The sequence below is a fragment of the Rhinopithecus roxellana genome, chromosome 10 (assembly GCF_007565055.1).
Source record: "Rhinopithecus roxellana isolate Shanxi Qingling chromosome 10, ASM756505v1, whole genome shotgun sequence".
Lineage (NCBI taxonomy): Eukaryota > Metazoa > Chordata > Mammalia > Primates > Cercopithecidae > Rhinopithecus > Rhinopithecus roxellana.
Window position 1 is genome coordinate 110,267,011 of NC_044558.1, and position 144,179 is coordinate 110,411,189.

Genomic DNA, 144,179 nt, shown 5'->3' on the forward strand with positions numbered 1-144,179 from the left:
CAGTTTCTCAGAAAGCTTCTCTTTAGTTATTATGTGAGGATATTTCCTTTATCACCATGGGCCCCAATAGGCTCCCAAATATCACTTTGCAGATTCCACGAAAAGAGTGTTAGCAAACTGCTTCTTGAGGCAGAGGTTGTAACTCTGTGAGATGAACTCACAGATCAGAAAGAAGTTTCTCAGAAAGCTTCTTTCACGTTTGAACGGATGAAATTTCCTTTATCAGCGTAGGCCTCAATGTGATCCAAAGAAGCCCTTCTCAGTTTCCCCAAAGACAGTGTTAATGGACTGCTCCACGAAACATAAGTGTAACTCTGTGAGATGAATTCACACATCACCAAGAAGTTTCTAAGAAAGCTTCTTTCTAGTTTTCATCTGTGGATATTTCCTTTGTCACTGTAATGTTCATTGCGCTATGAAGTATCTAATTGCAGATTTCCAGAAAACTGTGCTAACAAACTGATCACTGAAGAGAAACGTGTAACTCTGTGAGTTGCATTCACACATGGCAATGCAGTTTCTCAGAAAGCTTCTCTTTAGTTATTATGTGAGGATATTTCCTTTATCACCATGGGCCCCAATAGGCTCCCAAATATCACTTTGCAGATTCCACGAAAAGAGTGTTAGCAAACTGCTTCTTGAGGCAGAGGTTGTAACTCTGTGAGATGAACTCACAGATCAGAAAGAAGTTTCTCAGAAAGCTTCTTTCACGTTTTGAACGGATGAAATTTCCTTTATCAGCGTAGGCCTCAATGTGATCCAAAGAAGCCCTTCTCAGATTCCTCAAAGACAGTGTTAATGGACTGCTCCACGAAACATAAGTGTAACTCTGTGAGATGAATTCACACATCACCAAGAAGTTTCTAAGAAAGCTTCTTTCTAGTTTCATCTGTGGATATTTCCTTTGTCACTGTAATGTTCATTGCGCTATGAAGTATCTAATTGCAGATTTCCAGAAAACTGTGCTAACAAACTGATCACTGAAGAGAAACGTGTAACTCTGTGAGTTGCATTCACACATTGGCAATGCAGTTTCTCAGAAAGCTTCTCTTTAGTTATTATGTGAGGATATTTCCTTTATCACCATGGGCCCCAATAGGCTCCCAAATATCACTTTGCAGATTCCACGAAAAGAGTGTTAGCAAACTGCTTCTTGAGGCAGAGGTTGTAACTCTGTGAGATGAACTCACAGATCAGAAAGAAGTTTCTCAGAAAGCTTCTTTCACGTTTTGAACGGATGAAATTTCCTTTATCAGCGTAGGCCTCAATGTGATCCAAAGAAGCCCTTCTCAGATTCCTCAAAGACAGTGTTAATGGACTGCTCCACGAAACATAAGTGTAACTCTGTGAGATGAATTCACACATCACCAAGAAGTTTCTAAGAAAGCTTCTTTCTAGTTTTCATCTGTGGATATTTCCTTTGTCACTGTAATGTTCATTGCGCTATGAAGTATCTAATTGCAGATCTCCAGAAAACTGTGCTAACAAACTGATCACTGAAGAGAACGTGTAACTCTGTGAGTTGCATTCACACATGGCAATGCAGTTTCTCAGAAAGCTTCTCTTTAGTTATTATGTGAGGATATTTCCTTTATCACCATGGGCCCCAATAGGCTCCCAAATATCACTTGCAGATTCCACGAAAAGAGTGTTAGCAAACTGCTTCTTGAGGCAGAGGTTGTAACTCTGTGAGATGAACTCACAGATCAGAAAGAAGTTTCTCAGAAAGCTTCTTTCACGTTTTGAACGGATGAAATTTCCTTTATCAGCGTAGGCCTCAATGTGATCCAAAGAAGCCCTTCTCAGATTCCCTCAAAGACAGTGTTAATGGACTGCTCCACGAAACATAAGTGTAACTCTGTGAGATGAATTCACACATCACCAAGAAGTTTCTAAGAAAGCTTCTTTCTAGTTTTCATCTGTGGATATTTCCTTTGTCACTGTAATGTTCATTGCGCTATGAAGTATCTAATTGCAGATCTCCAGAAAACTGTGCTAACAAACTGATCACTGAAGAGAAACGTGTAACTCTGTGAGTTGCATTCACACATGGCAATGCAGTTTCTCAGAAAGCTTCTCTTTAGTTATTATGTGAGGATATTTCCTTTATCACCATGGGCCCCAATAGGCTCCCAAATATCACTTTGCAGATTCCACGAAAAGAGTGTTAGCAAACTGCTTCTTGAGGCAGAGGTTGTAACTCTGTGAGATGAACTCACAGATCAGAAAGAAGTTTCTCAGAAAGCTTCTTTCACGTTTTGAACGATGAAATTTCCTTTATCAGCGTAGGCCTCAATGTGATCCAAAGAAGCCCTTCTCAGATTCCTCAAAGACAGTGTTAATGGACTGCTCCACGAAACATAAGTGTAACTCTGTGAGATGAATTCACACATCACCAAGAAGTTTCTAAGAAAGATTCTCTAGTTTTCATCTGTGGATATTTCCTTTGTCACTGTAATGTTCATTGCGCTATGAAGTATCTAATTGCAGATTTCCAGAAAACTGTGCTAACAAACTGATCACTGAAGAGAAACGTGTAACTCTGTGAGTTGCATTCACACATGGCAATGCAGTTTCTCAGAAAGCTTCTCTTTAGTTATTCTGTGAGGATATTTCCTTTATCACCATGGGCCCCAATAGGCTCCCAAATATCACTTTGCAGATTCCACGAAAAGAGTGTTAGCAAACTGCTTCTTGAGGCAGAGGTTGTAACTCTGTGAGATGAACTCACAGATCAGAAAGAAGTTTCTCAGAAAGCTTCTTTCACGTTTTGAACGGATGAAATTTCCTTTATCAGCGTAGGCCTCAATGTGATCCAAAGAAGCCCTTCTCAGTTTCCCCAAAGACAGTGTTAATGGACTGCTCCACGAAACATAAGTGTAACTCTGTGAGATGAATTCACACATCACCAAGAAGTTTCTAAGAAAGCTTCTTTCTAGTTTTCATCTGTGGATATTTCCTTTGTCACTGTAATGTTCATTGCGCTATGAAGTATCTAATTGCAGATCTCCAGAAAACTGTGCTAACAAACTGATCACTGAAGAGAAACGTGTAACTCTGTGAGTTGCATTCACACATGGCAATGCAGTTTCTCAGAAAGCTTCTCTTTAGTTATTATGTGAGGATATTTCCTTTATCACCATGGGCCCCTAATAGGCTCCCAAATATCACTTTGCAGATTCCACGAAAAGAGTGTTTAGCAAACTGCTTCTTGAGGCAGAGGTTGTAACTCTGTGAGATGAACTCACAGATCAGAAAGAAGTTTCTCAGAAAGCTTCTTTCACGTTTTGAACGGATGAAATTTCCTTTATCAGCGTAGGCCTCAATGTGATCCAAAGAAGCCCTTCTCAGATTCCTCAAAGACAGTGTTAATGGACTGCTCCACGAAACATAAGTGTAACTCTGTGAGATGAATTCACACATCACCAAGAAGTTTCTAAGAAAGCTTCTTTCTAGTTTTCATCTGTGGATATTTCCTTTGTCACTGTAATGTTCATTGCGCTATGAAGTATCTAATTGCAGATCTCCAGAAAACTGTGCTAACAAACTGATCACTGAAGAGAAACGTGTAACTCTGTGAGTTGCATTCACACATGGCAATGCAGTTTCTCAGAAAGCTTCTCTTTAGTTATTATGTGAGGATATTTCCTTTATCACCATGGGCCCCAATAGGCTCCCAAATATCACTTTGCAGATTCCACGAAAAGAGTGTTAGCAAACTGCTTCTTGAGGCAGAGGTTGTAACTCTGTGAGATGAACTCACAGATCAGAAAGAAGTTTCTCAGAAAGCTTCTTTCACGTTTTGAACGGATGAAATTTCCTTTATCAGCGTAGGCCTCAATGTGATCCAAAGAAGCCCTTCTCAGTTTCCCCAAAGACAGTGTTAATGGACTGCTCCACGAAACATAAGTGTAACTCTGTGAGATGAATTCACACATCACCAAGAAGTTTCTAAGAAAGCTTCTTTCTAGTTTCATCTGTGGATATTTCCTTTGTCACTGTAATGTTCATTGCGCTATGAAGTATCTAATTGCAGATCTGCCAGAAAACTGTGCTAACAAACTGATCACTGAAGAGAAACGTGTAACTCTGTGAGTTGCATTCACACATGGCAATGCAGTTTCTCAGAAAGCTTCTCTTTAGTTATTATGTGAGGATATTTCCTTTATCACCATGGGCCCCAATAGGCTCCCAAATATCACTTTGCAGATTCCACGAAAAGAGTGTTAGCAAACTGCTTCTTGAGGCAGAGGTTGTAACTCTGTGAGATGAACTCACAGATCAGAAAGAAGTTTCTCAGAAAGCTTCTTTCACGTTTTGAACGGATGAAATTTCCTTTATCAGCGTAGGCCTCAATGTGATCCAAAGAAGCCCTTCTCAGATTCCTCAAAGACAGTGTTAATGGACTGCTCCAGGAAACATAAGTGTAACTCTGTGAGATGAATTCACACATCACCAAGAAGTTTCTAAGAAAGCTTCTTTCTAGTTTTCATCTGTGGATATTTCCTTTGTCACTGTAATGTTCATTGCGCTATGAAGTATCTAATTGCAGATTTCCAGAAAACTGTGCTAACAAACTGATCACTGAAGAGAAACGTGTAACTCTGTGAGTTGCATTCACACATGGCAATGCAGTTTCTCAGAAAGCTTCTCTTTAGTTATTATGTGAGGATATTTCCTTTATCACCATGGGCCCCAATAGGCTCCCAAATATCACTTTGCAGATTCCACGAAAAGAGTGTTAGCAAACTGCTTCTTGAGGCAGAGGTTGTAACTCTGTGAGATGAACTCACAGATCAGAAAGAAGTTTCTCAGAAAGCTTCTTTCACGTTTTGAACGGATGAAATTTCCTTTATCAGCGTAGGCCTCAATGTGATCCAAAGAAGCCCTTCTCAGTTTCCCCAAAGACAGTGTTAATGGACTGCTCCACGAAACATAAGTGTAACTCTGTGAGATGAATTCACACATCACCAAGAAGTTTCTAAGAAAGCTTCTTTCTAGTTTTCATCTGTGGATATTTCCTTTGTCACTGTAATGTTCATTGCGCTATGAAGTATCTAATTGCAGATCTGCCAGAAAACTGTGCTAACAAACTGATCACTGAAGAGAAACGTGTAACTCTGTGAGTTGCATTCACACATGGCAATGCAGTTTCTCAGAAAGCTTCTCTTTAGTTATTATGTGAGGATATTTCCTTTATCACCATGGGCCCCTATAGGCTCCCAAATATCACTTTGCAGATTCCACGAAAAGAGTGTTAGCAAACTGCTTCTTGAGGCAGAGGTTGTAACTCTGTGAGATGAACTCACAGATCAGAAAGAAGTTTCTCAGAAAGCTTCTTTCACGTTTTGAACGGATGAAAATTCCTTTATCAGCGTAGGCCTCAATGTGATCCAAAGAAGCCCTTCTCAGATTCCTCAAAGACAGTGTTAATGGACTGCTCCACGAAACATAAGTGTAACTCTGTGAGATGAATTCACACATCACCAAGAAGTTTCTAAGAAAGCTTCTTTCTAGTTTTCATCTGTGGATATTTCCTTTGTCACTGTAATGTTCATTGCGCTATGAAGTATCTAATTGCAGATCTTCCAGAAAACTGTGCTAACAAACTGATCACTGAAGAGAAACGTGTAACTCTGTGAGTTGCATTCACACATGGCAATGCAGTTTCTCAGAAAGCTTCTCTTTAGTTATTATGTGAGGATATTCCTTTATCACCATGGGCCCCTATAGGCTCCCAAATATCACTTTGCAGATTCCACGAAAAGAGTGTTAGCAAACTGCTTCTTGAGGCAGAGGTTGTAACTCTGTGAGATGAACTCACAGATCAGAAAGAAGTTTCTCAGAAAGCTTCTTTCACGTTTTGAACGGATGAAATTTCCTTTATCAGCGTAGGCCTCAATGTGATCCAAAGAAGCCCTCTCAGTTTCCCCAAAGACAGTGTTAATGGACTGCTCCACGAAACATAAGTGTAACTCTGTGAGATGAATTCACACATCACCAAGAAGTTTCTAAGAAAGCTTCTTTCTAGATTTCATCTGTGGATATTTCCTTTGTCACTGTAATGTTCATTGCGCTATGAAGTATCTAATTGCAGATCTGCAGAAAACTGTGCTAACAAACTGATCACTGAAGAGAAACGTGTAACTCTGTGAGTTGCATTCACACATGGCAATGCAGTTTCTCAGAAAGCTTCTCTTTAGTTATTATGTGAGGATATTTCCTTTATCACCATGGGCCCCTATAGGCTCCCAAATAACACTTTGCAGATTCCACGAAAAGAGTGTTAGCAAACTGCTTCTTGAGGCAGAGGTTGTAACTCTGTGAGATGAACTCACAGATCAGAAAGAAGTTTCTCAGAAAGCTTCTTTCACGTTTTGAACGGATGAAATTTCCTTTATCAGCGTAGGCCTCAATGTGATCCAAAGAAGCCCCCTCAGATTACTCAAAGACAGTGTTAATGGACTGCTCCAGGAAACATAAGTGTAACTCTGTGAGATGAATTCACACATCACCAAGAAGTTTCTAAGAAATCTTCTTTCCAGTTTTCATCTGTGGATATTTCCTTTGTCACTGTAATGTTCATTGCGCTATGAAGTATCTAATTGCAGATCTCCAGAAAACTGTGCTAACAAACTGATCACTGAAGAGAAACGTGTAAACTCTGTGAGTTGCATTCACACATGGCAATGCAGTTTCTCAGAAAGCTTCTCTTTAGTTATTATGTGAGGATATTTCCTTTATCACCATGGGCCCCAATAGGCTCCCAAATATCACTTTGCAGATTCCACGAAAAGAGTGTTAGCAAACTGCTTCTTGAGGCAGAGGTTGTAACTCTGTGAGATGAACTCACAGATCAGAAAGAAGTTTCTCAGAAAGCTTCTTTCACGTTTTGAACGGATGAAATTTCCTTTATCAGCGTAGGCCTCAATGTGATCCAAAGAAGCCCTTCTCAGTTTCCCAAAGACAGTGTTAATGGACTGCTCCACGAAACATAAGTGTAACTCTGTGAGATGAATTCACACATCACCAAGAAGTTTCTAAGAAAGCTTCTTTCTAGTTTTCATCTGTGGATATTTCCTTTGTCACTGTAATGTTCATTGCGCTATGAAGTATCTAATTGCAGATCTGCCAGAAAACTGTGCTAACAAACTGATCACTGAAGAGAAACGTGTAACTCTGTGAGTTGCATTCACACATGGCAATGCAGTTTCTCAGAAAGCTTCTCTTTAGTTATTATGTGAGGATATTTCCTTTATCACCATGGGCCCCTATAGGCTCCCAAATATCACTTTGCAGATTCCACGAGAAAGAGTGTTAGCAAACTGCTTCTTGAGGCAGAGGTTGTAACTCTGTGAGATGAACTCACAGATCAGAAAGAAGTTTCTCAGAAAGCTTCTTTCGCGTTTTGAACGGATGAAATTTCCTTTATCAGCGTAGGCCTCAATGTGATCCAAAGAAGCCCTTCTCAGATTCCCAAAGACAGTGTTAATGGACTGCTCCACGAAACATAAGTGTAACTCTGTGAGATGAATTCACACATCACCAAGAAGTTTCTAAGAAAGCTTCTTTCTAGTTTTCATCTGTGGATATTTCCTTTGTCACTGTAATGTTCATTGCGCTATGAAGTATCTAATTGCAGATCTGCCAGAAAACTGTGCTAACAAACTGATCACTGAAGAGAAACGTGTAACTCTGTGAGTTGCATTCACACATGGCAATGCAGTTTCTCAGAAAGCTTCTCTTTAGTTATTATGTGAGGATATTTCCTTTATCACCATGGGCCCCTATAGGCTCCCAAATATCACTTTGCAGATTCCACGAGAAGAGTGTTAGCAAACTGCTTCTTGAGGCAGAGGTTGTAACTCTGTGAGATGAACTCACAGATCAGAAAGAAGTTTCTCAGAAAGCTTCTTTCACGTTTTGAACGGATGAAATTTCCTTTATCAGCGTAGGCCTCAATGTGATCCAAAGAAGCCCTTCTCAGTTTCCCCAAAGACAGTGTTAATGGACTGCTCCACGAAACATAAGTGTAACTCTGTGAGATGAATTCACACATCACCAAGAAGTTTCTAAGAAAGCTTCTTTCTAGTTTTCATCTGTGGATATTTCCTTTGTCACTGTAATGTTCATTGCGCTATGAAGTATCTAATTGCAGATCTCCAGAAAACTGTGCTAACAAACTGATCACTGAAGAGAAACGTGTAACTCTGTGAGTTGCATTCACACATGGCAATGCAGTTTCTCAGAAAGCTTCTCTTTAGTTATTATGTGAGGATATTTCCTTTATCACCATGGGCCCCTATAGGCTCCCAAATATCACTTTGCAGATTCCACGAGAAGAGTGTTAGCAAACTGCTTCTTGAGGCAGAGGTTGTAACTCTGTGAGATGAACTCACAGATCAGAAAGAAGTTTCTCAGAAAGCTTCTTTCACGTTTTGAACGGATGAAATTTCCTTTATCAGCGTAGGCCTCAATGTGATCCAAAGAAGCCCTTCTCAGATTCCTCAAAGACAGTGTTAATGGACTGCTCCACGAAACATAAGTGTAACTCTGTGAGATGAATTCACACATCACCAAGAAGTTTCTAAGAAAGCTTCTTTCTAGTTTCATCTGTGGATATTTCCTTTGTCACTGTAATGTTCATTGCGCTATGAAGTATCTAATTGCAGATCTGCAGAAAACTGTGCTAACAAACTGATCACTGAAGAGAAACGTGTAACTCTGTGAGTTGCATTCACACATGGCAATGCAGTTTCTCAGAAAGCTTCTCTTTAGTTATTATGTGAGGATATTTCCTTTATCACCATGGGCCCCTATAGGCTCCCAAATATCACTTTGCAGATTCCACGAAAAGAGTGTTAGCAAACTGCTTCTTGAGGCAGAGGTTGTAACTCTGTGAGATGAACTCACAGATCAGAAAGAAGTTTCTCAGAAAGCTTCTTTCACGTTTTGAACGGATGAAATTTCCTTTATCAGCGTAGGCCTCAATGTGATCCAAAGAAGCCCTTCTCAGATTCCTCAAAGACAGTGTTAATGGACTGCTCCACGAAACATAAGTGTAACTCTGTGAGATGAATTCACACATCACCAAGAAGTTTCTAAGAAAGCTTCTTTCTAGTTTTCATCTGTGGATATTTCCTTTGTCACTGTAATGTTCATTGCGCTATGAAGTATCTAATTGCAGATCTCCAGAAAACTGTGCTAACAAACTGATCACTGAAGAGAAACGTGTAACTCTGTGAGTTGCATTCACACATGGCAATGCAGTTTCTCAGAAAGCTTCTCTTTAGTTATTATGTGAGGATATTTCCTTTATCACCATGGGCCCCTATAGGCTCCCAAATATCACTTTGCAGATTCCACGAGAAGAGTGTTAGCAAACTGCTTCTTGAGGCAGAGGTTGTAACTCTGTGAGATGAACTCACAGATCAGAAAGAAGTTTCTCAGAAAGCTTCTTTCACGTTTTGAACGGATGAAATTTCCTTTATCAGCGTAGGCCTCAATGTGATCCAAAGAAGCCCTTCTCAGTTTCCCCAAAGACAGTGTTAATGGACTGCTCCACGAAACATAAGTGTAACTCTGTGAGATGAATTCACACATCACCAAGAAGTTTCTAAGAAAGCTTCTTTCTAGTTTCATCTGTGGATATTTCCTTTGTCACTGTAATGTTCATTGCGCTATGAAGTATCTAATTGCAGATCTCCAGAAAACTGTGCTAACAAACTGATCACTGAAGAGAAACGTGTAACTCTGTGAGTTGCATTCACACATGGCAATGCAGTTTCTCAGAAAGCTTCTCTTTAGTTATTATGTGAGGATATTTCCTTTATCACCATGGGCCCCTATAGGCTCCCAAATATCACTTTGCAGATTCCACGAAAAGACTGTTAGCAAACTGCTTCTTGAGGCAGAGGTTGTAACTCTGTAAGATGAACTCACAGATCAGAAAGAAGTTTCTCAGAAAGCTTCTTTCACGTTTTGAACGGATGAAATTTCCTTTATCAGCGTAGGCCTCAATGTGATCCAAAGAAGCCCTTCTCAGTTTCCCCAAAGACAGTGTTAATGGACTGCTCCACGAAACATAAGTGTAACTCTGTGAGATGAATTCACACATCACCAAGAAGTTTCTAAGAAAGCTTCTTTCTAGTTTTCATCTGTGGATATTTCCTTTGTCACTGTAATGTTCATTGCGCTATGAAGTATCTAATTGCAGATCTCCAGAAAACTGTGCTAACAAACTGATCAATGAAGAGAAACGTGTAACTCTGTGAGTTGCATTCACACATGGCAATGCAGTTTCTCAGAAAGCTTCTCTTTAGTTATTATGTGAGGATATTTCCTTTATCACCATGGGCCCCATAGGCTCCCAAATATCACTTTTCAGATTCCACGAAAAGACTGTTAGCAAACGGCTTCCTGAGGCAGAGGTTGTAACTCTGTGAGATGAACTCACAGATCAGAAAGAAGTTTCTCAGAAAGCTTCTTTCACGTTTTGAACGGATGAAATTTCCTTTATCAGCGTAGGCCTCAATGTGATCCAAAGAAGCCCATTCTCAGTTTCCCCAAAGACTAGTGTTAATGGACTGCTCCACGAAACATAAGTGTAACTCTGTGAGATGAATTCACACATCACCAAGAAGTTTCTAAGAAAGCTTCTTTCTAGATTTCATCTGTGGATATTTCCTTTGTCACTGTAATGTTCATTGCGCTATGAAGTATCTAATTGCAGATCTGCAGAAAACTGTGCTAACAAACTGATCACTGAAGAGAAACGTGTAACTCTGTGAGTTGCATTCACACATGGCAATGCAGTTTCTCAGAAAGCTTCTCTTTAGTTATTATGTGAGGATATTTCCTTTATCACCATGGGCCCCTAGAGGCTCCCAAATAACACTTTGCAGATTCCACGAGAAGAGTGTTTGCAAACTGCTTCTTGAGGCAGAGGTTGTAACTCTGTGAGATGAACTCACAGATCAGAAAGAAGTTTCTCAGAAAGCTTCTTTCACGTTTTGAACAGATGAAATTTCCTTTATCAGCGTAGGCCTCAATGTGATCCAAAGAAGCCTTCTCAGATTCCTCAAAGACAGTGTTAATGGACTGCTCCAGGAAACATAAGTGTAACTCTGTGAGATGAATTCACACATCACCAAGAAGTTTCTAAGAAATATTCTTTCCAGTTTTCATCTGTGGATATTTCCTTTGTCACTGTAATGTTCATTGCGCTATGAAGTATCTAATTGCAGATCTCCAGAAAACTGTGCTAACAAACTGATCACTGAAGAGAAACGTGAAACTCTGTGAGTTGCATTCACACATGGCAATGTAGTTTCTCAGAAAACTTCTCTTTAGTTATTATGTGAGGATATTTCCTTTATCACTATGGGCCCCAATAGGCTCCCAAATATCACTTTGCAGATTCCACGAAAAGAGTGTTAGCAAACTGCTTCTTGAGGCAGAGGTTGTAACTCTGTGAGATGAACTCACAGATCAGAAAGAAGTTTCTCAGAAAGCTTCTTTCACGTTTTGAACGGATGAAATTTCCTTTATCAGCGTAGGCCTCAATGAGATCCAAAGAAGCCCTTCTCAGTTTCCCCAAAGACAGTGTTAATGGACTGCTCCACGAAACATAAGTGTAACTCTGTGAGATGAATTCACACATCACCAAGAAGTTTCTAAGAAAGCTTCTTTCTAGATTTCATCTGTGGATATTTCCTTTGTCACTGTAATGTTCATTGCGCTATGAAGTATCTAATTGCAGATCTGCAGAAAACTGTGCTAACAAACTGATCACTGAAGAGAAACGTGTAACTCTGTGAGTTGCATTCACACATGGCAATGCAGTTTCTCAGAAAGCTTCTCTTTAGTTATTATGTGAGGATATTTCCTTTATCACCATGGGCCCCTAGAGGCTCCCAAATAACACTTTGCAGATTCCACGAGAAGAGTGTTTGCAAACTGCTTCTTGAGGCAGAGGTTGTAACTCTGTGAGATGAACTCACAGATCAGAAAGAAGTTTCTCAGAAAGCTTCTTTCACGTTTTGAACAGATGAAATTTCCTTTATCAGCGTAGGCCTCAATGTGATCCAAAGAAGCCTTCTCAGATTCCTCAAAGACAGTGTTAATGGACTGCTCCAGGAAACATAAGTGTAACTCTGTGAGATGAATTCACACATCACCAAGAAGTTTCTAAGAAATATTCTTTCCAGTTTTCATCTGTGGATATTTCCTTTGTCACTGTAATGTTCATTGCGCTATGAAGTATCTAATTGCAGATCTCCAGAAAACTGTGCTAACGAACTGATCACTGAAGAGAAACGTGAAACTCTGTGAGTTGCATTCACACATGGCACTGTAGTTTCTCAGAAAACTTCTCTTTAGTTATTATGTGAGGATATTTCCTTTATCACTATGGGCCCCAATAGGCTCCCAAATATCACTTTGCCGATTCCACGAAAAGAGTGTTAGCAAACTGCTTCTTGAGGCAGAGGTTGTAACTCTGTGAGATGAACTCACAGATCAGAAAGAAGTTTCTCAGAAAGCTTCTTTCACGTTTTGAACGGATGAAATTTCCTTTATCAGCGTAGGCCTCAATGTGATCCAAATAAGCCCTTCTCAGTTTCCCCAAAGACAGTGTTAATGGACTGCTCCACGAAACATAAGTGTAACTCTGTGAGATGAATTCACACATCACCAAGAAGTTTCTAAGAAAGCTTCTTTCTAGATTTCATCTGTGGATATTTCCTTTGTCACTGTAATGTTCATTGCGCTATGAAGTATCTAATTGCAGATCTGCAGAAAACTGTGCTAACAAACTGATCACTGAAGAGAAACGTGTAACTCTGTGAGTTGCATTCACACATGGCAATGCAGTTTCTCAGAAAGCTTCTCTTTAGTTATTATGTGAGGATATTTCCTTTATCACCATGGGCCCCTAGAGGCTCCCAAATAACACTTTGCAGATTCCACGAGAAGAGTGTTTGCAAACTGCTTCTTGAGGCAGAGGTTGTAACTCTGTGAGATGAACTCACAGATCAGAAAGAAGTTTCTCAGAAAGCTTCTTTCACGTTTTGAACAGATGAAATTTCCTTTATCAGCGTAGGCCTCAATGTGATCCAAAGAAGCCTTCTCAGATTCCTCAAAGACAGTGTTAATGGACTGCTCCAGGAAACATAAGTGTAACTCTGTGAGGTGAATTCACACATCACCAAGAAGTTTCTAAGAAATATTCTTTCCAGTTTTCATCTGTGGATATTTCCTTTGTCACTGTAATATTCATTGCGCTATGAAGTATCTAAGTGCAGATCTGCAGAAAACTGTGCTAACAATCTAATCACTGAAGAGAAACGTGTAACTCTGTTAGTTGCATTCACACATGGCAATGCAGTTTCTCAGAAAGCTTCTCTTTAGTTATTATGTGAGGATATTTCCTTTATCACCATGGGACCCTATAGGCTCCCAAATATCACTTTGCAGATTCCACGAAAAGAGTGTTAGCAAACTGCTTCTTGAGGCAGAGGTTGTAACTCTGTGAGATGAACTCACAGATCAGAAAGAAGTTTCTCAGAAAGCTTCTTTCACGTTTTGAACGGATGAAATTTCCTTTATCAGCAGTAGGCCTCAATGTGATCCAAGGAAGCCCTTCTCAGATTCCTCAAAGACAGTGTTAATGGACTGCTCCACGAAACATAAGTGTAACTCTGTGAGATGAATTCACACATTACCAAGAAGTTTCTAGGAAAGCTTCTTTCTAGTTTTCATCTGTGGATATTTCCTTATTCACTGTAATGTTCATTGCGCTATGAAGTATCTAATTGCAGATCTCCAGAAAACTGTGCTAACAAACTGATCACTGAAGAGAAACGTGTAACTCTCTGAGTTGCATTCACACATGCAATGCAGTTTCTCAGAATGCTTCTCTTTAGTTATTATGGGAGGCTAATTCCTTTATCACCATGGGCCCCTAGAGGCTCCCAAATAACACTTTGCAGATTCCACGAGAAGAGTGTTTGCAAACTGCTTCTTGAGGCAGAGGTTGTAACTCTGTGAGATGAACTCACAGATCAGAAAGAAGTTTCTCAGAAAGCTTCTTTCACGTTTTGAACGGATGAAAATTCCTTTATCAGCGTAGGCCTCAATGTGATCCAAAGAAGCCCATCTCAGTTTCCCCAAAGACAGTGTTAATGGACTGCTCCAGGAAACATAAGTGTACTTCTGTGAGATGAATTCACACATCACTAAGAAGTTTCTAAGAAAGCTTCTTTCTAGTATTCATCTGTGGATATTTCCTTTGTCACTGTAATGTTCATTGCGCTATGAAGTATCTAATTGCAGATCTCCAGAAAACTGTGCTAACAAACTGATCACTGAAGAGAAACGTGTAACTCTGTGAGTTGCATTCACACATGGCAATGCAGTTTCTCAGAAAGCTTCTCTTTAGTTATTATGTGAGGATATTTCCTTTATCACCATGGGCCCCTATAGGCTCCCAAATATCACTTTGCAGATTCCCCGAAAAGACTGTTAGCAAACTGCTTCTTGAGGCAGAGGTTGTAACTCTGTGAGATGAACTCACAGATCAGAAAGAAGTTTCTCAGAAAGCTTCTTTCACGTTTTGAACGGATGAAATTTCCTTTATCAGCGTAGGCCTCAATGTGATCCAAAGAAGCCCTTCTCAGTTTCCCCAAAGACAGTGTTAATGGACTGCTCCACGAAACATAAGTGTAACTCTGTGAGATGAATTCACACATCACCAAGAAGTTTCTAAGAAAGCTTCTTTCTAGTTTTCATCTGTGGATATTGCCTTTGTCACTGTAATGTTCATTGCGCTATGAAGTATCTAATTGCAGATCTCCAGAAAACTGTGCTAACAAACTGATCACTGAAGAGAAACGTGTAACTCTGTGAGTTGCATTCACACATGGCAATGCAGTTTCTCAGAAAGCTTCTCTTTAGTTATTATGTGAGGATAATACCTTTATCACCATGGGCCCCATAGGCTCCCAAATATCACTTTGCAGATTCCACGAAAAGACTGTTAGCAAACTGCTTCCTGAGGCAGAGGTTGTAACTCTGTGAGATGAACTCACAGATCAGAAAGAAGTTTCTCAGAAAGCTTCTTTCACGTTTTGAACGGATGAAATTTCCTTTATCAGCGTAGGCCTCAATGTGATCCAAAGAAGCCCATCTCAGTTTCCCCAAAGACAGTGCTAATGGACTGCTCCACGAAACATAAGTGTAACTCTGTGAGATGAATTCACACATCACCAAGAAGTTTCTAAGAAAGCTTCTTTCTAGTTTTCATCTGTGGATATTTCCTTTGTCACTGTAATGTTCATTGCGCTATGAAGTATCTAATTGCAGATCTCCAGAAAACTGTGCTAACAAACTGATCACTGAAGAGAAACGTGTAACTCTGTGAGTTGCATTCACACATGGCAATGCAGTTTCTCAGAAAGCTTCTCTTTAGTTATTATGTGAGGATAATTCCTTTATCACCATGGGCCCCATAGGCTCCCAAATATCACTTTGCAGATTCCACGAAAAGACTGTTAGCAAACTGCTTCTTGAGGCAGAGGTTGTAACTCTGTGAGATGAACTCACAGATCAGAAAGAAGTTTCTCAGAAAGCTTCTTTCACGTTTTGAACGGATGAAATTTCCTTTATCAGCGTAGGCCTCAATGTGATCCAAAGAAGCCCTTCTCAGTTTCCCCAAAGACAGTGTTAATGGACTGCTCCACGAAACATAAGTGTAACTCTGTGAGATGAATTCACACATCACCAAGAAGTTTCTAAGAAAGATTCTTTCCAGTTTTCATCTGTGGATATTTCCTTTGTCACTGTAATGTTCATTGCGCTATGAAGTATCTAATTGCAGATCTCCAGAAAACTGTGCTAACAAACTGATCACTGAAGAGAAACGTGTAACTCTGTGAGTTGCATTCACACATGGCAATGCAGTTTCTCAGAAAGCTTCTCTTTAGTTATTATGTGAGGATATTTCCTTTATCACCATGGACCCCAATAGGCTCCCAAATTACACTTTGCAGATTCCACGAAAAGAGTGTTAGCAAACTGCTTCTTGAGGCAGAGGTTGTAACTCTGTGAGATGAACTCACAGATCAGAAAGAAGTTTCTCAGAAAGCTTCTTTCACGTTTTGAACGGATGAAATTTCCTTTATCAGCGTAGGCCTCAATGTGATCCAAAGAAGCCCTTCACAGTTTCCCCAAAGACAGTGTTAATGGACTGCTCCACGAAACATAAGTGTAACTCTGTGAGATGAATTCACACATCACCAAGAAGTTTCTAAGAAAGCTTCTTTCTAGTTTTCATCTGTGGATATTTCCTTTGTCACTGTAATGTTCAATGCGCTATGAAGTATCTAATTGCAGATCTCCAGAAAAATGTGCTAACAAACTGATCACTGAAGAGAAACGTGTAACTCTGTGAGTTGCATTCACACATGGCAATGCAGTTTCTCAGAAAGCTTCTCTTTAGTTATTATGTGAGGATATTTCGTTTATCACCATGGGCCACTATGGGCTCCCAAATATCACTTTGCAGATTCCAAGAGAAGAGTGTGAGCAAACTTCTTCTTGAGGCAGAGGTTGTAACTCTGTGAGATGAACTCACAGATCAGAAAGAAGTTTCTCAGAAAGCTTCTTTCACGTTTTGAACAGATGAAATTTCCTTTATCTGCGTAGGCCTCAATGTGATCCAAAGAAGCCCTTCTCAGATTCCTCAAAGACAGTGTTAATGGACTGCTCCAGGAAACATAAGTGTAACTCTGTGAGATGAATTCACACATCACCAAGAAGTTTCTAAGAAAGATTCTTTCCAGTTTTCATCTGTGGATATTTCCTTTGTCACTGTAATGTTCATTGCGCTATGAAGTATCTAATTGCAGATCTGCAGAAAACTGTGCTAACAAACTGATCACTGAAGAGAAACGTGTAACTCTGTGAGTTGCATTCACACATGGCAATGCAGTTTCTCAGAAAGCTTCTCTTTAGTTATTATGTGAGGATATTTCCTTTATCACCATGGGCCCCTATAGGGCTCCCAAATATCACTTTGCAGATTCCAAGAGAAGAGTGTTAGCAAACTTCTTCTTGAGGCAGAGGTTGTAACTCTGTGAGATGAACTCTACAGATCAGAAAGAAGTTTCTCAGAAAGCTTCTTTCACGTTTTGAACGTATGAAATTTCCTTTATCAGCGTAGGCCTCAATGTGATCCAAAGAAGCCCTTCTCAGATTCCTCAAAGACAGTGTTAATGGACTGCTCCACGAAACATAAGTGTAACTCTGTGAGATGAATTCACACATCACCAAGAAGTTTCTAAGAAAGCTTCTTTCTAGTTTTCATCTGTGGATATTTCCTTTGTCACTGTAATGTTCATTGCGCTATGAAGTATCTAATTGCAGATCTCCAGAAAACTGTGCTAACAAACTGATCACTGAAGAGAAACGTGTAACTCTGTGAGTTGCATTCACACATGGCAATGCAGTTTCTCAGAAAGCTTCTCTTTAGTTATTATGTGAGGATATTTCCTTTATCACCATGGGCCCCTATAGGCTCCCAAGTATCACGTTGCAGATTCCACGAAAAGAGTGTTAGCAAACTGCATCTTGAGGCAGAGGTTGTACCTCTGTGAGATGAACTCACAGATCAGAAAGAAGTTTCTCAGAAAGCTTCTTACACGTTTTGAACGGATGAAAATTCCTTTATCAGCGTAGGCCTCAATGTGATCCAAAGAAGCCCTTCTCAGTTTCCCCAAAGACAGTGTTAATGGACTGCTCCAGGAAACATAAGTGTAACTCTGTGAGATGAATTCACACATCACCAAGAAGTTTCTAAGAAAGATTCTTTCCAGTTTTCATCTGTGGATATTTCCTTTGTCACTGTAATGTTCATTGCGCTATGAAGTATCTAATTGCAGATCTCCAGAAAACTGTGCTAACAAACTGATCACTGAAGAGAAACGTGTAACTCTGTGAGTTGCATTCACACATGGCAATGCAGTTTCTCAGAAAGCTTCTCTTTAGTTATTATGTGAGGATATTTCCTTTATCACCATGGGACCCTATAGGCTCCCAAATATCACTTTGCAGATTCCACGAAAAGAGTGTTAGCAAACTGCTTCTTGAGGCAGAGGTTGTAACTCTGTGAGATGAACTCACAGATCAGAAAGAAGTTTCTCAGAAAGCTTCTTTCACGTTTTGAACGGATGAAATTTCCTTTATCAGCATAGGCCTCAATGTGATCCAAGGAAGCCTTTATCAGATTCCTCAAAGACAGTGTTAATGGCCTGCTCCACGAAACATAAGTGTAACTCTGTGAGATGAATTCACACATTACCAAGAAGTTTCTAGGAAAGCTTCTTTCTAGTTTTCATCTGTGGATATTTCCTTATTCACTGTAATGTTCATTGCGCTATGAAGTATCTAATTGCAGATCTCCAGAAAACTGTGCTAACAAACTGATCACTGAAGAGAAACGTGTAACTCTCTGAGTTGCATTCACACATGCAATGCAGTTTCTCAGAAATGCTTCTCTTTAGTTATTATGTGAGGATATTCCTTTATCACCATGGGCCCCATAGGCTCCCAAATATCACTTTGCAGATTCCACGAAAAGACTGTTAGCAAACTGCTTCTTGAGGCAGAGGTTGTAACTCTGTGAGATGAACTCACAGATCAGAAAGAAGTTTCTCAGAAAGCTTCTTTCACGTTTTGAACGGATGAAATTTCCTTTATCAGCGTAGGCCTCAATGTGATCCAAAGAAGCCCTTCTCAGTTTCCCCAAAGACAGTGTTAATGGACTGCTCCATGAAACATAAGTGTAACTCTGTGAGATGAATTCACACATCATCAAGAAGTTTCTAAGAAAGCTTCTTTCTAGTTTTCATCTGTGGATATTTCCTTTGTCACTGTAATGTTCATTGCGCTATGAAGTATCTAATTGCAGATCTCCAGAAAACTGTGCTAACAAACTGATCACTGAAGAGAAACGTGTAACTCTGTGAGTTGCATTCACACATGGCAATGCAGTTTCTCAGAAAGCTTCTCTTTAGTTATTATGTGAGGATATTTCCTTTATCACCATGGGCCCCTATAGGCTCCCAAATATCACTTTGCAGATTAACCGAAAAGACTGTTAGCAAACTGCTTCTTGAGGCAGAGGTTGTAACTCTGTGAGATGAACTCACAGATCAGAAAGAAGTTTCTCAGAAAGCTTCTTTCACGTTTTGAACGGATGAAATTTCCTTTATCAGCGTAGGCCTCAATGTGATCCAAAGAAGCCCTTCTCAGTTTCCCCAAAGACAGTGTTAATGGACTGCTCCACGAAACATAAGTGTAACTCTGTGAGATGAATTCACACATCACCAAGAAGTTTCTAAGAAAGCTTCTTTCTAGTTTTCATCTGTGGATATTTCCTTTGTCACTCTATTATTCATTGCGCTATGAAGTATCTAATTGCAGATCTGCAGAAAACTGTGCTAACAAACTGATCACTGAAGAGAAACGTGTAACTCTGTGAGTTGCATTCACACATGGCAATGCAGTTTCTCAGAAAGCTTCTCTTTAGTTATTATGTGAGGATATTTCCTTTATCACCATGGGCCCCTATAGGCTCCCAAATATCACTTTGCAGATTCCAAGAGAAGAGTGTGAGCAAACTTCTTCTTGAGGCAGAGGTTGTAACTCTGTGAGATGAACTCACAGATCAGAAAGAAGTTTCTCAGAAAGCTTCTTTCACGTTTTGAACGGATGAAATTTCCTTTATCAGCGTAGGCCTCAATGTGATCCAAAGAAGCCATTCTCAGATTCCTCAAAGACAGTTTTAATGGACTGCTCCAGGAAACATAAGTGTAACTCTGTGAGATGAATTCACACATCACCAAGAAGTTTCGAAGAAAGCTTCTTTGCAGTTTTCATCTGTGGGTATTTCCTTTGTCACTGTAATGTTCACTGCGCTATGAAGTATCTAATTGCAGATCTCCAGAAAACTGTGCTAACAAACTGATCACTGAAGAGAAACGTGTAACTCTGTGAGTTGCATTCACACATGGCAATGCAGTTTCTCAGAAAGCTTCTCTTCAGTTATTTTGTGAGGATATTTCCTTTATCACCATGGACCCCAATAGGCTCCCAAATAACACTTTGCAGATTCCACGAAAAGAGTGTTAGCAAACTGCTTCTTGAGGCAGAGGTTGTAACTCTGTGAGATAAACTCACAGATCAGAAAGAAGTTTCTCAGAAAGCTTCTTTCACGTTTTGAACGGATTAAATTTCCTTTATCAGCAGAGGCCTCAATGTGATCCAAAGAAGCCCTTCTCAGTTTCCCCAAAGACAGTGTTAATGGAGTGCTTCACGAAACATAAGTGTAACTCTGTGAGATGAATTCACACATCACCAAGAATTTTCTAAGAATGCTTCTTTCTAGTTTTCATCTGTGGATATTTCCTTTGTCACTGTAATGTACATTGCGCTATGAAGTATCTAATTGCAGATCTGCAGAAAACTGTGCTAACAATCTAATCACTGAAGAGAAACATGTAACTCTGTGAGTTGCATTCACACATGGCAATGCAGTTTCTCAGAAAGCTTCTCTTTAATTATTATGTGAGGATATTTCCTTTATCACCATGTGCCCCTATAGGCTCCCAAATATCACTTTGCAGATTAACCGAAAAGACTGTTAGCAAACTGCTTCTTGAGACAGAGGTTGTAACTCTGTAAGATGAACTCACAGATCAGAAAGAAGTTTCTCAGAAAGCTTCTTTCACGTTTTGAACGGATGAAATTTCCTTTATCAGCGTAGGCCTCAATGTGATCCAAAGAAGACCTTCTCACTTTCCCCAAAGACAGTGTTAATGGACTGCTCCACGAAACATAAGTGTAACTCTGTGAGATGAATTCACACATCACCAAGAAGTTTCTAAGAAAGCTTCTTTCTAGTTTTCATCTGTGGATATTTCCTTTGTCACTGTAATGTTCATTGCGCTATGAAGTATCTAATTGCAGATCTCCAGAAAACTGTGCTAACAAACTGATCACTGAAGAGAAACGTGTAACTCTATGAGTTGCATTCACACATTGCAATGCAGTTTCTCAGAAAGCTTCTCTTTAGTTATTATGTGAGGATATTTCCTTTATCACCATGGGCCCCTATAGGCTCCCAAATATCACATTGCAGATTCCACGAAAAGAGTGTTAGCAAACTGCTTCTTGAGGCAGAGGTTGTAACTCTGTGAGATGTACTCACAGATCAGAAAGAAGTTTCTCAGAAAGCTTCTTTCACGTTTTGAACGGATGAAATTTCCTTTATCAGCGTAGGCCTCAATGTGATCCAAAGAAGCCCTTCTCAGATTCCTCAAAGACAGTGTTAATGGACTGCTCCACGAAACATAAGTGTAACTCTCTGAGATGAATTCACACATCCCCAAGAAGTTTCTAAGAAAGCTTCTTTCTAGTTTTCATCTGTGGATATTTCCTTTGTCACTGTAATGTTCATTGCGCTATGAAGTATCTAATTGCAGATCTCCAGAAAACTGTGCTAACAAACTGATCACTGAAGAGAAACGTGTAACTCTGTGAGTTTCATTCACACATGGCAATGCAGTTTCTCAGAAAGCTTCTTTTTAGTTATTATGTGAGGATATTTCCTTTATCACCATGGGCCCCTATAGGCTCCCAAATATCACATTGCAGATTCCACGAAAAGAGTATTAGCAAACTGCTTCTTGAGGCAGACGTTGTAACTCTGTGAGATGAACTCACAGATCAGAAAGAAGTTTCTCAGAAAGCTTCTTTCATGTTTTGAACGGATGAAATTTCCTTTATCAGCCTAGGCCTCAATGTGATCCAAAGAAACCCTTCTCAGTTTCCACAAAGACAGTGTGAACGGACTGCTCCACGAAATATAAGTGTAACCCTGTGAGATGAATTCACACATCACCAAGAAGTTTCTAAGAAAGCTTCTTTCTAGTTTTCATCTGTCGATATTTCCTCTGTCACTGTAATGTTCATTGCGCTATGAAGTATCTAATGCAGATCTCCAGAAAACTGTGCTAGCAAACTGATCACTGAAGAGAAACGTGTAACTCTGTGAGTTGCATTCACACATGGCCATGCAGTTTCTCAGAAAGCTTCTCTTTAGTTATTATGTGAGGATATTTCCTTTATCACCATGGGCCCCTATAGGCTCCCAAATATCAATTTGCAGATTCCACGAGAAGAGTGTAAGCAAACTTCTTCTAGAGGCAGAAGTTGTAACTCTGTGAGATGAACTCACAGATCAGAAAGAAGTTTCTCAGAAAGCTTCTTTCACGTTTTGAACGGATGAAATTTCCTTTATCAGCGTAGGCCTCAATGTGATCCAAAGAAGCCCTTCTCAGATTCCCCAAAGACAGTGTTAAGGGACTGCTCCACGAAACATAAGTATAACTCTGTGAGATGAATTCACACATCACCAAGAAGTTTCTAAGAAAGCTTCTTTCTAGTTTTCATCTGTGGATATTTATTTGTCACTGTAATGTTCATTGCGCTATGAAGTATCTAATTGCAGATCTCCAGAAAACTGTGCTAACAAACTGCTCACTGAAGAGAAACGTGTAACTCTGTGAGTTGCATTCACACATGGCAATGCAGTTTCTCAGAAAGTTTCTCTTTAGTTATTATGTGAGGATATTTCCTTTATCACCATGGGTCCCAATAGGCTCCCAAATATCACTTTGCAGATTCCACGAAAAGAGTGTTCGCAAACTGCTTCTTGAGGCAGAGGTTGTAACTCTGTGAGATGACCTCACAGATCAGAAAGAAGTTTCTCAGAAAGCTTCTTTCACGTTTTGAACGGATGAAATTTCCTTTATCAGCGTAGGCCTCAATGTGATCCAAAGAAGCCCTTCTCAGTTCCCCAAAGACAGTGTTAATGGACTGCTCCAAGAAATTGAAGTGTAACTCTGTGAGGTGAATTCACACATCATCAAGAAGTTTCTAAGAAAGCTTCTTTCTAGTTTTCATCTGTGGATATTTCCTTTGTCACTGTAATGTTCATTGCGCTATGAAGTATCTAATTGCAGATCTCCAGAAAACTGTGCTACCAAACTGATCACTGAAGAGAAACGTGTAACTCTGTGAGTTGCATTCACACATGGCCATGCAGTTTCTCAGAAAGCTTCTCTTTAGTTATTATGTGAGGATATTTCCTTTATCACTATGGGCCCCAATAGGCTCCCAAATATCACTTTGCAGATTCCACGAAAAGAGTGTTAGCAAACTGCTTCTTGAGGCAGAGGTTGTAACTCTGTGAGATGAACTCCCAGATCAGAAAGAAGTTTCTCAGAAAGCTTCTTTCACCTTTTGAACGGATGAAATTTCCTTTATCAGCGTAGGCCTCAATGTGATCCAAAGAAGCCCTTCTCAGATTCCTCAAAGACAGTGTTAATGGACTGCTCCACGAAACATAAGTGTAACTCTGTGAGATGAATTCACACATCACCAAGAAGTTTCTAAGAAAGCTTCTTTCTAGTTTTCATTTGTGGATATTTCCTTTGTCACTGTAATGTTCATTGCGCTATGAAGTATCTAACTGCAGATCTCCAGAAAACTGTGCTAAGAAACTGATCACTGAAGAGAAACGTGTAACTCTGTGAGTTGCATTCACACATGGCCATGCAGTTTCTCAGAAAGCTTCTCTTTAGTTATTATGTGAGGATATTTCCTTTATCACCATGGGCCCCTATAGGCTCCCAAATATCACTTTGCAGATTCCACGAGAAGAGTGTTAGCAAACTTCTTCTTGAGGCAGAGGTTGTAACTCTGTGAGATGAACTCACAGATCAGAAAGAAGTTTCTCAGAAAGCTTCTTTCACGTTTTGAACGGCTGAAATTTCCTTTATCAGCATAGGCCTCAATGTGATCCAAGGAAGCCCTTATCAGATTCCTCAAAGACAGTGTTAATGGACTGCTCCACGAAACATAAGTGTAACTCTGTGAGATGAATTCACACATTACCAAGAAGTTTCTAAGAAAGCTTCTTTCTAGTTTTCATCTGTGGATATTTCCTTATTCACTGTAATGTTCATTGCGCTATGAAGAATCTAATTGCTGATCTCCAGAAAACTGTGCTAACAAACTGATCACTGAAGAGAAACGTGTAACTCTGTGAGTTGCATTCACACATGCAATGCAGTTTCTCAGAATGCTTCTCTTTAGTTATTATGGGAGGCTAATTCCTTTATCACCATGGGCCCCATAGGCTCCCAAATATCACTTTGCAGATTCCACGAAAAGACTGTTAGCAAACTGCTTCCTGAGGCAGAGGTTGTAACTCTGTGAGATGAACTCACAGATCAGAAAGAAGTTTCTCAGAAAGCTTCTTTCACGTTTTGAACGGATGAAATTTCCTTTATCAGCGTAGGCCTCAATGTGATCCAAAGAAGCCCTTCTCAGTTTCCCCAAAGAGAGTGTTAATGGACTGCTCCATGAAACATAAGTGTAACTCTGTGAGATGAATTCACACATCATCAAGAAGTTTCTAAGAAAGCTTCTTTCTAGTTTTCATCTGTGGATATTTCCTTTGTCACTGTAATGTTCATTGCGCTATGAAGTATCTAATTGCAGATCTCCAGAAAACTGTGCTAACAAACTGATCACTGAAGAGAAACGTGTAACTCTGTGAGTTGCATTCACACATGGCAATGCAGTTTCTCAGAAAGCTTCTCTTTAGTTATTATGTGAGGATATTTCCTTTATCACCATGGGCCCCTATAGGCTCCCAAATATCACTTTGCAGATTAACCGAAAAGACTGTTAGCAAACTGCTTCTTGAGGCAGAGGTTGTATCTCTGTGAGATGAACTCACAGATCAGAAAGAAGTTTCTCAGAAAGCTTCTTTCACGTTTTGAACGGATGAAATTTCCTTTATCAGCGTAGGCCTCAATGTGATAAAAAGAAGCCCTTCTCAGTTTCCCCAAAGACAGTGTTAATGGACTGGTCCACGAAACATAAGTGTAACTCTGTGAGATGAATTCACACATCACCAAGAAGCTTCTAAGAAAGCTTCTTTCTAGTTTTCATCTGTGGATATTTCCTTTGTCACTCTAATATTCATTGCGCTATGAAGTATCTAATTGCAGATCTGCAGAAAACTGTGCTAACAAACTGATCACTGAAGAGAAACGTGTAACTCTGTGAGTTGCATTCACACATGGCAATGCAGTTTCTCAGAAAGCTTCTCTTTAGTTATTATGTGAGGATATTTCCTTTATCACCATGGGCCCCTATGGGCTCCCAAATATCACTTTGTAGATTCCAAGAGAAGAGTGTGAGCAAACCTCTTCTTGAGGCACAGGTTGTAACTCTGTGAGATGAACTCTCAGATCAGAAAGAAGTTTCTCAGATAGCTTCTTTCACGTTTTGAACGGATGAAATTTCCTTTATCAGCGTAGGCCTCAATGTGATCCAAAGAAGCCCTTCTCAGATTCCTCAAAGACAGTGTTAATGGACTGCTCCAGGAAACATAAGTGTAACTCTGTGAGATGAATTCACACATCACCAAGAAGTTTCGAAGAAAGCCTCTTTCCAGTTTTCATCTGTGGAAATTTCCTTTGTCACTGTAATGTTCATTGCGCTATGAAGTATCTAATTGCAGACCTCCAGAAAACTGTGCTAACAAACTGATCACTGAAGAGAAACGTGTAACTCTGTGAGTTGCATTCACACATGGAAATGCAGTTTCTCAGAAAGCTTCTCTTTAGTTATTTTGTGAGGATATTTCCTTTATCACCATGGACCCCAATAGGCTCCCAAATAACATTTGCAGATTCCACGAAAAGAGTGTTAGCGAACTGCTTCTTGAGGCAGAGGTTGTAACTCTGTGAGATGAACTCACAGATCAGAAAGAAGTTTCTCAGAAAGCTTCTTTCACGTTTTGAACGGATGAAATTTCCTTTATCAGCGTAGGCCTCAATGTGATCCAAAGAAGCCCTTCTCAGTTTCCCCAAAGACAGTGTTAATGGACTGCTCCACGAAACATAAGTGTAACTCTGTGAGATGAATTCACACATCACCAAGAAGCTTCTAAGAAAGCTTCTTTCTAGTTTTCATCTGTGGATATTTCCTTTGTCACTCTAATATTCATTGCGCTATGAAGTATCTAATTGCAGATCTGCAGAAAACTGTGCTAACAAACTGATCACTGAAGAGAAACGTGTAACTCTGTGAGTTGCATTCACACATGGCAATGCAGTTTCTCAGAAAGCTTCTCTTTAGTTATTATGTGAGGATATTTCCTTTATCACCATGGGCCCCTATGGGCTCCCAAATATCACTTTGCAGATTCCAAGAGAAGAGTGTGAGCAAACTTCTTCTTGAGGCACAGGTTGTAACTCTGTGAGATGAACTCTCAGATCAGAAAGAAGTTTCTCAGATAGCTTCTTTCACGTTTTGAACGGATGAAATTTCCTTTATCAGCGTAGGCCTCAATGTGATCCAAAGAAGCCATTCTCAGATTCCTCAAAGACAGTTTTAATGGACTGCTCCAGGAAACATAAGTGTAACTCTGTGAGATGAATTCACACATCACCAAGAAGTTTCTAAGAAAGATTCCAGTTTTCATCTGTGGATATTTCCTTTGTCACTGTAATGTTCATTGCGCTATGAAGTATATAATTGCAGATCTCCAGAAAACTGTGCTACAAACTGATCACTGAAGAGAAACGTGTAACTCTGTGAGTTGCATTCACACATGGCAATGTAGTTTCTCAGAAAACTTCTCTTTAGTTATTATGTGAGGATATTTCCTTTATCACCATGGGCCCCTATAGGCTCCCAAATATCACTTTGCAGATTCCAAGAAAAGAGTGTTAGCAAACTGCTTCTTGAGGCAGAGGTTGTAACTCTGTGAGATGAACTCACAGATCAGAAAGAAGTTTCTCAGAAAGCTTCTTTCACGTTTTGAACGGATGAAATTTCCTTTATCAGCGTAGGCCTCAATGTGATCCAAAGAAGCCCTTCTCAGTTTCCCCGAAGACAGTGTTAATGGACTGCTCCACGAAACATAAGTGTAACTCTGTGAGATGAATTCACACATCACCAAGAAGTTTCTAAGAAAGCTTCTTTCTAGTTTTCATCTGTGGATATTTCCTTTGTCACTGTAATATTCATTGCGCTATGAAGTATCTAATTGCAGATCTGCAGAAAACTGTGCTAACAATCTAATCACTGAAGAGAAACATGTAACTCTGTGAGTTGCATTCACACATGGCAATGCAGTTTCTCAGAAAGCTTCTCTTTAATTATTATGTGAGGATATTTCCTTTATCACCATGTGCCCCTATAGGCTCCCAAATATCACTTTGCAGATTAACCGAAAAGACTGTTAGCAAACTGCTTCTTGAGACAGAGGTTGTAACTCTGTAAGATGAACTCACAGATCAGAAAGAAGTTTCTCAGAAAGCTTCTTTCACGTTTTGAACGGATGAAATTTCCTTTATCAGCGTAGGCCTCAATGTGATCCAAAGAAGACCTTCTCACTTTCCCCAAAGACAGTGTTAATGGACTGCTCCACGAAACATAAGTGTAACTCTGTGAGATGAATTCACACATCACCAAGAAGTTTCTAAGAAAGCTTCTTTCTAGTTTTCATCTGTGGATATTTCCTTTGTCACTGTAATGTTCATTGCGCTATGAAGTATCTAATTGCAGATCTCCAGAAAACTGTGCTAACAAACTGATCACTGAAGAGAAACGTGTAACTCTATGAGTTGCATTCACACATTGCAATGCAGTTTCTCAGAAAGCTTCTCTTTAGTTATTATGTGAGGATATTTCCTTTATCACCATGGGCCCCTATAGGCTCCCAAATATCACATTGCAGATTCCACGAAAAGAGTGTTAGCAAACTGCTTCTTGAGGCAGAGGTTGTAACTCTGTGAGATGTACTCACAGATCAGAAAGAAGTTTCTCAGAAAGCTTCTTTCACGTTTTGAACGGATGAAATTTCCTTTATCAGCGTAGGCCTCAATGTGATCCAAAGAAGCCCTTCTCAGATTCCTCAAAGACAGTGTTAATGGACTGCTCCACGAAACATAAGTGTAACTCTCTGAGATGAATTCACACATCCCCAAGAAGTTTCTAAGAAAGCTTCTTTCTAGTTTTCATCTGTGGATATTTCCTTTGTCACTGTAATGTTCATTGCGCTATGAAGTATCTAATTGCAGATCTCCAGAAAAATGTGCTAACAAACTGATCACTGAAGAGAAACGTGTAACTCTGTGAGTTTCATTCACACATGGCAATGCAGTTTCTCAGAAAGCTTCTTTTTAGTTATTATGTGAGGATATTTCCTTTATCACCATGGGCCCCTATAGGCTCCCAAATATCACATTGCAGATTCCAGGAAAAGAGTATTAGCAAACTGCTTCTTGAGGCAGACGTTGTAACTCTGTGAGATGAACTCACAGATCAGAAAGAAGTTTCTCAGAAAGCTTCTTTCATGTTTTGAACGGATGAAATTTCCTTTATCAGCCTAGGCCTCAATGTGATCCAAAGAAACCCTTCTCAGTTTCCACAAAGACAGTGTGAACGGACTGCTCCACGAAATATAAGTGTAACCCTGTGAGATGAATTCACACATCACCAAGAAGTTTCTAAGAAAGCTTCTTTCTAGTTTTCATCTGTCGATATTTCCTCTGTCACTGTAATGTTCATTGCGCTATGAAGTATCTAAATGCAGATCTCCAGAAAACTGTGCTAGCAAACTGATCACTGAAGAGAAACGTGTAACTCTGTGAGTTGCATTCACACATGGCCATGCAGTTTCTCAGAAAGCTTCTCTTTAGTTATTATGTGAGGATATTTCCTTTATCACCATGGGCCCCTATAGGCTCCCAAATATCAATTTGCAGATTCCACGAGAAGAGTGTAAGCAAACTTCTTCTAGAGGCAGAAGTTGTAACTCTGTGAGATGAACTCACAGATCAGAAAGAAGTTTCTCAGAAAGCTTCTTTCACGTTTTGAACGGATGAAATTTCCTTTATCAGCGTAGGCCTCAATGTGATCCAAAGAAGCCCTTCTCAGATTCCCCAAAGACAGTGTTAAGGGACTGCTCCACGAAACATAAGTATAACTCTGTGAGATGAATTCACACATCACCAAGAAGTTTCTACGAAAGCTTCTTTCTAGTTTTCATCTGTGGATATTTATTTTGTCACTGTAATGTTCATTGCGCTATGAAGTATCTAATTGCAGATCTCCAGAAAACTGTGCTAACAAACTGCTCACTGAAGAGAAACGTGTAACTCTGTGAGTTGCATTCACACATGGCAATGCAGTTTCTCAGAAAGTTTCTCTTTAGTTATTATGTGAGGATATTTCCTTTATCACCATGGGTCCCAATAGGCTCCCAAATATCACTTTGCAGATTCCACGAAAAGAGTGTTCGCAAACTGCTTCTTGAGGCAGAGGTTGTAACTCTGTGAGATGACCTCACAGATCAGAAAGAAGTTTCTCAGAAAGCTTCTTTCACGTTTTGAACGGATGAAATTTCCTTTATCAGCGTAGGCCTCAATGTGATCCAAAGAAGCCCTTCTCAGTTCCCCCAAAGACAGTGTTAATGGACTGCTCCAAGAAATTGAAGTGTAACTCTGTGAGGTGAATTCACACATCATCAAGAAGTTTCTAAGAAAGCTTCTTTCTAGTTTTCATCTGTGGATATTTCCTTTGTCACTGTAATGTTCATTGCGCTATGAAGTATCTAATTGCAGATCTCCAGAAAACTGTGCTACCAAACTGATCACTGAAGAGAAACGTGTAACTCTGTGAGTTGCATTCACACATGGCCATGCAGTTTCTCAGAAAGCTTCTCTTTAGTTATTATGTGAGGATATTTCCTTTATCACTATGGGCCCCAATAGGCTCCCAAATATCACTTTGCAGATTCCACGAAAAGAGTGTTAGCAAACTGCTTCTTGAGGCAGAGGTTGTAACTCTGTGAGATGAACTCCCAGATCAGAAAGAAGTTTCTCAGAAAGCTTCTTTCACCTTTTGAACGGATGAAATTTCCTTTATCAGCGTAGGCCTCAATGTGATCCAAAGAAGCCCTTCTCAGATTCCTCAAAGACAGTGTTAATGGACTGCTCCACGAAACATAAGTGTAACTCTGTGAGATGAATTCACACATCACCAAGAAGTTTCTAAGAAAGCTTCTTTCTAGTTTTCATTTGTGGATATTTCCTTTGTCACTGTAATGTTCATTGCGCTATGAAGTATCTAACTGCAGATCTCCAGAAAACTGTGCTAAGAAACTGATCACTGAAGAGAAACGTGTAACTCTGTGAGTTGCATTCACACATGGCCATGCAGTTTCTCAGAAAGCTTCTCTTTAGTTATTATGTGAGGATATTTCCTTTATCACCATGGGCCCCTATAGGCTCCCAAATATCACTTTGCAGATTCCACGAGAAGAGTGTTAGCAAACTTCTTCTTGAGGCAGAGGTTGTAACTCTGTGAGATGAACTCACAGATCAGAAAGAAGTTTCTCAGAAAGCTTCTTTCACGTTTTGAACGGATGAAATTTCCTTAATCAGCGTAGGCCTCAATGTGATCCAAAGAAGCCCTTCTCAGATTCCTCAAAGACAGTGTTAATGGACTGCTCCACGAAACATAAGTGTAACTCTGTGAGATGAATTCACACATCACCAAGAAGTTTCTAAGAAAGCTTCTTTCTAGTTTTCATCTGTGGATATTTCCTTTGTCACTGTAATGTTCATTGCACACTGAATAATCTAATTGCAGATCTCCAGAAAACTGTGCTAACAAACTGATCACTGAAGAGAAACGTGTAACTCTGTGAGTTGCATTCACACATGGCAATGCAGTTTCTCAGAAAGCTTCTCTTTAGTTATTATGTGAGGATATTTCCTTTATCACCATGGGCCCCTATAGGCTCCCAAATATCACATTGCAGATTCCACGAAAAGAGTGTTAGCAAACTGCTTCTTGAGGCAGAGGTTGTAACTCTGTGAGGTGAACTCACAGATCAGAAAGAAGTTTCTCTGAAAGCTTCTTTCACGTTTTGAACGGATGAAATTTCCTTTATCAGCGTAGGCCTCAATGTGATCCAAAGAAGCCCTTCTCAGATTCCTCAAAGATAGTGTTAATGGACTGCTCCACGAAACATAAGTGTAACTCTGTGAGATGAATTCACACATCACCAAGAAGTTTCTAAGAAAGCTTCTTTCCAGTTTTCATCTGTGGATATTTCCTTTCTCACTGTAATGTTCATTGCGCTATGAAGTATCTAATTGCAGATCTCCAGAAAACTGTGGTAACAAACTGATCACTGAAGAGAAACGTGTAACTCTGTGTGTTGCATTCACACATGGCAATGCACTTTCTCAGAACGCTTCTCTTTAGTTTTTATGTGAGGATATTTCCTTTATCACCATGGGCCCCTATAGGCTCCCAAATATCACTTTGCAGATTCCACGAGAAGAGTGTTAGCAAACTGCTTCTTTAGGCAGAGGTTGAAACTCTGTGAGATGAACTCACAGATCAGAAAGAAGTTTCTCAGAAAACTTCTTTCACGTTTTGAACGGATGAAATTTCCTTTATCAGCGTAGGCCTCAATGAGATCCAAAGAAGCCCTTCTCAGTTTCCCCAAAGACAGTGTTAATGGACTGCTCCACGAAACAGAAGTGTAACTCTGTGAGATGAATTCACACATCACCAAGAAGTTTCTAAGAAAGCTTCTTTTTAGTTTTCATCTGTGGATATTTCCTTTGTCACTGTAATGTTCATTGCGCTATGAAGTATCTAATTGCAGATCTCCAGAAAACTGTGCTAACACACTGATCTCTGAAGAGAAACGTGTAACTCTGTGAGTTGCATTCACACATGGCAATGCAGTTTCTCAGAAAGCTTCTCTTTAATTATTATGTGAGATTATTTCCTTTATCACCATGGGCCCCTATAGGTTCCCAAATATCACTTTGCAGATTCCACGAGAAGAGTGTTAGCAAACTGCTTCTTGAGGCAAAGGTTGTAAATCTGTGAGATGAACTCACAGATCAGAAAGAAGTTTCTCAGAAAGCTTCTTTCACGTTTTGATCGGATGAAATTTCCTTTATCAGCGTGGGCCTCAATGTGATGCAAAGAAGCCCTTCTCAGATTCCTCAAAGACAGTGTTAATGGACTGCTGCACGAAACATAAGTGTAACTCTGTGAGATGAATTCACACATCACCAAGAAGTTTCTAAGAAAGCTTCTTTCTAGTTTTCATCTGTGGATATTTCCTTTGTCACTGTAATGATCATTGCGCTATGAAGTATCTAATTGCAGATTTCCAGAAAACTGTGGTAACAAACTGATCACTGAAGAGAAACGTGTAACTCTGTGAGTTGCATTCACACATGGCAATGCAGTTTCTCAGAAATCTTCTCTTTAGTTATTATGTGAGGATAATTCCTTTATCACCCTGGGCCCCATTAGGCTCCCAAATATCACTTTGCAGATTCCACGAAAAGAGTGTTAGCAAACTGCTTCTTGAGGCAGAGGTTGTAATTCTGTGAGATGAACTCACAGATCAGAAAGAAGTTTCTCAGAAAGCTTCTTTCACGTTTTGAACGGATGAAATTTCCTTTATCAGCGTAGGCCTCAATGTGATCCAAAGAAGCCCTTCAGTTTCCCCAAAGACAATGTTAATGGACTGCTCCTTGAAACATAAGTGTAAATCTGTGAGATGAATTCACACATCACCAAGAAGTTTCTAAGAAAGCTTCTTACTGGTTTTCATCTGTGGATATTTCCTTTGTCACTGTAATGTTCATTGCGCTATGAAGTATCTAATTGCAGATCTCCAGAAAACTGTGCTAACAAACTGATCTCTGAAGAGAAACGTGTAACTCTGTGAGTTGCCTTCAAACATGGCAATGCAGTTTCTCAGAAAGCTTCTCTTTAGTTATTATGTAGGTTATTTCCTTTATCACCATGGGCCCCTATAGGCTCCCAAATATCACTTTGCAGATTCCACGAGAAGAGTGTTCGCAAACTTCTTCTTGAAGCAAAGGTTGTAACTCTGTGAGATGAACTCACAGATCAGAAAGAAGTTTCTCAGAAAGCTTCTTTCACGTTTTGAACGGATGAAATTTCCTTTATCAGCGTAGGCCTCAATGTGATCCAAAGAAGCCCTTCTCAGATTCCCCAATTACAGTGTTAATGGACTGCTCCACGAAACATAATTGTAACTCTGTGAGATGAATTCACACATCACCAAGATGTTTCTAAGAAGGCTTCTTTCTAGTTTTCATCTGTGGATATTTCCTTTGTCACTGTAATGTTCATTGCGCTATGAAGTATCTAATTGCAGATCTCCAGAAAACTGTGCTAACAAACTGATCACCGAAGAGAAACGTGTAACTCTGTGAGTTGCATTCACACATGGCAATGCAGTTTCTCAGAAAGCTTCTCTTTAGTTATTATGTGAAGATATTTCCTTTATCACCATGGGCCCCTATAGGCTCCCAAATATCACTCTGCAGATTCCACGAAAAGAGTGTTAGCAAATTGCTTCTTGAGGCAGAGGTTGTAACTATGTGAGATGAACTCACAGATCAGAAAGAAGTTTCTCAGAAAGCTTATTTCACGTTTTGAACGGATGAAATTCCCTTTATCAGCGTAGGCCTCAATGTGATCCAAAGAAGCCCTTCTCAGATTCCTCAAAGACAGTGTTAATGGACTGCTCCACGAAACATAAGTGTAACTCTGTGAGATGAATTCACACATCACCAAGAAGTTTCGAAGAAAGCTTCTTTCTAGTTTTCATCTGTGGTATTTCCTTTGTCACTGTAATGTTCATTGCGCTATGAAGTATCTAATTGCAGATTTCCAGAAAACTGTGCTAACAAGCTGATCACTGAAGAGAAACGTGTAACTCTGTGAGTTGCATTCACACATGGCAATGCAGTTTATCAGAAAGCTTCTATTTAGTTATTATATAAGGATATTTCCTTTATCACCATGGGCCCCTAAAGGCTCCCAAATATCACTTTGCAGATTCCACGAGAAAAGAGTTAGCAAACTGCTTCTTGAGGCAGAGGTTGTAATTCTGTGAGATGAACTCACAAATCAGAAAGAAGATTCACAGAAAGCTTCTTTCATGTTTTGAACGGATGAAATTTCCTTTATCAGCGTAGGCCTCAATGTGATCCAAAGAAGCCCTTCTCAGATTCCCCAAAGACAGTGTTAATGGACTGCTCCACGAAACATAGGTGTAACACTGTGAGATGAATTCACACATCACCAAGACGTTTCTAAGAAAGCTTCTTTCTAGTTTTCATCTGTGGATATTTACTTTGTCACTGTAATGTTCATTGCGCTATGAAGTATCTAATTGCAGATCTCCAGAAAACTGTGCTAACAAACTGATCACTGAAGAGAAACGTGTAACTCTGTGAGTTGCATTCACACATGGCAATGCAGTTTCTCAGAAAGCTTCTCTTTAGTTATTATGTGAGGATATTTCCTTTATCACCATGGGCCAATATAGGCTCCCAAATATCACTTTGCAGATTCCACGAGAAAAGTGTTAGCAAACTGCTTCTTGAGGCAGAGGTTGTAACTCCGTGAGATGAACTCACAGATCAGAAAGAAGTTTCTCAGAAAGCTTCTTTCACGTTTTGAACGGATGAAATTTCCTTTATCAGCGTAGGCCTCAATGTGATCCAAAGAAGCCCTTCTCATATTCCCCAAAGACAGTGTTAATGGACTGCTCCACGAAACATAGGTGTAACGCTGTGAGATGAATTCACACATCACGAAGAGGTTTCTAAGAAAGCTTCTTTCTAGTTTTCATCTGTGGATATTTCCTTTGTCTCTGTAATGTTCATTTCGCTGTGAAGTATATAATTGCAGATCTCCAGAAAACTGTGCTAACAAACTGATCACTGAAGAGAAACGTGTAACTACGTGAGTTGCATTCACACATGGCAATGCAGTTTCTCAGAAAGCTTCTCTTTAGTTATTATGTGAGGATATTTCCTTTATCACCATGGGCCCCTATAGGCTCCCAAATATCACTTTGCAGATTCCACGAAAAGAGTGTTAGCAAACTGCTTCTTGAGGCAGAGGTTGTAGCTCTGTGAGATGAACTCACAGATCAGAAAGAAGTTTCTCAGAAAGCTTCTTTCACGTTTTGAACGGATGAAATTTCCTTTTCAGCGTAGGCCTCAATGTGATCCAAAGAAGCCCTTCTCAGTTTCCCCAAAGACAGTGTTAATGGACTGCTCCACGAAACATAAGTGTAACTCTGTGAGATGAATTCACACATCATCAAGAAGTTTCTAAGAAAGCTTCTTTCTAGTTTTCATCTGTGGATATTTCCTTTGTCACTGTAATGTTCATTGCGCTATGAAGTATCTAATTGCAGATCTCCAGAAAACTGTGCTAACAAAGTGATCACTGAAGAGAAACGTGTAACTCTGTGAGTTGCATTCACACATGGCAATGCAGTTTCTCAGAAAGCTTCTCTTTAGTTATTATGTGAGGATATTTCCTTTATCACCATGGGCCCCTAAAGGCTCCCAAATATCACTTTGCAGATTCCACGAGAAAAGAGTTAGCAAACTGCTTCTTGAGGTAGAGGTTGTAATTCTGTGTGATGAACTCACAAATCAGAAAGAAGTTTCTCAGAAAGCTTCTTTCACGTTTTGAACGGATGAAATTTCCTTTATCAGCGTAGGCCTCAATGTGATCCAAAGAAGCCCTTCTCAGTTTCCCCAAAGACAGTGTTAATGGACTGCTTCTCGAAACATAAGTGTAACTCTGTGAGATGAATTCACACATCACCAAGGAGTTTCTAAGAAAGCTTCTTTCTTGTTTTCATCTGTGGATATTTCCTTTGTCACTGTAATGTTCATTGCGCTATGAAGTATCAAATTGCAGATCTCCAGAAAACTGTGCTAACAAACTGATCACTGAAGACAAACGTGTAACTTTGTGAGTTGCATTCACACATGGCAATGCAGTTTCTCAGAAAGCTTCTCTTTAGTTATTATGTGAGGATATTTCCTTTATCACCATGGGCCCCTATAGGCTCCCAAATATCACTTTGCAGATGCCACGAAAAGAATGTTAGCAAGCTGCTTCTTGAGGCAGAGGATGTAACTCTGTGAGATGAACTCACAGATCAGAAAGAAGTTTCTCAGAAAGCTTCTATCACGTTTTGAACGGATGAAATTTCCTTTATCAGCGTAAGCCTCAATGTGATCCAAAGAAGCCCTTCTCAGATTCCCCAAGGACAGTGTTAATGGACTGCTCCACGAAACATAAGTGTAACTCTGTGAGATGAATTCACACATCATCAAGAAGTTTCTAAGAAAGCTTCTTTCTAGTTTTCATCTGTGGATATTTCCTTTGTCACTGTAATGTTCATTGCGCTATGAAATATCTAATTGCAGATCTCCAGAAAACTGTGCTAACAAACTGATCACTGAAGAGAAACGTGTAACTCTCTGAGTTGCATTCACACATGGCAATGCAGTTTCTCAGAAAGCTTCTCTTTAGTTATCATGTGAGGATATTTCCTTTATCACCATGGGCCACTATAGGTGCCCAAATATCACTTTGCAGATTCCACGAGAAAAGTGTTAGCAAACTGCTTCTTGAGGCAGAGGTTGTAACTCTGTGAGATGAACTCACAGATCAGAAAGAAGTTTCTCAGAAAGCTTCTTTCACGTTTTGAACGGATGAAATTTCCTTTATCAGCGTAGGCCTCAATGTGATCCAAAGAAGCCCTTCTCAGTTTCCCCAAAGACAGTGTTAATGGACTGCTCCACGAAACATAAGTGTAACTCTGTGAGATGAATTCACACATCATCAAGAAGTTTCTAAGAAAGCTTATTTCTAGTTTTCATCTGTGGATATTTCCTTTGTCACTGTAATGTTCATTGTGCTATGAAGTATCTAATTGCAGATCTCCAGAAAACTGTGCTAACAAACTGATCACTGAAGAGAAACGTGTAACTCTGTGAGTTGCATTCACACATGGCAATGCAGTTTCTCAGAAAGCTTCTCTTTAGTTATTATGTGAGGATATTTCCTTTATCACCATGGGCCCCTATAGGCTCCCAAATATCACTTTGCCGATGCCACGAAAAGAGTATTAGCAAACTGCTTCTTGAGGCAGAGGTTGTAGCTCTGTGAGATGAACTCACAGATCAGAAAGAAGTTTCTCAGAAAGCTTCTTTCACGTTTAGAACGGATGAAATTTCCTTTTCAGCGTAGGCCTCAATGTGATCCAAAGAAGCCCTTCTCAGTTTCCCCAAAGACAGTGTTAATGGACTGCTCCACGAAACATAAGTGTAACTCTGTGAGATGAATTCACACATCACCAAGAAGTTTCTAAGAAAGCTTCTTTCTAGTTTTCATCTGTGGATATTTCCTTTGTCACTGTAATGTTCATTGCGCTATGAAGTATCTAATTGCAGATCTCCAGAAAACTGTGCTAACAAACTGATCACTGAAGAGAAACGTGTAACTCTGTGAGTTGCATTCACACATGGCAATGCAGTTTCTCAGAAAGCTTCTCTTTAGTTTTTATGTGAGGATATTTCCTTTAGCACCATGGGCCACTATAGGCTCCCAAATATCACTTTGCAGATTCCACGAGAAAAGTGTTAGCAAACTGCTTCTTGAGGCAGAGGTTGTAACTCTGTGAGATGAACTCACAGATCAGAAAGAAGTTTCTCAGAAAGCTTCTTTCACGTTTTGAACGGATGAAATTTCCTTTATCAGCGTAGGCCTCAATGTGATCCAAAGAAGCCCTTCTCAGATTCCTCAAAGACAGTGTTAATGGACTGCTCCACGAAACATAAGTGTAACTCTGTGAGATGAATTCACACATCACCAAGAAGTTTCTATGAAAGATTCTTTCCAGTTTTCATCTGTGGATATTTCCTTTGTCAGTGTAATGTTCATTGCGCTATGAAGTATCTAATTGCAGATCTCCAGAAAACTGTGCTAACAAACTGATCACTGAAGAGAAAGGTGTAACTCTGTGAGTTGCATTCACACATGGCAATGTAGTTTCTCAGAAAGCTTCTCTTTAGTTATTATGTGAGGATATTTCCTTTATCACCATGGACCCCAATAGGCTCCCAAATAACACTTTGCAGATTCCACGAAAAGAATGTTAGCAAACTGCTTCTTGAGGCAGAGATTGTAACTCTGTGAGATAAACTCACAGATCAGAAAGAAGTTTCTCAGAAAGCTTCTTTCACGTTTTGAACGTATTAAACTTCCTTTATCAGCGGAGGTCTCAATGTGATCCAAAGAAGCCCTTCTCAGTTTCCCCAAAGACAGTGTTAAAGGACTGCTTCAAGAAACATAAGTGTAACTCTGTGAGATGAATTCACACATCACCAAGAAGTTTCTAAGAAAGCTTCTTTCTTGTTTTCATCTGTGGATATTTCCTTTGTCACTGTAATGTTCATTGTGCTATGAAGTATCTAATTGCAGATCTGCAGAAAACTGTGCTAACAAACTGATCACTGAAGAGAAACCTGTAACTCTGTGAGTTGCATTCACACATGGCATTGCAGTTTCTCAGAAAGCTTCTCTTTAGTTATTATGTGAGGATATTTCCTTTATCACCATGGGCCCCTATAGGCTCCAAAGTATCACTTTGCAGATTCCACGAGAAGAGTGTTAGCAAACTTCTTCTTGAGGCAGAGGCTGTAACTCTGTGAGATGAACTCACAGATCAGAAAGAAGTTTCTCAGAAAGCTTCTTTCACGTTTTGAAGGGATGAAATGTCCTTTATCAGCGTAGGCCTCAATGTGATCCAAAGAAGCCCTTCTCAGATTCCTCAAAGACAGTGTTAATGGACTGCTCCACGAAACATAAGTGTAACTCTGTGAGATGAATTCACACATCACCAAGAAGTTTCTAAGAAAGCTTCTTTCTAGTTTTCATCTGTGGATATTTCCTTTGTCACTGTAATATTCATTGCGCTATGAAGAATCTAATTGCACATCTCCAGAAAACTGTGCTAACAAACTGATCACTGAAGAGAAACGTGTAACTCTGTGAGTTGCATTCACACATGGCAATGCAGTTTCTCAGAAAGCTTCTCTTTAGTTATTATGTGAGGATATTTCCTTTATCACCATGGGACCCTATGGGCTCCCAAATATCACTTTGCAAATTCCAAGAGAAGAGTGTGAGCAAACTTCTTCTTGAGGCACAGGTTGTAACTCTGTGAGATGAACTCACAGATCAGAAAGAAGTTTCTCAGAAAGCTTCTTTCACGTTTTGAACGGATGAAATTTCCTTTATCAGCGTAGGCCTCAATGTGTTCCAAAGAAGCCCTTCTCAGATTCTTCAAAGACAGTGTTAATGGACTGCTCCTGGAAACAGAAGTGTAACTCTGTGAGATGAATTCACACATCACCAAGAAGTTTCTATGAAAGATTCTTTCCAGTTTTCATCTGTGGATATTTCCTTTGTCACTGTAATGTTCATTGCGCTATGAAGTATCTAATTGCAGATCTGCAGAAAACTGTGCTAACAAACTGATCACTGAAGAGAAACGTGTAACTCTGTGAGTTGCATTCACACATGGCAATGCAGTTTCTCAGAAAGCTTCTCTTTAGTTATTATGTGAGGATATTTCCTTTATCACCATGGACCCCAATAGGCTCCCAAATAACACTTTGCAGATTCCACGAAAAGAGTGTTAGCAAACTGCTTCTTGAGGCAGAGATGGTAATTCTGTGAGATAAACTCACAGATCAGAAAGAAGTTTCTCAGAAAGCTTCTTTCACGTTTTGAACCGATGAAATTTCCTTTATCAGCGTAGGCCTCAATGTGATCCAAAGAAGCCCTTCTCAGATTCCTCAAAGACAGTGTTAATGGACTGCTCCACGAAACATAAGTGTAACTCTGTGAGATGAATTCACACATCACCAAGAAGTTTCTATGAAAGATTCTTCCCAGTTTTCATCTGTGGATATTTCCTTTGTCACTGTAATGTTCATTGCGCTATGAAGTATCTAATTGCAGATCTGCAGAAAACTGTGCTAACAAACTGATCACTGAAGAGAAACGTGTAACTCTGTGAGTTGCATTCACACATGGCAATGCAGTTTCTCAGAAAGCTTCTCTTTAGTTATTATGTGAGGATATTTCCTTTATCACCATGGGCCCCTATGGGCTCCCAAATATCACTTTGCAGATTCCAAGAGAAGAGTGTCAGCAATCTTCTTCTTGAGGCACAGGTTGTAACTCTGTGAGATGAACTCACAGATCAGAAAGAAGTTTCTCAGAAAGCTTCTTTCACGTTTTGAACGGATGAAATTTCCTTTATCAGCGTAGGCCTCAATGTGATCCAAAGAAGCCCTTCTCATATTCCTCAAAGACAGTGTTAATGGACTGCTCCACGAAACATAAGTGTAACTCTGTGAGATGAATTCACACATCACCAAGAAGTTTCTATGAAAGATTCTTCCCAGTTTTCATCTGTGGATATTTCCTTTGTCACTGTAATGTTCATTGCGCTATGAAGTATCTAATTGCAGATCTCCAGAAAACTGTGCTAACAAACTGATCACTGAAGAGAAATTTGTAACTCTGTGAGTTGCATTCACACATGGCAATGCAGTTTCTCAGAAAGCTTCTCTTTAGTTATTATGTGAGGATATTTCCTTTATCACCATGGACCCCAATAGGCTCCCAAATAACACTTTGCAGATTCCACGAAAAGAGTGTTAGCAAACTGCTTCTTGAGGCAGAGATGGTAATTCTGTGAGATAAACTCACAGATCAGAAAGAAGTTTCTCAGAAAGCTTCTTTCACGTTTTGAACGGATGAAATTTCCTTTATCAGCGTAGGCCTCAATGTGATCCAAAGAAGCCCTTCTCAGTTTCCCCAAAGACAGTGTTAATGGACTGCTCCACGAAACATAAGTGTAACTCTGTGAGATGAATTCACACATCACCAAGAAGTTTCTAAGAAAGCTTCTTTCTAGTTTTCATCTGTGGATATTTCCTTTGTCACTGTAATGTTCATTGCGCTATGAAGTATCTAATTGCAGATCTGCAGAAAACTGTGCTAACAAACTGATCACTGAAGAGAAACGTGTAACTCTGTGAGTTGCATTCACACATGGCAATGCAGTTTCTCAGAAAGCTTCTCTTTAGTTATTATGTGAGGATATTTCCTTTAGCACCATGGGCCACTATAGGCTCCCAAATATCACTTTGCAGATTCCACGAAAAGAGTGTTAGCAAACTGCTTCTTGAGGCAGAGGTTGTAACTCTGTGAGATGAACTCACAGATCAGAAAGAAGTTTCTCAGAAAGCTTCTTTCACGTTTTGAACGGATGAAATTCCTTTATCAGCGTAGGCCTCAATGTGATCCAAAGAAGCCCTTCTCAGTTTCCCCAAAGACAGTGTTAATGGACTGCTCCACGAAACATAAGTGTAACTCTGTGAGATGAATTCACACATCACCAAGAAGTTTCTAAGAAAGATTCTTTCCAGTTTTCATCTGTGGATATTTCCTTTGTCACTGTAATGTTCATTGCGCTATGAAGTATCTAATTGCAGATATCCAGAGAACTGTGCTACAAACTGATCACTGAAGAGAAACGTGTAACTCTGTGAGTTGCATTCACACATGGCAATGTAGTTTCTCAGAAAGCTTCTCTTTAGTTATTATGTGAGGATATTTCCTTTATCACCATGGGCCCCAATAGGCCTCCCAAATATCACTTTGCAGATTCCACGAAAAGAGTGTTAGCAAACTGCTTCTTGAGGCAGAGGTTGTAACTCTGTGAGATGAACTCACAGATCAGAAAGAAGTTTCTCAGAAAGCTTCTTTCACGTTTTGAACGGATGAAATTTCCTTTATCAGCGTAGGCCTCAATGTGATCCAAAGAAGCCCTTCTCAGTTTCCCCAAAGACAGTGTTAATGGACTGCTCCACGAAACATAAGTGTAACTCTGTGAGATGAATTCACACATCACCAAGAAGTTTCTAAGAAAGCTTCTTTCTAGTTTTCATCTGTGGATATTTCCTTTGTCACTGTAATGTTCATTGCGCTATGAAGTATCTAATTGCAGATCTCCAGAAAACTGTGCTAACAAACTGATCACTGAAGAGAAACGTGTAACTCTGTGAGTTGCATTCACACATGGCAATGCAGTTTCTCAGAAAGCTTCTCTTTAGTTATTATGTGAGGATATTTCCTTTATCACCATGGGCCCCTACAGGCTCCCAAATATCACTTTGCAGATTCCACGAGAAGAGGGTTAGCAAACTTCTTCTTGAGGCAGAGGTTGTAACTCTGTGAGATGAACTCACAGATCAGAAAGAAGTTTCTCAGAAAGCTTCTTTCACGTTTTGAACGGATGAAATTTCCTTTATCAGCGTAGGCCTCAATGTGATTCAAAGAAGCCCTTCTCAGATTCCTCAAAGACAGTGTTAATGGACTGCTCCACGAAACATAAGTGTAACTCTGTGAGATGAATTCACACATCACCAAGAAGTTTCTAAGAAAGCTTCTTTCTAGTTTTCATCTGTGGATATTTCCTTTGTCACTGTAATGTTCATTGCGCTATGAAGTATCTAATTGCAGATCTCCAGAAAACTGTGCTAACAAACTGATCACTGAAGAGAAACGTGTAACTCTGTGAGTTGCATTCACACATGGCAATGCAGTTTCTCAGAAAGCTTCTCTTTAGTTATTATGTGAGGATATTTCCTTTATCACCATGGGCCCCTATAGGCTCCCAAGTATCACTTTGCAGATTCCACGAAAAGAGTGTTAGCAAACTGCTTCTTGAGGCAGAGGTTGTACCTCTGTGAGATGAACTCACAGATCAGAAAGAAGTTTCTCAGAAAGCTTCTTTCACGTTTTGAACGGATGAAATTTCCTTTATCAGCGTAGGCCTCAATGTGATCCAAAGAAGCCCTTCTCAGTTTCCCCAAAGAGAGTGTTAATGGACTGCTCCACGAAACATAAGTGTAACTCTGTGAGATGAATTCACACATCACCAAGAAGTTTCTAAGAAAGCTTCTTTCCAGTTTTCATCTGTGGATATTTCCTTTGTCACTGTAATGTTCATTGCGCTATGAAGTATCTAATTGCAGATCTCCAGAAAACTGTGCTAACAAACTGATCACTGAAGAGAAACGTGTAACTCTGTGAGTTGCATTCACACATGGCAATGCAGTTTCTCAGAAAGCTTCTCTTTAGTTATTATGTGAGGATATTCCTTTATCACCATGGGCCCCATAGGCTCCCAAATATCACTTTGCAGATTCCACGAAAAGCTGTTAGCAAACTGCTTCTTGAGGCAGAGGTTGTAACTCTGTGAGATGAACTCACAGATCAGAAAGAAGTTTCTCAGAAAGCTTCTTTCACGTTTTGAACGGATGAAATTTCCTTTATCAGCGTAGGCCTCAATGTGATCCAAAGAAGCCCTTCTCAGTTTCCCCAAAGACAGTGTTAATGGACTGCTCCACGAAACATAAGTGTAACTCTGTGAGATGAATTCACACATCACCAAGAAGTTTCTAAGAAAGGTTCTTTCTAGTTTTCATCTGTGGATATTTCCTTTGTCACTCTCATGTTCATTGCGCTATGAAGTATCTAATTGCAGATCTCCAGAAAACTGTGCTAACAAACTGATCACTGAAGAGAAACGTGTAACTCTGTGAGTTGCATTCACACATGGCAATGCAGTTTCTCAGAAAGCTTCTCTTTAGTTATTATGTGAGGATATTTCCTTTATCACCATGGGCCCATACAGGCTCCCAAGTATCACTTTGCAGATTCCACGAGAAGAGTGTTAGCAAACTTCTTCTTGAGGTAGAGGTTGTAACTCTGTGAGATGAACTCACAGATCAGAAAGAAGTTTCTCAGAAAGCTTCTTTCACGTTTTGAACGGATGAAATTTCCTTTATCAGCGTAGGCCTCAATGTGATCCAAAGAAGCCCTTCTCAGATTCCTCAAAGACAGTGTTAATGGACTGCTCCAAGAAACATAAGTGTAACTCTGTGAGATGAATTCACACATCACCAAGAAGTTTCTAAGAAAGCTTCTTTCCAGTTTTCATCTGTGGATATTTCCTTTGTCACTGTAATGTTCATTGCGCTATGAAGTATCTAATTGCAGATCTCCAGAAAACTGTGCTAACAAACTGATCACTGAAGAGAAACGTGTAACTCTGTGAGTTGCATTCACACATGGCAATGCAGTTTCTCAGAAAGCTTCTCTTTAGTTATTATGTGAGGATATTTCCTTTATCACCATGGGCCCCTATAGGCTCCCAAGTATCACTTTGCAGATTCCACGAAAAGAGTGTTAGCAAACTGCTTCTTGAGGCAGAGGTTGTAACTCTGTGAGATGAACTCACAGATCAGAAAGAAGTTTCTCAGAAAGCTTCTTTCACGTTTTGAACGGATGAAATTTCCTTTATCAGCGTAGGCCTCAATGTGATCCAAAGAAGCCCTTCTCAGTTTCCCCAAAGACAGTGTTAATGGACTGCTCCACGAAACATAAGTGTAACTCTGTGAGATGAATTCACACATCACCAAGAAGTTTCTAAGAAAGCTTCTTTCTAGTTTTCATCTGTGGATATTTCCTTTGTCACTGTAATGTTCATTGCGCTATGAAGTATCTAATTGCAGATCTCCAGAAAACTGTGCTAACAAACTGATCACTGAAGAGAAACGTGTAACTCTGTGAGTTGCATTCACACATGGCAATGCAGTTTCTCAGAAAGCTTCTCTTTAGTTATTATGTGAGGATATTTCCTTTATCACCATGGGCCCCTATAGGCTCCCAAATATCACTTTGCAGATTCCACGAAAAGAGTGTTAGCAAACTGCTTCTTGAGGCAGAGGTTGTAACTCTGTGAGATGAACTCACAGATCAGAAAGAAGTTTCTCAGAAAGCTTCTTTCACGTTTTGAACGGATGAAATTTCCTTTATCAGCGTAGGCCTCAATGTGATCCAAGAAGCCCTTCTCAGATTCCTCAAAGACAGTGTTAATGGACTGCTCCACGAAACATAAGTGTAACTCTGTGAGATGAATTCACACATCACCAAGAAGTTTCTAAGAAAGCTTCTTTCTAGTTTTCATCTGTGGATATTTCCTTTGTCACTGTAATGTTCATTGCGCTATGAAGTATCTAATTGCAGATCTCCAGAAAACTGTGCTAACAAACTGATCACTGAAGAGAAACGTGTAACTCTGTGAGTTGCATTCACACATGGCAATGCAGTTTCTCAGAAAGCTTCTCTTTAGTTATTATGTGAGGATATTTCCTTTATCACCATGGGCCCCTATAGGCTCCCAAATATCACTTTGCAGATTCCACGAAAAGAGTGTTAGCAAACTGCTTCTTGAGGCAGAGGTTGTAACTCTGTGAGATGAACTCACAGATCAGAAAGAAGTTTCTCAGAAAGCTTCTTTCACGTTTTGAACGGATGAAATTTCCTTTATCAGCGTAGGCCTCAATGTGATCCAAAGAAGCCCTTCTCAGATTCCCCAAAGACAGTGTTAATGGACTGCTCCACGAAACATAAGTGTAACTCTGTGAGATGAATTCACACATCACCAAGAAGTTTCTAAGAAAGCTTCTTTCTAGTTTTCATCTGTGGATATTTCCTTTGTCACTGTAATGTTCATTGCGCTATGAAGTATCTAATTGCAGATCTTCAGAAAACTGTGCTAACAAACTGATCACTGAAGAGAAACGTGTAACTCTGTGAGTTGCATTCACACATGGCAATGCAGTTTCTCAGAAAGCTTCTCTTTAGTTATTATGTGAGGATATTTCCTTTATCACCATGGGCCCCAATAGGCTCCCAAATATCACTTTGCAGATTCCACGAAAAGAGTGTTAGCAAACTGCTTCTTGAGGCAGAGGTTGTAACTCTGTGAGATGAACTCACAGATCAGAAAGAAGTTTCTCAGAAAGCTTCTTTCACGTTTTGAACGGATGAAATTTCCTTTATCAGCGTAGGCCTCAATGTGATCCAAAGAAGCCCTTCTCAGTTTCCCAAAGACAGTGTTAATGGACTGCTCCACGAAACATAAGTGTAACTCTGTGAGATGAATTCACACATCACCAAGAAGTTTCTAAGAAAGCTTCTTTCTAGTTTTCATCTGTGGATATTTCCTTTGTCACTGTAATGTTCATTGCGCTATGAAGTATCTAATTGCAGATCTCCAGAAAACTGTGCTAACAAACTGATCACTGAAGAGAAACGTGTAACTCTGTGAGTTGCATTCACACATGGCAATGCAGTTTCTCAGAAAGCTTCTCTTTAGTTATTATGTGAGGATATTTCCTTTATCACCATGGGCCCCTATAGGCTCCCAAATATCACTTTGCAGATTCCACGAAAAGAGTGTTAGCAAACTGCTTCTTGAGGCAGAGGTTGTAACTCTGTGAGATGAACTCACAGATCAGAAAGAAGTTTCTCAGAAAGCTTCTTTCACGTTTTGAACGGATGAAATTTCCTTTATCAGCGTAGGCCTCAATGTGATCCAAAGAAGCCCTTCTCAGATTCCTCAAAGACAGTGTTAATGGACTGCTCCACGAAACATAAGTGTAACTCTGTGAGATGAATTCACACATCACCAAGAAGTTTCGAAGAAAGCTTCTTTCCAGTTTTCATCTGTGGATATTTCCTTTGTCACTGTAATGTTCATTGCGCTATGAAGTATCTAATTGCAGATCTCCAGAAAACTGTGCTAACAAACTGATCACTGAAGAGAAACGTGTAACTCTGTGAGTTGCATTCACACATGGCAATGCAGTTTCTCAGAAAGCTTCTCTTTAGTTATTATGTGAGGATATTTCCTTTATCACCATGGGCCCCTATAGGCTCCCAAGTATCACTTTGCAGATTCCACGAAAAGAGTGTTAGCAAACTGCTTCTTGAGGCAGAGGTTGTACCTCTGTGAGATGAACTCACAGATCAGAAAGAAGTTTCTCAGAAAGCTTCTTTCACGTTTTGAACGGATGAAATTTCCTTTATCAGCGTAGGCCTCAATGTGATCCAAAGAAGCCCTTCTCAGTTTCCCCAAAGAGAGTGTTAATGGACTGCTCCACGAAACATAAGTGTAACTCTGTGAGATGAATTCACACATCACCAAGAAGTTTCTAAGAAAGCTTCTTTCCAGTTTTCATCTGTGGATATTTCCTTTGTCACTGTAATGTTCATTGCGCTATGAAGTATCTAATTGCAGATCTCCAGAAAACTGTGCTAACAAACTGATCACTGAAGAGAAACGTGTAACTCTGTGAGTTGCATTCACACATGGCAATGCAGTTTCTCAGAAAGCTTCTCTTTAGTTATTATGTGAGGATAATACCTTTATCACCATGGGCCCCATAGGCTCCCAAATATCACTTTGCAGATTCCACGAAAAGCCTGTTAGCAAACTGCTTCCTGAGGCAGAGGTTGTAACTCTGTGAGATGAACTCACAGATCAGAAAGAAGTTTCTCAGAAAGCTTCTTTCACGTTTTGAACGGATGAAATTTCCTTTATCAGCGTAGGCCTCAATGTGATCCAAAGAAGCCCTTCTCAGTTTCCCCAAAGAGAGTGTTAATGGACTGCTCCACGAAACATAAGTGTAACTCTGTGAGATGAATTCACACATCACCAAGAAGTTTCTAAGAAAGCTTCTTTCTAGTTTTCATCTGTGGATATTTCCTTTGTCACTGTAATGTTCATTGCGCTATGAAGTATCTAATTGCAGATCTCCAGAAAACTGTGCTAACAAACTGATCACTGAAGAGAAACGTGTAACTCTGTGAGTTGCATTCACACATGGCAATGCAGTTTCTCAGAAAGCTTCTCTTTAGTTATTATGTGAGGATATTTCCTTTATCACCATGGGGCCATACAGGCTCCCAAGTATCACTTTGCAGATTCCACGAGAAGAGTGTTAGCAAACTTCTTCTTGAGGCAGAGGTTGTAACTCTGTGAGATGAACTCACAGATCAGAAAGAAGTTTCTCAGAAAGCTTCTTTCACGTTTTGAACGGATGAAATTTCCTTTATCAGCGTAGGCCTCAATGTGATCCAAAGAAGCCCTTCTCAGATTCCTCAAAGACAGTGTTAATGGACTGCTCGAAGAAACATAAGTGTAACTCTGTGAGATGAATTCACACATCACCAAGAAGTTTCGAAGAAAGCTTCTTTCCAGTTTTCATCTGTGGATATTTCCTTTGTCACTGTAATGTTCATTGCGCTATGAAGTATCTAATTGCAGATCTCCAGAAAACTGTGCTAACAAACTGATCACTGAAGAGAAACGTGTAACTTTGTGAGTTGCATTCACACATGGCAATGCAGTTTCTCAGAAAGCTTCTCTTTAGTTATTATGTGAGGATATTTCCTTTATCACCATGGGCCCCTATAGGCTCCCAAGTATCACTTTGCAGATTCCACGAAAAGAGTGTTAGAAAACTGCTTCTTGAGGCAGAGGTTGTACCTCTGTGAGATGAACTCACAGATCAGAAAGAAGTTTCTCAGAAAGCTTCTTTCACGTTTTGAACGGATGAAATTTCCTTTATCAGCGTAGGCCTCAATGTGATCCAAAGAAGCCCTTCTCAGTTTCCCCAAAGAGAGTGTTAATGGACTGCTCCACGAAACATAAGTGTAACTCTGTGAGATGAATTCACACATCACCAAGAAGTTTCTAAGAAAGCTTCTTTCTAGTTTTCATCTGTGGATATTTCCTTTGTCACTGTAATGTTCATTGCGCTATGAAGTATCTAATTGCAGATCTCCAGAAAACTGTGCTAACAAACTGATCACTGAAGAGAAACGTGTAACTCTGTGACTTGCATTCACACATGGCAATGCAGTTTCTCAGAAAGCTTCTCTTTAGTTATTATGTGAGGATATTTCCTTTATCACCATGGACCCCTATAGGCTCCCAAATATCACTTTGCAGATTAACCGAAAAGACTGTTAGCAAACTGCTTCTTGAGGCAGAGGTTGTAACTCTGTAAGATGAACTCACAGATCAGAAAGAAGTTTCTCAGAAAGCTTCTTTCACGTTTTGAACGGATGAAATTTCCTTCATCAGCGTAGGCCTCAATGTGATCCAATGAAGCCCTTCTCAGTTTCCCCAAAGACAGTGTTAATGGACTGCTCCACGAAACATAAGTGTAACTCGGTGAGATGAATTCACACATCACCAAGAAGTTTCTAAGAAAGCTTCTTTCTAGTTTTCATCTGTGTATATTTCCTTTGTCACTCTAATATTCATTGCGCTATGAAGTATCTAATTGCAGATCTCCAGAAAACTGTGCTAACAAACTGATCACTGAAGAGAAACGTGTAACTCTGTGAGTTGCATTCACACATGGCAATGCAGTTTCTCAGAAAGCTTTTCTTTAGTTATTATGTGAGGATATTTCCTTTATCACCATGGGCCCCTATAGGCTCCCAAATATCACTTTGCAGATTCCCCGAAAAGACTGTTAGCGAACTGCTTCTTGAGGCAGAGGTTGTAACTCTGTAAGATGAACTCACAGATCAGAAAGAAGTTTCTCAGAAAGCTTCTTTCACGTTTTGAACGGATGAAATTTCCTTTATCAGCGTAGGCCTCAATGTGATCCAAAGAAGCCCTTCTCAGTTTCCCCAAAGACAGTGTTAATGGACTGCTCCACGAAACATAAGTGTAACTCTTTGAGATGAATTCACACATCACCAAGAAGTTTCTAAGAAAGCTTCTTTCTAGTTTTCTTCTGTGGATATTTCCTTTGTCACTGAAATGTTCATTGCGCTATGAAGTATCTAATTGCAGATCTGCAGAAAACTGTGCTAACAAACTGATCACTGAAGAGAAACGTGTAACTCTGTGAGTTGCATTCACACATGGCAATGCAGTTTCTCAGAAAGCTTCTCTTTAGTTATTATGTGAGGATATTTCCTTTATCACCATGGGCCCCTGTAGGCTCCCAAGTACCACTTTGCAGATTCCACGAAAAGAGTGTTAGCAAACTGCTTCTTGAGGCAGAGGTTGTACCTCTGTGAAATGAACTCACAGATCAGAAAGAAGTTTCTCAGAAAGCTTCTTTCACGTTTTGAACGGATGAAATTTCCTTTATCAGCCGAGGCCTCAATGTGATCCAAAGAAGCCCTTCACAGTTTCCCCAAAGACACTGTAAATGGACTGCTCCACGTAACATAAGTGTAACTCTGTGAGATGAATTCACACATCACCAAGAAGTTTCTAAGAAAGCTTCTTTCTACTTTTCATCTGTGGATATTTCCTTTGTCACTGTAATGTTCATTGCGCTATGAAGTATCTAATTGCAGATCTCCAGAAAACTGTGCTAACAAACTGATCACTGAAGAGAAACGTGTAACTCCGTGAGTTGCATTCACACATGGCAATGCAGTTTCTCAGAAAGCTTCTCTTTAGTTATTATGTGAGGATATTTCCTTTATCACCATGGGCCACTATGGGATCCCAAATATCACATTGCAGATTCCAAGAGAAGAGTGTGAGCAAATATCTTCTTGAGGCAGAGGTTGTAACTCTGTGAGATGAACTCACAGATCAGAAAGAAGTTTCTCAGAAAGCTTCTTTCACGTTTTGAACAGATGAAATTTCCTTTATCAGCGTAGTCCTCAATGTGATCCAAAGAAGCCATTCTCAGATTCCTAAAAGACAGTGTTAATGGACTGCTCCAGGAAACATAAGTGTAACTCAATGAGATGAATTCACACATCACCAAGAAGTTTCTAAGAGAGATTCTTTCCAGTTTTCATCTGTGGATATTTCCTTTGTCACTGTAATGTTCATTGCGCTATGAAGTATCTATTGCAGATCTCCAGAAAACTGTGCTAACAAAGTGATCACTGAAGAGAAACGTGTAACTCTGTGAGTTGCATTCACACATGGCAATGCAGTTTCTCAGAAAGCTTCTATTCAGTTATTATGTGAGGATATTTCCTTTACCACCATGGGACTCTATAGGCTCCCAAATATCACTTTGCAGATTCCACGAGAAGAGTGTTAGGAAACTTCTTCTTGAGGCAGAGGTTGTAACTCTGTGAGATGAACTCACAGATCAGAAAGAAGTTTCTCAGAAAGCTTCTTTCACGTTTTGAACGGATGAAAATTCCTTTTTCAGCGTAGGCCGCAATGTGATCCAAAGAAGCCCTTCTCAGTTTCCCCAAAGACAGTGTTAATGGACTGCTCCACGAAACATAAGTGTAACTCTGTGAGATGAATTCACACATCACCAAGAAGTTTCTAAGAAAGCTTCTTTCTAGTTTTCATCTGTGGATATTTCCTTTGTCACTGTAATGTTCATTGCGCTATGAAGTATCTAATTGCAGATCTCCAGAAAACTGTGCTAACAAACTGATCACTGAAGAGAAACGTGTAACTCTGTGAGTTGCATTCACACATGGCAATGCAGTTTCTCAGAAAGCTTCTCTTTAGTTATTATGTGAGGATATTTCCTTTATCACCATGGGCCCCTATAGGCTCCCAAATATCACTTTGCAGATTCCACGAGAAAAGTGTTAGCAAACTGCTTCTTGAGGCAGAGGTTGTAACTCTGTGAGATGAACTCACAGATCAGAAAGAAGTTTCTCAGAAAGCTTCTTCCACGTTTCGAACGGATGAAATTTCCTTTATCAGCGTAGGCCTCAATGTGATCCAAAGAAGCCCTTCTCACTTTCCCCAAAGACAGTGTTATTGGACTGCTCCACGAAACATAAGTGTAACTCTGTGAGATGAATTCACACATCACCAAGAAGTTTCTAAGAAAGCTTCTTTCTAGTTTTCATCTGTGGATATTTCCTTTGTCAGTGTAATGTTCATTGCGCTATGAAGTATCTAATTGCAGATCTCCTGAAAACTGTGCAAACAAACTGATCACTGAAGAGAAACGTGTAACTCTGTGAGTTGCATTCACACATGGCAATGCAGTTTCTCAGAAAGCTTCTCTTTAGTTATTATGTGAGGATATTTCCTTTATCACCATGGGCCCCTATAGGCTCCCAAATATCACTTTGCAGATTCCACGAGAAAAGTGTTAGCAAACTTCTTTTTGAGGCAGAGGTTGTAACTCTGTTAGATGAACTCACAGATCAGAAGGAAGTTTCTCAGAAAGCTTCTTTCACGTTTTGAACGGATGAAATTTCCTTTATCAGCGTAGGCCTCAATGTGATCCAAGGAAGCCCTTCTCAGTTTCCCCAAAGACAGTGTTAATGGACTGCTCCACGAAACATATGTGTAACTCTGTGAGATGAATTCACACATCACCAAGAAGTTTCTAAGAAAGCTTCTTTCTAGTTTTCATCTGTGGATATTTCCTTTGTCACTGTAATGTTCATTGCGCTATGAAGTATCTAATTGCAGATCTAATGAAAACTGTGCTAACAAACTGATCACTGAAGAGAAACGTGTAACTCTGTGAGTTGCATTCACACATGGCAATGCAGTTTCTCAGAAAGCTTCTCTTTAGTTATTATGTGAGGATATTTCCTTTATCACCATGGGCCCCTATAGGCTCCCAAGTATCACTTTGCAGATTCCACGAAAAGGGTGTTAGCAAACTGCTTCTTGAGGCAGAGGTTGTACCTCTGTGAGATGAACTCACAGATCAGAAAGAAGTTTCTGAGAAAGCTTCTTTCACGTTTTGAACGGATGAAATTTCCTTTATCAGCGTAGGCCTCAATGTGATCCAAAGAAGCCCTTCTCAGTTTCCCCAAAGAGAGTGTTAATGGACGGCTCCACGAAACATAAGTGTAACTCTGTGAGATGAATTCACACATCACCAAGAAGTTTCTAAGAAAGCTTCTTTCTAGTTTTCATCTGTGGATATTTCCTTTGTCACTGTAATGTTCATTGCGCTATGAAGTATCTAATTGCAGATCTCCAGAAAACTGTGCTAACAAACTGATCACTGAAGAGAAACGTGTAACTCTGTGACTTGCATTCACACATGGCAATGTAGTTTCTCAGAAAGCTTCTCTTTAGTTATTCTGTGAGGATATTTCCTTTATCACCATGGGCCCCAATAGGCTCCCAAATATCACTTTGCAGATTCCCCGAAAAGACTGTTAGCGAACTGCTTCTTGAGGCAGAGGTTGTAACTCTGTAAGATGAACTCACAGATCAGAAAGAAGTTTCTCAGAAAGCTTCTTCCACGTTTTGAACGGATGAAATTTCCTTTATCAGCGTAGGCCTCAATGTGATCCAAAGAAGCCCTTCTCAGTTTCCCCAAAGACAGTGTTAATGGACTGCTCCACGAAACATAAGTGTAACTCTGTGAGATGAATTCACACATCACCAAGAAGTTTCTAAGAAAGCTTCTTTCTAGTTTTCATCTGTGGATATTTCCTTTGTCACTGTAATGTTCATTGCGCTATGAAGTATCTAATTGCAGATTTCCAGAAAACTGTGCTAACAAACTGATCACTGAAGAGAAACGTGTAACTCTGTGAGTTGCATTCACACATGGCAATGCAGTTTCTTAGAAAGCTTCTCTTTAGTTATTATGTGAGGATATTTCCTTTATCACCATGGGCCCCTATAGGCTCCCAAATATCACTTTGCAGATTCCACGAAAAGAGTTTTAGCAAACTGCTTCTTGAGGCAGAGGTTGTAACTCTGTGAGATGAACTCACAGATCAGAAAGAAGTTTCTCAGAAAGCTTCTTTCACGTGTTGAACCGATGAAATTTCCTTTATCAGCGTAGGCCTCAATGTGATCCAAAGAAGCCCTTCTCAGTTTCCCCAAAGACACTGTTAATGGACTGCTCCATGAAACATAAGTGTAACTCTGTGAGATGAATTCACACATCACCAAGAAGTTTCTAAGAAAGCTTCTTTCTAGTTTTCATCTGTGGATATTTCCTTTGTCACTCTAATATTCATTGCGCTATGAAGTATCTAATTGCAGATCTCCAGAAAACTGTGCTAACAAACTGATCACTGAAGAGAAACGTGTAACTCAGTGAGTTGCATTCACACATGGCAATGCAGTTTCTCAGAAAGCTTCTCTTTAGTTATTATGTGAGGATATTTCCTTTATCACCATGCGCCCCTATAGGCTCCGAAATATCACTTTGCAGATTCCCCGAAAAGACTGTTAGCAAACTGCTTCTTGAGGCAAAGGTTGTAACTCTGTAAGATGAACTCACAGATCAGAAAGAAGTTTCTCAGAAAGCTTCTTTCACGTTTTGAACGGATGAAATTTCCTTTATCAGCGTAGGCCTCAATGTGATCCAAAGAAGCCCGTCTCAGTTTCCCCAAAGACAGTGTTAATGGACTGCTCCACGAAACATAAGTGTAACTCTGTGAGATGAATTCACACATCACCAAGAAGTTTCTAAGAAAGCTTCTTTCTAGTTTTCATCTGTGGATATTTCCTTTGTCACTCTAATATTCATTGCGCTATGAAGTATCTAATTGCAGATCTCCAGAAAACTGTGCTAACAAACTGATCACTGAAGAGAAACGTGTAACTCAGTGAGTTGCATTCACACATGGCAATGCAGTTTCTCAGAAAGCTTCTCTTTAGTTATTATGTGAGGATATTTCCTTTATCACCATGGGTCCCAATAGGCTCCCAAATATCACTTTCCAGATTCCACGAAAAGAGTGTTAGCAAACTGCTTCTTGAGGCAGAGGTTGTAACTGTGTGAGATGAACTCACAGATCAGAAAGAAGTTTCTCAGAAAGCTTCTTTCACGTGTTGAACCGATGAAATTTCCTTTATCAGCGTAGGCCTCAATGTGATCCAAAGAAGCCCTTCTCAGTTTCCCCAAAGACACTGTTAATGGACTGCTCCATGAAACATAAGTGTAACTCTGTGAGATGAATTCACACATCACCAAGAAGTTTCGAAGAAAGCTTCTTTCCAGTTTTCATCTGTGGATATTTCCTTTGTCACTGTAATGTTCATTGCGCTATGAAGTATCTAATTGCAGATCTCCAGAAAACTGTGCTAACAAACTGATCACTGAAGAGAAACGTGTAACTCTGTGAGTTGCATTCACACATGGCAATGCAGTTTCTCAGAAAGCTTCTCTTTAGTTATTATGTGAGGATATTTCCTTTATCACCATGGGTCCCAATAGGCTCCCAAATATCACTTTCCAGATTCCACGAAAAGAGTGTTAGCAAACTGCTTCTTGAGGCAGAGGTTGTAACTGTGTGAGATGAACTCACAGATCAGAAAGAAGTTTCTCAGAAAGCTTCTTTCAGGTTTTGAACCGATGAAATTTCCTTTATCAGCGTAGCCTCAATGTGAGGCAAAGAAGCCCTTCTCAGATTCCCCAAAGACAGTGTTAATGGACTGCTGCACGAAACATAAGTGTAACTCTGTGAGATGAATTCACACATCACCAAGAAGTTTCCTAGAAAGCTTCTTTCTTGTTTTCATCTGTGGATATTTCATTTGTCACTGTAATGTTCATTGCGCTATGAAGTATCTAATTGCAGATTTCCAGAAAACTGTGCTAACAAACTGATCACTGAAGAGAAACGTGTAACTCTGTGAGTTGCATTCACACATGGCAATGCAGTTTCTCAGAAAGCTTCTCTTTAGTTATTATGTGAGGATATTTCCTTTATCACCATGGGCCCCAATAGGCTCCCAAATATCACTTTGCAGATTCCACGAGAAGAATGTTAACAAACTGATTCTTGAGGCAGAGGTTGTAACTCTGTGAGATGAACTCACAGATCAGAAAGAAGTTTCTCAGAAAGCTTCTTTCACAATTGAACCGATGAAATTTCCTTTATCAGCGTAGGCCTCAATGTGATCCAAAGAAGCCCTTCTCAGATTCCTCAAAGACATTGTTAATGGACTGCTCCAGGAAACATAAGTGTAACTCTGTGAGATGAATTCACACATCACCAAGAAGTTTCTAAGAAAGCTTCTTTCTAGTTTTCATCTGTGGATATTTCCTTTGTCACTGTAATGTTCATTGCGCTATGAAGTATCTAATTGCAGATCTCCAGAAAACTGTGCTAACAAACTGATCACTGAAGAGAAACGTGTAACTCTGTGAGTTGCATTCACACATGGCAATGCAGTTTCTCAGAAAGCTTCTCTTTAGTTATTATGTGAGGATATTCCTTTATCACCATGGGCCCCAATAGGCTCCCAAATATCACTTTGCAGATTCCACGAAAAGAGTGTTAGCAAACTGCTTCTTGAGGCAGAGGTTGTAACTCTGTGAGATGAACTCACAGATCAGAAAGAAGTTTCTCAGAAAGCTTCTTTCACGTTTTGAACGGATGAAATTTCCTTTATCAGCGTAGGCCTCAATGTGATCCAAAGAAGCCCTTCTCAGTTTCCCCAAAGAGAGTGTTAATGGACTGCTCCACGAAACATAAGTGTAACTCTGTGAGATGAATTCACACATCACCAAGAAGTTTCTAAGAAAGCTTCTTTCTAGTTTTCATCTGTGGATATTTCCTTTGTCACTGTAATGTTCATTGCGCTATGAAGTATCTAATTGCAGATCTCCAGAAAACTGTGCTAACAAACTGATCACTGAAGAGAAACGTGTAACTCTGTGAGTTGCATTCACACATGGCAATGCAGTTTCTCAGAAAGCTTCTCTTTAGTTATTATGTGAGGATATTTCCTTTATCACCATGGGCCCCTATAGGCTCCCAAATATCACTTTGCAGATTCCACGAAAAGAGTGTTAGCAAACTGCTTCTTGAGGCAGAGGTTGTAACTCTGTGAGATGAACTCACAGATCAGAAAGAAGTTTCTCAGAAAGCTTCTTTCACGTTTTGAACGGATGAAATTTCCTTTATCAGCGTAGGCCTCAATGTGATCCAAAGAAGCCCTTCTCAGTTTCCCCAAAGACAGTGTTAATGGACTGCTCCACGAAACATAAGTGTAACTCTGTGAGATGAATTCACACATCACCAAGAAGTTTCTAAGAAAGCTTCTTTCTAGTTTTCATCTGTGGATATTTCCTTTGTCACTGTAATGTTCATTGCGCTATGAAGTATCTAATTGCAGATCTCCAGAAAACTGTGCTAACAAACTGATCACTGAAGAGAAACGTGTAACTCTGTGAGTTGCATTCACACATGGCAATGCAGTTTCTCAGAAAGCTTCTCTTTAGTTATTATGTGAGGATATTTCCTTTATCACCATGGGCCCATAAGGCTCCCAAATATCACTTTGCAGATTCCACGAGAAGAGTGTTAGCAAACTTCTTCTTGAGGCAGAGGTTGTAACTCTGTGAGATGAACTCACAGATCAGAAAGAAGTTTCTCAGAAAGCTTCTTTCACGTTTTGAACGGATGAAATTTCCTTTATCAGCGTAGGCCTCAATGTGATCCAAAGAAGCCCTTCTCAGATTCCTCAAAGACAGTGTTAATGGACTGCTCCACGAAACATAAGTGTAACTCTGTGAGATGAATTCACACATCACCAAGAAGTTTCTAAGAAAGCTTCTTTCTAGTTTTCATCTGTGGATATTTCCTTTGTCACTGTAATGTTCATTGCGCTATGAAGTATCTAATTGCAGATCTCCAGAAAACTGTGCTAACAAACTGATCACTGAAGAGAAACGTGTAACTCTGTGAGTTGCATTCACACATGGCAATGCAGTTTCTCAGAAAGCTTCTCTTTAGTTATTATGTGAGGATATTTCCTTTATCACCATGGGCCCCTATAGGCTCCCAAGTATCACTTTGCAGATTCCACGAAAAGAGTGTTAGCAAACTGCTTCTTGAGGCAGAGGTTGTAACTCTGTGAGATGAACTCACAGATCAGAAAGAAGTTTCTCAGAAAGCTTCTTTCACGTTTTGAACGGATGAAATTTCCTTTATCAGCGTAGGCCTCAATGTGATCCAAAGAAGCCCTTCTCAGTTTCCCCAAAGACAGTGTTAATGGACTGCTCCACGAAACATAAGTGTAACTCTGTGAGATGAATTCACACATCACCAAGAAGTTTCTAAGAAAGCTTCTTTCTAGTTTTCATCTGTGGATATTTCCTTTGTCACTGTAATGTTCATTGCGCTATGAAGTATCTAATTGCAGATCTCCAGAAAACTGTGCTAACAAACTGATCACTGAAGAGAAACGTGTAACTCTGTGAGTTGCATTCACACATGGCAATGCAGTTTCTCAGAAAGCTTCTCTTTAGTTATTATGTGAGGATATTTCCTTTATCACCATGGGCCCCAATAGGCTCCCAAATATCACTTTGCAGATTCCACGAAAAGAGTGTTAGCAAACTGCTTCTTGAGGCAGAGGTTGTAACTCTGTGAGATGAACTCACAGATCAGAAAGAAGTTTCTCAGAAAGCTTCTTTCACGTTTTGAACGGATGAAATTTCCTTTATCAGCGTAGGCCTCAATGTGATCCAAAGAAGCCCTTCTCAGTTTCCCCAAAGACAGTGTTAATGGACTGCTCCACGAAACATAAGTGTAACTCTGTGAGATGAATTCACACATCACCAAGAAGTTTCTAAGAAAGCTTCTTTCTAGTTTTCATCTGTGGATATTTCCTTTGTCACTGTAATGTTCATTGCGCTATGAAGTATCTAATTGCAGATTTCCAGAAAACTGTGCTAACAAACTGATCACTGAAGAGAAACGTGTAACTCTGTGAGTTGCATTCACACATGGCAATGCAGTTTCTCAGAAAGCTTCTCTTTAGTTATTATGTGAGGATATTTCCTTTATCACCATGGGCCCCTATAGGCTCCCAAATATCACTTTGCAGATTCCACGAAAAGAGTGTTAGCAAACTGCTTCTTGAGGCAGAGGTTGTAACTCTGTGAGATGAACTCACAGATCAGAAAGAAGTTTCTCAGAAAGCTTCTTTCACGTTTTGAACGGATGAAATTTCCTTTATCAGCGTAGGCCTCAATGTGATCCAAAGAAGCCCTTCTCAGTTTCCCAAAGACAGTGTTAATGGACTGCTCCACGAAACATAAGTGTAACTCTGTGAGATGAATTCACACATCACCAAGAAGTTTCTAAGAAAGCTTCTTTCTAGTTTTCATCTGTGGATATTTCCTTTGTCACTGTAATGTTCATTGCGCTATGAAGTATCTAATTGCAGATTTCCAGAAAACTGTGCTAACAAACTGATCACTGAAGAGAAACGTGTAACTCTGTGAGTTGCATTCACACATGGCAATGCAGTTTCTCAGAAAGCTTCTCTTTAGTTATTATGTGAGGATAATTCCTTTATCACCATGGGCCCCAATAGGCTCCCAAATATCACTTTGCAGATTCCACGAAAAGAGTGTTAGCAAACTGCTTCTTGAGGCAGAGGTTGTAACTCTGTAAGATGAACTCACAGATCAGAAAGAAGTTTCTCAGAAAGCTTCTTTCACGTTTTGAACGGATGAAATTTCCTTTATCAGCGTAGGCCTCAATGTGATCCAAAGAAGCCCTTCTCAGATTCCTCAAAGACAGTGTTAATGGACTGCTCCACGAAACATATGTGTAACTCTGTGAGATGAATTCACACATCACCAAGAAGTTTCTAAGAAAGCTTCTTTCCAGTTTTCATCTGTGGATATTTCCTTTGTCACTGTAATGTTCATTGCGCTATGAAGTATCTAATTGCAGATTTCCAGAAAACTGTGCTAACAAACTGATCACTGAAGAGAAACGTGTAACTCTGTGAGTTGCATTCACACATGGCAATGCAGTTTCTCAGAAAGCTTCTCTTTAGTTATTATGTGAGGATAATTCCTTTATCACCATGGGCCCCAATAGGCTCCCAAATATCACATTGCAGATTCCACGAAAAGAGTGTTAGCAAACTGCTTCTTGAGGCAGAGGTTGTAACTCTGTGAGATGAACTCACAGATCAGAAAGAAGTTTCTCAGAAAGCTTCTTTCACGTTTTGAACGGATGAAATTTCCTTTATCAGCGTAGGCCTCAATGTGATCCAAAGAAGCCCTTCTCAGTTTCCCCAAAGACAGTGTTAATGGACTGCTCCACGAAACATAAGTGTAACTCTGTGAGATGAATTCACACATCACCAAGAAGTTTCTAAGAAAGCTTCTTTCTAGTTTTCATCTGTGGATATTTCCTTTGTCACTGTAATGTTCATTGCGCTATGAAGTATCTAATTGCAGATCTCCAGAAAACTGTGCTAACAAACTGATCACTGAAGAGAAACGTGTAACTCTGTGAGTTGCATTCACACATGGCAATGCAGTTTCTCAGAAAGCTTCTCTTTAGTTATTATGTGAGGATATTCCTTTATCACCATGGGCCCCAATAGGCTCCCAAATATCACTTTGCAGATTCCACGAAAAGAGTGTTAGCAAACTGCTTCTTGAGGCAGAGGTTGTAACTCTGTGAGATGAACTCACAGATCAGAAAGAAGTTTCTCAGAAAGCTTCTTTCACGTTTTGAACGGATGAAATTTCCTTTATCAGCGTAGGCCTCAATGTGATCCAAAGAAGCCCTTCTCAGTTTCCCCAAAGACAGTGTTAATGGACTGCTCCACGAAACATAAGTGTAACTCTGTGAGATGAATTCACACATCACCAAGAAGTTTCTAAGAAAGCTTCTTTCCAGTTTTCATCTGTGGATATTTCCTTTGTCACTGTAATGTTCATTGCGCTATGAAGTATCTAATTGCAGATTTCCAGAAAACTGTGCTAACAAACTGATCACTGAAGAGAAACGTGTAACTCTGTGAGTTGCATTCACACATGGCAATGCAGTTTCTCAGAAAGCTTCTCTTTAGTTATTATGTGAGGATATTTCCTTTATCACCATGGGCCCCAATAGGCTCCCAAATATCACTTTGCAGATTCCACGAAAAGAGTGTTAGCAAACTGCTTCTTGAGGCAGAGGTTGTAACTCTGTGAGATGAACTCACAGATCAGAAAGAAGTTTCTCAGAAAGCTTCTTTCACGTTTTGAACGGATGAAATTTCCTTTATCAGCGTAGGCCTCAATGTGATCCAAAGAAGCCCTTCTCAGTTTCCCCAAAGACAGTGTTAATGGACTGCTCCACGAAACATAAGTGTAACTCTGTGAGATGAATTCACACATCACCAAGAAGTTTCTAAGAAAGCTTCTTTCTAGTTTTCATCTGTGGATATTTCCTTTGTCACTGTAATGTTCATTGCGCTATGAAGTATCTAATTGCAGATTTCCAGAAAACTGTGCTAACAAACTGATCACTGAAGAGAAACGTGTAACTCTGTGAGTTGCATTCACACATGGCAATGCAGTTTCTCAGAAAGCTTCTCTTTAGTTATTATGTGAGGATATTTCCTTTATCACCATGGGCCCCTATAGGCTCCCAAATATCACTTTGCAGATTCCACGAAAAGAGTGTTAGCAAACTGCTTCTTGAGGCAGAGGTTGTAACTCTGTGAGATGAACTCACAGATCAGAAAGAAGTTTCTCAGAAAGCTTCTTTCACGTTTTGAACGGATGAAATTTCCTTTATCAGCGTAGGCCTCAATGTGATCCAAAGAAGCCCTTCTCAGATTCCTCAAAGACAGTGTTAATGGACTGCTCCACGAAACATAAGTGTAACTCTGTGAGATGAATTCACACATCACCAAGAAGTTTCTAAGAAAGCTTCTTTCTAGTTTTCATCTGTGGATATTTCCTTTGTCACTGTAATGTTCATTGCGCTATGAAGTATCTAATTGCAGATTTCCAGAAAACTGTGCTAACAAACTGATCACTGAAGAGAAACGTGTAACTCTGTGAGTTGCATTCACACATGGCAATGCAGTTTCTCAGAAAGCTTCTCTTTAGTTATTATGTGAGGATATTTCCTTTATCACCATGGGCCCCAATAGGCTCCCAAATATCACTTTGCAGATTCCACGAGAAGAGTGTTAGCAAACTGCTTCTTGAGGCAGAGGTTGTAACTCTGTGAGATGAACTCACAGATCAGAAAGAAGTTTCTCAGAAAGCTTCTTTCACGTTTTGAACGGATGAAATTTCCTTTATCAGCGTAGGCCTCAATGTGATCCAAAGAAGCCCTTCTCAGATTCCTCAAAGACAGTGTTAATGGACTGCTCCACGAAACATAAGTGTAACTCTGTGAGATGAATTCACACATCACCAAGAAGTTTCTAAGAAAGCTTCTTTCTAGTTTTCATCTGTGGATATTTCCTTTGTCACTGTAATGTTCATTGCGCTATGAAGTATCTAATTGCAGATTTCCAGAAAACTGTGCTAACAAACTGATCACTGAAGAGAAACGTGTAACTCTGTGAGTTGCATTCACACATGGCAATGCAGTTTCTCAGAAAGCTTCTCTTTAGTTATTATGTGAGGATATTTCCTTTATCACCATGGGCCCCAATAGGCTCCCAAATATCACTTTGCAGATTCCACGAAAAGAGTGTTAGCAAACTGCTTCTTGAGGCAGAGGTTGTAACTCTGTGAGATGAACTCACAGATCAGAAAGAAGTTTCTCAGAAAGCTTCTTTCACGTTTTGAACGGATGAAATTTCCTTTATCAGCGTAGGCCTCAATGTGATCCAAAGAAGCCCTTCTCAGATTCCCAAAGACAGTGTTAATGGACTGCTCCACGAAACATAAGTGTAACTCTGTGAGATGAATTCACACATCACCAAGAAGTTTCTAAGAAAGCTTCTTTCTAGTTTTCATCTGTGGATATTTCCTTTGTCACTGTAATGTTCATTGCGCTATGAAGTATCTAATTGCAGATTTCCAGAAAACTGTGCTAACAAACTGATCACTGAAGAGAAACGTGTAACTCTGTGAGTTGCATTCACACATGGCAATGCAGTTTCTCAGAAAGCTTCTCTTTAGTTATTATGTGAGGATATTTCCTTTATCACCATGGGCCCCAATAGGCTCCCAAATATCACTTTGCAGATTCCACGAAAAGAGTGTTAGCAAACTGCTTCTTGAGGCAGAGGTTGTAACTCTGTGAGATGAACTCACAGATCAGAAAGAAGTTTCTCAGAAAGCTTCTTTCACGTTTTGAACGGATGAAATTTCCTTTATCAGCGTAGGCCTCAATGTGATCCAAAGAAGCCCTTCTCAGATTCCTCAAAGACAGTGTTAATGGACTGCTCCACGAAACATAAGTGTAACTCTGTGAGATGAATTCACACATCACCAAGAAGTTTCTAAGAAAGCTTCTTTCTAGTTTTCATCTGTGGATATTTCCTTTGTCACTGTAATGTTCATTGCGCTATGAAGTATCTAATTGCAGATTTCCAGAAAACTGTGCTAACAAACTGATCACTGAAGAGAAACGTGTAACTCTGTGAGTTGCATTCACACATGGCAATGCAGTTTCTCAGAAAGCTTCTCTTTAGTTATTATGTGAGGATATTTCCTTTATCACCATGGGCCCCAATAGGCTCCCAAATATCACTTTGCAGATTCCACGAAAAGAGTGTTAGCAAACTGCTTCTTGAGGCAGAGGTTGTAACTCTGTGAGATGAACTCACAGATCAGAAAGAAGTTTCTCAGAAAGCTTCTTTCACGTTTTGAACGGATGAAATTTCCTTTATCAGCGTAGGCCTCAATGTGATCCAAAGAAGCCCTTCTCAGATTCCTCAAAGACAGTGTTAATGGACTGCTCCACGAAACATAAGTGTAACTCTGTGAGATGAATTCACACATCACCAAGAAGTTTCTAAGAAAGCTTCTTTCTAGTTTTCATCTGTGGATATTTCCTTTGTCACTGTAATGTTCATTGCGCTATGAAGTATCTAATTGCAGATTTCCAGAAAACTGTGCTAACAAACTGATCACTGAAGAGAAACGTGTAACTCTGTGAGTTGCATTCACACATGGCAATGCAGTTTCTCAGAAAGCTTCTCTTTAGTTATTATGTGAGGATATTTCCTTTATCACCATGGGCCCCAATAGGCTCCCAAATATCACTTTGCAGATTCCACGAAAAGAGTGTTAGCAAACTGCTTCTTGAGGCAGAGGTTGTAACTCTGTGAGATGAACTCACAGATCAGAAAGAAGTTTCTCAGAAAGCTTCTTTCACGTTTTGAACGGATGAAATTTCCTTTATCAGCGTAGGCCTCAATGTGATCCAAAGAAGCCCTTCTCAGATTCCTCAAAGACAGTGTTAATGGACTGCTCCACGAAACATAAGTGTAACTCTGTGAGATGAATTCACACATCACCAAGAAGTTTCTAAGAAAGCTTCTTTCTAGTTTTCATCTGTGGATATTTCCTTTGTCACTGTAATGTTCATTGCGCTATGAAGTATCTAATTGCAGATTTCCAGAAAACTGTGCTAACAAACTGATCACTGAAGAGAAACGTGTAACTCTGTGAGTTGCATTCACACATGGCAATGCAGTTTCTCAGAAAGCTTCTCTTTAGTTATTATGTGAGGATATTTCCTTTATCACCATGGGCCCCAATAGGCTCCCAAATATCACTTTGCAGATTCCACGAAAAGAGTGTTAGCAAACTGCTTCTTGAGGCAGAGGTTGTAACTCTGTGAGATGAACTCACAGATCAGAAAGAAGTTTCTCAGAAAGCTTCTTTCACGTTTTGAACGGATGAAATTTCCTTTATCAGCGTAGGCCTCAATGTGATCCAAAGAAGCCCTTCTCAGATTCCTCAAAGACAGTGTTAATGGACTGCTCCACGAAACATAAGTGTAACTCTGTGAGATGAATTCACACATCACCAAGAAGTTTCTAAGAAAGCTTCTTTCTAGTTTTCATCTGTGGATATTTCCTTTGTCACTGTAATGTTCATTGCGCTATGAAGTATCTAATTGCAGATTTCCAGAAAACTGTGCTAACAAACTGATCACTGAAGAGAAACGTGTAACTCTGTGAGTTGCATTCACACATGGCAATGCAGTTTCTCAGAAAGCTTCTCTTTAGTTATTATGTGAGGATATTTCCTTTATCACCATGGGCCCCAATAGGCTCCCAAATATCACTTTGCAGATTCCACGAAAAGAGTGTTAGCAAACTGCTTCTTGAGGCAGAGGTTGTAACTCTGTGAGATGAACTCACAGATCAGAAAGAAGTTTCTCAGAAAGCTTCTTTCACGTTTTGAACGGATGAAATTTCCTTTATCAGCGTAGGCCTCAATGTGATCCAAAGAAGCCCTTCTCAGATTCCTCAAAGACAGTGTTAATGGACTGCTCCACGAAACATAAGTGTAACTCTGTGAGATGAATTCACACATCACCAAGAAGTTTCTAAGAAAGCTTCTTTCTAGTTTTCATCTGTGGATATTTCCTTTGTCACTGTAATGTTCATTGCGCTATGAAGTATCTAATTGCAGATTTCCAGAAAACTGTGCTAACAAACTGATCACTGAAGAGAAACGTGTAACTCTGTGAGTTGCATTCACACATGGCAATGCAGTTTCTCAGAAAGCTTCTCTTTAGTTATTATGTGAGGATATTTCCTTTATCACCATGGGCCCCAATAGGCTCCCAAATATCACTTTGCAGATTCCACGAAAAGAGTGTTAGCAAACTGCTTCTTGAGGCAGAGGTTGTAACTCTGTGAGATGAACTCACAGATCAGAAAGAAGTTTCTCAGAAAGCTTCTTTCACGTTTTGAACGGATGAAATTTCCTTTATCAGCGTAGGCCTCAATGTGATCCAAAGAAGCCCTTCTCAGATTCCTCAAAGACAGTGTTAATGGACTGCTCCACGAAACATAAGTGTAACTCTGTGAGATGAATTCACACATCACCAAGAAGTTTCTAAGAAAGCTTCTTTCTAGTTTTCATCTGTGGATATTTCCTTTGTCACTGTAATGTTCATTGCGCTATGAAGTATCTAATTGCAGATTTCCAGAAAACTGTGCTAACAAACTGATCACTGAAGAGAAACGTGTAACTCTGTGAGTTGCATTCACACATGGCAATGCAGTTTCTCAGAAAGCTTCTCTTTAGTTATTATGTGAGGATATTTCCTTTATCACCATGGGCCCCAATAGGCTCCCAAATATCACTTTGCAGATTCCACGAAAAGAGTGTTAGCAAACTGCTTCTTGAGGCAGAGGTTGTAACTCTGTGAGATGAACTCACAGATCAGAAAGAAGTTTCTCAGAAAGCTTCTTTCACGTTTTGAACGGATGAAATTTCCTTTATCAGCGTAGGCCTCAATGTGATCCAAAGAAGCCCTTCTCAGATTCCTCAAAGACAGTGTTAATGGACTGCTCCACGAAACATAAGTGTAACTCTGTGAGATGAATTCACACATCACCAAGAAGTTTCTAAGAAAGCTTCTTTCTAGTTTTCATCTGTGGATATTTCCTTTGTCACTGTAATGTTCATTGCGCTATGAAGTATCTAATTGCAGATTTCCAGAAAACTGTGCTAACAAACTGATCACTGAAGAGAAACGTGTAACTCTGTGAGTTGCATTCACACATGGCAATGCAGTTTCTCAGAAAGCTTCTCTTTAGTTATTATGTGAGGATATTTCCTTTATCACCATGGGCCCCAATAGGCTCCCAAATATCACTTTGCAGATTCCACGAAAAGAGTGTTAGCAAACTGCTTCTTGAGGCAGAGGTTGTAACTCTGTGAGATGAACTCACAGATCAGAAAGAAGTTTCTCAGAAAGCTTCTTTCACGTTTTGAACGGATGAAATTTCCTTTATCAGCGTAGGCCTCAATGTGATCCAAAGAAGCCCTTCTCAGATTCCTCAAAGACAGTGTTAATGGACTGCTCCACGAAACATAAGTGTAACTCTGTGAGATGAATTCACACATCACCAAGAAGTTTCTAAGAAAGCTTCTTTCTAGTTTTCATCTGTGGATATTTCCTTTGTCACTGTAATGTTCATTGCGCTATGAAGTATCTAATTGCAGATTTCCAGAAAACTGTGCTAACAAACTGATCACTGAAGAGAAACGTGTAACTCTGTGAGTTGCATTCACACATGGCAATGCAGTTTCTCAGAAAGCTTCTCTTTAGTTATTATGTGAGGATATTTCCTTTATCACCATGGGCCCCAATAGGCTCCCAAATATCACTTTGCAGATTCCACGAAAAGAGTGTTAGCAAACTGCTTCTTGAGGCAGAGGTTGTAACTCTGTGAGATGAACTCACAGATCAGAAAGAAGTTTCTCAGAAAGCTTCTTTCACGTTTTGAACGGATGAAATTTCCTTTATCAGCGTAGGCCTCAATGTGATCCAAAGAAGCCCTTCTCAGATTCCTCAAAGACAGTGTTAATGGACTGCTCCACGAAACATAAGTGTAACTCTGTGAGATGAATTCACACATCACCAAGAAGTTTCTAAGAAAGCTTCTTTCTAGTTTTCATCTGTGGATATTTCCTTTGTCACTGTAATGTTCATTGCGCTATGAAGTATCTAATTGCAGATTTCCAGAAAACTGTGCTAACAAACTGATCACTGAAGAGAAACGTGTAACTCTGTGAGTTGCATTCACACATGGCAATGCAGTTTCTCAGAAAGCTTCTCTTTAGTTATTATGTGAGGATATTTCCTTTATCACCATGGGCCCCAATAGGCTCCCAAATATCACTTTGCAGATTCCACGAAAAGAGTGTTAGCAAACTGCTTCTTGAGGCAGAGGTTGTAACTCTGTGAGATGAACTCACAGATCAGAAAGAAGTTTCTCAGAAAGCTTCTTTCACGTTTTGAACGGATGAAATTTCCTTTATCAGCGTAGGCCTCAATGTGATCCAAAGAAGCCCTTCTCAGATTCCTCAAAGACAGTGTTAATGGACTGCTCCACGAAACATAAGTGTAACTCTGTGAGATGAATTCACACATCACCAAGAAGTTTCTAAGAAAGCTTCTTTCTAGTTTTCATCTGTGGATATTTCCTTTGTCACTGTAATGTTCATTGCGCTATGAAGTATCTAATTGCAGATTTCCAGAAAACTGTGCTAACAAACTGATCACTGAAGAGAAACGTGTAACTCTGTGAGTTGCATTCACACATGGCAATGCAGTTTCTCAGAAAGCTTCTCTTTAGTTATTATGTGAGGATATTTCCTTTATCACCATGGGCCCCAATAGGCTCCCAAATATCACTTTGCAGATTCCACGAAAAGAGTGTTAGCAAACTGCTTCTTGAGGCAGAGGTTGTAACTCTGTGAGATGAACTCACAGATCAGAAAGAAGTTTCTCAGAAAGCTTCTTTCACGTTTTGAACGGATGAAATTTCCTTTATCAGCGTAGGCCTCAATGTGATCCAAAGAAGCCCTTCTCAGATTCCTCAAAGACAGTGTTAATGGACTGCTCCACGAAACATAAGTGTAACTCTGTGAGATGAATTCACACATCACCAAGAAGTTTCTAAGAAAGCTTCTTTCTAGTTTTCATCTGTGGATATTTCCTTTGTCACTGTAATGTTCATTGCGCTATGAAGTATCTAATTGCAGATTTCCAGAAAACTGTGCTAACAAACTGATCACTGAAGAGAAACGTGTAACTCTGTGAGTTGCATTCACACATGGCAATGCAGTTTCTCAGAAAGCTTCTCTTTAGTTATTATGTGAGGATATTTCCTTTATCACCATGGGCCCCAATAGGCTCCCAAATATCACTTTGCAGATTCCACGAAAAGAGTGTTAGCAAACTGCTTCTTGAGGCAGAGGTTGTAACTCTGTGAGATGAACTCACAGATCAGAAAGAAGTTTCTCAGAAAGCTTCTTTCACGTTTTGAACGGATGAAATTTCCTTTATCAGCGTAGGCCTCAATGTGATCCAAAGAAGCCCTTCTCAGATTCCTCAAAGACAGTGTTAATGGACTGCTCCACGAAACATAAGTGTAACTCTGTGAGATGAATTCACACATCACCAAGAAGTTTCTAAGAAAGCTTCTTTCTAGTTTTCATCTGTGGATATTTCCTTTGTCACTGTAATGTTCATTGCGCTATGAAGTATCTAATTGCAGATTTCCAGAAAACTGTGCTAACAAACTGATCACTGAAGAGAAACGTGTAACTCTGTGAGTTGCATTCACACATGGCAATGCAGTTTCTCAGAAAGCTTCTCTTTAGTTATTATGTGAGGATATTTCCTTTATCACCATGGGCCCCAATAGGCTCCCAAATATCACTTTGCAGATTCCACGAAAAGAGTGTTAGCAAACTGCTTCTTGAGGCAGAGGTTGTAACTCTGTGAGATGAACTCACAGATCAGAAAGAAGTTTCTCAGAAAGCTTCTTTCACGTTTTGAACGGATGAAATTTCCTTTATCAGCGTAGGCCTCAATGTGATCCAAAGAAGCCCTTCTCAGATTCCTCAAAGACAGTGTTAATGGACTGCTCCACGAAACATAAGTGTAACTCTGTGAGATGAATTCACACATCACCAAGAAGTTTCTAAGAAAGCTTCTTTCTAGTTTTCATCTGTGGATATTTCCTTTGTCACTGTAATGTTCATTGCGCTATGAAGTATCTAATTGCAGATTTCCAGAAAACTGTGCTAACAAACTGATCACTGAAGAGAAACGTGTAACTCTGTGAGTTGCATTCACACATGGCAATGCAGTTTCTCAGAAAGCTTCTCTTTAGTTATTATGTGAGGATATTTCCTTTATCACCATGGGCCCCAATAGGCTCCCAAATATCACTTTGCAGATTCCACGAAAAGAGTGTTAGCAAACTGCTTCTTGAGGCAGAGGTTGTAACTCTGTGAGATGAACTCACAGATCAGAAAGAAGTTTCTCAGAAAGCTTCTTTCACGTTTTGAACGGATGAAATTTCCTTTATCAGCGTAGGCCTCAATGTGATCCAAAGAAGCCCTTCTCAGATTCCTCAAAGACAGTGTTAATGGACTGCTCCACGAAACATAAGTGTAACTCTGTGAGATGAATTCACACATCACCAAGAAGTTTCTAAGAAAGCTTCTTTCTAGTTTTCATCTGTGGATATTTCCTTTGTCACTGTAATGTTCATTGCGCTATGAAGTATCTAATTGCAGATTTCCAGAAAACTGTGCTAACAAACTGATCACTGAAGAGAAACGTGTAACTCTGTGAGTTGCATTCACACATGGCAATGCAGTTTCTCAGAAAGCTTCTCTTTAGTTATTATGTGAGGATATTTCCTTTATCACCATGGGCCCCAATAGGCTCCCAAATATCACTTTGCAGATTCCACGAAAAGAGTGTTAGCAAACTGCTTCTTGAGGCAGAGGTTGTAACTCTGTGAGATGAACTCACAGATCAGAAAGAAGTTTCTCAGAAAGCTTCTTTCACGTTTTGAACGGATGAAATTTCCTTTATCAGCGTAGGCCTCAATGTGATCCAAAGAAGCCCTTCTCAGATTCCTCAAAGACAGTGTTAATGGACTGCTCCACGAAACATAAGTGTAACTCTGTGAGATGAATTCACACATCACCAAGAAGTTTCTAAGAAAGCTTCTTTCTAGTTTTCATCTGTGGATATTTCCTTTGTCACTGTAATGTTCATTGCGCTATGAAGTATCTAATTGCAGATTTCCAGAAAACTGTGCTAACAAACTGATCACTGAAGAGAAACGTGTAACTCTGTGAGTTGCATTCACACATGGCAATGCAGTTTCTCAGAAAGCTTCTCTTTAGTTATTATGTGAGGATATTTCCTTTATCACCATGGGCCCCAATAGGCTCCCAAATATCACTTTGCAGATTCCACGAAAAGAGTGTTAGCAAACTGCTTCTTGAGGCAGAGGTTGTAACTCTGTGAGATGAACTCACAGATCAGAAAGAAGTTTCTCAGAAAGCTTCTTTCACGTTTTGAACGGATGAAATTTCCTTTATCAGCGTAGGCCTCAATGTGATCCAAAGAAGCCCTTCTCAGATTCCTCAAAGACAGTGTTAATGGACTGCTCCACGAAACATAAGTGTAACTCTGTGAGATGAATTCACACATCACCAAGAAGTTTCTAAGAAAGCTTCTTTCTAGTTTTCATCTGTGGATATTTCCTTTGTCACTGTAATGTTCATTGCGCTATGAAGTATCTAATTGCAGATTTCCAGAAAACTGTGCTAACAAACTGATCACTGAAGAGAAACGTGTAACTCTGTGAGTTGCATTCACACATGGCAATGCAGTTTCTCAGAAAGCTTCTCTTTAGTTATTATGTGAGGATATTTCCTTTATCACCATGGGCCCCAATAGGCTCCCAAATATCACTTTGCAGATTCCACGAAAAGAGTGTTAGCAAACTGCTTCTTGAGGCAGAGGTTGTAACTCTGTGAGATGAACTCACAGATCAGAAAGAAGTTTCTCAGAAAGCTTCTTTCACGTTTTGAACGGATGAAATTTCCTTTATCAGCGTAGGCCTCAATGTGATCCAAAGAAGCCCTTCTCAGATTCCTCAAAGACAGTGTTAATGGACTGCTCCACGAAACATAAGTGTAACTCTGTGAGATGAATTCACACATCACCAAGAAGTTTCTAAGAAAGCTTCTTTCTAGTTTTCATCTGTGGATATTTCCTTTGTCACTGTAATGTTCATTGCGCTATGAAGTATCTAATTGCAGATTTCCAGAAAACTGTGCTAACAAACTGATCACTGAAGAGAAACGTGTAACTCTGTGAGTTGCATTCACACATGGCAATGCAGTTTCTCAGAAAGCTTCTCTTTAGTTATTATGTGAGGATATTTCCTTTATCACCATGGGCCCCAATAGGCTCCCAAATATCACTTTGCAGATTCCACGAAAAGAGTGTTAGCAAACTGCTTCTTGAGGCAGAGGTTGTAACTCTGTGAGATGAACTCACAGATCAGAAAGAAGTTTCTCAGAAAGCTTCTTTCACGTTTTGAACGGATGAAATTTCCTTTATCAGCGTAGGCCTCAATGTGATCCAAAGAAGCCCTTCTCAGATTCCTCAAAGACAGTGTTAATGGACTGCTCCACGAAACATAAGTGTAACTCTGTGAGATGAATTCACACATCACCAAGAAGTTTCTAAGAAAGCTTCTTTCTAGTTTTCATCTGTGGATATTTCCTTTGTCACTGTAATGTTCATTGCGCTATGAAGTATCTAATTGCAGATTTCCAGAAAACTGTGCTAACAAACTGATCACTGAAGAGAAACGTGTAACTCTGTGAGTTGCATTCACACATGGCAATGCAGTTTCTCAGAAAGCTTCTCTTTAGTTATTATGTGAGGATATTTCCTTTATCACCATGGGCCCCAATAGGCTCCCAAATATCACTTTGCAGATTCCACGAAAAGAGTGTTAGCAAACTGCTTCTTGAGGCAGAGGTTGTAACTCTGTGAGATGAACTCACAGATCAGAAAGAAGTTTCTCAGAAAGCTTCTTTCACGTTTTGAACGGATGAAATTTCCTTTATCAGCGTAGGCCTCAATGTGATCCAAAGAAGCCCTTCTCAGATTCCTCAAAGACAGTGTTAATGGACTGCTCCACGAAACATAAGTGTAACTCTGTGAGATGAATTCACACATCACCAAGAAGTTTCTAAGAAAGCTTCTTTCTAGTTTTCATCTGTGGATATTTCCTTTGTCACTGTAATGTTCATTGCGCTATGAAGTATCTAATTGCAGATTTCCAGAAAACTGTGCTAACAAACTGATCACTGAAGAGAAACGTGTAACTCTGTGAGTTGCATTCACACATGGCAATGCAGTTTCTCAGAAAGCTTCTCTTTAGTTATTATGTGAGGATATTTCCTTTATCACCATGGGCCCCAATAGGCTCCCAAATATCACTTTGCAGATTCCACGAAAAGAGTGTTAGCAAACTGCTTCTTGAGGCAGAGGTTGTAACTCTGTGAGATGAACTCACAGATCAGAAAGAAGTTTCTCAGAAAGCTTCTTTCACGTTTTGAACGGATGAAATTTCCTTTATCAGCGTAGGCCTCAATGTGATCCAAAGAAGCCCTTCTCAGATTCCTCAAAGACAGTGTTAATGGACTGCTCCACGAAACATAAGTGTAACTCTGTGAGATGAATTCACACATCACCAAGAAGTTTCTAAGAAAGCTTCTTTCTAGTTTTCATCTGTGGATATTTCCTTTGTCACTGTAATGTTCATTGCGCTATGAAGTATCTAATTGCAGATTTCCAGAAAACTGTGCTAACAAACTGATCACTGAAGAGAAACGTGTAACTCTGTGAGTTGCATTCACACATGGCAATGCAGTTTCTCAGAAAGCTTCTCTTTAGTTATTATGTGAGGATATTTCCTTTATCACCATGGGCCCCAATAGGCTCCCAAATATCACTTTGCAGATTCCACGAAAAGAGTGTTAGCAAACTGCTTCTTGAGGCAGAGGTTGTAACTCTGTGAGATGAACTCACAGATCAGAAAGAAGTTTCTCAGAAAGCTTCTTTCACGTTTTGAACGGATGAAATTTCCTTTATCAGCGTAGGCCTCAATGTGATCCAAAGAAGCCCTTCTCAGATTCCTCAAAGACAGTGTTAATGGACTGCTCCACGAAACATAAGTGTAACTCTGTGAGATGAATTCACACATCACCAAGAAGTTTCTAAGAAAGCTTCTTTCTAGTTTTCATCTGTGGATATTTCCTTTGTCACTGTAATGTTCATTGCGCTATGAAGTATCTAATTGCAGATTTCCAGAAAACTGTGCTAACAAACTGATCACTGAAGAGAAACGTGTAACTCTGTGAGTTGCATTCACACATGGCAATGCAGTTTCTCAGAAAGCTTCTCTTTAGTTATTATGTGAGGATATTTCCTTTATCACCATGGGCCCCAATAGGCTCCCAAATATCACTTTGCAGATTCCACGAAAAGAGTGTTAGCAAACTGCTTCTTGAGGCAGAGGTTGTAACTCTGTGAGATGAACTCACAGATCAGAAAGAAGTTTCTCAGAAAGCTTCTTTCACGTTTTGAACGGATGAAATTTCCTTTATCAGCGTAGGCCTCAATGTGATCCAAAGAAGCCCTTCTCAGATTCCTCAAAGACAGTGTTAATGGACTGCTCCACGAAACATAAGTGTAACTCTGTGAGATGAATTCACACATCACCAAGAAGTTTCTAAGAAAGCTTCTTTCTAGTTTTCATCTGTGGATATTTCCTTTGTCACTGTAATGTTCATTGCGCTATGAAGTATCTAATTGCAGATTTCCAGAAAACTGTGCTAACAAACTGATCACTGAAGAGAAACGTGTAACTCTGTGAGTTGCATTCACACATGGCAATGCAGTTTCTCAGAAAGCTTCTCTTTAGTTATTATGTGAGGATATTTCCTTTATCACCATGGGCCCCAATAGGCTCCCAAATATCACTTTGCAGATTCCACGAAAAGAGTGTTAGCAAACTGCTTCTTGAGGCAGAGGTTGTAACTCTGTGAGATGAACTCACAGATCAGAAAGAAGTTTCTCAGAAAGCTTCTTTCACGTTTTGAACGGATGAAATTTCCTTTATCAGCGTAGGCCTCAATGTGATCCAAAGAAGCCCTTCTCAGATTCCTCAAAGACAGTGTTAATGGACTGCTCCACGAAACATAAGTGTAACTCTGTGAGATGAATTCACACATCACCAAGAAGTTTCTAAGAAAGCTTCTTTCTAGTTTTCATCTGTGGATATTTCCTTTGTCACTGTAATGTTCATTGCGCTATGAAGTATCTAATTGCAGATTTCCAGAAAACTGTGCTAACAAACTGATCACTGAAGAGAAACGTGTAACTCTGTGAGTTGCATTCACACATGGCAATGCAGTTTCTCAGAAAGCTTCTCTTTAGTTATTATGTGAGGATATTTCCTTTATCACCATGGGCCCCAATAGGCTCCCAAATATCACTTTGCAGATTCCACGAAAAGAGTGTTAGCAAACTGCTTCTTGAGGCAGAGGTTGTAACTCTGTGAGATGAACTCACAGATCAGAAAGAAGTTTCTCAGAAAGCTTCTTTCACGTTTTGAACGGATGAAATTTCCTTTATCAGCGTAGGCCTCAATGTGATCCAAAGAAGCCCTTCTCAGATTCCTCAAAGACAGTGTTAATGGACTGCTCCACGAAACATAAGTGTAACTCTGTGAGATGAATTCACACATCACCAAGAAGTTTCTAAGAAAGCTTCTTTCTAGTTTTCATCTGTGGATATTTCCTTTGTCACTGTAATGTTCATTGCGCTATGAAGTATCTAATTGCAGATTTCCAGAAAACTGTGCTAACAAACTGATCACTGAAGAGAAACGTGTAACTCTGTGAGTTGCATTCACACATGGCAATGCAGTTTCTCAGAAAGCTTCTCTTTAGTTATTATGTGAGGATATTTCCTTTATCACCATGGGCCCCAATAGGCTCCCAAATATCACTTTGCAGATTCCACGAAAAGAGTGTTAGCAAACTGCTTCTTGAGGCAGAGGTTGTAACTCTGTGAGATGAACTCACAGATCAGAAAGAAGTTTCTCAGAAAGCTTCTTTCACGTTTTGAACGGATGAAATTTCCTTTATCAGCGTAGGCCTCAATGTGATCCAAAGAAGCCCTTCTCAGATTCCTCAAAGACAGTGTTAATGGACTGCTCCACGAAACATAAGTGTAACTCTGTGAGATGAATTCACACATCACCAAGAAGTTTCTAAGAAAGCTTCTTTCTAGTTTTCATCTGTGGATATTTCCTTTGTCACTGTAATGTTCATTGCGCTATGAAGTATCTAATTGCAGATTTCCAGAAAACTGTGCTAACAAACTGATCACTGAAGAGAAACGTGTAACTCTGTGAGTTGCATTCACACATGGCAATGCAGTTTCTCAGAAAGCTTCTCTTTAGTTATTATGTGAGGATATTTCCTTTATCACCATGGGCCCCAATAGGCTCCCAAATATCACTTTGCAGATTCCACGAAAAGAGTGTTAGCAAACTGCTTCTTGAGGCAGAGGTTGTAACTCTGTGAGATGAACTCACAGATCAGAAAGAAGTTTCTCAGAAAGCTTCTTTCACGTTTTGAACGGATGAAATTTCCTTTATCAGCGTAGGCCTCAATGTGATCCAAAGAAGCCCTTCTCAGATTCCTCAAAGACAGTGTTAATGGACTGCTCCACGAAACATAAGTGTAACTCTGTGAGATGAATTCACACATCACCAAGAAGTTTCTAAGAAAGCTTCTTTCTAGTTTTCATCTGTGGATATTTCCTTTGTCACTGTAATGTTCATTGCGCTATGAAGTATCTAATTGCAGATTTCCAGAAAACTGTGCTAACAAACTGATCACTGAAGAGAAACGTGTAACTCTGTGAGTTGCATTCACACATGGCAATGCAGTTTCTCAGAAAGCTTCTCTTTAGTTATTATGTGAGGATATTTCCTTTATCACCATGGGCCCCAATAGGCTCCCAAATATCACTTTGCAGATTCCACGAAAAGAGTGTTAGCAAACTGCTTCTTGAGGCAGAGGTTGTAACTCTGTGAGATGAACTCACAGATCAGAAAGAAGTTTCTCAGAAAGCTTCTTTCACGTTTTGAACGGATGAAATTTCCTTTATCAGCGTAGGCCTCAATGTGATCCAAAGAAGCCCTTCTCAGATTCCTCAAAGACAGTGTTAATGGACTGCTCCACGAAACATAAGTGTAACTCTGTGAGATGAATTCACACATCACCAAGAAGTTTCTAAGAAAGCTTCTTTCTAGTTTTCATCTGTGGATATTTCCTTTGTCACTGTAATGTTCATTGCGCTATGAAGTATCTAATTGCAGATTTCCAGAAAACTGTGCTAACAAACTGATCACTGAAGAGAAACGTGTAACTCTGTGAGTTGCATTCACACATGGCAATGCAGTTTCTCAGAAAGCTTCTCTTTAGTTATTATGTGAGGATATTTCCTTTATCACCATGGGCCCCAATAGGCTCCCAAATATCACTTTGCAGATTCCACGAAAAGAGTGTTAGCAAACTGCTTCTTGAGGCAGAGGTTGTAACTCTGTGAGATGAACTCACAGATCAGAAAGAAGTTTCTCAGAAAGCTTCTTTCACGTTTTGAACGGATGAAATTTCCTTTATCAGCGTAGGCCTCAATGTGATCCAAAGAAGCCCTTCTCAGATTCCTCAAAGACAGTGTTAATGGACTGCTCCACGAAACATAAGTGTAACTCTGTGAGATGAATTCACACATCACCAAGAAGTTTCTAAGAAAGCTTCTTTCTAGTTTTCATCTGTGGATATTTCCTTTGTCACTGTAATGTTCATTGCGCTATGAAGTATCTAATTGCAGATTTCCAGAAAACTGTGCTAACAAACTGATCACTGAAGAGAAACGTGTAACTCTGTGAGTTGCATTCACACATGGCAATGCAGTTTCTCAGAAAGCTTCTCTTTAGTTATTATGTGAGGATATTTCCTTTATCACCATGGGCCCCAATAGGCTCCCAAATATCACTTTGCAGATTCCACGAAAAGAGTGTTAGCAAACTGCTTCTTGAGGCAGAGGTTGTAACTCTGTGAGATGAACTCACAGATCAGAAAGAAGTTTCTCAGAAAGCTTCTTTCACGTTTTGAACGGATGAAATTTCCTTTATCAGCGTAGGCCTCAATGTGATCCAAAGAAGCCCTTCTCAGATTCCTCAAAGACAGTGTTAATGGACTGCTCCACGAAACATAAGTGTAACTCTGTGAGATGAATTCACACATCACCAAGAAGTTTCTAAGAAAGCTTCTTTCTAGTTTTCATCTGTGGATATTTCCTTTGTCACTGTAATGTTCATTGCGCTATGAAGTATCTAATTGCAGATTTCCAGAAAACTGTGCTAACAAACTGATCACTGAAGAGAAACGTGTAACTCTGTGAGTTGCATTCACACATGGCAATGCAGTTTCTCAGAAAGCTTCTCTTTAGTTATTATGTGAGGATATTTCCTTTATCACCATGGGCCCCAATAGGCTCCCAAATATCACTTTGCAGATTCCACGAAAAGAGTGTTAGCAAACTGCTTCTTGAGGCAGAGGTTGTAACTCTGTGAGATGAACTCACAGATCAGAAAGAAGTTTCTCAGAAAGCTTCTTTCACGTTTTGAACGGATGAAATTTCCTTTATCAGCGTAGGCCTCAATGTGATCCAAAGAAGCCCTTCTCAGATTCCTCAAAGACAGTGTTAATGGACTGCTCCACGAAACATAAGTGTAACTCTGTGAGATGAATTCACACATCACCAAGAAGTTTCTAAGAAAGCTTCTTTCTAGTTTTCATCTGTGGATATTTCCTTTGTCACTGTAATGTTCATTGCGCTATGAAGTATCTAATTGCAGATTTCCAGAAAACTGTGCTAACAAACTGATCACTGAAGAGAAACGTGTAACTCTGTGAGTTGCATTCACACATGGCAATGCAGTTTCTCAGAAAGCTTCTCTTTAGTTATTATGTGAGGATATTTCCTTTATCACCATGGGCCCCAATAGGCTCCCAAATATCACTTTGCAGATTCCACGAAAAGAGTGTTAGCAAACTGCTTCTTGAGGCAGAGGTTGTAACTCTGTGAGATGAACTCACAGATCAGAAAGAAGTTTCTCAGAAAGCTTCTTTCACGTTTTGAACGGATGAAATTTCCTTTATCAGCGTAGGCCTCAATGTGATCCAAAGAAGCCCTTCTCAGATTCCTCAAAGACAGTGTTAATGGACTGCTCCACGAAACATAAGTGTAACTCTGTGAGATGAATTCACACATCACCAAGAAGTTTCTAAGAAAGCTTCTTTCTAGTTTTCATCTGTGGATATTTCCTTTGTCACTGTAATGTTCATTGCGCTATGAAGTATCTAATTGCAGATTTCCAGAAAACTGTGCTAACAAACTGATCACTGAAGAGAAACGTGTAACTCTGTGAGTTGCATTCACACATGGCAATGCAGTTTCTCAGAAAGCTTCTCTTTAGTTATTATGTGAGGATATTTCCTTTATCACCATGGGCCCCAATAGGCTCCCAAATATCACTTTGCAGATTCCACGAAAAGAGTGTTAGCAAACTGCTTCTTGAGGCAGAGGTTGTAACTCTGTGAGATGAACTCACAGATCAGAAAGAAGTTTCTCAGAAAGCTTCTTTCACGTTTTGAACGGATGAAATTTCCTTTATCAGCGTAGGCCTCAATGTGATCCAAAGAAGCCCTTCTCAGATTCCTCAAAGACAGTGTTAATGGACTGCTCCACGAAACATAAGTGTAACTCTGTGAGATGAATTCACACATCACCAAGAAGTTTCTAAGAAAGCTTCTTTCTAGTTTTCATCTGTGGATATTTCCTTTGTCACTGTAATGTTCATTGCGCTATGAAGTATCTAATTGCAGATTTCCAGAAAACTGTGCTAACAAACTGATCACTGAAGAGAAACGTGTAACTCTGTGAGTTGCATTCACACATGGCAATGCAGTTTCTCAGAAAGCTTCTCTTTAGTTATTATGTGAGGATATTTCCTTTATCACCATGGGCCCCAATAGGCTCCCAAATATCACTTTGCAGATTCCACGAAAAGAGTGTTAGCAAACTGCTTCTTGAGGCAGAGGTTGTAACTCTGTGAGATGAACTCACAGATCAGAAAGAAGTTTCTCAGAAAGCTTCTTTCACGTTTTGAACGGATGAAATTTCCTTTATCAGCGTAGGCCTCAATGTGATCCAAAGAAGCCCTTCTCAGATTCCTCAAAGACAGTGTTAATGGACTGCTCCACGAAACATAAGTGTAACTCTGTGAGATGAATTCACACATCACCAAGAAGTTTCTAAGAAAGCTTCTTTCTAGTTTTCATCTGTGGATATTTCCTTTGTCACTGTAATGTTCATTGCGCTATGAAGTATCTAATTGCAGATTTCCAGAAAACTGTGCTAACAAACTGATCACTGAAGAGAAACGTGTAACTCTGTGAGTTGCATTCACACATGGCAATGCAGTTTCTCAGAAAGCTTCTCTTTAGTTATTATGTGAGGATATTTCCTTTATCACCATGGGCCCCAATAGGCTCCCAAATATCACTTTGCAGATTCCACGAAAAGAGTGTTAGCAAACTGCTTCTTGAGGCAGAGGTTGTAACTCTGTGAGATGAACTCACAGATCAGAAAGAAGTTTCTCAGAAAGCTTCTTTCACGTTTTGAACGGATGAAATTTCCTTTATCAGCGTAGGCCTCAATGTGATCCAAAGAAGCCCTTCTCAGATTCCTCAAAGACAGTGTTAATGGACTGCTCCACGAAACATAAGTGTAACTCTGTGAGATGAATTCACACATCACCAAGAAGTTTCTAAGAAAGCTTCTTTCTAGTTTTCATCTGTGGATATTTCCTTTGTCACTGTAATGTTCATTGCGCTATGAAGTATCTAATTGCAGATTTCCAGAAAACTGTGCTAACAAACTGATCACTGAAGAGAAACGTGTAACTCTGTGAGTTGCATTCACACATGGCAATGCAGTTTCTCAGAAAGCTTCTCTTTAGTTATTATGTGAGGATATTTCCTTTATCACCATGGGCCCCAATAGGCTCCCAAATATCACTTTGCAGATTCCACGAAAAGAGTGTTAGCAAACTGCTTCTTGAGGCAGAGGTTGTAACTCTGTGAGATGAACTCACAGATCAGAAAGAAGTTTCTCAGAAAGCTTCTTTCACGTTTTGAACGGATGAAATTTCCTTTATCAGCGTAGGCCTCAATGTGATCCAAAGAAGCCCTTCTCAGATTCCTCAAAGACAGTGTTAATGGACTGCTCCACGAAACATAAGTGTAACTCTGTGAGATGAATTCACACATCACCAAGAAGTTTCTAAGAAAGCTTCTTTCTAGTTTTCATCTGTGGATATTTCCTTTGTCACTGTAATGTTCATTGCGCTATGAAGTATCTAATTGCAGATTTCCAGAAAACTGTGCTAACAAACTGATCACTGAAGAGAAACGTGTAACTCTGTGAGTTGCATTCACACATGGCAATGCAGTTTCTCAGAAAGCTTCTCTTTAGTTATTATGTGAGGATATTTCCTTTATCACCATGGGCCCCAATAGGCTCCCAAATATCACTTTGCAGATTCCACGAAAAGAGTGTTAGCAAACTGCTTCTTGAGGCAGAGGTTGTAACTCTGTGAGATGAACTCACAGATCAGAAAGAAGTTTCTCAGAAAGCTTCTTTCACGTTTTGAACGGATGAAATTTCCTTTATCAGCGTAGGCCTCAATGTGATCCAAAGAAGCCCTTCTCAGATTCCTCAAAGACAGTGTTAATGGACTGCTCCACGAAACATAAGTGTAACTCTGTGAGATGAATTCACACATCACCAAGAAGTTTCTAAGAAAGCTTCTTTCTAGTTTTCATCTGTGGATATTTCCTTTGTCACTGTAATGTTCATTGCGCTATGAAGTATCTAATTGCAGATTTCCAGAAAACTGTGCTAACAAACTGATCACTGAAGAGAAACGTGTAACTCTGTGAGTTGCATTCACACATGGCAATGCAGTTTCTCAGAAAGCTTCTCTTTAGTTATTATGTGAGGATATTTCCTTTATCACCATGGGCCCCAATAGGCTCCCAAATATCACTTTGCAGATTCCACGAAAAGAGTGTTAGCAAACTGCTTCTTGAGGCAGAGGTTGTAACTCTGTGAGATGAACTCACAGATCAGAAAGAAGTTTCTCAGAAAGCTTCTTTCACGTTTTGAACGGATGAAATTTCCTTTATCAGCGTAGGCCTCAATGTGATCCAAAGAAGCCCTTCTCAGATTCCTCAAAGACAGTGTTAATGGACTGCTCCACGAAACATAAGTGTAACTCTGTGAGATGAATTCACACATCACCAAGAAGTTTCTAAGAAAGCTTCTTTCTAGTTTTCATCTGTGGATATTTCCTTTGTCACTGTAATGTTCATTGCGCTATGAAGTATCTAATTGCAGATTTCCAGAAAACTGTGCTAACAAACTGATCACTGAAGAGAAACGTGTAACTCTGTGAGTTGCATTCACACATGGCAATGCAGTTTCTCAGAAAGCTTCTCTTTAGTTATTATGTGAGGATATTTCCTTTATCACCATGGGCCCCAATAGGCTCCCAAATATCACTTTGCAGATTCCACGAAAAGAGTGTTAGCAAACTGCTTCTTGAGGCAGAGGTTGTAACTCTGTGAGATGAACTCACAGATCAGAAAGAAGTTTCTCAGAAAGCTTCTTTCACGTTTTGAACGGATGAAATTTCCTTTATCAGCGTAGGCCTCAATGTGATCCAAAGAAGCCCTTCTCAGATTCCTCAAAGACAGTGTTAATGGACTGCTCCACGAAACATAAGTGTAACTCTGTGAGATGAATTCACACATCACCAAGAAGTTTCTAAGAAAGCTTCTTTCTAGTTTTCATCTGTGGATATTTCCTTTGTCACTGTAATGTTCATTGCGCTATGAAGTATCTAATTGCAGATTTCCAGAAAACTGTGCTAACAAACTGATCACTGAAGAGAAACGTGTAACTCTGTGAGTTGCATTCACACATGGCAATGCAGTTTCTCAGAAAGCTTCTCTTTAGTTATTATGTGAGGATATTTCCTTTATCACCATGGGCCCCAATAGGCTCCCAAATATCACTTTGCAGATTCCACGAAAAGAGTGTTAGCAAACTGCTTCTTGAGGCAGAGGTTGTAACTCTGTGAGATGAACTCACAGATCAGAAAGAAGTTTCTCAGAAAGCTTCTTTCACGTTTTGAACGGATGAAATTTCCTTTATCAGCGTAGGCCTCAATGTGATCCAAAGAAGCCCTTCTCAGATTCCTCAAAGACAGTGTTAATGGACTGCTCCACGAAACATAAGTGTAACTCTGTGAGATGAATTCACACATCACCAAGAAGTTTCTAAGAAAGCTTCTTTCTAGTTTTCATCTGTGGATATTTCCTTTGTCACTGTAATGTTCATTGCGCTATGAAGTATCTAATTGCAGATTTCCAGAAAACTGTGCTAACAAACTGATCACTGAAGAGAAACGTGTAACTCTGTGAGTTGCATTCACACATGGCAATGCAGTTTCTCAGAAAGCTTCTCTTTAGTTATTATGTGAGGATATTTCCTTTATCACCATGGGCCCCAATAGGCTCCCAAATATCACTTTGCAGATTCCACGAAAAGAGTGTTAGCAAACTGCTTCTTGAGGCAGAGGTTGTAACTCTGTGAGATGAACTCACAGATCAGAAAGAAGTTTCTCAGAAAGCTTCTTTCACGTTTTGAACGGATGAAATTTCCTTTATCAGCGTAGGCCTCAATGTGATCCAAAGAAGCCCTTCTCAGATTCCTCAAAGACAGTGTTAATGGACTGCTCCACGAAACATAAGTGTAACTCTGTGAGATGAATTCACACATCACCAAGAAGTTTCTAAGAAAGCTTCTTTCTAGTTTTCATCTGTGGATATTTCCTTTGTCACTGTAATGTTCATTGCGCTATGAAGTATCTAATTGCAGATTTCCAGAAAACTGTGCTAACAAACTGATCACTGAAGAGAAACGTGTAACTCTGTGAGTTGCATTCACACATGGCAATGCAGTTTCTCAGAAAGCTTCTCTTTAGTTATTATGTGAGGATATTTCCTTTATCACCATGGGCCCCAATAGGCTCCCAAATATCACTTTGCAGATTCCACGAAAAGAGTGTTAGCAAACTGCTTCTTGAGGCAGAGGTTGTAACTCTGTGAGATGAACTCACAGATCAGAAAGAAGTTTCTCAGAAAGCTTCTTTCACGTTTTGAACGGATGAAATTTCCTTTATCAGCGTAGGCCTCAATGTGATCCAAAGAAGCCCTTCTCAGATTCCTCAAAGACAGTGTTAATGGACTGCTCCACGAAACATAAGTGTAACTCTGTGAGATGAATTCACACATCACCAAGAAGTTTCTAAGAAAGCTTCTTTCTAGTTTTCATCTGTGGATATTTCCTTTGTCACTGTAATGTTCATTGCGCTATGAAGTATCTAATTGCAGATTTCCAGAAAACTGTGCTAACAAACTGATCACTGAAGAGAAACGTGTAACTCTGTGAGTTGCATTCACACATGGCAATGCAGTTTCTCAGAAAGCTTCTCTTTAGTTATTATGTGAGGATATTTCCTTTATCACCATGGGCCCCAATAGGCTCCCAAATATCACTTTGCAGATTCCACGAAAAGAGTGTTAGCAAACTGCTTCTTGAGGCAGAGGTTGTAACTCTGTGAGATGAACTCACAGATCAGAAAGAAGTTTCTCAGAAAGCTTCTTTCACGTTTTGAACGGATGAAATTTCCTTTATCAGCGTAGGCCTCAATGTGATCCAAAGAAGCCCTTCTCAGATTCCTCAAAGACAGTGTTAATGGACTGCTCCACGAAACATAAGTGTAACTCTGTGAGATGAATTCACACATCACCAAGAAGTTTCTAAGAAAGCTTCTTTCTAGTTTTCATCTGTGGATATTTCCTTTGTCACTGTAATGTTCATTGCGCTATGAAGTATCTAATTGCAGATTTCCAGAAAACTGTGCTAACAAACTGATCACTGAAGAGAAACGTGTAACTCTGTGAGTTGCATTCACACATGGCAATGCAGTTTCTCAGAAAGCTTCTCTTTAGTTATTATGTGAGGATATTTCCTTTATCACCATGGGCCCCAATAGGCTCCCAAATATCACTTTGCAGATTCCACGAAAAGAGTGTTAGCAAACTGCTTCTTGAGGCAGAGGTTGTAACTCTGTGAGATGAACTCACAGATCAGAAAGAAGTTTCTCAGAAAGCTTCTTTCACGTTTTGAACGGATGAAATTTCCTTTATCAGCGTAGGCCTCAATGTGATCCAAAGAAGCCCTTCTCAGATTCCTCAAAGACAGTGTTAATGGACTGCTCCACGAAACATAAGTGTAACTCTGTGAGATGAATTCACACATCACCAAGAAGTTTCTAAGAAAGCTTCTTTCTAGTTTTCATCTGTGGATATTTCCTTTGTCACTGTAATGTTCATTGCGCTATGAAGTATCTAATTGCAGATTTCCAGAAAACTGTGCTAACAAACTGATCACTGAAGAGAAACGTGTAACTCTGTGAGTTGCATTCACACATGGCAATGCAGTTTCTCAGAAAGCTTCTCTTTAGTTATTATGTGAGGATATTTCCTTTATCACCATGGGCCCCAATAGGCTCCCAAATATCACTTTGCAGATTCCACGAAAAGAGTGTTAGCAAACTGCTTCTTGAGGCAGAGGTTGTAACTCTGTGAGATGAACTCACAGATCAGAAAGAAGTTTCTCAGAAAGCTTCTTTCACGTTTTGAACGGATGAAATTTCCTTTATCAGCGTAGGCCTCAATGTGATCCAAAGAAGCCCTTCTCAGATTCCTCAAAGACAGTGTTAATGGACTGCTCCACGAAACATAAGTGTAACTCTGTGAGATGAATTCACACATCACCAAGAAGTTTCTAAGAAAGCTTCTTTCTAGTTTTCATCTGTGGATATTTCCTTTGTCACTGTAATGTTCATTGCGCTATGAAGTATCTAATTGCAGATTTCCAGAAAACTGTGCTAACAAACTGATCACTGAAGAGAAACGTGTAACTCTGTGAGTTGCATTCACACATGGCAATGCAGTTTCTCAGAAAGCTTCTCTTTAGTTATTATGTGAGGATATTTCCTTTATCACCATGGGCCCCAATAGGCTCCCAAATATCACTTTGCAGATTCCACGAAAAGAGTGTTAGCAAACTGCTTCTTGAGGCAGAGGTTGTAACTCTGTGAGATGAACTCACAGATCAGAAAGAAGTTTCTCAGAAAGCTTCTTTCACGTTTTGAACGGATGAAATTTCCTTTATCAGCGTAGGCCTCAATGTGATCCAAAGAAGCCCTTCTCAGATTCCTCAAAGACAGTGTTAATGGACTGCTCCACGAAACATAAGTGTAACTCTGTGAGATGAATTCACACATCACCAAGAAGTTTCTAAGAAAGCTTCTTTCTAGTTTTCATCTGTGGATATTTCCTTTGTCACTGTAATGTTCATTGCGCTATGAAGTATCTAATTGCAGATTTCCAGAAAACTGTGCTAACAAACTGATCACTGAAGAGAAACGTGTAACTCTGTGAGTTGCATTCACACATGGCAATGCAGTTTCTCAGAAAGCTTCTCTTTAGTTATTATGTGAGGATATTTCCTTTATCACCATGGGCCCCAATAGGCTCCCAAATATCACTTTGCAGATTCCACGAAAAGAGTGTTAGCAAACTGCTTCTTGAGGCAGAGGTTGTAACTCTGTGAGATGAACTCACAGATCAGAAAGAAGTTTCTCAGAAAGCTTCTTTCACGTTTTGAACGGATGAAATTTCCTTTATCAGCGTAGGCCTCAATGTGATCCAAAGAAGCCCTTCTCAGATTCCTCAAAGACAGTGTTAATGGACTGCTCCACGAAACATAAGTGTAACTCTGTGAGATGAATTCACACATCACCAAGAAGTTTCTAAGAAAGCTTCTTTCTAGTTTTCATCTGTGGATATTTCCTTTGTCACTGTAATGTTCATTGCGCTATGAAGTATCTAATTGCAGATTTCCAGAAAACTGTGCTAACAAACTGATCACTGAAGAGAAACGTGTAACTCTGTGAGTTGCATTCACACATGGCAATGCAGTTTCTCAGAAAGCTTCTCTTTAGTTATTATGTGAGGATATTTCCTTTATCACCATGGGCCCCAATAGGCTCCCAAATATCACTTTGCAGATTCCACGAAAAGAGTGTTAGCAAACTGCTTCTTGAGGCAGAGGTTGTAACTCTGTGAGATGAACTCACAGATCAGAAAGAAGTTTCTCAGAAAGCTTCTTTCACGTTTTGAACGGATGAAATTTCCTTTATCAGCGTAGGCCTCAATGTGATCCAAAGAAGCCCTTCTCAGATTCCTCAAAGACAGTGTTAATGGACTGCTCCACGAAACATAAGTGTAACTCTGTGAGATGAATTCACACATCACCAAGAAGTTTCTAAGAAAGCTTCTTTCTAGTTTTCATCTGTGGATATTTCCTTTGTCACTGTAATGTTCATTGCGCTATGAAGTATCTAATTGCAGATTTCCAGAAAACTGTGCTAACAAACTGATCACTGAAGAGAAACGTGTAACTCTGTGAGTTGCATTCACACATGGCAATGCAGTTTCTCAGAAAGCTTCTCTTTAGTTATTATGTGAGGATATTTCCTTTATCACCATGGGCCCCAATAGGCTCCCAAATATCACTTTGCAGATTCCACGAAAAGAGTGTTAGCAAACTGCTTCTTGAGGCAGAGGTTGTAACTCTGTGAGATGAACTCACAGATCAGAAAGAAGTTTCTCAGAAAGCTTCTTTCACGTTTTGAACGGATGAAATTTCCTTTATCAGCGTAGGCCTCAATGTGATCCAAAGAAGCCCTTCTCAGATTCCTCAAAGACAGTGTTAATGGACTGCTCCACGAAACATAAGTGTAACTCTGTGAGATGAATTCACACATCACCAAGAAGTTTCTAAGAAAGCTTCTTTCTAGTTTTCATCTGTGGATATTTCCTTTGTCACTGTAATGTTCATTGCGCTATGAAGTATCTAATTGCAGATTTCCAGAAAACTGTGCTAACAAACTGATCACTGAAGAGAAACGTGTAACTCTGTGAGTTGCATTCACACATGGCAATGCAGTTTCTCAGAAAGCTTCTCTTTAGTTATTATGTGAGGATATTTCCTTTATCACCATGGGCCCCAATAGGCTCCCAAATATCACTTTGCAGATTCCACGAAAAGAGTGTTAGCAAACTGCTTCTTGAGGCAGAGGTTGTAACTCTGTGAGATGAACTCACAGATCAGAAAGAAGTTTCTCAGAAAGCTTCTTTCACGTTTTGAACGGATGAAATTTCCTTTATCAGCGTAGGCCTCAATGTGATCCAAAGAAGCCCTTCTCAGATTCCTCAAAGACAGTGTTAATGGACTGCTCCACGAAACATAAGTGTAACTCTGTGAGATGAATTCACACATCACCAAGAAGTTTCTAAGAAAGCTTCTTTCTAGTTTTCATCTGTGGATATTTCCTTTGTCACTGTAATGTTCATTGCGCTATGAAGTATCTAATTGCAGATTTCCAGAAAACTGTGCTAACAAACTGATCACTGAAGAGAAACGTGTAACTCTGTGAGTTGCATTCACACATGGCAATGCAGTTTCTCAGAAAGCTTCTCTTTAGTTATTATGTGAGGATATTTCCTTTATCACCATGGGCCCCAATAGGCTCCCAAATATCACTTTGCAGATTCCACGAAAAGAGTGTTAGCAAACTGCTTCTTGAGGCAGAGGTTGTAACTCTGTGAGATGAACTCACAGATCAGAAAGAAGTTTCTCAGAAAGCTTCTTTCACGTTTTGAACGGATGAAATTTCCTTTATCAGCGTAGGCCTCAATGTGATCCAAAGAAGCCCTTCTCAGATTCCTCAAAGACAGTGTTAATGGACTGCTCCACGAAACATAAGTGTAACTCTGTGAGATGAATTCACACATCACCAAGAAGTTTCTAAGAAAGCTTCTTTCTAGTTTTCATCTGTGGATATTTCCTTTGTCACTGTAATGTTCATTGCGCTATGAAGTATCTAATTGCAGATTTCCAGAAAACTGTGCTAACAAACTGATCACTGAAGAGAAACGTGTAACTCTGTGAGTTGCATTCACACATGGCAATGCAGTTTCTCAGAAAGCTTCTCTTTAGTTATTATGTGAGGATATTTCCTTTATCACCATGGGCCCCAATAGGCTCCCAAATATCACTTTGCAGATTCCACGAAAAGAGTGTTAGCAAACTGCTTCTTGAGGCAGAGGTTGTAACTCTGTGAGATGAACTCACAGATCAGAAAGAAGTTTCTCAGAAAGCTTCTTTCACGTTTTGAACGGATGAAATTTCCTTTATCAGCGTAGGCCTCAATGTGATCCAAAGAAGCCCTTCTCAGATTCCTCAAAGACAGTGTTAATGGACTGCTCCACGAAACATAAGTGTAACTCTGTGAGATGAATTCACACATCACCAAGAAGTTTCTAAGAAAGCTTCTTTCTAGTTTTCATCTGTGGATATTTCCTTTGTCACTGTAATGTTCATTGCGCTATGAAGTATCTAATTGCAGATTTCCAGAAAACTGTGCTAACAAACTGATCACTGAAGAGAAACGTGTAACTCTGTGAGTTGCATTCACACATGGCAATGCAGTTTCTCAGAAAGCTTCTCTTTAGTTATTATGTGAGGATATTTCCTTTATCACCATGGGCCCCAATAGGCTCCCAAATATCACTTTGCAGATTCCACGAAAAGAGTGTTAGCAAACTGCTTCTTGAGGCAGAGGTTGTAACTCTGTGAGATGAACTCACAGATCAGAAAGAAGTTTCTCAGAAAGCTTCTTTCACGTTTTGAACGGATGAAATTTCCTTTATCAGCGTAGGCCTCAATGTGATCCAAAGAAGCCCTTCTCAGATTCCTCAAAGACAGTGTTAATGGACTGCTCCACGAAACATAAGTGTAACTCTGTGAGATGAATTCACACATCACCAAGAAGTTTCTAAGAAAGCTTCTTTCTAGTTTTCATCTGTGGATATTTCCTTTGTCACTGTAATGTTCATTGCGCTATGAAGTATCTAATTGCAGATTTCCAGAAAACTGTGCTAACAAACTGATCACTGAAGAGAAACGTGTAACTCTGTGAGTTGCATTCACACATGGCAATGCAGTTTCTCAGAAAGCTTCTCTTTAGTTATTATGTGAGGATATTTCCTTTATCACCATGGGCCCCAATAGGCTCCCAAATATCACTTTGCAGATTCCACGAAAAGAGTGTTAGCAAACTGCTTCTTGAGGCAGAGGTTGTAACTCTGTGAGATGAACTCACAGATCAGAAAGAAGTTTCTCAGAAAGCTTCTTTCACGTTTTGAACGGATGAAATTTCCTTTATCAGCGTAGGCCTCAATGTGATCCAAAGAAGCCCTTCTCAGATTCCTCAAAGACAGTGTTAATGGACTGCTCCACGAAACATAAGTGTAACTCTGTGAGATGAATTCACACATCACCAAGAAGTTTCTAAGAAAGCTTCTTTCTAGTTTTCATCTGTGGATATTTCCTTTGTCACTGTAATGTTCATTGCGCTATGAAGTATCTAATTGCAGATTTCCAGAAAACTGTGCTAACAAACTGATCACTGAAGAGAAACGTGTAACTCTGTGAGTTGCATTCACACATGGCAATGCAGTTTCTCAGAAAGCTTCTCTTTAGTTATTATGTGAGGATATTTCCTTTATCACCATGGGCCCCAATAGGCTCCCAAATATCACTTTGCAGATTCCACGAAAAGAGTGTTAGCAAACTGCTTCTTGAGGCAGAGGTTGTAACTCTGTGAGATGAACTCACAGATCAGAAAGAAGTTTCTCAGAAAGCTTCTTTCACGTTTTGAACGGATGAAATTTCCTTTATCAGCGTAGGCCTCAATGTGATCCAAAGAAGCCCTTCTCAGATTCCTCAAAGACAGTGTTAATGGACTGCTCCACGAAACATAAGTGTAACTCTGTGAGATGAATTCACACATCACCAAGAAGTTTCTAAGAAAGCTTCTTTCTAGTTTTCATCTGTGGATATTTCCTTTGTCACTGTAATGTTCATTGCGCTATGAAGTATCTAATTGCAGATTTCCAGAAAACTGTGCTAACAAACTGATCACTGAAGAGAAACGTGTAACTCTGTGAGTTGCATTCACACATGGCAATGCAGTTTCTCAGAAAGCTTCTCTTTAGTTATTATGTGAGGATATTTCCTTTATCACCATGGGCCCCAATAGGCTCCCAAATATCACTTTGCAGATTCCACGAAAAGAGTGTTAGCAAACTGCTTCTTGAGGCAGAGGTTGTAACTCTGTGAGATGAACTCACAGATCAGAAAGAAGTTTCTCAGAAAGCTTCTTTCACGTTTTGAACGGATGAAATTTCCTTTATCAGCGTAGGCCTCAATGTGATCCAAAGAAGCCCTTCTCAGATTCCTCAAAGACAGTGTTAATGGACTGCTCCACGAAACATAAGTGTAACTCTGTGAGATGAATTCACACATCACCAAGAAGTTTCTAAGAAAGCTTCTTTCTAGTTTTCATCTGTGGATATTTCCTTTGTCACTGTAATGTTCATTGCGCTATGAAGTATCTAATTGCAGATTTCCAGAAAACTGTGCTAACAAACTGATCACTGAAGAGAAACGTGTAACTCTGTGAGTTGCATTCACACATGGCAATGCAGTTTCTCAGAAAGCTTCTCTTTAGTTATTATGTGAGGATATTTCCTTTATCACCATGGGCCCCAATAGGCTCCCAAATATCACTTTGCAGATTCCACGAAAAGAGTGTTAGCAAACTGCTTCTTGAGGCAGAGGTTGTAACTCTGTGAGATGAACTCACAGATCAGAAAGAAGTTTCTCAGAAAGCTTCTTTCACGTTTTGAACGGATGAAATTTCCTTTATCAGCGTAGGCCTCAATGTGATCCAAAGAAGCCCTTCTCAGATTCCTCAAAGACAGTGTTAATGGACTGCTCCACGAAACATAAGTGTAACTCTGTGAGATGAATTCACACATCACCAAGAAGTTTCTAAGAAAGCTTCTTTCTAGTTTTCATCTGTGGATATTTCCTTTGTCACTGTAATGTTCATTGCGCTATGAAGTATCTAATTGCAGATTTCCAGAAAACTGTGCTAACAAACTGATCACTGAAGAGAAACGTGTAACTCTGTGAGTTGCATTCACACATGGCAATGCAGTTTCTCAGAAAGCTTCTCTTTAGTTATTATGTGAGGATATTTCCTTTATCACCATGGGCCCCAATAGGCTCCCAAATATCACTTTGCAGATTCCACGAAAAGAGTGTTAGCAAACTGCTTCTTGAGGCAGAGGTTGTAACTCTGTGAGATGAACTCACAGATCAGAAAGAAGTTTCTCAGAAAGCTTCTTTCACGTTTTGAACGGATGAAATTTCCTTTATCAGCGTAGGCCTCAATGTGATCCAAAGAAGCCCTTCTCAGATTCCTCAAAGACAGTGTTAATGGACTGCTCCACGAAACATAAGTGTAACTCTGTGAGATGAATTCACACATCACCAAGAAGTTTCTAAGAAAGCTTCTTTCTAGTTTTCATCTGTGGATATTTCCTTTGTCACTGTAATGTTCATTGCGCTATGAAGTATCTAATTGCAGATTTCCAGAAAACTGTGCTAACAAACTGATCACTGAAGAGAAACGTGTAACTCTGTGAGTTGCATTCACACATGGCAATGCAGTTTCTCAGAAAGCTTCTCTTTAGTTATTATGTGAGGATATTTCCTTTATCACCATGGGCCCCAATAGGCTCCCAAATATCACTTTGCAGATTCCACGAAAAGAGTGTTAGCAAACTGCTTCTTGAGGCAGAGGTTGTAACTCTGTGAGATGAACTCACAGATCAGAAAGAAGTTTCTCAGAAAGCTTCTTTCACGTTTTGAACGGATGAAATTTCCTTTATCAGCGTAGGCCTCAATGTGATCCAAAGAAGCCCTTCTCAGATTCCTCAAAGACAGTGTTAATGGACTGCTCCACGAAACATAAGTGTAACTCTGTGAGATGAATTCACACATCACCAAGAAGTTTCTAAGAAAGCTTCTTTCTAGTTTTCATCTGTGGATATTTCCTTTGTCACTGTAATGTTCATTGCGCTATGAAGTATCTAATTGCAGATTTCCAGAAAACTGTGCTAACAAACTGATCACTGAAGAGAAACGTGTAACTCTGTGAGTTGCATTCACACATGGCAATGCAGTTTCTCAGAAAGCTTCTCTTTAGTTATTATGTGAGGATATTTCCTTTATCACCATGGGCCCCAATAGGCTCCCAAATATCACTTTGCAGATTCCACGAAAAGAGTGTTAGCAAACTGCTTCTTGAGGCAGAGGTTGTAACTCTGTGAGATGAACTCACAGATCAGAAAGAAGTTTCTCAGAAAGCTTCTTTCACGTTTTGAACGGATGAAATTTCCTTTATCAGCGTAGGCCTCAATGTGATCCAAAGAAGCCCTTCTCAGATTCCTCAAAGACAGTGTTAATGGACTGCTCCACGAAACATAAGTGTAACTCTGTGAGATGAATTCACACATCACCAAGAAGTTTCTAAGAAAGCTTCTTTCTAGTTTTCATCTGTGGATATTTCCTTTGTCACTGTAATGTTCATTGCGCTATGAAGTATCTAATTGCAGATTTCCAGAAAACTGTGCTAACAAACTGATCACTGAAGAGAAACGTGTAACTCTGTGAGTTGCATTCACACATGGCAATGCAGTTTCTCAGAAAGCTTCTCTTTAGTTATTATGTGAGGATATTTCCTTTATCACCATGGGCCCCAATAGGCTCCCAAATATCACTTTGCAGATTCCACGAAAAGAGTGTTAGCAAACTGCTTCTTGAGGCAGAGGTTGTAACTCTGTGAGATGAACTCACAGATCAGAAAGAAGTTTCTCAGAAAGCTTCTTTCACGTTTTGAACGGATGAAATTTCCTTTATCAGCGTAGGCCTCAATGTGATCCAAAGAAGCCCTTCTCAGATTCCTCAAAGACAGTGTTAATGGACTGCTCCACGAAACATAAGTGTAACTCTGTGAGATGAATTCACACATCACCAAGAAGTTTCTAAGAAAGCTTCTTTCTAGTTTTCATCTGTGGATATTTCCTTTGTCACTGTAATGTTCATTGCGCTATGAAGTATCTAATTGCAGATTTCCAGAAAACTGTGCTAACAAACTGATCACTGAAGAGAAACGTGTAACTCTGTGAGTTGCATTCACACATGGCAATGCAGTTTCTCAGAAAGCTTCTCTTTAGTTATTATGTGAGGATATTTCCTTTATCACCATGGGCCCCAATAGGCTCCCAAATATCACTTTGCAGATTCCACGAAAAGAGTGTTAGCAAACTGCTTCTTGAGGCAGAGGTTGTAACTCTGTGAGATGAACTCACAGATCAGAAAGAAGTTTCTCAGAAAGCTTCTTTCACGTTTTGAACGGATGAAATTTCCTTTATCAGCGTAGGCCTCAATGTGATCCAAAGAAGCCCTTCTCAGATTCCTCAAAGACAGTGTTAATGGACTGCTCCACGAAACATAAGTGTAACTCTGTGAGATGAATTCACACATCACCAAGAAGTTTCTAAGAAAGCTTCTTTCTAGTTTTCATCTGTGGATATTTCCTTTGTCACTGTAATGTTCATTGCGCTATGAAGTATCTAATTGCAGATTTCCAGAAAACTGTGCTAACAAACTGATCACTGAAGAGAAACGTGTAACTCTGTGAGTTGCATTCACACATGGCAATGCAGTTTCTCAGAAAGCTTCTCTTTAGTTATTATGTGAGGATATTTCCTTTATCACCATGGGCCCCAATAGGCTCCCAAATATCACTTTGCAGATTCCACGAAAAGAGTGTTAGCAAACTGCTTCTTGAGGCAGAGGTTGTAACTCTGTGAGATGAACTCACAGATCAGAAAGAAGTTTCTCAGAAAGCTTCTTTCACGTTTTGAACGGATGAAATTTCCTTTATCAGCGTAGGCCTCAATGTGATCCAAAGAAGCCCTTCTCAGATTCCTCAAAGACAGTGTTAATGGACTGCTCCACGAAACATAAGTGTAACTCTGTGAGATGAATTCACACATCACCAAGAAGTTTCTAAGAAAGCTTCTTTCTAGTTTTCATCTGTGGATATTTCCTTTGTCACTGTAATGTTCATTGCGCTATGAAGTATCTAATTGCAGATTTCCAGAAAACTGTGCTAACAAACTGATCACTGAAGAGAAACGTGTAACTCTGTGAGTTGCATTCACACATGGCAATGCAGTTTCTCAGAAAGCTTCTCTTTAGTTATTATGTGAGGATATTTCCTTTATCACCATGGGCCCCAATAGGCTCCCAAATATCACTTTGCAGATTCCACGAAAAGAGTGTTAGCAAACTGCTTCTTGAGGCAGAGGTTGTAACTCTGTGAGATGAACTCACAGATCAGAAAGAAGTTTCTCAGAAAGCTTCTTTCACGTTTTGAACGGATGAAATTTCCTTTATCAGCGTAGGCCTCAATGTGATCCAAAGAAGCCCTTCTCAGATTCCTCAAAGACAGTGTTAATGGACTGCTCCACGAAACATAAGTGTAACTCTGTGAGATGAATTCACACATCACCAAGAAGTTTCTAAGAAAGCTTCTTTCTAGTTTTCATCTGTGGATATTTCCTTTGTCACTGTAATGTTCATTGCGCTATGAAGTATCTAATTGCAGATTTCCAGAAAACTGTGCTAACAAACTGATCACTGAAGAGAAACGTGTAACTCTGTGAGTTGCATTCACACATGGCAATGCAGTTTCTCAGAAAGCTTCTCTTTAGTTATTATGTGAGGATATTTCCTTTATCACCATGGGCCCCAATAGGCTCCCAAATATCACTTTGCAGATTCCACGAAAAGAGTGTTAGCAAACTGCTTCTTGAGGCAGAGGTTGTAACTCTGTGAGATGAACTCACAGATCAGAAAGAAGTTTCTCAGAAAGCTTCTTTCACGTTTTGAACGGATGAAATTTCCTTTATCAGCGTAGGCCTCAATGTGATCCAAAGAAGCCCTTCTCAGATTCCTCAAAGACAGTGTTAATGGACTGCTCCACGAAACATAAGTGTAACTCTGTGAGATGAATTCACACATCACCAAGAAGTTTCTAAGAAAGCTTCTTTCTAGTTTTCATCTGTGGATATTTCCTTTGTCACTGTAATGTTCATTGCGCTATGAAGTATCTAATTGCAGATTTCCAGAAAACTGTGCTAACAAACTGATCACTGAAGAGAAACGTGTAACTCTGTGAGTTGCATTCACACATGGCAATGCAGTTTCTCAGAAAGCTTCTCTTTAGTTATTATGTGAGGATATTTCCTTTATCACCATGGGCCCCAATAGGCTCCCAAATATCACTTTGCAGATTCCACGAAAAGAGTGTTAGCAAACTGCTTCTTGAGGCAGAGGTTGTAACTCTGTGAGATGAACTCACAGATCAGAAAGAAGTTTCTCAGAAAGCTTCTTTCACGTTTTGAACGGATGAAATTTCCTTTATCAGCGTAGGCCTCAATGTGATCCAAAGAAGCCCTTCTCAGATTCCTCAAAGACAGTGTTAATGGACTGCTCCACGAAACATAAGTGTAACTCTGTGAGATGAATTCACACATCACCAAGAAGTTTCTAAGAAAGCTTCTTTCTAGTTTTCATCTGTGGATATTTCCTTTGTCACTGTAATGTTCATTGCGCTATGAAGTATCTAATTGCAGATTTCCAGAAAACTGTGCTAACAAACTGATCACTGAAGAGAAACGTGTAACTCTGTGAGTTGCATTCACACATGGCAATGCAGTTTCTCAGAAAGCTTCTCTTTAGTTATTATGTGAGGATATTTCCTTTATCACCATGGGCCCCAATAGGCTCCCAAATATCACTTTGCAGATTCCACGAAAAGAGTGTTAGCAAACTGCTTCTTGAGGCAGAGGTTGTAACTCTGTGAGATGAACTCACAGATCAGAAAGAAGTTTCTCAGAAAGCTTCTTTCACGTTTTGAACGGATGAAATTTCCTTTATCAGCGTAGGCCTCAATGTGATCCAAAGAAGCCCTTCTCAGATTCCTCAAAGACAGTGTTAATGGACTGCTCCACGAAACATAAGTGTAACTCTGTGAGATGAATTCACACATCACCAAGAAGTTTCTAAGAAAGCTTCTTTCTAGTTTTCATCTGTGGATATTTCCTTTGTCACTGTAATGTTCATTGCGCTATGAAGTATCTAATTGCAGATTTCCAGAAAACTGTGCTAACAAACTGATCACTGAAGAGAAACGTGTAACTCTGTGAGTTGCATTCACACATGGCAATGCAGTTTCTCAGAAAGCTTCTCTTTAGTTATTATGTGAGGATATTTCCTTTATCACCATGGGCCCCAATAGGCTCCCAAATATCACTTTGCAGATTCCACGAAAAGAGTGTTAGCAAACTGCTTCTTGAGGCAGAGGTTGTAACTCTGTGAGATGAACTCACAGATCAGAAAGAAGTTTCTCAGAAAGCTTCTTTCACGTTTTGAACGGATGAAATTTCCTTTATCAGCGTAGGCCTCAATGTGATCCAAAGAAGCCCTTCTCAGATTCCTCAAAGACAGTGTTAATGGACTGCTCCACGAAACATAAGTGTAACTCTGTGAGATGAATTCACACATCACCAAGAAGTTTCTAAGAAAGCTTCTTTCTAGTTTTCATCTGTGGATATTTCCTTTGTCACTGTAATGTTCATTGCGCTATGAAGTATCTAATTGCAGATTTCCAGAAAACTGTGCTAACAAACTGATCACTGAAGAGAAACGTGTAACTCTGTGAGTTGCATTCACACATGGCAATGCAGTTTCTCAGAAAGCTTCTCTTTAGTTATTATGTGAGGATATTTCCTTTATCACCATGGGCCCCAATAGGCTCCCAAATATCACTTTGCAGATTCCACGAAAAGAGTGTTAGCAAACTGCTTCTTGAGGCAGAGGTTGTAACTCTGTGAGATGAACTCACAGATCAGAAAGAAGTTTCTCAGAAAGCTTCTTTCACGTTTTGAACGGATGAAATTTCCTTTATCAGCGTAGGCCTCAATGTGATCCAAAGAAGCCCTTCTCAGATTCCTCAAAGACAGTGTTAATGGACTGCTCCACGAAACATAAGTGTAACTCTGTGAGATGAATTCACACATCACCAAGAAGTTTCTAAGAAAGCTTCTTTCTAGTTTTCATCTGTGGATATTTCCTTTGTCACTGTAATGTTCATTGCGCTATGAAGTATCTAATTGCAGATTTCCAGAAAACTGTGCTAACAAACTGATCACTGAAGAGAAACGTGTAACTCTGTGAGTTGCATTCACACATGGCAATGCAGTTTCTCAGAAAGCTTCTCTTTAGTTATTATGTGAGGATATTTCCTTTATCACCATGGGCCCCAATAGGCTCCCAAATATCACTTTGCAGATTCCACGAAAAGAGTGTTAGCAAACTGCTTCTTGAGGCAGAGGTTGTAACTCTGTGAGATGAACTCACAGATCAGAAAGAAGTTTCTCAGAAAGCTTCTTTCACGTTTTGAACGGATGAAATTTCCTTTATCAGCGTAGGCCTCAATGTGATCCAAAGAAGCCCTTCTCAGATTCCTCAAAGACAGTGTTAATGGACTGCTCCACGAAACATAAGTGTAACTCTGTGAGATGAATTCACACATCACCAAGAAGTTTCTAAGAAAGCTTCTTTCTAGTTTTCATCTGTGGATATTTCCTTTGTCACTGTAATGTTCATTGCGCTATGAAGTATCTAATTGCAGATTTCCAGAAAACTGTGCTAACAAACTGATCACTGAAGAGAAACGTGTAACTCTGTGAGTTGCATTCACACATGGCAATGCAGTTTCTCAGAAAGCTTCTCTTTAGTTATTATGTGAGGATATTTCCTTTATCACCATGGGCCCCAATAGGCTCCCAAATATCACTTTGCAGATTCCACGAAAAGAGTGTTAGCAAACTGCTTCTTGAGGCAGAGGTTGTAACTCTGTGAGATGAACTCACAGATCAGAAAGAAGTTTCTCAGAAAGCTTCTTTCACGTTTTGAACGGATGAAATTTCCTTTATCAGCGTAGGCCTCAATGTGATCCAAAGAAGCCCTTCTCAGATTCCTCAAAGACAGTGTTAATGGACTGCTCCACGAAACATAAGTGTAACTCTGTGAGATGAATTCACACATCACCAAGAAGTTTCTAAGAAAGCTTCTTTCTAGTTTTCATCTGTGGATATTTCCTTTGTCACTGTAATGTTCATTGCGCTATGAAGTATCTAATTGCAGATTTCCAGAAAACTGTGCTAACAAACTGATCACTGAAGAGAAACGTGTAACTCTGTGAGTTGCATTCACACATGGCAATGCAGTTTCTCAGAAAGCTTCTCTTTAGTTATTATGTGAGGATATTTCCTTTATCACCATGGGCCCCAATAGGCTCCCAAATATCACTTTGCAGATTCCACGAAAAGAGTGTTAGCAAACTGCTTCTTGAGGCAGAGGTTGTAACTCTGTGAGATGAACTCACAGATCAGAAAGAAGTTTCTCAGAAAGCTTCTTTCACGTTTTGAACGGATGAAATTTCCTTTATCAGCGTAGGCCTCAATGTGATCCAAAGAAGCCCTTCTCAGATTCCTCAAAGACAGTGTTAATGGACTGCTCCACGAAACATAAGTGTAACTCTGTGAGATGAATTCACACATCACCAAGAAGTTTCTAAGAAAGCTTCTTTCTAGTTTTCATCTGTGGATATTTCCTTTGTCACTGTAATGTTCATTGCGCTATGAAGTATCTAATTGCAGATTTCCAGAAAACTGTGCTAACAAACTGATCACTGAAGAGAAACGTGTAACTCTGTGAGTTGCATTCACACATGGCAATGCAGTTTCTCAGAAAGCTTCTCTTTAGTTATTATGTGAGGATATTTCCTTTATCACCATGGGCCCCAATAGGCTCCCAAATATCACTTTGCAGATTCCACGAAAAGAGTGTTAGCAAACTGCTTCTTGAGGCAGAGGTTGTAACTCTGTGAGATGAACTCACAGATCAGAAAGAAGTTTCTCAGAAAGCTTCTTTCACGTTTTGAACGGATGAAATTTCCTTTATCAGCGTAGGCCTCAATGTGATCCAAAGAAGCCCTTCTCAGATTCCTCAAAGACAGTGTTAATGGACTGCTCCACGAAACATAAGTGTAACTCTGTGAGATGAATTCACACATCACCAAGAAGTTTCTAAGAAAGCTTCTTTCTAGTTTTCATCTGTGGATATTTCCTTTGTCACTGTAATGTTCATTGCGCTATGAAGTATCTAATTGCAGATTTCCAGAAAACTGTGCTAACAAACTGATCACTGAAGAGAAACGTGTAACTCTGTGAGTTGCATTCACACATGGCAATGCAGTTTCTCAGAAAGCTTCTCTTTAGTTATTATGTGAGGATATTTCCTTTATCACCATGGGCCCCAATAGGCTCCCAAATATCACTTTGCAGATTCCACGAAAAGAGTGTTAGCAAACTGCTTCTTGAGGCAGAGGTTGTAACTCTGTGAGATGAACTCACAGATCAGAAAGAAGTTTCTCAGAAAGCTTCTTTCACGTTTTGAACGGATGAAATTTCCTTTATCAGCGTAGGCCTCAATGTGATCCAAAGAAGCCCTTCTCAGATTCCTCAAAGACAGTGTTAATGGACTGCTCCACGAAACATAAGTGTAACTCTGTGAGATGAATTCACACATCACCAAGAAGTTTCTAAGAAAGCTTCTTTCTAGTTTTCATCTGTGGATATTTCCTTTGTCACTGTAATGTTCATTGCGCTATGAAGTATCTAATTGCAGATTTCCAGAAAACTGTGCTAACAAACTGATCACTGAAGAGAAACGTGTAACTCTGTGAGTTGCATTCACACATGGCAATGCAGTTTCTCAGAAAGCTTCTCTTTAGTTATTATGTGAGGATATTTCCTTTATCACCATGGGCCCCAATAGGCTCCCAAATATCACTTTGCAGATTCCACGAAAAGAGTGTTAGCAAACTGCTTCTTGAGGCAGAGGTTGTAACTCTGTGAGATGAACTCACAGATCAGAAAGAAGTTTCTCAGAAAGCTTCTTTCACGTTTTGAACGGATGAAATTTCCTTTATCAGCGTAGGCCTCAATGTGATCCAAAGAAGCCCTTCTCAGATTCCTCAAAGACAGTGTTAATGGACTGCTCCACGAAACATAAGTGTAACTCTGTGAGATGAATTCACACATCACCAAGAAGTTTCTAAGAAAGCTTCTTTCTAGTTTTCATCTGTGGATATTTCCTTTGTCACTGTAATGTTCATTGCGCTATGAAGTATCTAATTGCAGATTTCCAGAAAACTGTGCTAACAAACTGATCACTGAAGAGAAACGTGTAACTCTGTGAGTTGCATTCACACATGGCAATGCAGTTTCTCAGAAAGCTTCTCTTTAGTTATTATGTGAGGATATTTCCTTTATCACCATGGGCCCCAATAGGCTCCCAAATATCACTTTGCAGATTCCACGAAAAGAGTGTTAGCAAACTGCTTCTTGAGGCAGAGGTTGTAACTCTGTGAGATGAACTCACAGATCAGAAAGAAGTTTCTCAGAAAGCTTCTTTCACGTTTTGAACGGATGAAATTTCCTTTATCAGCGTAGGCCTCAATGTGATCCAAAGAAGCCCTTCTCAGATTCCTCAAAGACAGTGTTAATGGACTGCTCCACGAAACATAAGTGTAACTCTGTGAGATGAATTCACACATCACCAAGAAGTTTCTAAGAAAGCTTCTTTCTAGTTTTCATCTGTGGATATTTCCTTTGTCACTGTAATGTTCATTGCGCTATGAAGTATCTAATTGCAGATTTCCAGAAAACTGTGCTAACAAACTGATCACTGAAGAGAAACGTGTAACTCTGTGAGTTGCATTCACACATGGCAATGCAGTTTCTCAGAAAGCTTCTCTTTAGTTATTATGTGAGGATATTTCCTTTATCACCATGGGCCCCAATAGGCTCCCAAATATCACTTTGCAGATTCCACGAAAAGAGTGTTAGCAAACTGCTTCTTGAGGCAGAGGTTGTAACTCTGTGAGATGAACTCACAGATCAGAAAGAAGTTTCTCAGAAAGCTTCTTTCACGTTTTGAACGGATGAAATTTCCTTTATCAGCGTAGGCCTCAATGTGATCCAAAGAAGCCCTTCTCAGATTCCTCAAAGACAGTGTTAATGGACTGCTCCACGAAACATAAGTGTAACTCTGTGAGATGAATTCACACATCACCAAGAAGTTTCTAAGAAAGCTTCTTTCTAGTTTTCATCTGTGGATATTTCCTTTGTCACTGTAATGTTCATTGCGCTATGAAGTATCTAATTGCAGATTTCCAGAAAACTGTGCTAACAAACTGATCACTGAAGAGAAACGTGTAACTCTGTGAGTTGCATTCACACATGGCAATGCAGTTTCTCAGAAAGCTTCTCTTTAGTTATTATGTGAGGATATTTCCTTTATCACCATGGGCCCCAATAGGCTCCCAAATATCACTTTGCAGATTCCACGAAAAGAGTGTTAGCAAACTGCTTCTTGAGGCAGAGGTTGTAACTCTGTGAGATGAACTCACAGATCAGAAAGAAGTTTCTCAGAAAGCTTCTTTCACGTTTTGAACGGATGAAATTTCCTTTATCAGCGTAGGCCTCAATGTGATCCAAAGAAGCCCTTCTCAGATTCCTCAAAGACAGTGTTAATGGACTGCTCCACGAAACATAAGTGTAACTCTGTGAGATGAATTCACACATCACCAAGAAGTTTCTAAGAAAGCTTCTTTCTAGTTTTCATCTGTGGATATTTCCTTTGTCACTGTAATGTTCATTGCGCTATGAAGTATCTAATTGCAGATTTCCAGAAAACTGTGCTAACAAACTGATCACTGAAGAGAAACGTGTAACTCTGTGAGTTGCATTCACACATGGCAATGCAGTTTCTCAGAAAGCTTCTCTTTAGTTATTATGTGAGGATATTTCCTTTATCACCATGGGCCCCAATAGGCTCCCAAATATCACTTTGCAGATTCCACGAAAAGAGTGTTAGCAAACTGCTTCTTGAGGCAGAGGTTGTAACTCTGTGAGATGAACTCACAGATCAGAAAGAAGTTTCTCAGAAAGCTTCTTTCACGTTTTGAACGGATGAAATTTCCTTTATCAGCGTAGGCCTCAATGTGATCCAAAGAAGCCCTTCTCAGATTCCTCAAAGACAGTGTTAATGGACTGCTCCACGAAACATAAGTGTAACTCTGTGAGATGAATTCACACATCACCAAGAAGTTTCTAAGAAAGCTTCTTTCTAGTTTTCATCTGTGGATATTTCCTTTGTCACTGTAATGTTCATTGCGCTATGAAGTATCTAATTGCAGATTTCCAGAAAACTGTGCTAACAAACTGATCACTGAAGAGAAACGTGTAACTCTGTGAGTTGCATTCACACATGGCAATGCAGTTTCTCAGAAAGCTTCTCTTTAGTTATTATGTGAGGATATTTCCTTTATCACCATGGGCCCCAATAGGCTCCCAAATATCACTTTGCAGATTCCACGAAAAGAGTGTTAGCAAACTGCTTCTTGAGGCAGAGGTTGTAACTCTGTGAGATGAACTCACAGATCAGAAAGAAGTTTCTCAGAAAGCTTCTTTCACGTTTTGAACGGATGAAATTTCCTTTATCAGCGTAGGCCTCAATGTGATCCAAAGAAGCCCTTCTCAGATTCCTCAAAGACAGTGTTAATGGACTGCTCCACGAAACATAAGTGTAACTCTGTGAGATGAATTCACACATCACCAAGAAGTTTCTAAGAAAGCTTCTTTCTAGTTTTCATCTGTGGATATTTCCTTTGTCACTGTAATGTTCATTGCGCTATGAAGTATCTAATTGCAGATTTCCAGAAAACTGTGCTAACAAACTGATCACTGAAGAGAAACGTGTAACTCTGTGAGTTGCATTCACACATGGCAATGCAGTTTCTCAGAAAGCTTCTCTTTAGTTATTATGTGAGGATATTTCCTTTATCACCATGGGCCCCAATAGGCTCCCAAATATCACTTTGCAGATTCCACGAAAAGAGTGTTAGCAAACTGCTTCTTGAGGCAGAGGTTGTAACTCTGTGAGATGAACTCACAGATCAGAAAGAAGTTTCTCAGAAAGCTTCTTTCACGTTTTGAACGGATGAAATTTCCTTTATCAGCGTAGGCCTCAATGTGATCCAAAGAAGCCCTTCTCAGATTCCTCAAAGACAGTGTTAATGGACTGCTCCACGAAACATAAGTGTAACTCTGTGAGATGAATTCACACATCACCAAGAAGTTTCTAAGAAAGCTTCTTTCTAGTTTTCATCTGTGGATATTTCCTTTGTCACTGTAATGTTCATTGCGCTATGAAGTATCTAATTGCAGATTTCCAGAAAACTGTGCTAACAAACTGATCACTGAAGAGAAACGTGTAACTCTGTGAGTTGCATTCACACATGGCAATGCAGTTTCTCAGAAAGCTTCTCTTTAGTTATTATGTGAGGATATTTCCTTTATCACCATGGGCCCCAATAGGCTCCCAAATATCACTTTGCAGATTCCACGAAAAGAGTGTTAGCAAACTGCTTCTTGAGGCAGAGGTTGTAACTCTGTGAGATGAACTCACAGATCAGAAAGAAGTTTCTCAGAAAGCTTCTTTCACGTTTTGAACGGATGAAATTTCCTTTATCAGCGTAGGCCTCAATGTGATCCAAAGAAGCCCTTCTCAGATTCCTCAAAGACAGTGTTAATGGACTGCTCCACGAAACATAAGTGTAACTCTGTGAGATGAATTCACACATCACCAAGAAGTTTCTAAGAAAGCTTCTTTCTAGTTTTCATCTGTGGATATTTCCTTTGTCACTGTAATGTTCATTGCGCTATGAAGTATCTAATTGCAGATTTCCAGAAAACTGTGCTAACAAACTGATCACTGAAGAGAAACGTGTAACTCTGTGAGTTGCATTCACACATGGCAATGCAGTTTCTCAGAAAGCTTCTCTTTAGTTATTATGTGAGGATATTTCCTTTATCACCATGGGCCCCAATAGGCTCCCAAATATCACTTTGCAGATTCCACGAAAAGAGTGTTAGCAAACTGCTTCTTGAGGCAGAGGTTGTAACTCTGTGAGATGAACTCACAGATCAGAAAGAAGTTTCTCAGAAAGCTTCTTTCACGTTTTGAACGGATGAAATTTCCTTTATCAGCGTAGGCCTCAATGTGATCCAAAGAAGCCCTTCTCAGATTCCTCAAAGACAGTGTTAATGGACTGCTCCACGAAACATAAGTGTAACTCTGTGAGATGAATTCACACATCACCAAGAAGTTTCTAAGAAAGCTTCTTTCTAGTTTTCATCTGTGGATATTTCCTTTGTCACTGTAATGTTCATTGCGCTATGAAGTATCTAATTGCAGATTTCCAGAAAACTGTGCTAACAAACTGATCACTGAAGAGAAACGTGTAACTCTGTGAGTTGCATTCACACATGGCAATGCAGTTTCTCAGAAAGCTTCTCTTTAGTTATTATGTGAGGATATTTCCTTTATCACCATGGGCCCCAATAGGCTCCCAAATATCACTTTGCAGATTCCACGAAAAGAGTGTTAGCAAACTGCTTCTTGAGGCAGAGGTTGTAACTCTGTGAGATGAACTCACAGATCAGAAAGAAGTTTCTCAGAAAGCTTCTTTCACGTTTTGAACGGATGAAATTTCCTTTATCAGCGTAGGCCTCAATGTGATCCAAAGAAGCCCTTCTCAGATTCCTCAAAGACAGTGTTAATGGACTGCTCCACGAAACATAAGTGTAACTCTGTGAGATGAATTCACACATCACCAAGAAGTTTCTAAGAAAGCTTCTTTCTAGTTTTCATCTGTGGATATTTCCTTTGTCACTGTAATGTTCATTGCGCTATGAAGTATCTAATTGCAGATTTCCAGAAAACTGTGCTAACAAACTGATCACTGAAGAGAAACGTGTAACTCTGTGAGTTGCATTCACACATGGCAATGCAGTTTCTCAGAAAGCTTCTCTTTAGTTATTATGTGAGGATATTTCCTTTATCACCATGGGCCCCAATAGGCTCCCAAATATCACTTTGCAGATTCCACGAAAAGAGTGTTAGCAAACTGCTTCTTGAGGCAGAGGTTGTAACTCTGTGAGATGAACTCACAGATCAGAAAGAAGTTTCTCAGAAAGCTTCTTTCACGTTTTGAACGGATGAAATTTCCTTTATCAGCGTAGGCCTCAATGTGATCCAAAGAAGCCCTTCTCAGATTCCTCAAAGACAGTGTTAATGGACTGCTCCACGAAACATAAGTGTAACTCTGTGAGATGAATTCACACATCACCAAGAAGTTTCTAAGAAAGCTTCTTTCTAGTTTTCATCTGTGGATATTTCCTTTGTCACTGTAATGTTCATTGCGCTATGAAGTATCTAATTGCAGATTTCCAGAAAACTGTGCTAACAAACTGATCACTGAAGAGAAACGTGTAACTCTGTGAGTTGCATTCACACATGGCAATGCAGTTTCTCAGAAAGCTTCTCTTTAGTTATTATGTGAGGATATTTCCTTTATCACCATGGGCCCCAATAGGCTCCCAAATATCACTTTGCAGATTCCACGAAAAGAGTGTTAGCAAACTGCTTCTTGAGGCAGAGGTTGTAACTCTGTGAGATGAACTCACAGATCAGAAAGAAGTTTCTCAGAAAGCTTCTTTCACGTTTTGAACGGATGAAATTTCCTTTATCAGCGTAGGCCTCAATGTGATCCAAAGAAGCCCTTCTCAGATTCCTCAAAGACAGTGTTAATGGACTGCTCCACGAAACATAAGTGTAACTCTGTGAGATGAATTCACACATCACCAAGAAGTTTCTAAGAAAGCTTCTTTCTAGTTTTCATCTGTGGATATTTCCTTTGTCACTGTAATGTTCATTGCGCTATGAAGTATCTAATTGCAGATTTCCAGAAAACTGTGCTAACAAACTGATCACTGAAGAGAAACGTGTAACTCTGTGAGTTGCATTCACACATGGCAATGCAGTTTCTCAGAAAGCTTCTCTTTAGTTATTATGTGAGGATATTTCCTTTATCACCATGGGCCCCAATAGGCTCCCAAATATCACTTTGCAGATTCCACGAAAAGAGTGTTAGCAAACTGCTTCTTGAGGCAGAGGTTGTAACTCTGTGAGATGAACTCACAGATCAGAAAGAAGTTTCTCAGAAAGCTTCTTTCACGTTTTGAACGGATGAAATTTCCTTTATCAGCGTAGGCCTCAATGTGATCCAAAGAAGCCCTTCTCAGATTCCTCAAAGACAGTGTTAATGGACTGCTCCACGAAACATAAGTGTAACTCTGTGAGATGAATTCACACATCACCAAGAAGTTTCTAAGAAAGCTTCTTTCTAGTTTTCATCTGTGGATATTTCCTTTGTCACTGTAATGTTCATTGCGCTATGAAGTATCTAATTGCAGATTTCCAGAAAACTGTGCTAACAAACTGATCACTGAAGAGAAACGTGTAACTCTGTGAGTTGCATTCACACATGGCAATGCAGTTTCTCAGAAAGCTTCTCTTTAGTTATTATGTGAGGATATTTCCTTTATCACCATGGGCCCCAATAGGCTCCCAAATATCACTTTGCAGATTCCACGAAAAGAGTGTTAGCAAACTGCTTCTTGAGGCAGAGGTTGTAACTCTGTGAGATGAACTCACAGATCAGAAAGAAGTTTCTCAGAAAGCTTCTTTCACGTTTTGAACGGATGAAATTTCCTTTATCAGCGTAGGCCTCAATGTGATCCAAAGAAGCCCTTCTCAGATTCCTCAAAGACAGTGTTAATGGACTGCTCCACGAAACATAAGTGTAACTCTGTGAGATGAATTCACACATCACCAAGAAGTTTCTAAGAAAGCTTCTTTCTAGTTTTCATCTGTGGATATTTCCTTTGTCACTGTAATGTTCATTGCGCTATGAAGTATCTAATTGCAGATTTCCAGAAAACTGTGCTAACAAACTGATCACTGAAGAGAAACGTGTAACTCTGTGAGTTGCATTCACACATGGCAATGCAGTTTCTCAGAAAGCTTCTCTTTAGTTATTATGTGAGGATATTTCCTTTATCACCATGGGCCCCAATAGGCTCCCAAATATCACTTTGCAGATTCCACGAAAAGAGTGTTAGCAAACTGCTTCTTGAGGCAGAGGTTGTAACTCTGTGAGATGAACTCACAGATCAGAAAGAAGTTTCTCAGAAAGCTTCTTTCACGTTTTGAACGGATGAAATTTCCTTTATCAGCGTAGGCCTCAATGTGATCCAAAGAAGCCCTTCTCAGATTCCTCAAAGACAGTGTTAATGGACTGCTCCACGAAACATAAGTGTAACTCTGTGAGATGAATTCACACATCACCAAGAAGTTTCTAAGAAAGCTTCTTTCTAGTTTTCATCTGTGGATATTTCCTTTGTCACTGTAATGTTCATTGCGCTATGAAGTATCTAATTGCAGATTTCCAGAAAACTGTGCTAACAAACTGATCACTGAAGAGAAACGTGTAACTCTGTGAGTTGCATTCACACATGGCAATGCAGTTTCTCAGAAAGCTTCTCTTTAGTTATTATGTGAGGATATTTCCTTTATCACCATGGGCCCCAATAGGCTCCCAAATATCACTTTGCAGATTCCACGAAAAGAGTGTTAGCAAACTGCTTCTTGAGGCAGAGGTTGTAACTCTGTGAGATGAACTCACAGATCAGAAAGAAGTTTCTCAGAAAGCTTCTTTCACGTTTTGAACGGATGAAATTTCCTTTATCAGCGTAGGCCTCAATGTGATCCAAAGAAGCCCTTCTCAGATTCCTCAAAGACAGTGTTAATGGACTGCTCCACGAAACATAAGTGTAACTCTGTGAGATGAATTCACACATCACCAAGAAGTTTCTAAGAAAGCTTCTTTCTAGTTTTCATCTGTGGATATTTCCTTTGTCACTGTAATGTTCATTGCGCTATGAAGTATCTAATTGCAGATTTCCAGAAAACTGTGCTAACAAACTGATCACTGAAGAGAAACGTGTAACTCTGTGAGTTGCATTCACACATGGCAATGCAGTTTCTCAGAAAGCTTCTCTTTAGTTATTATGTGAGGATATTTCCTTTATCACCATGGGCCCCAATAGGCTCCCAAATATCACTTTGCAGATTCCACGAAAAGAGTGTTAGCAAACTGCTTCTTGAGGCAGAGGTTGTAACTCTGTGAGATGAACTCACAGATCAGAAAGAAGTTTCTCAGAAAGCTTCTTTCACGTTTTGAACGGATGAAATTTCCTTTATCAGCGTAGGCCTCAATGTGATCCAAAGAAGCCCTTCTCAGATTCCTCAAAGACAGTGTTAATGGACTGCTCCACGAAACATAAGTGTAACTCTGTGAGATGAATTCACACATCACCAAGAAGTTTCTAAGAAAGCTTCTTTCTAGTTTTCATCTGTGGATATTTCCTTTGTCACTGTAATGTTCATTGCGCTATGAAGTATCTAATTGCAGATTTCCAGAAAACTGTGCTAACAAACTGATCACTGAAGAGAAACGTGTAACTCTGTGAGTTGCATTCACACATGGCAATGCAGTTTCTCAGAAAGCTTCTCTTTAGTTATTATGTGAGGATATTTCCTTTATCACCATGGGCCCCAATAGGCTCCCAAATATCACTTTGCAGATTCCACGAAAAGAGTGTTAGCAAACTGCTTCTTGAGGCAGAGGTTGTAACTCTGTGAGATGAACTCACAGATCAGAAAGAAGTTTCTCAGAAAGCTTCTTTCACGTTTTGAACGGATGAAATTTCCTTTATCAGCGTAGGCCTCAATGTGATCCAAAGAAGCCCTTCTCAGATTCCTCAAAGACAGTGTTAATGGACTGCTCCACGAAACATAAGTGTAACTCTGTGAGATGAATTCACACATCACCAAGAAGTTTCTAAGAAAGCTTCTTTCTAGTTTTCATCTGTGGATATTTCCTTTGTCACTGTAATGTTCATTGCGCTATGAAGTATCTAATTGCAGATTTCCAGAAAACTGTGCTAACAAACTGATCACTGAAGAGAAACGTGTAACTCTGTGAGTTGCATTCACACATGGCAATGCAGTTTCTCAGAAAGCTTCTCTTTAGTTATTATGTGAGGATATTTCCTTTATCACCATGGGCCCCAATAGGCTCCCAAATATCACTTTGCAGATTCCACGAAAAGAGTGTTAGCAAACTGCTTCTTGAGGCAGAGGTTGTAACTCTGTGAGATGAACTCACAGATCAGAAAGAAGTTTCTCAGAAAGCTTCTTTCACGTTTTGAACGGATGAAATTTCCTTTATCAGCGTAGGCCTCAATGTGATCCAAAGAAGCCCTTCTCAGATTCCTCAAAGACAGTGTTAATGGACTGCTCCACGAAACATAAGTGTAACTCTGTGAGATGAATTCACACATCACCAAGAAGTTTCTAAGAAAGCTTCTTTCTAGTTTTCATCTGTGGATATTTCCTTTGTCACTGTAATGTTCATTGCGCTATGAAGTATCTAATTGCAGATTTCCAGAAAACTGTGCTAACAAACTGATCACTGAAGAGAAACGTGTAACTCTGTGAGTTGCATTCACACATGGCAATGCAGTTTCTCAGAAAGCTTCTCTTTAGTTATTATGTGAGGATATTTCCTTTATCACCATGGGCCCCAATAGGCTCCCAAATATCACTTTGCAGATTCCACGAAAAGAGTGTTAGCAAACTGCTTCTTGAGGCAGAGGTTGTAACTCTGTGAGATGAACTCACAGATCAGAAAGAAGTTTCTCAGAAAGCTTCTTTCACGTTTTGAACGGATGAAATTTCCTTTATCAGCGTAGGCCTCAATGTGATCCAAAGAAGCCCTTCTCAGATTCCTCAAAGACAGTGTTAATGGACTGCTCCACGAAACATAAGTGTAACTCTGTGAGATGAATTCACACATCACCAAGAAGTTTCTAAGAAAGCTTCTTTCTAGTTTTCATCTGTGGATATTTCCTTTGTCACTGTAATGTTCATTGCGCTATGAAGTATCTAATTGCAGATTTCCAGAAAACTGTGCTAACAAACTGATCACTGAAGAGAAACGTGTAACTCTGTGAGTTGCATTCACACATGGCAATGCAGTTTCTCAGAAAGCTTCTCTTTAGTTATTATGTGAGGATATTTCCTTTATCACCATGGGCCCCAATAGGCTCCCAAATATCACTTTGCAGATTCCACGAAAAGAGTGTTAGCAAACTGCTTCTTGAGGCAGAGGTTGTAACTCTGTGAGATGAACTCACAGATCAGAAAGAAGTTTCTCAGAAAGCTTCTTTCACGTTTTGAACGGATGAAATTTCCTTTATCAGCGTAGGCCTCAATGTGATCCAAAGAAGCCCTTCTCAGATTCCTCAAAGACAGTGTTAATGGACTGCTCCACGAAACATAAGTGTAACTCTGTGAGATGAATTCACACATCACCAAGAAGTTTCTAAGAAAGCTTCTTTCTAGTTTTCATCTGTGGATATTTCCTTTGTCACTGTAATGTTCATTGCGCTATGAAGTATCTAATTGCAGATTTCCAGAAAACTGTGCTAACAAACTGATCACTGAAGAGAAACGTGTAACTCTGTGAGTTGCATTCACACATGGCAATGCAGTTTCTCAGAAAGCTTCTCTTTAGTTATTATGTGAGGATATTTCCTTTATCACCATGGGCCCCAATAGGCTCCCAAATATCACTTTGCAGATTCCACGAAAAGAGTGTTAGCAAACTGCTTCTTGAGGCAGAGGTTGTAACTCTGTGAGATGAACTCACAGATCAGAAAGAAGTTTCTCAGAAAGCTTCTTTCACGTTTTGAACGGATGAAATTTCCTTTATCAGCGTAGGCCTCAATGTGATCCAAAGAAGCCCTTCTCAGATTCCTCAAAGACAGTGTTAATGGACTGCTCCACGAAACATAAGTGTAACTCTGTGAGATGAATTCACACATCACCAAGAAGTTTCTAAGAAAGCTTCTTTCTAGTTTTCATCTGTGGATATTTCCTTTGTCACTGTAATGTTCATTGCGCTATGAAGTATCTAATTGCAGATTTCCAGAAAACTGTGCTAACAAACTGATCACTGAAGAGAAACGTGTAACTCTGTGAGTTGCATTCACACATGGCAATGCAGTTTCTCAGAAAGCTTCTCTTTAGTTATTATGTGAGGATATTTCCTTTATCACCATGGGCCCCAATAGGCTCCCAAATATCACTTTGCAGATTCCACGAAAAGAGTGTTAGCAAACTGCTTCTTGAGGCAGAGGTTGTAACTCTGTGAGATGAACTCACAGATCAGAAAGAAGTTTCTCAGAAAGCTTCTTTCACGTTTTGAACGGATGAAATTTCCTTTATCAGCGTAGGCCTCAATGTGATCCAAAGAAGCCCTTCTCAGATTTCCTCAAAGACAGTGTTAATGGACTGCTCCACGAAACATAAGTGTAACTCTGTGAGATGAATTCACACATCACCAAGAAGTTTCTAAGAAAGCTTCTTTCTAGTTTTCATCTGTGGATATTTCCTTTGTCACTGTAATGTTCATTGCGCTATGAAGTATCTAATTGCAGATTTCCAGAAAACTGTGCTAACAAACTGATCACTGAAGAGAAACGTGTAACTCTGTGAGTTGCATTCACACATGGCAATGCAGTTTCTCAGAAAGCTTCTCTTTAGTTATTATGTGAGGATATTTCCTTTATCACCATGGGCCCCAATAGGCTCCCAAATATCACTTTGCAGATTCCACGAAAAGAGTGTTAGCAAACTGCTTCTTGAGGCAGAGGTTGTAACTCTGTGAGATGAACTCACAGATCAGAAAGAAGTTTCTCAGAAAGCTTCTTTCACGTTTTGAACGGATGAAATTTCCTTTATCAGCGTAGGCCTCAATGTGATCCAAAGAAGCCCTTCTCAGATTCCTCAAAGACAGTGTTAATGGACTGCTCCACGAAACATAAGTGTAACTCTGTGAGATGAATTCACACATCACCAAGAAGTTTCTAAGAAAGCTTCTTTCTAGTTTTCATCTGTGGATATTTCCTTTGTCACTGTAATGTTCATTGCGCTATGAAGTATCTAATTGCAGATTTCCAGAAAACTGTGCTAACAAACTGATCACTGAAGAGAAACGTGTAACTCTGTGAGTTGCATTCACACATGGCAATGCAGTTTCTCAGAAAGCTTCTCTTTAGTTATTATGTGAGGATATTTCCTTTATCACCATGGGCCCCAATAGGCTCCCAAATATCACTTTGCAGATTCCACGAAAAGAGTGTTAGCAAACTGCTTCTTGAGGCAGAGGTTGTAACTCTGTGAGATGAACTCACAGATCAGAAAGAAGTTTCTCAGAAAGCTTCTTTCACGTTTTGAACGGATGAAATTTCCTTTATCAGCGTAGGCCTCAATGTGATCCAAAGAAGCCCTTCTCAGATTCCTCAAAGACAGTGTTAATGGACTGCTCCACGAAACATAAGTGTAACTCTGTGAGATGAATTCACACATCACCAAGAAGTTTCTAAGAAAGCTTCTTTCTAGTTTTCATCTGTGGATATTTCCTTTGTCACTGTAATGTTCATTGCGCTATGAAGTATCTAATTGCAGATTTCCAGAAAACTGTGCTAACAAACTGATCACTGAAGAGAAACGTGTAACTCTGTGAGTTGCATTCACACATGGCAATGCAGTTTCTCAGAAAGCTTCTCTTTAGTTATTATGTGAGGATATTTCCTTTATCACCATGGGCCCCAATAGGCTCCCAAATATCACTTTGCAGATTCCACGAAAAGAGTGTTAGCAAACTGCTTCTTGAGGCAGAGGTTGTAACTCTGTGAGATGAACTCACAGATCAGAAAGAAGTTTCTCAGAAAGCTTCTTTCACGTTTTGAACGGATGAAATTTCCTTTATCAGCGTAGGCCTCAATGTGATCCAAAGAAGCCCTTCTCAGATTCCTCAAAGACAGTGTTAATGGACTGCTCCACGAAACATAAGTGTAACTCTGTGAGATGAATTCACACATCACCAAGAAGTTTCTAAGAAAGCTTCTTTCTAGTTTTCATCTGTGGATATTTCCTTTGTCACTGTAATGTTCATTGCGCTATGAAGTATCTAATTGCAGATTTCCAGAAAACTGTGCTAACAAACTGATCACTGAAGAGAAACGTGTAACTCTGTGAGTTGCATTCACACATGGCAATGCAGTTTCTCAGAAAGCTTCTCTTTAGTTATTATGTGAGGATATTTCCTTTATCACCATGGGCCCCAATAGGCTCCCAAATATCACTTTGCAGATTCCACGAAAAGAGTGTTAGCAAACTGCTTCTTGAGGCAGAGGTTGTAACTCTGTGAGATGAACTCACAGATCAGAAAGAAGTTTCTCAGAAAGCTTCTTTCACGTTTTGAACGGATGAAATTTCCTTTATCAGCGTAGGCCTCAATGTGATCCAAAGAAGCCCTTCTCAGATTCCTCAAAGACAGTGTTAATGGACTGCTCCACGAAACATAAGTGTAACTCTGTGAGATGAATTCACACATCACCAAGAAGTTTCTAAGAAAGCTTCTTTCTAGTTTTCATCTGTGGATATTTCCTTTGTCACTGTAATGTTCATTGCGCTATGAAGTATCTAATTGCAGATTTCCAGAAAACTGTGCTAACAAACTGATCACTGAAGAGAAACGTGTAACTCTGTGAGTTGCATTCACACATGGCAATGCAGTTTCTCAGAAAGCTTCTCTTTAGTTATTATGTGAGGATATTTCCTTTATCACCATGGGCCCCAATAGGCTCCCAAATATCACTTTGCAGATTCCACGAAAAGAGTGTTAGCAAACTGCTTCTTGAGGCAGAGGTTGTAACTCTGTGAGATGAACTCACAGATCAGAAAGAAGTTTCTCAGAAAGCTTCTTTCACGTTTTGAACGGATGAAATTTCCTTTATCAGCGTAGGCCTCAATGTGATCCAAAGAAGCCCTTCTCAGATTCCTCAAAGACAGTGTTAATGGACTGCTCCACGAAACATAAGTGTAACTCTGTGAGATGAATTCACACATCACCAAGAAGTTTCTAAGAAAGCTTCTTTCTAGTTTTCATCTGTGGATATTTCCTTTGTCACTGTAATGTTCATTGCGCTATGAAGTATCTAATTGCAGATTTCCAGAAAACTGTGCTAACAAACTGATCACTGAAGAGAAACGTGTAACTCTGTGAGTTGCATTCACACATGGCAATGCAGTTTCTCAGAAAGCTTCTCTTTAGTTATTATGTGAGGATATTTCCTTTATCACCATGGGCCCCAATAGGCTCCCAAATATCACTTTGCAGATTCCACGAAAAGAGTGTTAGCAAACTGCTTCTTGAGGCAGAGGTTGTAACTCTGTGAGATGAACTCACAGATCAGAAAGAAGTTTCTCAGAAAGCTTCTTTCACGTTTTGAACGGATGAAATTTCCTTTATCAGCGTAGGCCTCAATGTGATCCAAAGAAGCCCTTCTCAGATTCCTCAAAGACAGTGTTAATGGACTGCTCCACGAAACATAAGTGTAACTCTGTGAGATGAATTCACACATCACCAAGAAGTTTCTAAGAAAGCTTCTTTCTAGTTTTCATCTGTGGATATTTCCTTTGTCACTGTAATGTTCATTGCGCTATGAAGTATCTAATTGCAGATTTCCAGAAAACTGTGCTAACAAACTGATCACTGAAGAGAAACGTGTAACTCTGTGAGTTGCATTCACACATGGCAATGCAGTTTCTCAGAAAGCTTCTCTTTAGTTATTATGTGAGGATATTTCCTTTATCACCATGGGCCCCAATAGGCTCCCAAATATCACTTTGCAGATTCCACGAAAAGAGTGTTAGCAAACTGCTTCTTGAGGCAGAGGTTGTAACTCTGTGAGATGAACTCACAGATCAGAAAGAAGTTTCTCAGAAAGCTTCTTTCACGTTTTGAACGGATGAAATTTCCTTTATCAGCGTAGGCCTCAATGTGATCCAAAGAAGCCCTTCTCAGATTCCTCAAAGACAGTGTTAATGGACTGCTCCACGAAACATAAGTGTAACTCTGTGAGATGAATTCACACATCACCAAGAAGTTTCTAAGAAAGCTTCTTTCTAGTTTTCATCTGTGGATATTTCCTTTGTCACTGTAATGTTCATTGCGCTATGAAGTATCTAATTGCAGATTTCCAGAAAACTGTGCTAACAAACTGATCACTGAAGAGAAACGTGTAACTCTGTGAGTTGCATTCACACATGGCAATGCAGTTTCTCAGAAAGCTTCTCTTTAGTTATTATGTGAGGATATTTCCTTTATCACCATGGGCCCCAATAGGCTCCCAAATATCACTTTGCAGATTCCACGAAAAGAGTGTTAGCAAACTGCTTCTTGAGGCAGAGGTTGTAACTCTGTGAGATGAACTCACAGATCAGAAAGAAGTTTCTCAGAAAGCTTCTTTCACGTTTTGAACGGATGAAATTTCCTTTATCAGCGTAGGCCTCAATGTGATCCAAAGAAGCCCTTCTCAGATTCCTCAAAGACAGTGTTAATGGACTGCTCCACGAAACATAAGTGTAACTCTGTGAGATGAATTCACACATCACCAAGAAGTTTCTAAGAAAGCTTCTTTCTAGTTTTCATCTGTGGATATTTCCTTTGTCACTGTAATGTTCATTGCGCTATGAAGTATCTAATTGCAGATTTCCAGAAAACTGTGCTAACAAACTGATCACTGAAGAGAAACGTGTAACTCTGTGAGTTGCATTCACACATGGCAATGCAGTTTCTCAGAAAGCTTCTCTTTAGTTATTATGTGAGGATATTTCCTTTATCACCATGGGCCCCAATAGGCTCCCAAATATCACTTTGCAGATTCCACGAAAAGAGTGTTAGCAAACTGCTTCTTGAGGCAGAGGTTGTAACTCTGTGAGATGAACTCACAGATCAGAAAGAAGTTTCTCAGAAAGCTTCTTTCACGTTTTGAACGGATGAAATTTCCTTTATCAGCGTAGGCCTCAATGTGATCCAAAGAAGCCCTTCTCAGATTCCTCAAAGACAGTGTTAATGGACTGCTCCACGAAACATAAGTGTAACTCTGTGAGATGAATTCACACATCACCAAGAAGTTTCTAAGAAAGCTTCTTTCTAGTTTTCATCTGTGGATATTTCCTTTGTCACTGTAATGTTCATTGCGCTATGAAGTATCTAATTGCAGATTTCCAGAAAACTGTGCTAACAAACTGATCACTGAAGAGAAACGTGTAACTCTGTGAGTTGCATTCACACATGGCAATGCAGTTTCTCAGAAAGCTTCTCTTTAGTTATTATGTGAGGATATTTCCTTTATCACCATGGGCCCCAATAGGCTCCCAAATATCACTTTGCAGATTCCACGAAAAGAGTGTTAGCAAACTGCTTCTTGAGGCAGAGGTTGTAACTCTGTGAGATGAACTCACAGATCAGAAAGAAGTTTCTCAGAAAGCTTCTTTCACGTTTTGAACGGATGAAATTTCCTTTATCAGCGTAGGCCTCAATGTGATCCAAAGAAGCCCTTCTCAGATTCCTCAAAGACAGTGTTAATGGACTGCTCCACGAAACATAAGTGTAACTCTGTGAGATGAATTCACACATCACCAAGAAGTTTCTAAGAAAGCTTCTTTCTAGTTTTCATCTGTGGATATTTCCTTTGTCACTGTAATGTTCATTGCGCTATGAAGTATCTAATTGCAGATTTCCAGAAAACTGTGCTAACAAACTGATCACTGAAGAGAAACGTGTAACTCTGTGAGTTGCATTCACACATGGCAATGCAGTTTCTCAGAAAGCTTCTCTTTAGTTATTATGTGAGGATATTTCCTTTATCACCATGGGCCCCAATAGGCTCCCAAATATCACTTTGCAGATTCCACGAAAAGAGTGTTAGCAAACTGCTTCTTGAGGCAGAGGTTGTAACTCTGTGAGATGAACTCACAGATCAGAAAGAAGTTTCTCAGAAAGCTTCTTTCACGTTTTGAACGGATGAAATTTCCTTTATCAGCGTAGGCCTCAATGTGATCCAAAGAAGCCCTTCTCAGATTCCTCAAAGACAGTGTTAATGGACTGCTCCACGAAACATAAGTGTAACTCTGTGAGATGAATTCACACATCACCAAGAAGTTTCTAAGAAAGCTTCTTTCTAGTTTTCATCTGTGGATATTTCCTTTGTCACTGTAATGTTCATTGCGCTATGAAGTATCTAATTGCAGATTTCCAGAAAACTGTGCTAACAAACTGATCACTGAAGAGAAACGTGTAACTCTGTGAGTTGCATTCACACATGGCAATGCAGTTTCTCAGAAAGCTTCTCTTTAGTTATTATGTGAGGATATTTCCTTTATCACCATGGGCCCCAATAGGCTCCCAAATATCACTTTGCAGATTCCACGAAAAGAGTGTTAGCAAACTGCTTCTTGAGGCAGAGGTTGTAACTCTGTGAGATGAACTCACAGATCAGAAAGAAGTTTCTCAGAAAGCTTCTTTCACGTTTTGAACGGATGAAATTTCCTTTATCAGCGTAGGCCTCAATGTGATCCAAAGAAGCCCTTCTCAGATTCCTCAAAGACAGTGTTAATGGACTGCTCCACGAAACATAAGTGTAACTCTGTGAGATGAATTCACACATCACCAAGAAGTTTCTAAGAAAGCTTCTTTCTAGTTTTCATCTGTGGATATTTCCTTTGTCACTGTAATGTTCATTGCGCTATGAAGTATCTAATTGCAGATTTCCAGAAAACTGTGCTAACAAACTGATCACTGAAGAGAAACGTGTAACTCTGTGAGTTGCATTCACACATGGCAATGCAGTTTCTCAGAAAGCTTCTCTTTAGTTATTATGTGAGGATATTTCCTTTATCACCATGGGCCCCAATAGGCTCCCAAATATCACTTTGCAGATTCCACGAAAAGAGTGTTAGCAAACTGCTTCTTGAGGCAGAGGTTGTAACTCTGTGAGATGAACTCACAGATCAGAAAGAAGTTTCTCAGAAAGCTTCTTTCACGTTTTGAACGGATGAAATTTCCTTTATCAGCGTAGGCCTCAATGTGATCCAAAGAAGCCCTTCTCAGATTCCTCAAAGACAGTGTTAATGGACTGCTCCACGAAACATAAGTGTAACTCTGTGAGATGAATTCACACATCACCAAGAAGTTTCTAAGAAAGCTTCTTTCTAGTTTTCATCTGTGGATATTTCCTTTGTCACTGTAATGTTCATTGCGCTATGAAGTATCTAATTGCAGATTTCCAGAAAACTGTGCTAACAAACTGATCACTGAAGAGAAACGTGTAACTCTGTGAGTTGCATTCACACATGGCAATGCAGTTTCTCAGAAAGCTTCTCTTTAGTTATTATGTGAGGATATTTCCTTTATCACCATGGGCCCCAATAGGCTCCCAAATATCACTTTGCAGATTCCACGAAAAGAGTGTTAGCAAACTGCTTCTTGAGGCAGAGGTTGTAACTCTGTGAGATGAACTCACAGATCAGAAAGAAGTTTCTCAGAAAGCTTCTTTCACGTTTTGAACGGATGAAATTTCCTTTATCAGCGTAGGCCTCAATGTGATCCAAAGAAGCCCTTCTCAGATTTCCTCAAAGACAGTGTTAATGGACTGCTCCACGAAACATAAGTGTAACTCTGTGAGATGAATTCACACATCACCAAGAAGTTTCTAAGAAAGCTTCTTTCTAGTTTTCATCTGTGGATATTTCCTTTGTCACTGTAATGTTCATTGCGCTATGAAGTATCTAATTGCAGATTTCCAGAAAACTGTGCTAACAAACTGATCACTGAAGAGAAACGTGTAACTCTGTGAGTTGCATTCACACATGGCAATGCAGTTTCTCAGAAAGCTTCTCTTTAGTTATTATGTGAGGATATTTCCTTTATCACCATGGGCCCCAATAGGCTCCCAAATATCACTTTGCAGATTCCACGAAAAGAGTGTTAGCAAACTGCTTCTTGAGGCAGAGGTTGTAACTCTGTGAGATGAACTCACAGATCAGAAAGAAGTTTCTCAGAAAGCTTCTTTCACGTTTTGAACGGATGAAATTTCCTTTATCAGCGTAGGCCTCAATGTGATCCAAAGAAGCCCTTCTCAGATTCCTCAAAGACAGTGTTAATGGACTGCTCCACGAAACATAAGTGTAACTCTGTGAGATGAATTCACACATCACCAAGAAGTTTCTAAGAAAGCTTCTTTCTAGTTTTCATCTGTGGATATTTCCTTTGTCACTGTAATGTTCATTGCGCTATGAAGTATCTAATTGCAGATTTCCAGAAAACTGTGCTAACAAACTGATCACTGAAGAGAAACGTGTAACTCTGTGAGTTGCATTCACACATGGCAATGCAGTTTCTCAGAAAGCTTCTCTTTAGTTATTATGTGAGGATATTTCCTTTATCACCATGGGCCCCAATAGGCTCCCAAATATCACTTTGCAGATTCCACGAAAAGAGTGTTAGCAAACTGCTTCTTGAGGCAGAGGTTGTAACTCTGTGAGATGAACTCACAGATCAGAAAGAAGTTTCTCAGAAAGCTTCTTTCACGTTTTGAACGGATGAAATTTCCTTTATCAGCGTAGGCCTCAATGTGATCCAAAGAAGCCCTTCTCAGATTCCTCAAAGACAGTGTTAATGGACTGCTCCACGAAACATAAGTGTAACTCTGTGAGATGAATTCACACATCACCAAGAAGTTTCTAAGAAAGCTTCTTTCTAGTTTTCATCTGTGGATATTTCCTTTGTCACTGTAATGTTCATTGCGCTATGAAGTATCTAATTGCAGATTTCCAGAAAACTGTGCTAACAAACTGATCACTGAAGAGAAACGTGTAACTCTGTGAGTTGCATTCACACATGGCAATGCAGTTTCTCAGAAAGCTTCTCTTTAGTTATTATGTGAGGATATTTCCTTTATCACCATGGGCCCCAATAGGCTCCCAAATATCACTTTGCAGATTCCACGAAAAGAGTGTTAGCAAACTGCTTCTTGAGGCAGAGGTTGTAACTCTGTGAGATGAACTCACAGATCAGAAAGAAGTTTCTCAGAAAGCTTCTTTCACGTTTTGAACGGATGAAATTTCCTTTATCAGCGTAGGCCTCAATGTGATCCAAAGAAGCCCTTCTCAGATTTCCTCAAAGACAGTGTTAATGGACTGCTCCACGAAACATAAGTGTAACTCTGTGAGATGAATTCACACATCACCAAGAAGTTTCTAAGAAAGCTTCTTTCTAGTTTTCATCTGTGGATATTTCCTTTGTCACTGTAATGTTCATTGCGCTATGAAGTATCTAATTGCAGATTTCCAGAAAACTGTGCTAACAAACTGATCACTGAAGAGAAACGTGTAACTCTGTGAGTTGCATTCACACATGGCAATGCAGTTTCTCAGAAAGCTTCTCTTTAGTTATTATGTGAGGATATTTCCTTTATCACCATGGGCCCCAATAGGCTCCCAAATATCACTTTGCAGATTCCACGAAAAGAGTGTTAGCAAACTGCTTCTTGAGGCAGAGGTTGTAACTCTGTGAGATGAACTCACAGATCAGAAAGAAGTTTCTCAGAAAGCTTCTTTCACGTTTTGAACGGATGAAATTTCCTTTATCAGCGTAGGCCTCAATGTGATCCAAAGAAGCCCTTCTCAGATTCCTCAAAGACAGTGTTAATGGACTGCTCCACGAAACATAAGTGTAACTCTGTGAGATGAATTCACACATCACCAAGAAGTTTCTAAGAAAGCTTCTTTCTAGTTTTCATCTGTGGATATTTCCTTTGTCACTGTAATGTTCATTGCGCTATGAAGTATCTAATTGCAGATTTCCAGAAAACTGTGCTAACAAACTGATCACTGAAGAGAAACGTGTAACTCTGTGAGTTGCATTCACACATGGCAATGCAGTTTCTCAGAAAGCTTCTCTTTAGTTATTATGTGAGGATATTTCCTTTATCACCATGGGCCCCAATAGGCTCCCAAATATCACTTTGCAGATTCCACGAAAAGAGTGTTAGCAAACTGCTTCTTGAGGCAGAGGTTGTAACTCTGTGAGATGAACTCACAGATCAGAAAGAAGTTTCTCAGAAAGCTTCTTTCACGTTTTGAACGGATGAAATTTCCTTTATCAGCGTAGGCCTCAATGTGATCCAAAGAAGCCCTTCTCAGATTCCTCAAAGACAGTGTTAATGGACTGCTCCACGAAACATAAGTGTAACTCTGTGAGATGAATTCACACATCACCAAGAAGTTTCTAAGAAAGCTTCTTTCTAGTTTTCATCTGTGGATATTTCCTTTGTCACTGTAATGTTCATTGCGCTATGAAGTATCTAATTGCAGATTTCCAGAAAACTGTGCTAACAAACTGATCACTGAAGAGAAACGTGTAACTCTGTGAGTTGCATTCACACATGGCAATGCAGTTTCTCAGAAAGCTTCTCTTTAGTTATTATGTGAGGATATTTCCTTTATCACCATGGGCCCCAATAGGCTCCCAAATATCACTTTGCAGATTCCACGAAAAGAGTGTTAGCAAACTGCTTCTTGAGGCAGAGGTTGTAACTCTGTGAGATGAACTCACAGATCAGAAAGAAGTTTCTCAGAAAGCTTCTTTCACGTTTTGAACGGATGAAATTTCCTTTATCAGCGTAGGCCTCAATGTGATCCAAAGAAGCCCTTCTCAGTTTCCCCAAAGACAGTGTTAATGGACTGCTCCACGAAACATAAGTGTAACTCTGTGAGATGAATTCACACATCACCAAGAAGTTTCTAAGAAAGCTTCTTTCTAGTTTTCATCTGTGGATATTTCCTTTGTCACTGTAATGTTCATTGCGCTATGAAGTATCTAATTGCAGATTTCCAGAAAACTGTGCTAACAAACTGATCACTGAAGAGAAACGTGTAACTCTGTGAGTTGCATTCACACATGGCAATGCAGTTTCTCAGAAAGCTTCTCTTTAGTTATTATGTGAGGATATTTCCTTTATCACCATGGGCCCCAATAGGCTCCCAAATATCACTTTGCAGATTCCACGAAAAGAGTGTTAGCAAACTGCTTCTTGAGGCAGAGGTTGTAACTCTGTGAGATGAACTCACAGATCAGAAAGAAGTTTCTCAGAAAGCTTCTTTCACGTTTTGAACGGATGAAATTTCCTTTATCAGCGTAGGCCTCAATGTGATCCAAAGAAGCCCTTCTCAGATTCCCCAAAGACAGTGTTAATGGACTGCTCCACGAAACATAAGTGTAACTCTGTGAGATGAATTCACACATCACCAAGAAGTTTCTAAGAAAGCTTCTTTCTAGTTTTCATCTGTGGATATTTCCTTTGTCACTGTAATGTTCATTGCGCTATGAAGTATCTAATTGCAGATTTCCAGAAAACTGTGCTAACAAACTGATCACTGAAGAGAAACGTGTAACTCTGTGAGTTGCATTCACACATGGCAATGCAGTTTCTCAGAAAGCTTCTCTTTAGTTATTATGTGAGGATATTTCCTTTATCACCATGGGCCCCAATAGGCTCCCAAATATCACTTTGCAGATTCCACGAAAAGAGTGTTAGCAAACTGCTTCTTGAGGCAGAGGTTGTAACTCTGTGAGATGAACTCACAGATCAGAAAGAAGTTTCTCAGAAAGCTTCTTTCACGTTTTGAACGGATGAAATTTCCTTTATCAGCGTAGGCCTCAATGTGATCCAAAGAAGCCCTTCTCAGATTCCTCAAAGACAGTGTTAATGGACTGCTCCACGAAACATAAGTGTAACTCTGTGAGATGAATTCACACATCACCAAGAAGTTTCTAAGAAAGCTTCTTTCTAGTTTTCATCTGTGGATATTTCCTTTGTCACTGTAATGTTCATTGCGCTATGAAGTATCTAATTGCAGATTTCCAGAAAACTGTGCTAACAAACTGATCACTGAAGAGAAACGTGTAACTCTGTGAGTTGCATTCACACATGGCAATGCAGTTTCTCAGAAAGCTTCTCTTTAGTTATTATGTGAGGATATTTCCTTTATCACCATGGGCCCCAATAGGCTCCCAAATATCACTTTGCAGATTCCACGAAAAGAGTGTTAGCAAACTGCTTCTTGAGGCAGAGGTTGTAACTCTGTGAGATGAACTCACAGATCAGAAAGAAGTTTCTCAGAAAGCTTCTTTCACGTTTTGAACGGATGAAATTTCCTTTATCAGCGTAGGCCTCAATGTGATCCAAAGAAGCCCTTCTCAGTTTCCTCAAAGACAGTGTTAATGGACTGCTCCACGAAACATAAGTGTAACTCTGTGAGATGAATTCACACATCACCAAGAAGTTTCTAAGAAAGCTTCTTTCTAGTTTTCATCTGTGGATATTTCCTTTGTCACTGTAATGTTCATTGCGCTATGAAGTATCTAATTGCAGATTTCCAGAAAACTGTGCTAACAAACTGATCACTGAAGAGAAACGTGTAACTCTGTGAGTTGCATTCACACATGGCAATGCAGTTTCTCAGAAAGCTTCTCTTTAGTTATTATGTGAGGATATTTCCTTTATCACCATGGGCCCCAATAGGCTCCCAAATATCACTTTGCAGATTCCACGAAAAGAGTGTTAGCAAACTGCTTCTTGAGGCAGAGGTTGTAACTCTGTGAGATGAACTCACAGATCAGAAAGAAGTTTCTCAGAAAGCTTCTTTCACGTTTTGAACGGATGAAATTTCCTTTATCAGCGTAGGCCTCAATGTGATCCAAAGAAGCCCTTCTCAGTTTCCCTCAAAGACAGTGTTAATGGACTGCTCCACGAAACATAAGTGTAACTCTGTGAGATGAATTCACACATCACCAAGAAGTTTCTAAGAAAGCTTCTTTCTAGTTTTCATCTGTGGATATTTCCTTTGTCACTGTAATGTTCATTGCGCTATGAAGTATCTAATTGCAGATTTCCAGAAAACTGTGCTAACAAACTGATCACTGAAGAGAAACGTGTAACTCTGTGAGTTGCATTCACACATGGCAATGCAGTTTCTCAGAAAGCTTCTCTTTAGTTATTATGTGAGGATATTTCCTTTATCACCATGGGCCCCAATAGGCTCCCAAATATCACTTTGCAGATTCCACGAAAAGAGTGTTAGCAAACTGCTTCTTGAGGCAGAGGTTGTAACTCTGTGAGATGAACTCACAGATCAGAAAGAAGTTTCTCAGAAAGCTTCTTTCACGTTTTGAACGGATGAAATTTCCTTTATCAGCGTAGGCCTCAATGTGATCCAAAGAAGCCCTTCTCAGATTCCTCAAAGACAGTGTTAATGGACTGCTCCACGAAACATAAGTGTAACTCTGTGAGATGAATTCACACATCACCAAGAAGTTTCTAAGAAAGCTTCTTTCTAGTTTTCATCTGTGGATATTTCCTTTGTCACTGTAATGTTCATTGCGCTATGAAGTATCTAATTGCAGATTTCCAGAAAACTGTGCTAACAAACTGATCACTGAAGAGAAACGTGTAACTCTGTGAGTTGCATTCACACATGGCAATGCAGTTTCTCAGAAAGCTTCTCTTTAGTTATTATGTGAGGATATTTCCTTTATCACCATGGGCCCCAATAGGCTCCCAAATATCACTTTGCAGATTCCACGAAAAGAGTGTTAGCAAACTGCTTCTTGAGGCAGAGGTTGTAACTCTGTGAGATGAACTCACAGATCAGAAAGAAGTTTCTCAGAAAGCTTCTTTCACGTTTTGAACGGATGAAATTTCCTTTATCAGCGTAGGCCTCAATGTGATCCAAAGAAGCCCTTCTCAGATTCCTCAAAGACAGTGTTAATGGACTGCTCCACGAAACATAAGTGTAACTCTGTGAGATGAATTCACACATCACCAAGAAGTTTCTAAGAAAGCTTCTTTCTAGTTTTCATCTGTGGATATTTCCTTTGTCACTGTAATGTTCATTGCGCTATGAAGTATCTAATTGCAGATTTCCAGAAAACTGTGCTAACAAACTGATCACTGAAGAGAAACGTGTAACTCTGTGAGTTGCATTCACACATGGCAATGCAGTTTCTCAGAAAGCTTCTCTTTAGTTATTATGTGAGGATATTTCCTTTATCACCATGGGCCCCAATAGGCTCCCAAATATCACTTTGCAGATTCCACGAAAAGAGTGTTAGCAAACTGCTTCTTGAGGCAGAGGTTGTAACTCTGTGAGATGAACTCACAGATCAGAAAGAAGTTTCTCAGAAAGCTTCTTTCACGTTTTGAACGGATGAAATTTCCTTTATCAGCGTAGGCCTCAATGTGATCCAAAGAAGCCCTTCTCAGATTCCTCAAAGACAGTGTTAATGGACTGCTCCACGAAACATAAGTGTAACTCTGTGAGATGAATTCACACATCACCAAGAAGTTTCTAAGAAAGCTTCTTTCTAGTTTTCATCTGTGGATATTTCCTTTGTCACTGTAATGTTCATTGCGCTATGAAGTATCTAATTGCAGATTTCCAGAAAACTGTGCTAACAAACTGATCACTGAAGAGAAACGTGTAACTCTGTGAGTTGCATTCACACATGGCAATGCAGTTTCTCAGAAAGCTTCTCTTTAGTTATTATGTGAGGATATTTCCTTTATCACCATGGGCCCCAATAGGCTCCCAAATATCACTTTGCAGATTCCACGAAAAGAGTGTTAGCAAACTGCTTCTTGAGGCAGAGGTTGTAACTCTGTGAGATGAACTCACAGATCAGAAAGAAGTTTCTCAGAAAGCTTCTTTCACGTTTTGAACGGATGAAATTTCCTTTATCAGCGTAGGCCTCAATGTGATCCAAAGAAGCCCTTCTCAGATTCCTCAAAGACAGTGTTAATGGACTGCTCCACGAAACATAAGTGTAACTCTGTGAGATGAATTCACACATCACCAAGAAGTTTCTAAGAAAGCTTCTTTCTAGTTTTCATCTGTGGATATTTCCTTTGTCACTGTAATGTTCATTGCGCTATGAAGTATCTAATTGCAGATTTCCAGAAAACTGTGCTAACAAACTGATCACTGAAGAGAAACGTGTAACTCTGTGAGTTGCATTCACACATGGCAATGCAGTTTCTCAGAAAGCTTCTCTTTAGTTATTATGTGAGGATATTTCCTTTATCACCATGGGCCCCAATAGGCTCCCAAATATCACTTTGCAGATTCCACGAAAAGAGTGTTAGCAAACTGCTTCTTGAGGCAGAGGTTGTAACTCTGTGAGATGAACTCACAGATCAGAAAGAAGTTTCTCAGAAAGCTTCTTTCACGTTTTGAACGGATGAAATTTCCTTTATCAGCGTAGGCCTCAATGTGATCCAAAGAAGCCCTTCTCAGTTTCCCCAAAGACAGTGTTAATGGACTGCTCCACGAAACATAAGTGTAACTCTGTGAGATGAATTCACACATCACCAAGAAGTTTCTAAGAAAGCTTCTTTCTAGTTTTCATCTGTGGATATTTCCTTTGTCACTGTAATGTTCATTGCGCTATGAAGTATCTAATTGCAGATTTCCAGAAAACTGTGCTAACAAACTGATCACTGAAGAGAAACGTGTAACTCTGTGAGTTGCATTCACACATGGCAATGCAGTTTCTCAGAAAGCTTCTCTTTAGTTATTATGTGAGGATATTTCCTTTATCACCATGGGCCCCAATAGGCTCCCAAATATCACTTTGCAGATTCCACGAAAAGAGTGTTAGCAAACTGCTTCTTGAGGCAGAGGTTGTAACTCTGTGAGATGAACTCACAGATCAGAAAGAAGTTTCTCAGAAAGCTTCTTTCACGTTTTGAACGGATGAAATTTCCTTTATCAGCGTAGGCCTCAATGTGATCCAAAGAAGCCCTTCTCAGATTCCTCAAAGACAGTGTTAATGGACTGCTCCACGAAACATAAGTGTAACTCTGTGAGATGAATTCACACATCACCAAGAAGTTTCTAAGAAAGCTTCTTTCTAGTTTTCATCTGTGGATATTTCCTTTGTCACTGTAATGTTCATTGCGCTATGAAGTATCTAATTGCAGATTTCCAGAAAACTGTGCTAACAAACTGATCACTGAAGAGAAACGTGTAACTCTGTGAGTTGCATTCACACATGGCAATGCAGTTTCTCAGAAAGCTTCTCTTTAGTTATTATGTGAGGATATTTCCTTTATCACCATGGGCCCCAATAGGCTCCCAAATATCACTTTGCAGATTCCACGAAAAGAGTGTTAGCAAACTGCTTCTTGAGGCAGAGGTTGTAACTCTGTGAGATGAACTCACAGATCAGAAAGAAGTTTCTCAGAAAGCTTCTTTCACGTTTTGAACGGATGAAATTTCCTTTATCAGCGTAGGCCTCAATGTGATCCAAAGAAGCCCTTCTCAGATTCCTCAAAGACAGTGTTAATGGACTGCTCCACGAAACATAAGTGTAACTCTGTGAGATGAATTCACACATCACCAAGAAGTTTCTAAGAAAGCTTCTTTCTAGTTTTCATCTGTGGATATTTCCTTTGTCACTGTAATGTTCATTGCGCTATGAAGTATCTAATTGCAGATTTCCAGAAAACTGTGCTAACAAACTGATCACTGAAGAGAAACGTGTAACTCTGTGAGTTGCATTCACACATGGCAATGCAGTTTCTCAGAAAGCTTCTCTTTAGTTATTATGTGAGGATATTTCCTTTATCACCATGGGCCCCAATAGGCTCCCAAATATCACTTTGCAGATTCCACGAAAAGAGTGTTAGCAAACTGCTTCTTGAGGCAGAGGTTGTAACTCTGTGAGATGAACTCACAGATCAGAAAGAAGTTTCTCAGAAAGCTTCTTTCACGTTTTGAACGGATGAAATTTCCTTTATCAGCGTAGGCCTCAATGTGATCCAAAGAAGCCCTTCTCAGATTCCTCAAAGACAGTGTTAATGGACTGCTCCACGAAACATAAGTGTAACTCTGTGAGATGAATTCACACATCACCAAGAAGTTTCTAAGAAAGCTTCTTTCTAGTTTTCATCTGTGGATATTTCCTTTGTCACTGTAATGTTCATTGCGCTATGAAGTATCTAATTGCAGATTTCCAGAAAACTGTGCTAACAAACTGATCACTGAAGAGAAACGTGTAACTCTGTGAGTTGCATTCACACATGGCAATGCAGTTTCTCAGAAAGCTTCTCTTTAGTTATTATGTGAGGATATTTCCTTTATCACCATGGGCCCCAATAGGCTCCCAAATATCACTTTGCAGATTCCACGAAAAGAGTGTTAGCAAACTGCTTCTTGAGGCAGAGGTTGTAACTCTGTGAGATGAACTCACAGATCAGAAAGAAGTTTCTCAGAAAGCTTCTTTCACGTTTTGAACGGATGAAATTTCCTTTATCAGCGTAGGCCTCAATGTGATCCAAAGAAGCCCTTCTCAGATTCCTCAAAGACAGTGTTAATGGACTGCTCCACGAAACATAAGTGTAACTCTGTGAGATGAATTCACACATCACCAAGAAGTTTCTAAGAAAGCTTCTTTCTAGTTTTCATCTGTGGATATTTCCTTTGTCACTGTAATGTTCATTGCGCTATGAAGTATCTAATTGCAGATTTCCAGAAAACTGTGCTAACAAACTGATCACTGAAGAGAAACGTGTAACTCTGTGAGTTGCATTCACACATGGCAATGCAGTTTCTCAGAAAGCTTCTCTTTAGTTATTATGTGAGGATATTTCCTTTATCACCATGGGCCCCAATAGGCTCCCAAATATCACTTTGCAGATTCCACGAAAAGAGTGTTAGCAAACTGCTTCTTGAGGCAGAGGTTGTAACTCTGTGAGATGAACTCACAGATCAGAAAGAAGTTTCTCAGAAAGCTTCTTTCACGTTTTGAACGGATGAAATTTCCTTTATCAGCGTAGGCCTCAATGTGATCCAAAGAAGCCCTTCTCAGATTCCTCAAAGACAGTGTTAATGGACTGCTCCACGAAACATAAGTGTAACTCTGTGAGATGAATTCACACATCACCAAGAAGTTTCTAAGAAAGCTTCTTTCTAGTTTTCATCTGTGGATATTTCCTTTGTCACTGTAATGTTCATTGCGCTATGAAGTATCTAATTGCAGATTTCCAGAAAACTGTGCTAACAAACTGATCACTGAAGAGAAACGTGTAACTCTGTGAGTTGCATTCACACATGGCAATGCAGTTTCTCAGAAAGCTTCTCTTTAGTTATTATGTGAGGATATTTCCTTTATCACCATGGGCCCCAATAGGCTCCCAAATATCACTTTGCAGATTCCACGAAAAGAGTGTTAGCAAACTGCTTCTTGAGGCAGAGGTTGTAACTCTGTGAGATGAACTCACAGATCAGAAAGAAGTTTCTCAGAAAGCTTCTTTCACGTTTTGAACGGATGAAATTTCCTTTATCAGCGTAGGCCTCAATGTGATCCAAAGAAGCCCTTCTCAGATTCCTCAAAGACAGTGTTAATGGACTGCTCCACGAAACATAAGTGTAACTCTGTGAGATGAATTCACACATCACCAAGAAGTTTCTAAGAAAGCTTCTTTCTAGTTTTCATCTGTGGATATTTCCTTTGTCACTGTAATGTTCATTGCGCTATGAAGTATCTAATTGCAGATTTCCAGAAAACTGTGCTAACAAACTGATCACTGAAGAGAAACGTGTAACTCTGTGAGTTGCATTCACACATGGCAATGCAGTTTCTCAGAAAGCTTCTCTTTAGTTATTATGTGAGGATATTTCCTTTATCACCATGGGCCCCAATAGGCTCCCAAATATCACTTTGCAGATTCCACGAAAAGAGTGTTAGCAAACTGCTTCTTGAGGCAGAGGTTGTAACTCTGTGAGATGAACTCACAGATCAGAAAGAAGTTTCTCAGAAAGCTTCTTTCACGTTTTGAACGGATGAAATTTCCTTTATCAGCGTAGGCCTCAATGTGATCCAAAGAAGCCCTTCTCAGATTCCTCAAAGACAGTGTTAATGGACTGCTCCACGAAACATAAGTGTAACTCTGTGAGATGAATTCACACATCACCAAGAAGTTTCTAAGAAAGCTTCTTTCTAGTTTTCATCTGTGGATATTTCCTTTGTCACTGTAATGTTCATTGCGCTATGAAGTATCTAATTGCAGATTTCCAGAAAACTGTGCTAACAAACTGATCACTGAAGAGAAACGTGTAACTCTGTGAGTTGCATTCACACATGGCAATGCAGTTTCTCAGAAAGCTTCTCTTTAGTTATTATGTGAGGATATTTCCTTTATCACCATGGGCCCCAATAGGCTCCCAAATATCACTTTGCAGATTCCACGAAAAGAGTGTTAGCAAACTGCTTCTTGAGGCAGAGGTTGTAACTCTGTGAGATGAACTCACAGATCAGAAAGAAGTTTCTCAGAAAGCTTCTTTCACGTTTTGAACGGATGAAATTTCCTTTATCAGCGTAGGCCTCAATGTGATCCAAAGAAGCCCTTCTCAGATTCCTCAAAGACAGTGTTAATGGACTGCTCCACGAAACATAAGTGTAACTCTGTGAGATGAATTCACACATCACCAAGAAGTTTCTAAGAAAGCTTCTTTCTAGTTTTCATCTGTGGATATTTCCTTTGTCACTGTAATGTTCATTGCGCTATGAAGTATCTAATTGCAGATTTCCAGAAAACTGTGCTAACAAACTGATCACTGAAGAGAAACGTGTAACTCTGTGAGTTGCATTCACACATGGCAATGCAGTTTCTCAGAAAGCTTCTCTTTAGTTATTATGTGAGGATATTTCCTTTATCACCATGGGCCCCAATAGGCTCCCAAATATCACTTTGCAGATTCCACGAAAAGAGTGTTAGCAAACTGCTTCTTGAGGCAGAGGTTGTAACTCTGTGAGATGAACTCACAGATCAGAAAGAAGTTTCTCAGAAAGCTTCTTTCACGTTTTGAACGGATGAAATTTCCTTTATCAGCGTAGGCCTCAATGTGATCCAAAGAAGCCCTTCTCAGATTCCTCAAAGACAGTGTTAATGGACTGCTCCACGAAACATAAGTGTAACTCTGTGAGATGAATTCACACATCACCAAGAAGTTTCTAAGAAAGCTTCTTTCTAGTTTTCATCTGTGGATATTTCCTTTGTCACTGTAATGTTCATTGCGCTATGAAGTATCTAATTGCAGATTTCCAGAAAACTGTGCTAACAAACTGATCACTGAAGAGAAACGTGTAACTCTGTGAGTTGCATTCACACATGGCAATGCAGTTTCTCAGAAAGCTTCTCTTTAGTTATTATGTGAGGATATTTCCTTTATCACCATGGGCCCCAATAGGCTCCCAAATATCACTTTGCAGATTCCACGAAAAGAGTGTTAGCAAACTGCTTCTTGAGGCAGAGGTTGTAACTCTGTGAGATGAACTCACAGATCAGAAAGAAGTTTCTCAGAAAGCTTCTTTCACGTTTTGAACGGATGAAATTTCCTTTATCAGCGTAGGCCTCAATGTGATCCAAAGAAGCCCTTCTCAGATTCCTCAAAGACAGTGTTAATGGACTGCTCCACGAAACATAAGTGTAACTCTGTGAGATGAATTCACACATCACCAAGAAGTTTCTAAGAAAGCTTCTTTCTAGTTTTCATCTGTGGATATTTCCTTTGTCACTGTAATGTTCATTGCGCTATGAAGTATCTAATTGCAGATTTCCAGAAAACTGTGCTAACAAACTGATCACTGAAGAGAAACGTGTAACTCTGTGAGTTGCATTCACACATGGCAATGCAGTTTCTCAGAAAGCTTCTCTTTAGTTATTATGTGAGGATATTTCCTTTATCACCATGGGCCCCAATAGGCTCCCAAATATCACTTTGCAGATTCCACGAAAAGAGTGTTAGCAAACTGCTTCTTGAGGCAGAGGTTGTAACTCTGTGAGATGAACTCACAGATCAGAAAGAAGTTTCTCAGAAAGCTTCTTTCACGTTTTGAACGGATGAAATTTCCTTTATCAGCGTAGGCCTCAATGTGATCCAAAGAAGCCCTTCTCAGATTCCTCAAAGACAGTGTTAATGGACTGCTCCACGAAACATAAGTGTAACTCTGTGAGATGAATTCACACATCACCAAGAAGTTTCTAAGAAAGCTTCTTTCTAGTTTTCATCTGTGGATATTTCCTTTGTCACTGTAATGTTCATTGCGCTATGAAGTATCTAATTGCAGATTTCCAGAAAACTGTGCTAACAAACTGATCACTGAAGAGAAACGTGTAACTCTGTGAGTTGCATTCACACATGGCAATGCAGTTTCTCAGAAAGCTTCTCTTTAGTTATTATGTGAGGATATTTCCTTTATCACCATGGGCCCCAATAGGCTCCCAAATATCACTTTGCAGATTCCACGAAAAGAGTGTTAGCAAACTGCTTCTTGAGGCAGAGGTTGTAACTCTGTGAGATGAACTCACAGATCAGAAAGAAGTTTCTCAGAAAGCTTCTTTCACGTTTTGAACGGATGAAATTTCCTTTATCAGCGTAGGCCTCAATGTGATCCAAAGAAGCCCTTCTCAGATTCCTCAAAGACAGTGTTAATGGACTGCTCCACGAAACATAAGTGTAACTCTGTGAGATGAATTCACACATCACCAAGAAGTTTCTAAGAAAGCTTCTTTCTAGTTTTCATCTGTGGATATTTCCTTTGTCACTGTAATGTTCATTGCGCTATGAAGTATCTAATTGCAGATTTCCAGAAAACTGTGCTAACAAACTGATCACTGAAGAGAAACGTGTAACTCTGTGAGTTGCATTCACACATGGCAATGCAGTTTCTCAGAAAGCTTCTCTTTAGTTATTATGTGAGGATATTTCCTTTATCACCATGGGCCCCAATAGGCTCCCAAATATCACTTTGCAGATTCCACGAAAAGAGTGTTAGCAAACTGCTTCTTGAGGCAGAGGTTGTAACTCTGTGAGATGAACTCACAGATCAGAAAGAAGTTTCTCAGAAAGCTTCTTTCACGTTTTGAACGGATGAAATTTCCTTTATCAGCGTAGGCCTCAATGTGATCCAAAGAAGCCCTTCTCAGATTCCTCAAAGACAGTGTTAATGGACTGCTCCACGAAACATAAGTGTAACTCTGTGAGATGAATTCACACATCACCAAGAAGTTTCTAAGAAAGCTTCTTTCTAGTTTTCATCTGTGGATATTTCCTTTGTCACTGTAATGTTCATTGCGCTATGAAGTATCTAATTGCAGATTTCCAGAAAACTGTGCTAACAAACTGATCACTGAAGAGAAACGTGTAACTCTGTGAGTTGCATTCACACATGGCAATGCAGTTTCTCAGAAAGCTTCTCTTTAGTTATTATGTGAGGATATTTCCTTTATCACCATGGGCCCCAATAGGCTCCCAAATATCACTTTGCAGATTCCACGAAAAGAGTGTTAGCAAACTGCTTCTTGAGGCAGAGGTTGTAACTCTGTGAGATGAACTCACAGATCAGAAAGAAGTTTCTCAGAAAGCTTCTTTCACGTTTTGAACGGATGAAATTTCCTTTATCAGCGTAGGCCTCAATGTGATCCAAAGAAGCCCTTCTCAGATTCCTCAAAGACAGTGTTAATGGACTGCTCCACGAAACATAAGTGTAACTCTGTGAGATGAATTCACACATCACCAAGAAGTTTCTAAGAAAGCTTCTTTCTAGTTTTCATCTGTGGATATTTCCTTTGTCACTGTAATGTTCATTGCGCTATGAAGTATCTAATTGCAGATTTCCAGAAAACTGTGCTAACAAACTGATCACTGAAGAGAAACGTGTAACTCTGTGAGTTGCATTCACACATGGCAATGCAGTTTCTCAGAAAGCTTCTCTTTAGTTATTATGTGAGGATATTTCCTTTATCACCATGGGCCCCAATAGGCTCCCAAATATCACTTTGCAGATTCCACGAAAAGAGTGTTAGCAAACTGCTTCTTGAGGCAGAGGTTGTAACTCTGTGAGATGAACTCACAGATCAGAAAGAAGTTTCTCAGAAAGCTTCTTTCACGTTTTGAACGGATGAAATTTCCTTTATCAGCGTAGGCCTCAATGTGATCCAAAGAAGCCCTTCTCAGATTCCTCAAAGACAGTGTTAATGGACTGCTCCACGAAACATAAGTGTAACTCTGTGAGATGAATTCACACATCACCAAGAAGTTTCTAAGAAAGCTTCTTTCTAGTTTTCATCTGTGGATATTTCCTTTGTCACTGTAATGTTCATTGCGCTATGAAGTATCTAATTGCAGATTTCCAGAAAACTGTGCTAACAAACTGATCACTGAAGAGAAACGTGTAACTCTGTGAGTTGCATTCACACATGGCAATGCAGTTTCTCAGAAAGCTTCTCTTTAGTTATTATGTGAGGATATTTCCTTTATCACCATGGGCCCCAATAGGCTCCCAAATATCACTTTGCAGATTCCACGAAAAGAGTGTTAGCAAACTGCTTCTTGAGGCAGAGGTTGTAACTCTGTGAGATGAACTCACAGATCAGAAAGAAGTTTCTCAGAAAGCTTCTTTCACGTTTTGAACGGATGAAATTTCCTTTATCAGCGTAGGCCTCAATGTGATCCAAAGAAGCCCTTCTCAGTTTCCCCAAAGACAGTGTTAATGGACTGCTCCACGAAACATAAGTGTAACTCTGTGAGATGAATTCACACATCACCAAGAAGTTTCTAAGAAAGCTTCTTTCTAGTTTTCATCTGTGGATATTTCCTTTGTCACTGTAATGTTCATTGCGCTATGAAGTATCTAATTGCAGATTTCCAGAAAACTGTGCTAACAAACTGATCACTGAAGAGAAACGTGTAACTCTGTGAGTTGCATTCACACATGGCAATGCAGTTTCTCAGAAAGCTTCTCTTTAGTTATTATGTGAGGATATTTCCTTTATCACCATGGGCCCCAATAGGCTCCCAAATATCACTTTGCAGATTCCACGAAAAGAGTGTTAGCAAACTGCTTCTTGAGGCAGAGGTTGTAACTCTGTGAGATGAACTCACAGATCAGAAAGAAGTTTCTCAGAAAGCTTCTTTCACGTTTTGAACGGATGAAATTTCCTTTATCAGCGTAGGCCTCAATGTGATCCAAAGAAGCCCTTCTCAGATTCCTCAAAGACAGTGTTAATGGACTGCTCCACGAAACATAAGTGTAACTCTGTGAGATGAATTCACACATCACCAAGAAGTTTCTAAGAAAGCTTCTTTCTAGTTTTCATCTGTGGATATTTCCTTTGTCACTGTAATGTTCATTGCGCTATGAAGTATCTAATTGCAGATTTCCAGAAAACTGTGCTAACAAACTGATCACTGAAGAGAAACGTGTAACTCTGTGAGTTGCATTCACACATGGCAATGCAGTTTCTCAGAAAGCTTCTCTTTAGTTATTATGTGAGGATATTTCCTTTATCACCATGGGCCCCAATAGGCTCCCAAATATCACTTTGCAGATTCCACGAAAAGAGTGTTAGCAAACTGCTTCTTGAGGCAGAGGTTGTAACTCTGTGAGATGAACTCACAGATCAGAAAGAAGTTTCTCAGAAAGCTTCTTTCACGTTTTGAACGGATGAAATTTCCTTTATCAGCGTAGGCCTCAATGTGATCCAAAGAAGCCCTTCTCAGATTCCTCAAAGACAGTGTTAATGGACTGCTCCACGAAACATAAGTGTAACTCTGTGAGATGAATTCACACATCACCAAGAAGTTTCTAAGAAAGCTTCTTTCTAGTTTTCATCTGTGGATATTTCCTTTGTCACTGTAATGTTCATTGCGCTATGAAGTATCTAATTGCAGATTTCCAGAAAACTGTGCTAACAAACTGATCACTGAAGAGAAACGTGTAACTCTGTGAGTTGCATTCACACATGGCAATGCAGTTTCTCAGAAAGCTTCTCTTTAGTTATTATGTGAGGATATTTCCTTTATCACCATGGGCCCCAATAGGCTCCCAAATATCACTTTGCAGATTCCACGAAAAGAGTGTTAGCAAACTGCTTCTTGAGGCAGAGGTTGTAACTCTGTGAGATGAACTCACAGATCAGAAAGAAGTTTCTCAGAAAGCTTCTTTCACGTTTTGAACGGATGAAATTTCCTTTATCAGCGTAGGCCTCAATGTGATCCAAAGAAGCCCTTCTCAGATTCCTCAAAGACAGTGTTAATGGACTGCTCCACGAAACATAAGTGTAACTCTGTGAGATGAATTCACACATCACCAAGAAGTTTCTAAGAAAGCTTCTTTCTAGTTTTCATCTGTGGATATTTCCTTTGTCACTGTAATGTTCATTGCGCTATGAAGTATCTAATTGCAGATTTCCAGAAAACTGTGCTAACAAACTGATCACTGAAGAGAAACGTGTAACTCTGTGAGTTGCATTCACACATGGCAATGCAGTTTCTCAGAAAGCTTCTCTTTAGTTATTATGTGAGGATATTTCCTTTATCACCATGGGCCCCAATAGGCTCCCAAATATCACTTTGCAGATTCCACGAAAAGAGTGTTAGCAAACTGCTTCTTGAGGCAGAGGTTGTAACTCTGTGAGATGAACTCACAGATCAGAAAGAAGTTTCTCAGAAAGCTTCTTTCACGTTTTGAACGGATGAAATTTCCTTTATCAGCGTAGGCCTCAATGTGATCCAAAGAAGCCCTTCTCAGATTCCTCAAAGACAGTGTTAATGGACTGCTCCACGAAACATAAGTGTAACTCTGTGAGATGAATTCACACATCACCAAGAAGTTTCTAAGAAAGCTTCTTTCTAGTTTTCATCTGTGGATATTTCCTTTGTCACTGTAATGTTCATTGCGCTATGAAGTATCTAATTGCAGATTTCCAGAAAACTGTGCTAACAAACTGATCACTGAAGAGAAACGTGTAACTCTGTGAGTTGCATTCACACATGGCAATGCAGTTTCTCAGAAAGCTTCTCTTTAGTTATTATGTGAGGATATTTCCTTTATCACCATGGGCCCCAATAGGCTCCCAAATATCACTTTGCAGATTCCACGAAAAGAGTGTTAGCAAACTGCTTCTTGAGGCAGAGGTTGTAACTCTGTGAGATGAACTCACAGATCAGAAAGAAGTTTCTCAGAAAGCTTCTTTCACGTTTTGAACGGATGAAATTTCCTTTATCAGCGTAGGCCTCAATGTGATCCAAAGAAGCCCTTCTCAGATTCCTCAAAGACAGTGTTAATGGACTGCTCCACGAAACATAAGTGTAACTCTGTGAGATGAATTCACACATCACCAAGAAGTTTCTAAGAAAGCTTCTTTCTAGTTTTCATCTGTGGATATTTCCTTTGTCACTGTAATGTTCATTGCGCTATGAAGTATCTAATTGCAGATTTCCAGAAAACTGTGCTAACAAACTGATCACTGAAGAGAAACGTGTAACTCTGTGAGTTGCATTCACACATGGCAATGCAGTTTCTCAGAAAGCTTCTCTTTAGTTATTATGTGAGGATATTTCCTTTATCACCATGGGCCCCAATAGGCTCCCAAATATCACTTTGCAGATTCCACGAAAAGAGTGTTAGCAAACTGCTTCTTGAGGCAGAGGTTGTAACTCTGTGAGATGAACTCACAGATCAGAAAGAAGTTTCTCAGAAAGCTTCTTTCACGTTTTGAACGGATGAAATTTCCTTTATCAGCGTAGGCCTCAATGTGATCCAAAGAAGCCCTTCTCAGTATTCCTCAAAGACAGTGTTAATGGACTGCTCCACGAAACATAAGTGTAACTCTGTGAGATGAATTCACACATCACCAAGAAGTTTCTAAGAAAGCTTCTTTCTAGTTTTCATCTGTGGATATTTCCTTTGTCACTGTAATGTTCATTGCGCTATGAAGTATCTAATTGCAGATTTCCAGAAAACTGTGCTAACAAACTGATCACTGAAGAGAAACGTGTAACTCTGTGAGTTGCATTCACACATGGCAATGCAGTTTCTCAGAAAGCTTCTCTTTAGTTATTATGTGAGGATATTTCCTTTATCACCATGGGCCCCAATAGGCTCCCAAATATCACTTTGCAGATTCCACGAAAAGAGTGTTAGCAAACTGCTTCTTGAGGCAGAGGTTGTAACTCTGTGAGATGAACTCACAGATCAGAAAGAAGTTTCTCAGAAAGCTTCTTTCACGTTTTGAACGGATGAAATTTCCTTTATCAGCGTAGGCCTCAATGTGATCCAAAGAAGCCCTTCTCAGTTTCCCCAAAGACAGTGTTAATGGACTGCTCCACGAAACATAAGTGTAACTCTGTGAGATGAATTCACACATCACCAAGAAGTTTCTAAGAAAGCTTCTTTCTAGTTTTCATCTGTGGATATTTCCTTTGTCACTGTAATGTTCATTGCGCTATGAAGTATCTAATTGCAGATTTCCAGAAAACTGTGCTAACAAACTGATCACTGAAGAGAAACGTGTAACTCTGTGAGTTGCATTCACACATGGCAATGCAGTTTCTCAGAAAGCTTCTCTTTAGTTATTATGTGAGGATATTTCCTTTATCACCATGGGCCCCAATAGGCTCCCAAATATCACTTTGCAGATTCCACGAAAAGAGTGTTAGCAAACTGCTTCTTGAGGCAGAGGTTGTAACTCTGTGAGATGAACTCACAGATCAGAAAGAAGTTTCTCAGAAAGCTTCTTTCACGTTTTGAACGGATGAAATTTCCTTTATCAGCGTAGGCCTCAATGTGATCCAAAGAAGCCCTTCTCAGATTCCTCAAAGACAGTGTTAATGGACTGCTCCACGAAACATAAGTGTAACTCTGTGAGATGAATTCACACATCACCAAGAAGTTTCTAAGAAAGCTTCTTTCTAGTTTTCATCTGTGGATATTTCCTTTGTCACTGTAATGTTCATTGCGCTATGAAGTATCTAATTGCAGATTTCCAGAAAACTGTGCTAACAAACTGATCACTGAAGAGAAACGTGTAACTCTGTGAGTTGCATTCACACATGGCAATGCAGTTTCTCAGAAAGCTTCTCTTTAGTTATTATGTGAGGATATTTCCTTTATCACCATGGGCCCCAATAGGCTCCCAAATATCACTTTGCAGATTCCACGAAAAGAGTGTTAGCAAACTGCTTCTTGAGGCAGAGGTTGTAACTCTGTGAGATGAACTCACAGATCAGAAAGAAGTTTCTCAGAAAGCTTCTTTCACGTTTTGAACGGATGAAATTTCCTTTATCAGCGTAGGCCTCAATGTGATCCAAAGAAGCCCTTCTCAGTTCCTCAAAGACAGTGTTAATGGACTGCTCCACGAAACATAAGTGTAACTCTGTGAGATGAATTCACACATCACCAAGAAGTTTCTAAGAAAGCTTCTTTCTAGTTTTCATCTGTGGATATTTCCTTTGTCACTGTAATGTTCATTGCGCTATGAAGTATCTAATTGCAGATTTCCAGAAAACTGTGCTAACAAACTGATCACTGAAGAGAAACGTGTAACTCTGTGAGTTGCATTCACACATGGCAATGCAGTTTCTCAGAAAGCTTCTCTTTAGTTATTATGTGAGGATATTTCCTTTATCACCATGGGCCCCAATAGGCTCCCAAATATCACTTTGCAGATTCCACGAAAAGAGTGTTAGCAAACTGCTTCTTGAGGCAGAGGTTGTAACTCTGTGAGATGAACTCACAGATCAGAAAGAAGTTTCTCAGAAAGCTTCTTTCACGTTTTGAACGGATGAAATTTCCTTTATCAGCGTAGGCCTCAATGTGATCCAAAGAAGCCCTTCTCAGATTCCTCAAAGACAGTGTTAATGGACTGCTCCACGAAACATAAGTGTAACTCTGTGAGATGAATTCACACATCACCAAGAAGTTTCTAAGAAAGCTTCTTTCTAGTTTTCATCTGTGGATATTTCCTTTGTCACTGTAATGTTCATTGCGCTATGAAGTATCTAATTGCAGATTTCCAGAAAACTGTGCTAACAAACTGATCACTGAAGAGAAACGTGTAACTCTGTGAGTTGCATTCACACATGGCAATGCAGTTTCTCAGAAAGCTTCTCTTTAGTTATTATGTGAGGATATTTCCTTTATCACCATGGGCCCCAATAGGCTCCCAAATATCACTTTGCAGATTCCACGAAAAGAGTGTTAGCAAACTGCTTCTTGAGGCAGAGGTTGTAACTCTGTGAGATGAACTCACAGATCAGAAAGAAGTTTCTCAGAAAGCTTCTTTCACGTTTTGAACGGATGAAATTTCCTTTATCAGCGTAGGCCTCAATGTGATCCAAAGAAGCCCTTCTCAGTTTCCTCAAAGACAGTGTTAATGGACTGCTCCACGAAACATAAGTGTAACTCTGTGAGATGAATTCACACATCACCAAGAAGTTTCTAAGAAAGCTTCTTTCTAGTTTTCATCTGTGGATATTTCCTTTGTCACTGTAATGTTCATTGCGCTATGAAGTATCTAATTGCAGATTTCCAGAAAACTGTGCTAACAAACTGATCACTGAAGAGAAACGTGTAACTCTGTGAGTTGCATTCACACATGGCAATGCAGTTTCTCAGAAAGCTTCTCTTTAGTTATTATGTGAGGATATTTCCTTTATCACCATGGGCCCCAATAGGCTCCCAAATATCACTTTGCAGATTCCACGAAAAGAGTGTTAGCAAACTGCTTCTTGAGGCAGAGGTTGTAACTCTGTGAGATGAACTCACAGATCAGAAAGAAGTTTCTCAGAAAGCTTCTTTCACGTTTTGAACGGATGAAATTTCCTTTATCAGCGTAGGCCTCAATGTGATCCAAAGAAGCCCTTCTCAGTTTCCCCAAAGACAGTGTTAATGGACTGCTCCACGAAACATAAGTGTAACTCTGTGAGATGAATTCACACATCACCAAGAAGTTTCTAAGAAAGCTTCTTTCTAGTTTTCATCTGTGGATATTTCCTTTGTCACTGTAATGTTCATTGCGCTATGAAGTATCTAATTGCAGATTTCCAGAAAACTGTGCTAACAAACTGATCACTGAAGAGAAACGTGTAACTCTGTGAGTTGCATTCACACATGGCAATGCAGTTTCTCAGAAAGCTTCTCTTTAGTTATTATGTGAGGATATTTCCTTTATCACCATGGGCCCCAATAGGCTCCCAAATATCACTTTGCAGATTCCACGAAAAGAGTGTTAGCAAACTGCTTCTTGAGGCAGAGGTTGTAACTCTGTGAGATGAACTCACAGATCAGAAAGAAGTTTCTCAGAAAGCTTCTTTCACGTTTTGAACGGATGAAATTTCCTTTATCAGCGTAGGCCTCAATGTGATCCAAAGAAGCCCTTCTCAGATTCCTCAAAGACAGTGTTAATGGACTGCTCCACGAAACATAAGTGTAACTCTGTGAGATGAATTCACACATCACCAAGAAGTTTCTAAGAAAGCTTCTTTCTAGTTTTCATCTGTGGATATTTCCTTTGTCACTGTAATGTTCATTGCGCTATGAAGTATCTAATTGCAGATTTCCAGAAAACTGTGCTAACAAACTGATCACTGAAGAGAAACGTGTAACTCTGTGAGTTGCATTCACACATGGCAATGCAGTTTCTCAGAAAGCTTCTCTTTAGTTATTATGTGAGGATATTTCCTTTATCACCATGGGCCCCAATAGGCTCCCAAATATCACTTTGCAGATTCCACGAAAAGAGTGTTAGCAAACTGCTTCTTGAGGCAGAGGTTGTAACTCTGTGAGATGAACTCACAGATCAGAAAGAAGTTTCTCAGAAAGCTTCTTTCACGTTTTGAACGGATGAAATTTCCTTTATCAGCGTAGGCCTCAATGTGATCCAAAGAAGCCCTTCTCAGATTCCCCAAAGACAGTGTTAATGGACTGCTCCACGAAACATAAGTGTAACTCTGTGAGATGAATTCACACATCACCAAGAAGTTTCTAAGAAAGCTTCTTTCTAGTTTTCATCTGTGGATATTTCCTTTGTCACTGTAATGTTCATTGCGCTATGAAGTATCTAATTGCAGATTTCCAGAAAACTGTGCTAACAAACTGATCACTGAAGAGAAACGTGTAACTCTGTGAGTTGCATTCACACATGGCAATGCAGTTTCTCAGAAAGCTTCTCTTTAGTTATTATGTGAGGATATTTCCTTTATCACCATGGGCCCCAATAGGCTCCCAAATATCACTTTGCAGATTCCACGAAAAGAGTGTTAGCAAACTGCTTCTTGAGGCAGAGGTTGTAACTCTGTGAGATGAACTCACAGATCAGAAAGAAGTTTCTCAGAAAGCTTCTTTCACGTTTTGAACGGATGAAATTTCCTTTATCAGCGTAGGCCTCAATGTGATCCAAAGAAGCCCTTCTCAGATTCCTCAAAGACAGTGTTAATGGACTGCTCCACGAAACATAAGTGTAACTCTGTGAGATGAATTCACACATCACCAAGAAGTTTCTAAGAAAGCTTCTTTCTAGTTTTCATCTGTGGATATTTCCTTTGTCACTGTAATGTTCATTGCGCTATGAAGTATCTAATTGCAGATTTCCAGAAAACTGTGCTAACAAACTGATCACTGAAGAGAAACGTGTAACTCTGTGAGTTGCATTCACACATGGCAATGCAGTTTCTCAGAAAGCTTCTCTTTAGTTATTATGTGAGGATATTTCCTTTATCACCATGGGCCCCAATAGGCTCCCAAATATCACTTTGCAGATTCCACGAAAAGAGTGTTAGCAAACTGCTTCTTGAGGCAGAGGTTGTAACTCTGTGAGATGAACTCACAGATCAGAAAGAAGTTTCTCAGAAAGCTTCTTTCACGTTTTGAACGGATGAAATTTCCTTTATCAGCGTAGGCCTCAATGTGATCCAAAGAAGCCCTTCTCAGATTCCTCAAAGACAGTGTTAATGGACTGCTCCACGAAACATAAGTGTAACTCTGTGAGATGAATTCACACATCACCAAGAAGTTTCTAAGAAAGCTTCTTTCTAGTTTTCATCTGTGGATATTTCCTTTGTCACTGTAATGTTCATTGCGCTATGAAGTATCTAATTGCAGATTTCCAGAAAACTGTGCTAACAAACTGATCACTGAAGAGAAACGTGTAACTCTGTGAGTTGCATTCACACATGGCAATGCAGTTTCTCAGAAAGCTTCTCTTTAGTTATTATGTGAGGATATTTCCTTTATCACCATGGGCCCCAATAGGCTCCCAAATATCACTTTGCAGATTCCACGAAAAGAGTGTTAGCAAACTGCTTCTTGAGGCAGAGGTTGTAACTCTGTGAGATGAACTCACAGATCAGAAAGAAGTTTCTCAGAAAGCTTCTTTCACGTTTTGAACGGATGAAATTTCCTTTATCAGCGTAGGCCTCAATGTGATCCAAAGAAGCCCTTCTCAGATTCCTCAAAGACAGTGTTAATGGACTGCTCCACGAAACATAAGTGTAACTCTGTGAGATGAATTCACACATCACCAAGAAGTTTCTAAGAAAGCTTCTTTCTAGTTTTCATCTGTGGATATTTCCTTTGTCACTGTAATGTTCATTGCGCTATGAAGTATCTAATTGCAGATTTCCAGAAAACTGTGCTAACAAACTGATCACTGAAGAGAAACGTGTAACTCTGTGAGTTGCATTCACACATGGCAATGCAGTTTCTCAGAAAG